This window comes from Leopardus geoffroyi, chromosome C1 (assembly GCF_018350155.1).
Source record: "Leopardus geoffroyi isolate Oge1 chromosome C1, O.geoffroyi_Oge1_pat1.0, whole genome shotgun sequence".
In the NCBI taxonomy this organism is placed as follows: domain Eukaryota; kingdom Metazoa; phylum Chordata; class Mammalia; order Carnivora; family Felidae; genus Leopardus; species Leopardus geoffroyi.
In genome coordinates this window covers 88,375,296-88,519,474 of record NC_059328.1, presented here as the reverse complement: position 1 = coordinate 88,519,474, position 144,179 = coordinate 88,375,296, and the positions used below count along the sequence as shown (strand labels likewise).

At 35.2% G+C, this 144,179-nt stretch overlaps 2 protein-coding genes and 1 long non-coding RNA gene across 11 annotated transcripts; 1 reads left to right on the top strand and 2 right to left on the bottom strand.

Moving 5' to 3' along the window:
* Window positions 1-1,144: 1,144 nt before the first annotated feature.
* Window positions 1,145-17,182, bottom strand: LOC123598344 (alpha-amylase 2B). 2 transcript variants are annotated; one of them, XM_045478465.1, is made up of 11 exons: window positions 17,053-17,182; window positions 9,204-9,417; window positions 8,730-8,876; window positions 7,729-7,926; window positions 7,079-7,309; window positions 6,174-6,307; window positions 5,260-5,382; window positions 5,058-5,157; window positions 3,189-3,307; window positions 2,956-3,081; window positions 1,145-1,378 (listed from the first exon to the last, which is right to left on the bottom strand). In XM_045478465.1, the coding sequence occupies exons 2-11, from the start codon at window positions 9,369-9,371 to the stop codon at window positions 1,189-1,191; spliced, it is 1,536 nt and encodes a 511-aa protein (XP_045334421.1). In that variant the 5' UTR covers window positions 9,372-9,417; window positions 17,053-17,182; the 3' UTR covers window positions 1,145-1,188. The 2 variants fall into 2 exon arrangements, with proteins under 2 accessions (XP_045334421.1, XP_045334420.1); XM_045478464.1 differs by lacking the exon at window positions 17,053-17,182 and adding an exon at window positions 16,827-16,938.
* Window positions 17,183-39,968: 22,786 nt separating this feature from the next.
* On the bottom strand, window positions 39,969-73,792 carry RNPC3 (RNA binding region (RNP1, RRM) containing 3). 7 transcript variants are annotated; one of them, XR_006712553.1, is made up of 17 exons: window positions 73,598-73,792; window positions 71,888-71,935; window positions 68,017-68,135; window positions 66,714-66,797; window positions 65,969-66,080; window positions 64,591-64,659; window positions 62,763-62,905; window positions 59,209-59,331; window positions 58,032-58,183; window positions 54,397-54,558; window positions 53,010-53,104; window positions 52,863-52,921; window positions 50,596-50,728; window positions 49,612-49,683; window positions 48,535-48,593; window positions 47,796-47,874; window positions 45,945-46,772 (listed from the first exon to the last, which is right to left on the bottom strand). XR_006712553.1 is itself a non-coding variant. In XM_045478463.1 (15 exons), the coding sequence occupies exons 1-14, from the start codon at window positions 73,790-73,792 to the stop codon at window positions 49,624-49,626; spliced, it is 1,554 nt and encodes a 517-aa protein (XP_045334419.1). In that variant the 3' UTR covers window positions 45,945-46,772; window positions 49,612-49,623. The 7 variants fall into 7 exon arrangements, 1 of the variants encoding a protein (XP_045334419.1); XR_006712550.1 differs by having other exon boundaries at window positions 48,550-48,593; XR_006712556.1 differs by having other exon boundaries at window positions 48,550-48,593; window positions 58,032-58,180.
* Window positions 73,793-73,874: 82 nt separating this feature from the next.
* On the top strand, window positions 73,875-140,616 carry LOC123598346. Of its 2 annotated transcripts, XR_006712557.1 has the most exons (4): window positions 73,875-74,056; window positions 81,177-81,304; window positions 139,407-139,459; window positions 140,516-140,616. It is a non-coding gene; the product is annotated as an uncharacterized LOC123598346 (long non-coding RNA). The 2 variants fall into 2 exon arrangements; XR_006712558.1 differs by lacking the exons at window positions 139,407-139,459; window positions 140,516-140,616 and adding an exon at window positions 88,655-88,997.
* The last annotated feature ends 3,563 nt before the right edge of the window (window positions 140,617-144,179 follow it).

Here is a 144,179-nt window from a genome sequence, read left to right as displayed (position 1 = left end):
ATACCTAATTATTGAGAGATTTTATCATAAAAAGATGTTGAATTTTGTCACATACTTTTTTGCTTCTATTGAAATTCAATGACATTTATGACCTAACAAATCAGGGTTAACCAGGAATTAATTTAATTTGGGAAGAACTGGGGAGGGAGTCATTGATTTGTTAGTTGGAAGACATGTAATCTGAGGGGAGTAATCTAAGCAGAAAGGGAAATATTATTAAATCAGAAGAGAAAGAATAATGAAAGAAAGAAATTTCCCCAGAAGATAAAAAAGGAAATGGTGTTATTAACACAAGTGAGAAGAATGGCCTTTGGTAGAATGAAGTACACTTTCTTCATTATGACAGGCAGGAAGAAGAAAATAACAGGGACAAGTACAGATAAATTTACAGGTAAAAAGAAGAGACAGATTCACAATTATGGTTTTATTTCATCACTCAAGCATAAGGAAAACAACTGAGAGTTATAAGACCCAGATGAGATCCTTACCAAATTACACATTTAAAGTCAAGGTGAAAGAAAATGAATAGCTAGAGGATCAGGAAAAACATCCAGAGCATATGGTGTAATGAAAGTCCTAAATAAATAAATAAACTCATACTGGGGGTTAGGAGATGAAAGAAAACACACACACAAAAACATCAAGTTAAAGGCATTACAAAGAGAAAGAGAAAAAAAATACAGAAAGAATATTCCTGGGAGCTCCATATAATTAAGAATGATACCTTGCATAATTTAAGTTTTTAACTTATTAACTGTAAAAGGGCTTTCATACTGTTAAAAACACTCAAGTGTTCTAACTCTGTATGGGAATCATCATTAAATCAACTATCCCTAACTAATTCTTAGAAATACTTGATGGAAGAAATACAGAAATACATACTGGGTAAATGGTGTTAATGGCAACAAACATATTTATCAAGATGCCTCTCTGAATTCTTAGAAATTCTTTTGACAAATAAGTCATCATAAGTCTTCTAAAATATAACACGATGTTGATTGTGGCTACCTTATAATTATATATGATTTGTATGCTTTTCTGAGTTTTTCAAGTTGGTTACTTATAGCTTTTACCAAAAATTAATGAATTATAAGAATACAAACACACACACACACACACACACACACACACACACACAAAGAAATACACTTGGTTTTTTTCTCTGATTATGTGTATTTGCTTCAAATTTTATAATTTAGATTCAGCATGAATTGCAATAAATGGATCTTCAGCAGAGTTACTAACAGAAAAATGAGCATTGCCATCCCCAGAAACATAAATTTTAATTCCTGTACAATTGCCATCAATTTTATCTCCAGAAATAACATCACAATATGTGCCAGCAGGAAGACCAGTTTGCAAAGTTAAAGATAATGGCCTGCAAAATAAAATTTAAGATTTAACTTGAATTCAACAGAATGAAAAGCAAGAATTCAGACTATCTCTAAAAGGTTAACTTTGTGCTGTAGAACTCTAAGCAAAGTCTCAGTGAGAAGAAAATCCAAATACAAAAACCTCTCCAGTAGATGTGAACAGCTTTCCAGGACTAAAAGTAATCTTACAAAAGATTTACTAATTCCCTAGTCAATAGTGAATATTACCACAAAATTAAAGTTGAGGAATATCAGTGAAGATTTCAGTGAATTGTCACCCTTCGATAAAAGCAATTCTTGTGGTTAACACAAATCTTTTAAATTTGTTCTCATCTAAACTTAAGAAAATACTAATTACTTTCAAAAATTTAAATTTGATTATTTCTTCAAAAATATTTTTCACAAGAGGCTAAAATGAATTTGGGCTGGAGATAAACATAATCTTGGATTTTGTGAAGGTTTTAAATATAAAGCTGTCTCATAAATTTATGGGGCACCTGAGTGGCTTAGCCAGTTAAGTGAATCTTGATTTTGGCTTAGGTCATAAAAGACTCTTGACTTTAGCTCAGGTCGTGATCTCACTGTTTGTAAGATGAAGCCACAAGTCCAGCTCCTCACTGACAGAGTGGAGCCTATTTGGCTGTCTTCTCTCTCTTTGTCCTTCATCCCATTCACATGTGCTCTCTCTCTCTCTCAAAAAGAGACAAACATTAAAAAAAAGAGGTCTCATAAATTTATTTTGCTTCTCCCATCCAGAAAAGATAGAAATGAAAGGACTAGCCATGGCTTCTTTTGGTAAGAAAGAGATATATTCAATTTATTTTTTTGTCAGCAAAATATAATTTAAGCTAGAATGAGCTAAGCATGAGTGAAAGTTGGCCTTGGACTGAGACATTTCAATTGCTTAAAAGATGTCTTCTAAGCTATAGTTCTATATATTAGGGAATCAATATACTAGAGGCAGAGGATATAAGTATGACCAATGAAAGCCAATAAGAAGTCTCAGAGTTAAAACTCAAAAATCTCCTGAGGCGGGTCACTGACGGACCATAAGATACATGCCCTTTATACATATGCTTTAAAAAACATATTATTTGTCAGAGAGAGACAAGGAAATTAAAAAAGACCAAAAATTAGATAAAAGAGTACTTGAAAAAAAGAGCTAAAAAAAGATACTGAAGCAATATTTTTCCATTATTTAAAAAAGGGGATGAAAGAGGAAAGGGGCTATGACATGTTCTTCTAGTGATTTCACAACCTTTATATCAACTACTCTGTGTATTTTGTGTGGGGTATATGTGTGGAAACATACATGTGCAGAATATCTGCACATGATATGCAAGGGTGCACATAGAATAACTCCACTTAGAACAGAAAGTCCTAATAAGGAAGAGATCAGAAGAATAAGAGCCATCATTTTTCTTCTGGTTCTTTTCAGATTCCTGTGTTTTCTTAATCTGCTGACTAAAGAATTTTTTTCAGATATAAAAAAAGTAAATGTGTAATAAGAGAAAGTAGTAAACCAAGAACATACTAGTATAAATGTTATTTAAAATGTTACTTCTAATTGATATCTACTTACCAGTCATCATTGTTAAAAACAATAAATCCTCTGTTTCCTCTTCCAAAAGCTACTTGATTGCTACCATTATCCCACCAGTTTCTAAACGGTTGGCCATCAACTACATTACGGAACATAACCATGTTCCTAAAGATAAAATACCACATAAAATGCTGATGAATACATTTAACAGTTTAAAATAAAATTTTAAGAATGTTTAATATTAGAGGTCATCTCTAAATAAGAATTCCTACCTTATTTGACGCCAACGATGTTCACAGACCCAATCATTGCCACAAGTGGTGTCTGGATTAATAGTAACTTCTTTAATTACTCCATTATTATTTGGTGGCCCAATCCAATCATTAACATCCTTAATTAAAGGAAAAAAAGCTTAGATTTTTAACATTTCATGTATTTGTTTCTTTCTTCTTTATTACACAAAATCCAATCTGTCTTACTTGTGTCTACAGCATCTTCATTTAGTAATACTAACTCCTTCAGTATTTTTATAGCCCTTTACCAGGTCCTCACCATTTTCTTCCCAATTGCTAATTCTCTTAGTGCCATATATTAAAGGTCAGATTTTTTTTTTTTTTTTTTTTTTTACCTCTTCACTTTCTTTCCAAGGAATTGTTATGGCTAAGCTCTGGGAAAAAAGTGAATGACATTGAAATGACAAGAACTTTAGTGTCAGAGACAGCAGAATGAAAACATAGATTCTATTACTATTAGATAAAAAATCTTAGATAACATTGGGGTGACTGGGTGTCTCAGTCAGTTGAGCACTATACTCTTGATTTTATCTCATGGTTTGTGAGTTCAAGCCCATCTGGCTCTGTGCTGGACAGTGCAGAGCCAGCTTGGGATTCTGTCTCCCTCTTTCTCTGCCCCGCCCCTGCTCATACTCTCTTTCTCTTAAAATAAGTAAATAAACATAAAAAAAAAAAAAAAAAAAGAAAACCTAGTTAACATACATAACTTCTCTGTGCCTAATTAAATAATTATGTGAAAAATGCCTTGAATATGATAATTGCTGAATAAATATTCATTTCTTTCATTCTTCCTTTTGGATAAATGTGCTAGTCAATACATCACAATATTCTTTACTAAATTGATCAAATTTTTAATCTTGTGGTTTTCGGATTGGTAATTTTATTTTATTTTATTTTTTTTTTTTTTAATTTTTTTTTTCAACGTTTATTTATTTTTGGGACAGAGAGAGACAGAGCATGACCGGGGGAGGGGCAGAGAGAGAGGGAGACACAGAATCGGAAACAGGCTCCAGGCTCTGAGCCATCAGCCCAGAGCCCGACGCGGGGCTCGAACTCACGGACCGCGAGATCGTGACCTGGCTGAAGTCGGACGCTTAACCGACTGCGCCACCCAGGCGCCCCGGTAATTTTAAAGATAGAGAAAAAAATGGAAGAAATCAGTCTGGTTTGAAGTGAAAAAGATTTTTAGTTTAGGTATGAAGTTGCTGTACAATGCTGCATCTGAAATCTTCAGTTTAAAAAAAAATTCCAATAACTTGCCCAATACATTCATAATTTTATTTCTCAGTTCGTTTTTCAAATTGCTACTCAATACCCCATATATTACCCCAAATATTTTTCTCATCTTTACCTTTTCCAAAATAGTCTGTAAATTTCCCTTCTTTAATACATATATTTTCCTTCCACTTATATTTTCCCTATTTAACAAAAGTTCAACTGAACAACTTCTTTGCATTCCATACAACTTTTTTAAAAAAAGTATTTAACAAATATTTATATTGATCATACTATGGGCAGGTACTGTTTTAAGTTCTTTACAAGTGTTAACTTGTAATCCTCATATCAACTCTATGAAGTAGGTATGTATGAGAAGTACATATTTTACTTACTATATCCTTATTTTAAAGTGCTTCTTTGGGGAGGGGATGTTGTCATACTTCTGATATAGCCTACAATACTCTTTGACAACAGAGACCATAATATTAATTGAATTGCTAAAAGCATCCTGCACCAGGTTTATACTTAAATACTTGATAAATAGTAAAAATAATAGTGTCATGTACAATTACAACAAAACTGCCTTTCCTTTCTTGAGAAAAATATATATTGGACAGCACAAAAACTTACTTTTCCATTTTCAAAATGTCTTGGCCAACGGAAGCTTGACATTACTCGTGTAAATCCATACGGATGAGCAAGCATAAATCCAACTGCCATTTTGTACAGTCTGAAGGTTACAAAAAGATATCATCATAGAAGAAAATAATACTTTTAATGTCATTAAAACAAATGTAAAAAAATGGGGGGGGGGGTGGATTTTATTTCCTACCTGGAGTCCCAGAATGTTAGAATAGATGCTCCTCCAGCTCCATGTCCTCGCTGATTGTCATGATTGTCCACAAAGACAAGTGCTCTGTCAGAACGCATGAAACCCCATCCTTCTCCCCAGTTCCTATTAAAACACATATACACAAAAATACATGTATTCTTTTCCAATAGTTTTAGGGTAACCTAAATGTGTATTTCTTTTGGTATAGCATCCCCAAATGAAATTCTGTCTCTAATTAAATGATTATTGTATAGGAGTGTTTAAAATAAAAAAATAAATATATATAGAGATAGATAAATAGATATACTATATATATAGATATATTATACATTCAATGTATGTATATATGTATGGATTACTTGTATTATATTCATGTTACAGGTATAAGATTTTTGTTATAAAAAGTCCTTTTAGAGGTTTCAGTATAATTTAGATGAGACTTCAGAAGGATCAACATCCATATCACATCATACAGAATGGAAAACTGGGTTAAAATCAGGTTTCAATATTATATTGTTATAATATAAACATTCTAATATTTGAAGTTAATTAATTGATATAATATATGTAAACTCCATAATGTAGCCACATTTTAGGTACTTTATAAATCATACAATCATTTTAATAATAGCATGGCCTTCACATATTGTATACAAACACTAGCCAAATATAGTAGAGTTATATAAGACATAGATTAAAGTCTCTAGGTTATGTTTGAGGTTTTGAGATATCCTCATGATTGACATTCTAAATAATAAAGATGATACATTGGAATTTGGGAAACTATAACCTTTATTATTAGTAATTGAATCTTTAAAAATTCTAAATAAGTTCCAAAGAAGATAACTCAGATTGGAATAATAAGACTAATACATCTGTGAAATAATTTAAAAGACAAATCGTATTTCATTTACTTTAAGTAAGCCATCTTCTCTCCATCCCACTTGCGCAGAACTGTGCCTAATTTTGCACCATACTTGAATTCTGTCACATAGCCATTTCCAAAGTACTCATTGCTTTTAATTGGCTCACCACCCAGATCAATTACCTAGTAGAAATACAAGAAAAATATTACTTTAATAAGAACTTTAAAGAATTTTAACCAAAAGGTTAACATTATGTAGAAAATGACTTGAAACTATGTTATTTGAAATACCCAAAATGGTTTTCTTTATATCAAGATTCTTTCTTTTTTGCTAAATTATATGCTACCATATTAAAAATAACATGATACAAGGTGATCTGTTGTCCTGTGAGAATGTTGACCTAATTTAGTATTGTACATAAATGATAACAATAGGTCATACTTATATAGCACTTGATATCTGGATGACAACATTTCTAAGTGGTTGATAAATATTAACTCATTTAACTGTTGGACAAAGACAAAGACATAACTATTATCATCATCCCTTTTCTTCACTTGAAAATAAAATGTTGCATACAGAGGTTAATCAACTTGCCTAAGTGAACACAGCTACTAGTGCTATAGCCAAGATTTAAACTCAGACTGGCTCAAGATAGCAACTATGTTATTATCTGTCTTTTCTAATGGTCTATGGGGAGATGGTAAATGACACAGATGTTTGCAGCCTAAATGAATTCTCTGCACTTCCATAAAACCTCTTGTGATAAAGAGTTAGATGTTAGATGCTGTTCCAATGAAAGAAGGTTAAAGAACACTCTTCTATACAAATGATACAGCCATTAAACTACAGAAATTGTATCTTTAATTAAATCTACCATTTATTTTCTAATTAATTAAATTATATTTTTTCATATACCTATGAAATACATATACATATATGTACTGATGTACCTCCTGGTAAATGAAGGGTTTACTTCCTTCGGGGAACCAGTTTGTATTTAGATTATGCAGTTTATCCAAAATTGCCTTCATGTCTCCAGGCCACATGTGCTTAGAAGCATCGATTCTGAACCCTGCTACACCAATGTCAATGAGGCGGTTCAGATATTCAGCAATCTTAGAACGCACATAATCTTTCTCCAGTGCAAGATCAAGAAGACCGACCAGACGACAATCTCTGACCTATTGAGGTAAAAATTTTGTGATTGATACACAAAACACCACCTTAACCTGACAATCCATTTGATTATTCATTCATTTATTCATTAACAGGTGTTTCTATAGTGTCTTTTTTGCATTGGGAACTGAACATACTGACATTCTAGTATGGACATACCTTTGATGTATTAGAAAAAATGGAGTATGTAGGAAATAAAGTAGATGAGTTTTTTTTTTTTTTTTTAATTGGGACAAATTTAATTGGGAAAAAGATTTTAAATACTGATTTGAGTTTCTAATTTTTAAAGAGTCAGACTTGGAATCCTTATTTTCATAAGGAATCTAAACCAGTATTTAAAATGAAGATCAATAAGCTACATGTGGATAATTAAAGGCACGGATAGCTCTTTATTCCAATCACTGTGGTTTTTTTCTTTAATTACCTGATAAGGATCATTATAGTTCTCAATGTCTCCACTTCCAGTTCTACATTTACCATCATTAAAATCCCAATGAGAGAATGGGACTGCTGGAAAATCTCTATTTCCAGGGTTGAAGTAACTTCCACAAGTACTGCTTGTTCCTGCACCCACACCATTCCCACTCATATGATTAATTACAGCATCCACATAAATATGGACCTGAAAAACAAAGTTTCTATTTCAGTTTGTCTTTAGAGAGGTAGAAATCTATAGTATTATCGACTAAAGTTTACAGCATGTTAATCACACTCCAAAACTGGTATTTGTTATTTTTTAACTTACCTTCCTAGTAAACCAAAAGTTAAGTGTGAAGGGAAATCCATGTGAACTGAATACCTATGTGCATTTTACCCTCTTGGTAAAATATTTACATAAATGACAAACTGGTAACTAAAACTACCATAACTATGAAAAAATGCAAATAGCCTTTTGGGGGGACAGATCAGAATCATAGAAGACAGGAGAGAACATTGGTTTTTGAAATTTCCATGCATCATCCTAAGAAAGAAGCAGCTAGCCTCTATTATCTACTTAGCATCTAAAGAGAGGAAGGTAAATCTCTCATAATATAACTATTTACCATCAAAAAACCTATGGGGAAGAAGACCCAGAAATTATAGGTGCATATACAAGCCACATAAAAATTATAACAAATATTGCAACTGGAATTTCCAATTCCTAACTAGAAAGTATTCCCCAGAAATGTGTACAGTTATATTTGCTTTATAAATAATTTTGGCTTTAAACTTTGATTGAAATTTTCTTTAGTAGACAAATGGTACATATACAAAGATTTACAAAAGCTAAACATAGGTAACAATTAAGTTCTAGTTATAGCTTAAGTGTAGAGTAAAATAAAATAAAATAAAAAACTATGGAAAATATTCTGCTCATAAGGAACAGGAGACAAGAGAGAGAATTTTCCTAAATAATGTTTTTAAAGGAAATTTTAATTCACTTACACCAACGTTGTTACATCTAGTCACCATGTCTTTGAATTCATTTTCATTTCCTGATCTTGTGCATAACTTGTAGCTAACTGGTTGGTATCTTTCCCACCAAGGTCTTAAAGGGCTATTAATCACAACATTTTCATTGGGTGGAGAGATCTACAAATAAACAATAAGTATCATATTATGGGTTACTTTATATCAGCAGATACTCTATAACATAATCAATGATCTAAACTTATTTCTGAATCTTTGCATATACAGCTACATTTTTAACTACCACATTGGAAATGTCCTCCTGAAGAAGGTTTATATCAGAAACAAAACATAAAGTTGTCAATAATACTAAATTTTTTTCTTCCTCAGTAAACCATTTTAGAGTACCTATTTGTGCAGTAAAATCTTCCAGCTTCACAGATACAGATCATAATACCATTTACTACAAGCACAGCAAACTTTGCAATTTATACTAAGAATAATACCCACCTGAACCCCTCCAAATCCTTTGGGAGCTAAGTATCGCTCACATTCAAGAGCAATGTCAGCCCAGCGCCACTCAAACAGATGGACAATAGATGTCCGTCCAGGCTTGGTATTTGGGTTATACTGAGCCCAGCAGAACCCAATGACTGAAAGCAACAGAAAGAACTTCATTTTGCTTTGAAGTTGTCAGTGTTCTTTGCAGCAACTATTTATCTTCCTGTAAGAAAAATATTTTACTAGGTAAATATTAACATGAATAAATACATAGAGCATGAAGTGTTTAATCATGATCTGAAAAGAATTATCAATAATGATAATATTAACAGGTGAAGAATATCTGTAAACAATATACCAGGCAAACAATCTAAATGACCTTTTAGAACTTAATGCTTTCTTTACTGAGGGAATATTAACCTTTTTCAACATCTGGAATTTTATATAGAGAGAATCCTCAATCATGGATTATTTAATCAGAATTAGATTTTCTTTCTGAAGGCCTTCACAAATAGAAGGAAAATCACAATCAAAGCCAGTTGAATTTATAATCAAAACATTGCCTTAACTATCTATTTGCAAACATTATAATCTTTCAATTTCAAAAAGAAACAGAATATTTAATTCAGTTCTTTTCTTATACCACCAACCCTAATTTTTAGTTATTTAACTTTCTACATTAAGATTTAAGAAACTATTTGGAAGTTGAAATAAAGATAGAGACACTTTTCCCCACTCCATCAAATCATATGCTTAATGCAGTGGCTGTAGCAGCAGAGCGTTTTGTTTTTTTCCCCTTATAGCCAAATATTTCATACCTGATAGGACACTAAATTAATAAATTCACACCTCATTTTCTTCTTAACGTAAGTAAAAACCTATGAAAGAGAATAATAGTACAGGTGGAAAACACTTAATCCTTTAATCCAACAAGGATTAACTGAATATTGTTTTTTGTTTAAGCATGTGGATGATATTTGGGATACAGTAATAAATAAGATAGATAGGATTCTTGTTACATTCTAGTGTGGAAAGAAAATATATGAGTAAATGATGATGATGATACATTGAAGATATCAATAAGAACTAGTATGAATTAATAGTAATAAAATAGAAAGTGACTTTGCCATTAAGGTATTTAAACTAAATATTTAGGAAAGATTTCTTTGTAGAAATGATTTTCAGCTAGTATTTGAAGGATTAGAAGCACCCAGTGATTTGAAGATCAGAGAAAGAGCAATCTAGAGGAAAGTACAACAGAAAAAACCCAAGGAAAGAAAAACTTCAAGCAATATTAAATAAATAAATAAATAAATAAATAAATAAATAAATAAATAGAAGTCAGTGTAGCTAAACAATATGTAATAAAGGAGGGAAGGGCAAAATGCTTTGAGGTCTGAGAATTAGGCCAGATCATGTAGGATCTTGTAGAATATAATGAAAGAGAGAAGCATTGTGTCTGTAAGAAAGGGAGCTAAGAAACTCTGGTGTACTTTAAAAGAAAATCACTCTTGTTACTCTGAAGAAATTGGATTATAGGAAAACAAGAGTAGGGGTAAGGAGATCTGTTAAGACTTTTTTAGTGGTTTAAGAAAGAGGTGAGTGGCTTAGACTAAGGGCACTGACAGGATATATTTCATAGGCAGAGAGGTAATAGGTTTATGGATAGATTAGAGCTGAAGAATGAGGGAAAGAGAAGGGCGCCTGAGTGGCTCTGTAGGTTAAAGAGCCGACTTTGGCGCAGTTCATGAGTTTGGCTCAGGTCATGGTCTCTCAGTTCATGAGTTTGAGCCCCACATTGGGCTCTGTGCCAACAGCTCAGAGCCTGGAGCCTGCTTAGGATTTTGTGTGTCTCTCTGTCTCTGCCCCTCCCCTGCTTGCACTCTGTCTCTGTCTCTCAAAAATAAATAAGCATTAAAAAAAAATTTTTTTTTTTTTTTAAAGAATAAGGGAAAGAGAAAAACTAAAGAACTAGGTATCTGGTAATGATACCATTCATTAAGATAAGGAAAAATAAGGAAGTACCAGCTTTGGGGAAGGGTTACATAGAGCACTATGGTCCATAATTATTTCTCTAGCAACCCTAATGCTCTCCTTTGGTCCTTCTTCCAACTCACCATGTAAACACTATGTGTCCTACTTTCTTAGTCAGTTCAAGTTACTAAAACAAGATTATCACAGACTGGGTGATAATCAACAAATATTTATTTCTCATAGTTCTGGAGGCTAGGAAGCCTGAAATCAAAATGTCAGTAGGTTCAGTGTCTGGTGAGAGCCCCCTTCCAGGTTCATAGATAGCCATCTTCTCCCTGTATCTTTACATGATGGAGAACAGAGTAGAGCTCTAGTCTCTCTTCTTACAAGGACACTAATGCCATCATGGGGCTCACTCTCATGACTTCACCTAAACCTAATTATTTCCCAAAGACCCCACAACCTTATACCACCCATGGGGAGCTAGGGTTTCAATATGTAAAGTTGGTGGGGGGGAGACACAAACGTTTAGTCCCTAATGCTTACCCATTGCAAAACTAAGATTTCCTCATATTTCACAAGTAATTTCATTGCTCCGTAATTTTTGAAGTGTTTTCCTTTCTATAATCACCTTCCATCATCCTTGTATACTTCATAAGCAACATCTTTTAAAGCCTTTCCTGTTATTCCCAGGCATAGTTAATAACTGATCTATATGATAGCTTTTTAACATATATCACAATATTAAGCTGTATTTGATTTATATTGTAAATATATTATAAATAATTAAGTACTTATGTGTCCATCATTCTGGACAAAACTTCTTAAAGGTAGACTTCCTATATAATATTCCTAGAAACTAGCAAAACAAATAGCTAGTAATGGCTTATGTAATCAACAAATTGTAACATAAGTTTCTAAATTCTAGGCACTGTGCAAGGCATTGGCATAACTTGGGTTATGTCTTCAATGATTTTTAAAAATAAACAAACACTGTCAGAAATTATGTGATACAATTTAATCTTTGCAAAAACTTTTTACACATAAAGGAACTATAGCCCAGATAAACAGTAAATTGTCCAGGCTCAGACAGTATATAACAAGCCAGAATTTGATAATAGGTCCTACCACAAATCAACATTCTCTGTATTATACCAATATTCCTCATAGTATTCTAGAGGTGTGATATCCAACATGGTAGCTACAACATTTGGCTACTGATAACTTAAAATATTAGTCTGTACAGAAATGTGCTATAAGTGTAAAATATACTCCACATTTTGAAGAAATAGTGTGAAAAATTAATGTAAAAAATTAATAATTTTATGTCATTTATATGTTGAAATGACATTTTGTGATGCATTAGGTTAAATAAAATTTATTATTAACCTTAATTTCCCCAGTTTCTTTTGGCATCTTTTAATATTTGGCTATCAAAAATTTTTAAATTATATATGTAGTTTTCATTAAATTTCTAATGGGCAGTACCATTCTAGAGATAATGTTAAATCAGAGAAAGGACACAACTGTACACAAACATAAGTAACAATAATAAAATAAAGAATATGATTACTACTTTAAGAAAGATACAAGTAAAGTGTTTCATGATTTCATTGATAGAAAAAATAATTTGTGCTGGATGAGAACAGAGGAAGATACAGTCAATTCAAAGAACAGGTTTGACTTTAACCTTTAAATAAAACAGAGAAGGTGAAATAGCTCTGACTAAAAAAAATAAATAAAAACAAAAACAAAAATGAAAACAAATTTAGGAAATGAGAAAGAAGAATATCAAGAAACCAATATAGTTTTGTAGAACACTAAGTAAGGTGCAGGGGAGCCATAGGAATTAAGGTAGGAGAGTCATATTGAGATCTCTTAAAGTCAAGGAGGAGAAAGTAGAATTTCTTCCTAAAGCTATAAGAAGCTATATAGAAGGGTGCTGTTCATTTGTTTGTTTGTTTGTTTTGAGAAAGAACAGTAACATGATTAGAGCTTTTACAGTATATCAGATGGACTGGGAAGCAAAGAGAACTGAGATAGAAACAATTGAAAATAGCAGTAGGAGGGGCGCCTGGGTGGCGCAGTCGGTTAAGCGCCCGACTTCAGCCAGGTCATGATCTCGCGGTCCGTGAGTTCGAGCCCCGCGTCAGGCTCTGGGCTGATGGCTCAGAGCCTGGAGCCTGTTTCCGATTCTGTGTCTCCCTCTCTCGCTGCCCCTCCCCCGTTCATGCTCTGTCTCTCTCTGTCCCAAAAATGAATAAACGTTGAAAAAAAATATATAAAAAAGAAAATAGCAGTAGGAGTGAAATTGAGTGTATAATAAATTGTTACAATCAGTGTCACCCAGTGAATGACACTTGCTTGTATCCAATTTGGGGTCTCTTCTTTCATAGGCTATGGAATTGGCTTATAAGTCGTTTTGCCCAGTGGGATGTCAGCAAATAAGACACAAACAAAAGTTTGACTAGCATTTACCCAATGGATCTTGATCTCTTGAAAAATCTAAGACCATTGTGTTGTTTGGATAACTAGGATAAATTACCACATGAAGAGATCTAATTGTTTCTACCCATTCCAACCATCTGAGTTGATCTACCAACTAACTGTAGTCGAATGGTTATTCCAGGGCAAAAGCAGCAGAAGAACCACCTAGCCACCCATAAAATTGTGAGGCATAATACATTATTATTGTTATTCGGCAATAATTCACTAATACAGAAAGGAAAGATAAAATAGATTTGGTGGAGACCAAGTCTACATGAAATGGTAAGTAACTGGATGTAGGAAAATAAAGAAAAGGAAGAGTCAAAGGGGACTCTGATTTAAAGGTTAATGAATCGAAGAATGACAATGCAATTACCATTCTTGAGCAATCTAGAAGCAGACTTGGTTAGGGAAACTGAAGAACTAATACTGGGATATACTGAGATTGAAGTATAAAAAAGTATTAGATATGAAGAAAGAAGCAGATAGATTTGGGAACTTTCAACAAAGCAATGATAGTTTCAGAAATGGCATACAAAATATTTAACAACTGGATTTGGTCACAGACACTGACCAATCAGAATAGATACCATCTATAAACAACTAGTATATATAAGTCAATGAACATGGATGAATTATCAGGCCTGGAGAGCTGGAGCCTTGAGAGTAGACAAAGAGAGTTGACAAGACAGCTGTTGAGTCCAAATTTACAACTTTGTTTGGGTAAAGCCCAGCAGTGTATATGATAAGGGAGATTGGAGGGAGCATATAAAGAGGTGCCTTCATAATAGGGAAAGGACTTTTATTACCAGAGAAAGGCTTTCAAAAACAAATAGGAAGGAAAATTTGCAAGGAGGACAAGAGACCAACTGGATGTAGATGAGTATTAGAATAAGAATAGGAGAGAAGACTGATGAGACTGTGGATGATATAGGGCTGATGGTGATAAAGAGGCGGGAATTAGATAAGAGCAGCATGGTTTGAACTTTATACATGACTTAAGGTTCCAAATGTTAAAATGTAATGGTTAAGAACATGACCTTAGGAGTTAGACAAACTACAGTTTAAATTCTGACCCTGTCATTTATCATCTGTGTGACCGTGGAAAATAATCTCTTTAAGTTTATCTATGAACTAGAAAAAGCAATATGTACATCATAAAGCTGTCATGATGATTAAGTGAATTAACACCAATAAAGCTGTTATGCTGGTGTATGAATACAATAAAAACTCAATATATTTGGCTGCTGTAATGTTATTATTGTTTTGTTATTTTTACTGCTGGTACTGTTCAAACTGCTCTAAACTCATGCTCTCTTTCTACTTCTACTTATTATCACTTGGACATTCTCTCTTTCCATTCCACTCTTGCCAAATTCTAATAATACTTTCTATTTCTCAGAACTATTTGCACACCCCCCCATACACACACACAAACACACGGAAGAATAGATAGAGATAAGAAGGAACTGGCAATGTTTTCTACCTATTTTTTCCACTCTTCTTTTTCTCTCTTTTAGTTTTAACCGCTTTAGAACTTCTAGCAGACACACATTGATTTTGAGATAACTTCTCATCACTGCCTCATTAGTTAACTCTGAACTGTTCTTTTAATAACAAGTGTTTTTCACATGTATGTTAAGATGTTATTAAAATAAGGGATAACATATTAAAATTATGCAGACATAATTCGAGAAATTTTACCAGCATCCCAGCATAGGTGGATATATACAATCATACAATAATCTTTATCAAGGGTCAGTCACTGTCCTATATTTTCTCATTTAATCTTAATTTTCCTCTCAATCTAAAGAGCTATAAACTCCATAAGCATTAAAACAACTAAAGCATATTTTTATATCTTGTGAAGTAAAATCTGCAAACAAATCCTTGACATCTTTGACATCGATAACAAATTAAAAAAATAAGAACTTGAGATAGTTATTATGGCTACTTCTCATTATGGATTTCCTAAAATTGTTCCCCTCAGAGAAGCTATTCACAGTTATTAATACTAATATCAATGCTCTGCTGCCCACATCTCATATTTCTTCTTTAAAAGAAGAAATTTCCTTTTCAAGTTTTAAGGGTTACTATAATAAGTCATATGAGATGTCTTGGGAGTTCCTTAAAAATATGAGCTAGAACATTTGATAATATCCTACCGATAAAGCAATACTCCTTAAGAAGTATTTATATTTGAAGTGCCAATAAAACATATCCGATGTTAAAAAGAAAAAAAAATTCTATTAACTCAGACTCCTCCATAAGTTTTCTAGTTTCTGATGTTCTCAAGTATTTTTTTTCTCAATCAGTATTATATAAAAGATACTTGTTATTTTATTTAATGTCTACAATATAAATGACATCATAGGGGAAAGGCTCTAGAAAAAATTCAGGACTTCTCTTAACACATGAAATACCATAAATTTGGTCATTTAGCTTAAGTCTACCTAAATCATACCATGGCTTAAATAGCATAAAGGAGCTCTATTAAAATGTTAAGCAAAAAGTAATAGTCAAAAAACCAGTATCTATTTCTATAGCTTCCTTTCTACCTATATAAATGTCGGTTACCTATATAAGTATTAGTTATTTATAATGTTCTTTTCCCCTTTCCAAAACAACCTCTCATCTCAGGCATATACTAATATATTTTTTAACATGTAAATAAATTAATATTAACCTAAAATAAACAAGTTATCTACTCTTGTCATTTGTAGTTATTAGCCTAGATACTTCATATCTATATAAATATCTTTAGAGTAAGTTGTTTAAAGTATTATTAAAAATTTTAACAGAAATACCTTAAATGTCACATCCATGCTTGTTATTTTGTCACTTTTATTTATCTCCAAGTGTTTTCTTTTTCTATTTTTCTAGTTTTCAATATTCTAGAACTTTAATTAGTATTATCAATACAGTAGTTGTTCAAGTTAGTGGTTTCTCATACTGAAAAAAGTCTTAATTCCTCTAAATTTTACACTGAATCATGTACAATTTTCTCAAAACAGTATCCTGTCTCCTATGAGCTACCTACCTCCATAAAACAAAAAGAAAAACAAAAACAAAAAACTTAAAGGAAAAACAGGAAAATGAACCCTGAGCTCAGGATAATAAATCACCTGTGAAGTTAGAGAAAAGAAGGCAAATATAATCAAGTTTACCTAACAGATTCTTTAAATGAGAGAAACGTTTTGAGCCAAGACTCAGACACACTTCAAACAGAAACAGTACATTTTGTGCTGCTGGAAACTGAAACTTGAGTTGTCAACAAACCTAAAATAGCTTGTAAAACTTTGACCCATATCAAATCATATGACAGAAACCACTTATTTCAAGACAAAAAAACGGGGGGTAGGGCCTATAATACTCACAAAACATTAAGATAACTTACCACATCAACTTCTTTACATCAGCAAACTCTCAAATTGACAGGTCAGTCTTTTCAATCATACAATAACAAAAATCATATAGTTCTTGTTTTGCTTTCTCTTCAATGAGGAAAAAAATGCTGAATGTAAAGCTTTAAAGATTTTCTATAATCCTCTTCTTCTCAATAGGTGCTCTTACAATGCTGTTCCAACTCTCCAAACCAAATCTGTGAAAAAAAGTCTAATGTGAGCTCCACAATGATACTTGATTAGCTACTATCACTCCCAATTCCCGGGAAAACCAACTGTCTTCCCTCGGCTCAATTTGCTTCCCTGACACTTCTGATTACACTGTACCTTTTCAGTTGTTTGCTTTCTCTTTTGGTCTTCCTTTCTCTTTCTCAGTATTATCTCCCAATCTCAATTAGTCTTTTTATTTCCTAAATCATTTATATCAATCTATGATTTTTTTTTTATAAAATAACCTTTAAAGACACAGATTAAAATGATTGTGTTACATTATATAAAAAAGTGTGAGTAGGATGTAAACAAAGTCTCTAAACCAAAATCTAATTTTGCATCTGAGCTTTGTGACCTACTATGTGAACCTTAGGGAAAAGAGAAGCCTATAGATTGCATTTAGATCTTAGTTGGAAAAGAGGGATAATAGTATTGTTGATAAATATGATAAAAATACAAAAATAAGTAAAACCAACTAACAATATGCATTGAATGTTACTATTACCACTTTGATTCCTTACACAAACATAAAAGCAAGCTAGAACTATGATTATATCCAGTTTTAAAAAAGGAAACTGAAGCACTAATATTAAGTAAGACAACTATTCCATGGTCAAATTTCCGTAAACACTGCAACTGAAATTCAAAACCAAGCAGTTTAACTCCATAGTCAGCTCTTAGCCATTACTCAGTCTTATCAGTCCCCATCACTGAGTCAAGTGATAAAAGTCAAGTAAAATACTTTATGTGAAGATATTTTAGAATCTGGAAATTTCTGTTTAGCTAACATTAATAAGTTTATAAAATTGCAAAAGTAGTAAGGGTTATTAGTCTCATATTTCCTGTTTTTCAAATTTTCACACTAAACAAAATTAATCTTTCTCTGTTACAGTTTTTATACCTGATTTCATACCCACAGAAGGTATTACTATTCATAAATATTCAGTGCTCCTCCCTGCAGGTTACATATACCTTGTCCTGTTGAATTTGGGAATTTTCATGTCATTTGCTTTGGCAACAAAATACAAGCAGAAGTAATATGTTTTGTTCTGGGGCCTCTGTATTAAAATAAAGTTTCAGTGTCAGATTGTAAAGTGACTAATATGAAGAGTCCCCTTGTTGATCTAAGATAAACACAAGAAATAAATTTGGCTACTGTAAGCTACTGAGTATTCAGCTTTTTGTTACTGCAGCATAACCTAGTCTATCCTGATTGACACAACCATTAAGTTCCTGTAAGTTCTTTGATTCCTAAGACATTCTATATGCCATTTCATTTTTCTTGGGATGTAGGAAGAAAAAATAAATAAGATCAGAGAATATTTATATTGAAAGAGACTACTGGAATAGTCCAATGGTTTCTAGATTTTGAGCTCTAAATAATCAATAGAATTTTAAAAGAAATTGTATAAAAAATATATTTTCAGACAAAAGTCATGAAATTCAGTTTTACAAAAATATCTACCATTAATATATTGTTCTTATCTTTCTCTTCTTAAATTTGAAACCACTTATCTAAATCTAATATTATTTTATTGATATAAAAAACAAGACCTAGGATTAAGACAAGTAGCATTTATATTAAACCAATAACAATTTTAAAAAATTGACATGTGATGTCAGCATCATGGTGGTATGAGTCATTCCTCTTTCATCACCTCTTTGATTACAATTAATTAGTCACCTATACATGAATAAAAGTGCCTCTGTACATTAAAGCAGGTCACCTGTGAAATTTCTATCTACTTGTGCACCCGAGAGAAAGTGGATAGATCTCAGAGTGAACTGTGGATTTAGTGGAATTGGTGAACCTGCTCCACCCACATTGCCCTGATTAGATAAGGGGAAGCTGGAGGGTATACCACTGGACAGATACACATGGAAGCATCAGCCTGATAGGAGAGCCTGGCACACCATCAGACTGGTACAGAGGTGAGTTTGGAGGCAGAGGTAAGAGAGGAACCCACTGAGGCAGGCTCCCTCTCCAGGACATCAGTGCAACACTCTGGGCTTTTGGCAACAGAAGGAATTACCTCTCTGGCAGAGGATGTGAAAAGCACAAGAAGTGACAGACTGCCCAGCTGCACGTGGGCTGCAGCTGGAGAGCTTGTTTCTCTCCTGTAGCACCAGAGTTCTAAGGAATGACCTCCCTGACTTGGAGGAGGGAAGGGAAATGGAAGGAGGCAGACAAGGAATATAAAATGGCATTTAAGGAACTCATTTCCTTCTGTATGCTTCAGGGTTTCAGCTGTAGATTCACTCATGGACCTTTTGAAGTTCCCTACACTAAGATTCACCTAATGGGCTGTAGGCACACCCAAAGTCCCAGGTGCTAAACCCACATCTCTCCCAAATCTGCTGCCAGCTCTTTTTGTACACTTCATCCTAACAGCCATCTCCCACAGGAGAAACCAAAAACTTGAGGTATAGTGCCATCTTCTGGACTACAAAAGAAAATTTTCTAACTGCTAACCTGTTGAACTGTAACAAGCCAAATTACACAAATCCTTAAGTAGGAAAAGTGTTTGCTGCTTCAAATGTAAAATCAGAGGCATATATTGTTAAACACAATGAAAAATCAAGATAATATTATATAATGGAAATAAGATAATTCTCCATATACTGAACTCAAAGGCACAAAATATTGAGACACAACTGTTAAAGAATTCAAAATAAATTTTATGAAGAAATTCAGTGAGCTACAAGAAAACTGAGAAAGGCAATTCAATGAACCTGGGAATAAAATTAATGAACAGAAGGAGTTCCCTACCAAAGAGACTGAAATTTTAAAAAAAGAACCAAACAAGCACCTGGGTGGCTCAGTCAGTAGACTCTTGCTTTCTGCTCAGGTCATTATCCCAGGGTCACAGAATCGAGCCCCGCATCAGGCTCCATGCAGAACACACAGCCTGCTTAAGATTCTCTTTCTCTCTCCCTCTGCCCCTTCCCTAGCTTGTGCTCTCTCTCTCTCTCTAAAATAAATAAAGTGAAAAAAGTAAAAATAAACAAATTCTAGAGCTGAAGAAGTAAAACAATGAAATGAAGAATGCATTAAAAAACTTAACAGAAGACCATGGGGGAGGGGAAGGAGAAAAACAGAGAGGGAGGGAGCCAAACCATAAGAGACTCTTGAAAACTGAAAATAAACTGAGGGTTGATGAGGGGTGGGAGGGAGGGGAAGGTGGGTGATGGGCATTGAGGAGGGCACCTGTTGGGATAAGCATTGGGTGTTGTATAGAAACTAATTTGACAATAAATTTTATATTAAAAAAAAAAGCACAGATAACAGGGAAGATAGAATGGAAGAAAGGATAAGTGGCTTGAAGGACAGGAATTTAGAAATGAATCAGTGAGAAGGGAGAGAAAATTAAGATTTTATATTAAAAGCAAAGAGGGGTGCCTGGGTGGCTCAGTCGGTTAAGCATCCGACTTCAGCTCAGATCATGATCTCATGGTTTACAAGCTGGAGCCCCATGTCAGACTCTGTGCTGACAGATAAGAGCCTGGAGCCTGCTTTGGATTCTGTGTCTCCCTCTCTCTCTGCCATCCCCTCCTTGCACTGTGTCTCTTGCTCTCTCAAAATAAATAAACATTTAAACAGTGAAAAAAACCCTATGAGTACTATAAGATTCTATCAGAAAAGCAAATAGAATAATTAATTTACCAGAAAAAGAGAAAGGAAAGGGGGCAAAGAGTTATTTAAAAACACAATAGGGGCACCTGGGTGGCTCAGCTGGTTAAGCTTCTGACTTCAGTTCACGTAATGATCTCATGGTTCACGAATTCAAGCCCTGCATTGGGCTCTGCGCTGAAAGTGTGGAGCCTGCTTGAGGTTCATTCTCTCTACCTCACTGTCTGCAAACCACCCCCCCCCGACTCATGCTTTATCTCTCTCTCTCTCAAAAATAAATAAATAAAACTTTATCTCGCTCTCTCAAAAATAAATATATACATTTATTTATTATATATATATATAAATATAATATATATATATACATATATATATATATATATATATATATATATATATATATATATATGTATGTATAATAGCTAAGAACTGCCCAAACCTGAGGAAGAAACCGAATGTACAAGTCCACAAAGCTAGAATACCCTGTTATATCAATGGAAAAAGACCATGTCCAAGACACTTTATTAAAAGCTGTTAAAAATCAGTTATAAAGAATCTTAAAGGCAGCCAGGGATATCAAAGAAAGCAATCTACAAAAATACTCCCATTAAACTATCTGTGGACTTTTAACCTGAAACTCTATAGGGCAGGTGAGAATGTAATGAAATATTCAAAACGTTAAAAGATAAAAACTGACATCATTTGTTTAATGAAAAAACAATCTAATTTAAAAATGGGCATAACTAAATAGATATTTTCCCAAAGAAGACATCCAAAATGTCAACAGGCACATGAAAAGATGGTCAAAATCACGAACCAACATGGAAATGTAAATCAAAACCACAATGAGATGCTACCTCACAATTGTTAGAATAGTTATCATCAAGAAGGCAAAAGACAGTAAGTGTTGGCAAAAATGTGCAGAAAAGGGTACCCTTGATTCAACCACTGTGGAAAACAATATGGAGCTTTCTCAAAGTTAAAAATAGATCTACAATATGACCCATCAATTCCATTTCTGGGTATATACCCAAAGGAAATAAAACCAGGATTTCCAAGATACATATCTGTACTCCCATGTTTACTGTAAGCATTATTCACAATAGCCAAAATATGGAAATGAGCTAAGAGCCCCTCAATGAATGAATGGAGAAGGTGTTGTATAAATGTTATGGAGTATTAGTCAGCCAAAATGTCTTTGTTTTATCTTTATTCCTCAAAACTACTTTCTCTGGGTAAAATTATAGAAGCTATTTTCTTTCACTACTTTGAGTATATTCTACAGACATCTGGCTTCCTTTGATGCTATAGAGAAGTCAGATGTCAGTCTAATTGATATTCCATGGAGGAAATCCTTTTTTTCTCCTTCTTAAAAATTTTTCTGCTTTAAAAATATTGTCTCTGTGTTGTCTAAATATGGGTTTTAAAAAATTTACCCTGTATTCTTGGAAATGTGTGTGTGTGTGTGTGTGTGTGTATCTTACCAGATCTAGAAAATTCTAAGGGCATACTTTATATAACAATGCTCTCCACAATCCATTTATTTATTGTGCTTCTTTTGGACTACAAGTGAATATATGATAGTTTTCACTCTATCCATTCTGTCTCTTAGTCTCCTATATTGTTCATATCTTATTATTAGCAGCCCCCCAAAATGAAATACTTAGGTAAAAATCTAACAAGATATATGTAATATCTATATGAAGAAAATTACAAAACTCTGATGAACAAAATCAAGGAAGAACTACATAAATGAAGAGATATTCCATATCCATAGGTAAAAAGACTCAATATTGTCAAGATACTAGTTCTTCCCAATTTGATTTATAGATTCAATACAATCCCACTAAAAATACTAACAAGTTATTTTGTGGATATCTACAGATTCTAACATTTATATGGAGATTAAAGAGACAGAAAAACACAATATTTAAGAACAGTCAGAAGATTGACATTACCTGACTTTAAGACACTATAAATCTATAGTATTCAGGAAAACGGTATTGGCAAAAAAAAAAAAATAAATAAATAAATTAAATTAAAAAATTAAAATAAAAAAAAAGACAAATCAATGAAACAGAATAAAGATCCTAAAAATAGAGCCACAGCTATAGTCAACTGATCTTTAACAAAATAGTAAAGGCAATACAATGGACAAAAGACCATCTTTTCAACAATAAAGGGGGGCAGGGGCGGGTTTCTGGACACAGACTTCACATACTTCTACAAAAATTAACTCAAAATTAACTATAGACATACATTTAAAATGCATACTATAAAACTTCCAAAAGATAATATAGGAGAAAATTTAGATAGTCTTGTATTTGATGATCACTTTTTAGATACAACACCAAAGGCACAATGCATGGATGAAATAATTGATAAGCTTGATTTCATTAAAATTTAAAACTTCTATGTCAAGAGGATCAGAAGAAAAGCCACAGACTGGGAGAAAATATATAAATGAGATATATCTGATAAGGATTATTACACAAAATATACAAAGAACTTTCAAAAATCAACAAAAAAATGAACAATGCAATTAATGAATGAGCAAAATATCTAAACAAACACCAAAGAAGATATACAGATGGCAGGTAAGCATATGAAAAGATGTTCAATATCATATGTCATTAGTGAATTGCATATTAAAACAATAAGATATCATTACACACTGATTAGAGTGACAAAAATCCAGAACACCTACAACAACAAATGTGAAGGAGGATGTGCAGCAACAGGAATTCTCATTCATTGCTGGAGCAAATGCAAAATGGTACAAACACCTTGGGAGGCAATTTGGCAGTTTCTTACAAAACTAAACACACTCTCACCATATAATCCAGCAATCATGCTCCTTGGTATTTACCCAAATGAGTGGAAAACTTATATCCACAAAAAAAACATACATATAGATGCTTATAGCAGCTTTATTTATAATTGCCAAAACTTCAAAGCAACAACATGTCCTTCAGTAGGTGAGTGGATAAATAAACCATGTTACATCCAGACACGGCAAATTTATTCTGTGCTAAAAAGAAATGAGCTATCAAGCCATGAAAAGATATGGAGGAGCCAGTATGCATATTACAAAGTGAAAAGAAAAACAATAGGAAAAAGCTACATTTGACAAATATAACTTGACATTCTGGAAAAGGCAACAGTTTGGAAACAGTAAAAAGATTAGTAGTTGTCAGAAGTTAGGGGGAAGGAGGAATAAATAGGTGGAACTCAGAGAATTTTCAGAACAGTGGATTTATTCTGTATAATGGCGGATATATATTATGCATTTGTAAAACCACATAAAATGTACAATGCCAAGAATAACCTTTAATGTAAACTTTGAGTGATAATAATGTGTCAATGTAGGTACATTAATTATAATTAATGTACCATTCGAATGCAGGATGTTGATAGTAGGGGAAGTTTTACATGTGTGAGGGCAGAGATTATATGTGAACTCTGTAGTTTCTCTCAATTTTGCTTTGAAGCTAAAACTGCTTTTTAAAAAATAAAGACTATTAAAACTTTTTAAATAAATAAACACTTTTTAAAAAAGGTACCAGGCCCTATTCCCTAGAACCTGTAAATGTTTCCTTGTTTGGAAAAAGTCTTTGCAGATGTAATTAAGGATCTTGAGATGAATAGAGTAACCTGAATTATCCCAGTGGGTTCTGAAAACCATATGTATCTTATAAGAAAGAGGAAGAAAGAGAGTCAATACTATGGAGGCATAGATTGGAGTGATGCAGTCACAAGTCAGGGAATGCTGGCAGCCACCAAAGCTGGAAGAAAGAAGGCTCGCTTTTTCCTTAGAGCCTCTAGAGGTTGCATGGCCTTGCCAACACCTTGATCAGTGAAAAGATTTTGGATTACTGGCCCCCAGAACTGTAAAAGTGTAAATTTCTGTTGTTTTAAGCCATGAAGATTATGGTAATTTGTTATAATAGCCATAGGAAACGAGTACAAGTATGTGCTCTTTTGTGTATCAGTAGTTGTTTATATCATATTATTGTGGATTTGGTATAGTGAGGTCCGACTCAGATCAAGAGAGAGAAACCAGGAGGTTTTACAGTTTGTTATGCTCACAGTACTCTGAGGAGAAACAGGACATCACACAGGGGGGAAGCACCAGAGTTGGTCAGCAAGCAGAAGAAGGAAAGGAAACTATGAGCAAGTTCCTTTTTTATGGTTTCTACAGGAAGAAATGGGTGAAGGAGGGTAGGCAAGCTTAGGATGTCTACTTTTAATAATTTCAGTGGGTTCCAGGGTAGAAAGATACTCCTGGTTGTCTAGTACCTGGCCCTTGGGTGATTAGGGAAGGTATACAGTGACGTGACCCGGAGTGTGAAAGTCTGATAAGGGAAGTTGTTTGGGATGTGGACTTAATCAGATGCCCAAGAAAGTCTGATTGACCTGTAGTCAGGGCCTCAAAATTGGATCAGACAGCATTTATAAAAAATATATTACAGTAGTCCGTTTCTTTATATTGCTGGGTGGTAGTCTATTATATACATGTACCATCATTTGTTTATCTAATGTGTTGATGGCCATTTAGATTTACGTGTTTTGGCAATGATGTATAAAGCTGCTGTGAACAAGGATAAACAAGACTTTTTATAGACATGTATTTTCATATCACATGGATTAATACCTAGATGTAAAAGTGTTCATTCTTATTATAAGTATATGTAAAGTGGGGGCACCTGGGTGGCTCAATCAGTTGAGCATCCGGCTTCGGTTCAGGTCATGATCTCACAGTTTGTGGGTTCGAGCCGCACATTGGGCTCTGTGCTGACAGCTCAGAGCCTGGAGCCTGCTTCGAATTCTGTGTCTCCCTCTCTCCCTGCTCCTCCCCCACTCATGCTCTGTCTCTCTCTCTCTCTCCTTCAAAAATAAAAACATTAAAAAAAATTAAAAACTAAGTATATGTAAAGTTTATGAAGATAGTCAAACTATTTCCAAAATGATTGTATCACTTTATACTCCCACTAGCAACCTATAAGTAATCCAGTAAAGTTCTTTTTTTTCTAATGTATAAATCTGTTTCAATAAATGTGTACATATATCCATCTCAACCACAATATGCAATATTCCATCATACCCCAAAATACCTTCATCCCTTTGTAGTCAATTCATCCACCCACACCTAGCCTCTGGCTCATCAGGTCTCTGTACTATAGTTTTATCTTTATATGATTTCATAAAAATGGAGCCACACACTGTGTGACTTTCTGAGTCTGGCTTCTTTTACTGAACATGATGCACTTGAGATATATCCATACCGTCACATGTATCAGTCATTAGTATTTCATATAGAGGTACGATACTTGAAGAACATTTTGGGTTGTTTTCACTTTGGAGAATGATGAATAAGGCCACTCTAAGTGTTCACATACAGGTTGTTTTTTTTTATTAAAATTTTTATATTGTGGTAAAATACATATAAAAAGTTTACCATCTTAATTTTTGTTAAATGTACAGTTCAGTGTAGGATATTCACAATGTTGTGCAACCATCACCACCATCAATCTCTATAGCTCTTTTCATTTTGAAGAACTGAAACCCTTTACCCATTAAACAGAAACTTGAGGGGCACTTGGGTGGCTCAGGCTGTTAAGGGTCCACCTCATGCTTTGTGAGATCAAGCCCTGCATTGTCAGTGCAGAGCCTGCTTGGGATTCTCTTTCTCTGCCCCTCCTTGGCTCATGCTCTCTCAAAATAAATAAACACTTGAAACACACAAACAAACAAACAAACTAACTAACTGCTAGAAACTCTCCATTGCTCCTTCTCTCCAGCCCCTGGCAACTTCTATTCAGCTTTCTCTCTGTGATTTTGACTACTCCAAGTACCCCATATTGTGAAATCATACAACATTTGTCTGTTTGTGAGTGGCTTATTTATTATAATTTCACCAAAGTTTATCTCCACTATAGCATATGGCAAATTTCATTCTTATTAAAGACTGAATAATATTCCCTTGTATGGATAGACCACATGCAACTTATCCATTCATCATGTACCGATGTACTCTTGTGTTGCTTCCACCTTTTTGGCTATTATAAATAATGCTGTTATGAACATGGGTGCACAAATATCACTTTGAGAACTTGCTTTCAATTCTCTTGGGTATATATTCCAGAAGTGGAATGGCTGAATCAAATGGTAATTCTATTTTAAATTTACTAAAAACTGCCACACCACTTTCCACAGCAGCTATACCATTTTACATTCCCACCAACAATGCACAGGGTTCAATTTTGCCACATCCTCATAAACATTTGTTTCCTGTTTTTGTTTTGATAGACATCCTGAATGTGAGGTGGTACCTATGTGCATATTAAACATTTATACATATTCTTTGGAGAAAACTCTATTCAAATTATTTGTCCATTTTTTTAATAATTTTTTAAATGTGTTTATTTAATTTTTGAGAGACAGAGCATGAGTAGGGGAGGAACACAGAGAGAGGGAGACACAGAATCTGAAGTAGGCTCCAGGCTCTGAGCTGTCAGCACAGAGCCTGACACGGGGCTCTAAGTCATGAACCGCAAGATCATGACCTGAGCTGTAGTCAGATGCTTAACCGACTGAGCCACCCAGGCACCCCAAATTCTTTGCCCATTTTAAAATTAGGTTGACTTTTTTGTTGTTGAATTTTAGGTGTTCTCTATGTTTTCTGGATATGAATCCTATATCAGATGTATGATTTGCAAATATTTTCTCTCATTCTGTGTACATCCTTTGATATACACATTTTTAAATATTTTGTGAAGTCCAATTTGTCTATTTTTTCTTGTTACCTATGCCTTTGGCATTGTATCTAATGCATCACTGTCAAATCAAATGTTGTGAGCTTTTGCTTTATTTTAGGAGGTTTTTTAGTTCTTAAATTTATGTATTTTGATCCATTTTGATTTAATTTTTATATACAGTCTTAGGTAAAGGTCCATATTCAATCGTTCGCATGTGGATACCCAGTTCTCTCACCACCATTTGTTGAAAAGACAGACCTTTCCCACTGAATGGTCTTGGCATCACCCTTGTCAAGACCATTTGAACATGTATGTAAGGATACATTTCTGGATTTTATTCTATTCCATGGGTTTATATGTCTGCCTTTATGCCAGTACACAATGTTTTGATTACTATAGGCTTGTAGTAGGTTTTTTAAAAAATGTCTATTTATTTTGAGAGAGAGAGAGCATGAACACACAAGTGAGGAGGCACAGAGAGACAGACAGAATCCCAAGGAGGCCCCGTGCTGTCAGCACAGAGCCTGATGTGGGCTCAATCCCATGAACTGTAAGATCATGACCTGAGCCGAAATCAAGAGTTGGAAACTTAACTGAGCCACTCAGGTACTCCTTGTTGTAGGTTTTGAAACCAGAAGTGAGTCCTCCAGTTTTGTTCTACTTTCTCAAGATTCTTTTGGCTACTCAGGGTCCCTTAAGATATGAATTTTAGGATAGGATTTTCTATTAAAAATGAAAAGCCAGTGGGATTTTTATAGAGATTGTATTGAATCTGTAGATCACATTTGGGTGTATTGACATTTTAATACTATTAAGTATTCCATTCCATGAAAATAGGAAGTGTTTCAATTTATGTCTTCTTTAACTTTTTTCAGCAATGTTTTATAGTTTCCATCATATGAGTTTTCACCTCTTTGGTTAATTCCTAAGTATTTTATTCTTTTTCATGCTATTACAAATGTAATTTTTTCCATAATTTCCTTTTCAGATTGTTCATTAGTATACAGAAATGCAACTGATTTTTTTTTAAGTTTAGTTGTTTATTTGCCTATTTATTTATTTGTTTACCTATTATTTATTTATTTATTTATTTATTTATTTATTTATTTAGAGAACTTGTGGGAGGGATGGCGGTGGGGGGGGGGGGGGGCCCGGGAGAGAGAAAAAGTCCCAAGCAGGGCTTGGATTGGGCTTGGAAAAAATCCCAATACAGGGCTCAAACTAATGAACTGTGGGATCATGACATGAGTTAAAATTAAGAGTCAGATGTTTGACTGAACCATCCAGGCACCCCAAAATGCAACTGATTTTTGCATGTTGATTTTGTATCCTACTACTTTACTGAATTTATTAATTCTGACAAGTTTTGTAATGGAATCTTTATGATTTTCTAATATAAGATATTTACAACTTGATAAAATAAAACTCAATAAAACAAAAAGTGGAAATAGGGCCTAAATAGACATTTTTCCAAAAAAGACATACAAAAAGGAAACTGGTACATGAAAAGATGCTCAACATCATTAATCATCAGGAAAATGCAAATTAAAACCAAGGAGAACTAATACCTCACACCTGTTAGAATGATTATCATAAAAAAGATAAGAGATAGTAAATGCTGGCAAGGATGTGAAAAAAAGAGAACCCCTCTACATTGTAGATGACAATGTAAAGGAGTACAACCACTATGGAAAACAGTGTGGAGGTTCCTCAAAAAACTAAAAATAGAATTACTATATGATCCACCAATCCCAGTAATTTGTGACAACATGGATGAACGTGAAGGGCATTATGCTAAGTGAAATAAGCCAGACACAGAAAGAAAAATACGGCACAGTATCACTTGTAAGTGGAATCTAAAAAAAAGGAAAAAAAAAAGTCAAAACTATAGTCAGAGAGTAGAAAAGTGGTTAACAGGAACTGGAGGATGGCAGAAATACAAAAACGGTTGGTAGAGTATAAACTTGCAGTTATAAAATGAATAAATAAAGTCTGAGGACCTAATGTATAACATGGTGACTATACTTGGTAACACACTCTGTAATTGAAATTTGTGGACAGAACTTAAAGGTAAATATATCAGATGATGGATGTATTAATTAACTCAATTGGGGGGGGCAGATTCTTTCCACAATGTATATGTATATTAAATCATCACACTGTACACTTTAACTATCTTAAAAATTTATTTCTCAATTATAACTAATAATGCTGAAGACCATATCATCTGTGAACAGAGATAATTTCACTTCTTCCTTTTCAATTTGAATGCTTTCCCCGCCTCCATCCCCACACCCCTGGCTAGAATTTCCAGCACTATGTTGAAAAGAAATGGTGAAAGTGGGAATCCTTAACTTGTTCCTGATTGTAGAGGAAAATTTTTCCCTGCTTTTCAGCATGGAGTATGATGTTCACTGTGGGTTTTTCATATATGGCTTTCATTATGCTGAGGCAGTTTCCTTCTATTCCCAGTTTGTTGAATGTTTTTATCATGAGAAAGTATTAAAGTTTGTGAAATGCTTTTTCTATATAATTTGAGATGACCATGTGGTTTCTGTCCTTTATTGATTGATTGATTGATTGAGAGAGTGCACACATGCCTGCAAGCAGGGGAGGGGCAGAAAAAAAGGGTGAGAGAGAATCCCAAAAAAGGCTCCACCCTGACTGCATGGAGCCTGACGTGGGGCTTGAACTCATGAACTACGAGATCATGGCCTGAGCAGAAATCAAGAGTTAAATGCTTAGACTACTGAACCACTCAGGCACCCTAGTCCTTCATTTTTTTAATGAGCTGTATTTAATGAACATTGATAAATTTTCATATATGGAACCATCCTTGCACTCCAGGAATAGATCCCACTTGGTCATGATGTGTAATTCTTTTAATACGCTGCTGAATTTAGTTTGCTAGTATTTTGATGAAAAAAAAATTTTTTTTCACATCAATGTACATAAGGGATAGTGGTTTGTGTTTTTTCTCTTGTAGTGAGTAAGCTTTGCTATTAGGGTAATTTTAGTCTCATAGCATGAGGCAAGAAGTGTTCTCTCCTCTTCAATTTTTGGGAAAAGGTCAGGAAGGACTGGCATTCTCTCTCCTTTATGTTTGCTAGAACTCAAAAGTAAAGCCATCAGTTCCACAGTGTTTCATTGTCAGATTTTGGTTACCAGTGCAATCTCCTTACTAGCTATAGGTCTATTTTTGTGCATAATTTAGTCTTAGTAAGTTTTGTATTTCTAGGAGTTTGTCAATTTTGTCTAGTTATCCAGTTTGAGTAGAATTGTTCATCATACTCTTATAATCCTTTTTATTTCTGTAGAATCTGGAATAATGTACCCACTTTCATTTCTGATTTTAGTAAGTCTTTATTAGTCTACCCATTGTAAGTGTGTCAAGTTTGTTGATGTTTTTCAACAATTAACTTTTGGTTTCATTGATTTCTATTACTTTTTTATCCTCTATTTCATTTATCTCTATTATTTCCTTCCTTCTACTAGCTTTGGATTTTTTTTCTAGTTCCTTAAGTTGTAAAGTTAGCTTGTTGATTTGAGATATTTCTTTTTTAATGTGATTTATAACAATAAATTCTTCCTTTAGCACCACTTTTGCTGCATCCCCTAGTTTTGGTACATTATTTGGGTTTTCAATGGTCTCAACTACTTTGTAATTTCCCATGTGACTTCTTCTTTGACACACTGCTTGTTCAAGAATTTCATTTAATGTCAGTGATAAAGTGAATTTTCCAACTTTTCTTCCATTATTGATTTCTAACTTAATCCTGCTGTAGTCAGACAACATACTTTGTACGTCTCTTTTTATAAATCTATTGAAACTTAATTTGTAGCTTGATACATGGTCTACGCTAGAAAAAGTCCCATGTGCATTTGAGAAGAATGTGTATGCTGTTGTTGTTAGGTAGAGTGTTCCGTATATGTTAGTTCTAGTTATTGTGTGAGTCCTCTATATCCTTTATCTTCTGTCACATTCTATCCATTGTCATAAGGGGAGTACTAAAGTTTTGAACTATTAGTGTAAAATTGAATATTTTACCCTTCAATTCTGTCAGTTTTACTTCATATATTTTTTGATTGTCATTAGGTGCATAAAAGTTTACAGTTGCTATATCCTTCTGCTCTTTTATTAAAATTTAATGTTCTTGTCTCTTGCAATCTTTCTGATTTAAAGTCTTATCTTGTCTGATACTAGTAAAGCCAGCCCTGCTCTTTTGATTACTATTTGCATGCAGTATCTTTTTCCATCCTTTCATTTTAAATATTTTTGTGTCTTTGGATCTAAAGTGTGTCTCTTGTAGACATAATATAGTTGAATTGTGTTTTCATATATTCTTGCAACTGTTGAGTTTTGAAGAGTTGAATTCATTTATACTTAAGGTACTTACTAAAAAGAGGGACTTCTGTCATTTTGCCTATTTTCTATATGCGCTATGGCTTTTTTGGTGTCATTTCCTGCCTTATTAATGTCTTACATTGATTTTTTGTAGTGACATGTTTACTTTCTCATTTCCTTTTGAGTTTATTCTGTAGCTTTTGTAACTACCATGGGGTTTACATTTAACATTCTAAAGTTTTAACACTTACTAAATTCAATAACATACAAAACCTCTGCCTTTACAGTTCTGTCACTTCATTGTTGAAGTCCTCCAAATTACATTTTCATACACGTGTACCCCAAAACATAATTATTTTAAATATCATTCGTCTCAAAGTATGTAGAAAACAAACTGTGGTTACTAACCACAGTTACAATGCTGGTTTATAAATTAATAATTGTTTAAAAAATGTATTTGTCTCTTAAATTATGTAGAAAACAGGTGTAGTTATAGACCACTATTATAATATTGGCTTTTATAATTGCCCATATATTTTCCTTTATTGAGATCTGTATTTCTCCAAACAGCTTTGAATTACTGTCTAGTGTCTTTTAAGTTGACTCTGCTAGACTCCCTTGAGTATTTCTTGCAGGGCAGGTCCAATGGTAACAAATTCTTTCAATTTTATTTGGGATTGTCTTAATTTCTCCCATTTTTCAAATTTGTTAAACATGTATTCTTGAGACACAGAGCATGAGTAGAGGAGTGGCAGAGAGAGACAGACACAGAATCCATAGCAGGTTCTGAGCTGTCAGCACGGACATGAACCACAAACCACAAGATCATGATCTGAGCCGAAGTTGGGATGCTTAACCAACCGAGCGACCCAGGAGCCCTCTCCCTCACTTTTGAAAAATGGTTTTGCTAGATATAGGATATCTGGTTGAGAGGTGTTTTTTTTTTTTTTTTTTTCTTTTTTGAGCACTTTGAATCTATCAGCCTATTGCCTTCTGTTTTCCAAAGTTTGAGAGAAAAAAAATCTGCTGATAATCTCATTGAGGATCCCCTGCATTTAACAATTCACTTCTCTCTTGCTGTTTTTCAACACTCTGTCTTTGTCTTGAAAGTCTGATTATGGTGTGTCTTGATATGGGTCTCTGAGTTCATCTTACTGGAAATTTGTTGAGCTCTTGGATCTCTATATTCATAATTTTCATCAGATTTAGGAAGTTTTCAGCCATTATTTTTCAAATATTCTGTCATTTTCTCTCCTTTTCTGGGATTCCCATAGTGTATATACATCTGTTTGCTGGTGTTCCACAGATCCCTTATGCTCCGTTCATTTTTCTTCAATATTTTTTGCTTCTGTTCTTCAGACTTAATCATTGTCCTCTCATCTGGGTTGTTGATTCTTCTTTCCTTGGAATTCCTCTAGAGACTTTTTCATTTCATTTATTGTCCTTTTCAGTCAGGTTTGTTTTTTTCCTAGCTTTCTGTGCATCTTCCTTTAATCTTTTGAGCATCGTTATAGGTTGTTTTAAAGTCTTTCTCTTGTAAATGCCATCAGGTCTACTTCAGGGACAGTTTCTGTTTTTTGTTTCCCTTTTGAATAGGTCATACTTTCCTGATTTTTATTCTGTCTTCTGGTTTTCTATTGAAAATGACATTTTAACCTAACAATATCTTAATTCTGAAAATCAGATTCTTTTCTTTCCCTAGGATTTACTGAGGGGTTTTTTGTTGTTGTTGTTGTTGTTACTGTTTTAGTTTTTTATTGTTTTTTGCTGTCTCTGTGCTAAGGATCAGCCTGAGGTATAAAACCTAAGGTCTTCTCAGATCTTGTTTGAGTCTTTCCTTGGGTATTTGTGGTCAATTTCTAATTTTTCCCATATATGCATTTTTTTCTTAATTTTTTTAACATTTATTCATTTTTGAGAGACAGAGACAGAGTGTCAGCAGAGGAGGGGCAGAGAGAGAGAGACACACACAGAATCCAAAGCAGGCTCCAGGCTCTGAGCTGTTAGCACAGAGCCTGAGGCAGGCTCAAACTCACAAACCACAAGATCATGACCTGAAGTCAGACACTTAACCGACTGAGCCATTCAGGCGCCCCGATATATACGGTTTTTGAATATCTAGTCTTTAATGTCTAGCTCTCTAAAGGGAAAAAAAAAAGACAAACAGAAAGAAAAAAAAAAAAAAGAAAGGAAAAGAAACAGAAAGGAAAACAAAGAAAAACAGGGGGAATATAGGAGGATCAGTCCTTTTATACCCTTGGAAGTCACTTCATAAGGGGTTGGGGGGTTGCTTACAATGGGAAGAGGTAGAACAAACATGGTTTCTCAATTCTTTACCTCCATGATCAAAAACAGAAATCAGCCATCAGCACTGATACCCAATATTTGGAGGTGAAGGTTCTTTTTGTCTACTCTGGCTCCCACTAGCTGTGCACAAGCTGCTCCAGGAATACATGCAGAGCTGCCTGCTATATGGCTGGGGTTGGTTAATAGGTAACTGCTACTCTGTTAAGAGCTAAAATTGAATGAAATTAACTTGTTATTTACTGTGAGAGCTTTCCCCTGTTAAGTGCAAGGCTTCAATAGACTCCAGAGTTCCAAAATAGTTACATCAAATAAATACTACCAGTGCAATTGTCATCTAGTTGGGGAGATGGATTCCTGGTGCTTCCTACTCTACCATGTTTCCAGAATCCTTTCACATACAAGTTTTTTGTGTGAGAACGCAGTTTTTTGTTCCTTTTAAATACTCTGAAGTGTGAAAGCTAGATCACATATAAGTGTACATTTAACTTTATAACAAACTTCTTCAAAGTGTGGCAAAGCAGCTGTACCATCTTGTACTTCCATCAGCAATGTATGAAAGCTATAGTGCTCCATTCTTGGCAATTGTTGCTACTGTTGGAATTCGTTTTAAGCCATTCTAATAGGTGTACAGTGCTATATTACTGCGGCTGTTTTACATTTATCTAAGGACTAATGATGTGCATCTTTTCACGTGCTTATTTGCCATCTATTTTTGGTAAAGGATCTTCAGATTTATTATCATTTGGGGGGGGGCTATTTTTTTCTTAGTTTTGAAAGTCCTTTATATATTCTGGATAAAACTCAAATATATGTTCTGCAAAACTTTTTCTCAGTCTGTGGCTTGCCTTTTCATTTTCTTAGCAGTGTCTTCTGAAAAATACAAGATTTTTATTTAACAAAAACCAATTCTTTCTTCCTTTCCTTCCTTCCTTCTTAGCGTGTTGTACTTAAGAACTTGTCTAAGCAAGGTCATACAGACTTCATCCTATTGTTTTCCCCCTAGGAGTTCTATAGTTTTACACTTTATGTTTAGGGCTATGATTCATTTTTGAAGAGATTTTTGTGTAAAGTGAAAGCAACGTACAGAGGTTTTTATTTTTTAGCTTATGGATGTGCAATTATTCTAACATCATGTTGAAATGACCATACTTCTCCACTGAATTATTTTCTCACCTTTGTAAAAAATTACTGTACATGTGAGTCTATTTCTGGACTTTTCTGTTCCAATGATATGTGTGTCCATCTTTTTGCCAATACCACACTAACTTGTTTGTAGTAAGTCTTAGAATTAGGTAGTCTAAGTTATACAATTTAAAAGATTTTTTTTTTTTTTTCAAAATTGCACTGGCTATTCTAGTTCTATTCCTTTTCTAAAGAAATTTAAATCAGGTTGGAAATATCACAAAATATACTGCTAGGATTTTTGAGTAGTAATGAATCAACTGGGGAAGAGTTGATAATCTTAAGAATCATGAGTCTTTTGACTCATGTACACAGTATCTATCTCTCCCCATTTATTTAGATAGTCACTTTTCATTATCAAAGTTGGTGAAGGGTTGTAGGTTTAGTACATATTATGTAGACTTATTATTTGATATTATTGCAAATGGTATTTTTATAAAAAAAAAATCAATATCCAGTTGTTCATTGACTTTTAACCTTGCAACCTTGCTTACCGCACTTATTAGTTGTAGGCTTTTTAAGTCTTTGGGATTTTCTACAATCAAGTCATCTCTGAATGGGGACTTTATATATTTCCAATTTGTATGGTTTTTGTTTTATGCACTGGCTATCAGTAGATATTGAAGTGGGGAGATTAGTGTGCACTTTCTCCTTTTGTTCTCAATCTTGGGGGAAAAAATTAGTTTTTAACTACCATCAGGACATCTGTAGGTTTTGTAAACACTATTTACCATATTTAGGAAGCTCTTTTCTAGTCCTATTATTACTGAGATTTTATTAAGAATGAATGTCTATCAAATGCTTTCATTTATTAAGATGATCATGTTTTTTTTTTTTCCCCTTAGCCTCTTGATAAGGATTACTTTTACTGATTTTCAAAGGTTGGGCTAGCCTGTATTTCTCATGAAAAACTGCATTTGGTCATGATTTATAAAACTCTTTACACATTACTTGATTCAACTTAATATTTTGCATCTACACTCATGTGAAATATTGATATGTAGTTTTCTTGTATCCTGTCTTGTTTTAGCATCAGGGTAATACAGGACTCATAAAACGAATTTGGAAGTATTCTCTTGTATAGAATTGTTGGTTTCCTCATTAATATTTAGCAAATTTCACCAGTGAAGCTACCTATCTAGGCCTTTAGTTTTCTTTGCAGAAAGATTTTTAACTACAAAGTAAATTTATTAAGTAGCTATAGGATTGTTCGGGTTACCTACTTCTTGAACAAGCTTTGATATTTTGTCACTTTTATGACATTGGCCTATTTCATCAAAGTTGTAAATTTATGGAAACACATTTTCAAAATATTCTAAATATTTTCTTACAACTTTGGGGGTATTTTTTCTTTGCAATTTGGCTAGAACTTTCTCAGTGTTATTGATCTTTTAGGCATTAGTTTTGTTTACAATACTTTCCACTGTTCTGCTTACAATTTCACTGATTTATGTATTATTTCCTCTTTCTGATTGTTCTGGGTTTTATTTGCTCTTCTTTTTCTAGTTACTTAAGGTGGAAAACTGAATCATAAACCTGATTTTCTTCTTTTCTAATATAAGCAAATTCTCACTAAACACTCTTTTGGTATATTCCACAAATTTTTTATGAATTTTCACTTTCATTCAGTTCAAATACTTTTTAATTTCCATTAAGAATTGTCTTGATCCACGTTATTTAGAAATATTAATATCCAGAAATTTGAACATTTTTCACATTTTTTCTGTTACTGATACCTAATTTAGTTCAACTAAGGTCAGACAATATAATTTATATGATCTGTTAAGGTTTTGAACTTATTGTTTTATCAGTACCAAATCATGTGTCTTCCAAATGAATCACTGTTGTTTAGTTCTTGGGATGGAAAGGAAGAAAAATCTTACTATTTATCCATAACAGATAAACACACAGTTCAAAAACAAAAAACATACCGTGATATTAAAATTTCATGTAGAGTGATTAGTGAAAAAAATTCTAAAAATGTTCCTTTGGGGAGGGCATATGAAAACATAGCTGCAAAACACTGGATTAGAGGTGTTCCACTATTTTATTTTAAGTTGTGATATAGGTCATACAGAAAGATGCAAAACAACAACAACAAAAAATTACAGACCCCATGTCCCAAGACCCAGATTTAACAGATGTTAATATTTTACCAAAATATTCTTCAAATAACTTTTTAAAAGAAATGTACAATATATACAGCTACCCAAACCTCAATCTTTCCTTCCACCCTTTTCTCCCACAGCAAGATATTAAATGCCTCCATAAATATTATTTAATGGTATTTTATGCATCTTTTTCTAAGCTCTGAAGTTTCATACAATAAATTACCTCTTGCTCAGACTTGCTTCTTGAATTCTTAAGAGTTTCAAATATCCTAGTGTATCAGTACTATATCATAATTAAAAAAAATTAACATTTCTTGTATAGTCAAATACCCCTTTTCTCATTTTCAGTTGATGTAGTTTCTAATAGATGTAATCCCTTTTAATCACAGATGTTCTAACATGTTGATTCATCTCCTAATTTCACCCCAAGGCATTAAAGCTTATGCTTGTTGCATACAGGTTCTCCCTTTCCCAGTATTTTTTCAATATTTAGTGAGTTTGAGCCGTTTACTTTAGATTTCTTACTGGCCTTTATGTGAATCCAATACCTCTATAACAGCTTCCTTTCAGAAAATGTCAGAGTAGGATATATAGTAACTTCAGTTCTTGGAAAGAACTGAATAGAGTGAGAACACTTTTCCTCCTGAGATCATCAGTTCTCTTATGTACCTAACATATGTGGTTGGCTATCACCTCTCCTGAGCAATCATACTGAGGTCAATATTCTTTGTTTTACATGTATTAGTGAGTTATAAATAAAACAAATATCTTATTAACTTACAGCTAAAGTTTATTAAAAAAGAAAAAAACTCCTCCATTGCTCACAATGGGAAATGTTCTCTTCTTATAGGGTGATGAAGATCAAATAATTACTGTAAGTACAGGTGCTCAATAAATATTATTTTCCCTTACTTCTTTTAAAAGCCTTGATATATCTTGATATTGATTTTAAAGGAGTCTTATTTGTATAGCATATACTTTCCAAATCATCTAAAGCAGAAACCTGAATGCTACTGCCTTTTGATTTACCTAATCAGGATTATGCTGATTCCATTTATGTTACTATAGTAGGAGGCAGAGCCATGCTAGGTTGGGATGAGGAGCACCTGCATTATTCTGTGCCTGACTACTTAAATTTTATACCCTATAGGTCTCACTTCCCTCATACTAATCCCAGCCTTTGTAGAAGGCATAAATGGAAAATCACATGGAAATAAAAGTATATATTGTATATTGTAGTAAAACATTTGATTTTGGCTGCCAAGTACCTACTTTCTTAATTTCATAGCACTGTGCTTTTCCTCTGAAGAACAAACCCTTTCTAACTCTCACTTTATGTGGTTTATATGAAACTTCACTCCTTATGCTTTAAGGGTAACATATATGACCCATAGTCAGCCCAAAAGGGTGCCAAATCCCTCCAGCAAAAGGAAAAAGTACTTATTTAAAGTTTACTTTGTTTATAGTAACTAAAAAATTCAATGACAGACTAGCTGTTAGGGTTTTTAGAATAGGCTTAAATTATTAGTACTTCTCCATGATGATTTTTTTTTAAAAACTCACTGATAACAAACAATTATCACAATTACCAGGATAATGCTTAGCAGCTCCAGGTATAGCTCTATCCAGTTGAAAGAAAAGAAAGAAAAGAAAGGAAAGGAAAGGAAAGAAAAGAAAGAAAGAAAGAAGGAAGGAAGAAAAAAGAAAGAAAAGAAAAAAAGAAAGAAAGAAAGAAAGAAAGAAAGCAAGAAAGAAGGAAAGAAAGAAGGAAAGAAAGAAAGAAAAGAAAGAAAGAAGGAAAGGAAGGAAGGAAGGAAGGAAGGAAGGAAGGAAGGAAGGAAGGAAGGAAGGAAGGAAGGAAGGAAGGAAACAAGGAAGGAAGATCTGTACAAGCCCTGGAAATCCTTCTAATTGCACCTATTCGGGTCATATGCTCAATTTATGAAATAGACACAGTGGTGGGATGGTTGTGTATTATCCATAAACAGGTTAATAATTCCTGGACACCAAAGTTCTTAAACTTGCCAAGAAGTCTCATCGTCCAAGTGTGGCAAGGAAGTGTGAAGGCCAAGGACAGGCTGTCCCCAAAATGTGCCACCTTGGCATACTAATTATTAAGAATGCTCTCCCCCTCCCTACCTTGTCTCCAGAAAGCAGGAAATAAATGAAAGGCACTCTCCCTGAGGTATCTTCATCACCAGAGATAGGAAATTCAGAGCTATGAAGGTTGTGTGAACATGTCTTGTTAGTTTTAGTAATTTACAACCATAGCCTAAATTCTGTTTAGAATCCTTCACTATTTGAAGCTCCCAAATTAAGTTTTCTTTATCTTGTCAATTCCTCATTGATTTATGTCTGTGTTGGAGTAAGCAGTTAGGTTCTAACAGGATACCTGGAGGCCAGCAACAAGGAAGTCATGGCCAGCTATCAGAAATGTCAGAGAGAGGCCTGTCCTGGTAGCAGTCCACAAGAATCTGGATCAAACCAGACAGGCCCAAGATGGCAGATGCCATGACAGGAAACCCCTGACCAAATTAGTAAGAAAAAGTATGAAAGCCTGCTTCCTGCCCCAAGTAATAAATATTCCACCCCCTAGTTAACAACTGTCAATAAAAGTTAGAAACCCAACCCCTAAGGCACACAGCTCTCTCTTGAGCTCACTTGCTCTCATATCTCCAGAGTATACTTTTCAGTTTAATAAACTTTCCTGCTTATGTCGCTCATCCACTGTGTTGTGTGCCTGTCCTTGAGTTTTTTCAAGACAAGACAGAGAGCTCTTGACAACTCCTTCAGCTAGGTTGAGGCCCCCTGGCCTGGAATCTCCCTGGGTCTCCCCAGTTCACCTGGCAACATCTGCATAAAATGTACAGAAGCATATAACTTGAATATTTAAGACTTCATGTTATTATTGGGCCTCCATTAATTAAAATTTGTTTTTTTCCTACTATGAATTTGTTTCATGTCAGCTTAATTCTTAGACCAGTTAGAAGAATCTTGAAGGAAATTTTTTCCTCCCCAACAGTTGGCTAGTTGGCAGGATAAACTTTAACTGGCTAAATATTGCTCACCCTGAGATTGCTGTAGTTGAGAAATCCTGGCACATCTGAGACAGCTGGCAAAAGGTAAGATTTCTTACCATGTCAACCTCCTGCAATCTGTCTGCAAGGTCCGGTGGAAAAAGTAGCATGAGTACTTTTTCTTTCTAAATTTAGAGGAGCGAGAGAAAATATTTTTGGAAATAGTTGCTTGGGCTTAGCAATTCGAATTAATTTGGTAGAGAGTACTCTTGGTTTTTACTGACTGACTTCCTCACAGAGATCGTCGCTCCATTGTTATAAAAAGGAATTACTACAGGTTAAGAATATCAGCAAAGGCCCTTACAAGTCTGCTGTTCAAACTAGTATTACAGACTTCTGAGTTCACAATTCTCATCAGACTGGCATATGTTTTGACAAACTTTGCTGTGTGGGTCTCCCACGTAAAAACTGGATGAGGTTTTTCCTTTTGTCTTGCTTTATGTCTTGAGAACTTGGATTTGTGATCTGTGAATATATTCTCTCTGGTCTCCACCACTCTGGAGGGTGTACTTACTGGGGTGCACCTTGGTAGCCACAGAGAGTGGGGTTGTGAGATACGAAGTTGAAAGCAGCACTCTCTTTGTCCAGCCAAGCCAGCTCTCAGAAAGGTAAGTCATAAAAGGTCCCAGTCCATAAGGGACTTTTGTGGTTTGCTGATTACTGCCGAAAAGTCCCATTCCAGTAGTATCTGCCTGGTGTCACAGATTAGTGGGTCTATGACTGGAGGTATCTCAGGTTTGTGTGTGCTATCAAAGACACTGTTTTCACTAAACTCATCCACACTGCCTATGTAACAAAGGTTTTTGCTTCCTTAGACTATTTCTGGGAGTTAACTTTGGGATCATGAGAACTGTATCTATCATCTATGCCCTCTAGATATGCCTCTCACATTCATGGCCTAAGCCTAGAAAGTCACCTAGGAGTCTTTCCATAAAAAGGCTTATCGGTTTGAGTTGCTATTAAAATTAGTAAGATCTTGGGGTGCCTGGGTGGCTCAGTGGTTGTGCATCCGACTTTGGCTCAGGTCATCATTTTGCAGTTTGAGTTCGAGTCCTGCATTGGGCTCAGCGCCGACAGTTTGGAGCCTGGAGCTTGCTTCAGATTCTACGTCTCCTGCCCTTTCTGCCCCTCACCCACTCATGCTCTGTCTCTATCTCTCTCAAAAAATAAACATTAAAAAATAAGTTTTTTTAAATAAATAAATAAAATTAATAAAATCTTACTCATCAGTGGTGAGACAATAAATCCTTCACATTGGCTGTTTAAAAAAAATTTCTTTATACAGAGCTCTCAATTGTCTTAATAGTATAATTGCGAGCCTTAGGGATTCCCTTGACAAAATGAAAGAGAAATTAGACCTAAGACAAATACTGATGTCTACATTCAAAGTAAATTCCCCTTCTTAAAATCTGGCCCCATCTGCCTATTTTAACTTCCCTTCCCCTACAAAAAGTACTCCAGCCTAAACTCTAGATTCAAAGTATATAGGTTACTTATGTCAATGCTAAATAAAACCAATGAAGTGGAATTTAACAAAAGCACTGAAGCAAGTGATACGGCTCACTTTCCTGTTTCATAACAACTCCTACTTTCCAGAGCTCTGTAATCAGGCTCTGCCAGCTGTAGGCATTCCTATGCAATATCATTTGTAGATATATCCTGAACCACCCCACCCAGGGGGAAAAAAATTTCATGTCCCTAGGAGAGCAGTAAATCTTAAAAATTACAAAGCCCGTTTTTACCTCCACTTTCAGAAGATCCCACCAAATTTAGAAAGAAATTAGAAGATTAGTAGCCACTCACAACCTCCCCACTACAGAATAAACAGATGACCATAATTTCTTCTGGCCTTCCTACAAATGAACAGCAGAAGGCTGATATTCAGGGGCTAACAGAAGCCAACATTGAATTGTGAAGGCTTCTGTTAAAATAATTTTTACAGAATTTTTTACAAAGATATAAATCTTCTGATTCCCACTTTAGTTGAAATCTCCCTGATCTAAAGAGGCAAGTTTTAGATGGCTGATCAATCCTGATATTCTAGCTGTAATTCAGTTCTTTGTGGGAATTAGAAACAAGTTTGCCTGCCAAATTTCTACAAAATGAAAAATGCAACTCTAGAAGCAAATCAACCCACCCCCCCCCACCCCCGGCGCAGTCTCTACCAATTCCAAAACCTCACCTATTCCTCTTGACACGTTTATAGATACTATAAAGATCAGGATATTGAAGCAAAATTGTCCTGTATTTTAAAAAAGGTAAATTCTAAACAGCAATTATCCTGTAACTCCTAGAAAACACACACACACACAATTTACATTCTTTTTCTGTCCCTTAAAGTCATAAATCTTGTATCTCTGAAGTGTAAATACAGCCCACAACTACCAAGGCAAAGGAAAAAAAGAAGGAAGCAGGTCTTTTTTTTTTTTTTTTTTTAAATTCTTATTTATTTTCGAGAGAGAGAAACAGAGCACAAGTTGGGGAGATGCAGAGAGGGAGACAAAAAATCCGAAGCAGGCTCCAGGCTCTGAGCTGTCAGTACAGAGCCCTATGTGGAACTCGAACTCATGAATCAGGAGATCATGACCTGAGTCAAAGTTGGACACTCAACCAAATGATCCACCTGGGCACCCCCTGAAAGCAGCTCTTTTTAAAAAGTACACTGCAAAAGGGCTCTCTTGCCCCTTTTTCTCTTCAAATATTGCTAACTGTAAGGCTTCTGCCTTTGTCAGTATATGTATCTATTGTAGATATATGGCTTTTTCTACCTCCAGTTGGTATTGCTAAAATTAATTTGTAAAAGACCTCTGTTTAATTTGCTTAAAGAAAATTAAGCACATAATAATTTTGAATTCCTAAAATTTCTCAAAATAAAAAAGAAAATCCAAATGAATTTCAACTTCATGTAATCTGGGAAAGTAATTGGTATTAAAAATAACTGAAGGTTTTGGTTTAATTAAAATAGACATGTCTTTAGAGTTATCAGCATTAAAATAATACTTTTATTCCACCTGGGTTTACTGAAAGTCAAATAAGTTCATGTAATCTCTACTGCAAAACTTGTCAGCCCAAAACAATATAAACTGAGAATAATGTCAGATTCTGCAGACAGAGTTGTTTTTGTGGGCAACCTACACATAATTGTTAAGAACAAGTAAGTTAGACAGATACAGGTAAGATAAAAAGGTTTTAGGTAAACTTTTAAAATATTGTCCCCAAATCTTTTTGGTAATCTGAAACCTAAAAGTTTTGCTAACTGAGGAGTTAAGGTAAATTTAAGGAATATCTAATAAATCATTTCCAAATATGATAAAATAATGAAACAATTACTGAACATAGATTTATCTACTTTTGGCTTCCTTATTACAGAGAAACTAAAGATAAGCTTGAGTCTGATACCGAACATTTTCTTATGTTTTACTGAAAGATTATATTTTGAAGAAGCACATTTTTTGAAATTATGAATTATGTCTCATGTCAATTTAATTCTTAGATCAGCTAGAAGAAACTTGAATAATAGAGGAAATTTTCCTGCTGAACAGAGGCAATAGAAGTTCTGGTCATCACAGTGGAGTGTCTAAGATCTCAGAATGTTTACGTCACCTTTGGAATCGGTGTGAGTTGAGAACCACCACAACTACTACTACAAGAGTTAATATTTATGGAGAATTTGAATATTATATAGATATACATATATCAGACTCGTTAAGTATTTTATATTCATCACACATCTTTACAACAACCCTAAGTATTATGATTATGCCCAGGGAAACTGATAGAGAAGGTAATAACTTGACCAAGGCCATAAAGCAATTAAGCCTTAGAAACAAGATGTGATGTTAGAATATACATCTATAAAACCACTGCAGTATACCACTTTTCAGTAAATTAACCTGAACTTCCTGTCACTGTAGAAAAGTTTTATGATTAATTTTTAAAAACTGTTTTTTGCATACCTAATACAATTACATGTTCTAAGGAATAATTTTATTTAGATCTTAGCTCACTGCTCCTGTCATAAATCTTAATAATCTCAAAATCCACTTAGATATTTCTTTTAATACCCAAGTTTCTCAATATCTTTAATTAACCTCTTTCCATGACTCTGCTTTCACTCAACTACCATGTCCACATCCTGGAACTTGCAGTCACTAATTACCGTATTCGCTCTACTATTGTCAATTGCCGTCACCTTATTCTCTTATTTCAACCTCCCAAATTTGTACTTCTTACTCTAGTATATAACTCCAACATATTTTTAATCATACTGCAATCTGTAATTGATCATACCATTTCTCCATTGTGTCTTAACCTTCATTTTCTCACTTTGCTCTTTACCCAGATCTCTTTCTACACCCCTTCTTTATACTCATTCCCTTGAGTGTATCAACACTTTTTCATTTCTCCCACTTGGCTGTATTCACCTAGGAATATTTCAATTCTAATTAAATTCAATTCTGTCTACTTAGTGATAGCACCAATTCTAGAATACTTGGAAATGAACACAGAACTATTTGACTAGTGTCACTTAAATTAACAACAGATTTCAAAACACCACTTAAGTACCTTCTAGCCATCCTTCTAAGTCTATTCACTCTGCCATTCAAGTGTCTATTTTACACCTTCCTTTTTGCCCCTGGATCCAACACTCTTTTCCTCTTCATGATCTTGCTTCCTTCCTATTTCACTGAAAAAAATAGAACACAACTTCTACATGCTCCTACTATGTATCTACCAAACTATAACCATTTAGACTTACACAATCTGTCCCTTCTGTTGCTATTAATGAGATGTTTCATGCCCATCTTTAAAACTAACTCTTCTATTTGTACACCATATCTGTACCTCCAGCAATATCCCTTTCCCTCCTATATCATACTTGGTTTTGCTTTTTCCTCTACTGGATTAGTCCATACAAACATGCTATATCCTCAATCTTTATAAAACAAAACAAAATCAAAAATCTTTTTACTGTATCTCCCTAGATTAAGAGTACATTTTTCTATTCCCCTTGAGAGCAAGACTCTTCTAACAGTCATCTTCATTTCTCACTATATTAAATTTACCTCCTCTCATTTCTTCCATCCATCAAATCAGTTTGTCAGGAGAGAGGTGTGTTAAGAACAGATCTGATGTAGTTGACCACCCCTTCCTACTTGAGATACCTTCTTCATTTGGCTTCTGCCTATTCCTTAGTCTTCTTTACATATTTGACATCTAAACACGAGCATGTTCCCGGATTCACTTCACCATACTTCTAATGCTTACCTTTAAAATTTCTATTTTCTTTATTTCACAATGCTATGAAGAATAAACTGTGATTCACAACAGCTTTCTAACAAAGACCCAAGTCTTTGGGCAGTGATTCTAAGATGAAGCTACTATTACATATTCACAGGACACTTTTAATAAACAAATTAAATATATCAAAGTTTTATATTAACACATAGCTGAAACTAATTTCACTAAGACAACAGGATACTTTTGTATGGGAAACATTTACACCTTTAAGGTTTGGGGGCACCAAAATAAAAGACATTAAGAACAAGAATACAAATCCCCTGAAGTGGGAAAAATCTCCCACTACTAAAACAAAACAAGCAACAACAAAAAACAGCAAAACTCATAGCCAAACAAACCACTCCTAAAATAATTACAAGAAATAAGAAGTAACATTATTAAAAAAAAAAAAAAAAAAAAGGATGTGAGTGCAGTGGTATCCAGGTAAGAATGAAAAAAGAGCTGTATCCATAATCATAAAAGAAAATTTCTATTTAGTATTGTAAAATTACCTGAAAAAAAATTTTTTTTACCTGAAAAATTTTTTATGTAATTATCAAATTACACTTTCCAAATGTATTAAACATAAAGAAAAATTAAGAACATTATTTATTGGAAAGAAAATAATTTATTATATATGAGGAAGATGATTAAAATACATGTAATATATCCCCAATAAACAGATTTAAATGCATATAGATTTAATTTTTAAATATACTTTAAAAGCTGTTACGCACAGTTCCATAGTCCAGGTGTCAATTTCTTCTCCTCAAAGTTGGAAAGCAGTTGGAAGACATGGAAGCAAAAGGAACCTAAAACACCGTAAGAATTCATTAAAAATAATGATTATAAAACATTTAAATTATTTTAAAATAACTAAAAGCTAAAACATTTATATTTAGAAAATTAGTGAATCATGTCAGTACTACAAATTTTTTTTTTTTTTATAAATTTTTTTTTTTTTTTTCAACGTTTATTTATTTTTGGGACAGAGAGAGACAGAGCATGTACGGGGGAGGGGCAGAGAGAGAGGCAGACACAGAATCGGAAACAGGCTCCAGGCTCTGAGCCATCAGCACAGAGCCTGATGCGGGGCTCGAACTCACGGACCGCGAGATCGTGACCTGGCTGAAGTCGGACGCTTAACCGACTGCGCCACACAGGTGCCCCACAAATTTTTGATTGTCAACATAAACAGCTTATATGGAAACGGATTTATAACATTAGAAAATAAAACATTTTAACTGTCTCTATTAAAAAATAGCAATTTCAACATCTGCAAATTTTCGTACTCTTAGAGTGATAATTTATTAACAGAATTTTGAATTATTTTCATAGTACTAGTAATAGAATTTGCAAGAAATGTAGAGGCTCTAATTCTTGATTTTCCTACTTGTAGAAGGTTGCATGGCTAGGCATCTAACTATTTTAATCTAAGTAGTATCTAAACTGGTCAGCCCTTGTAACTACTGAAGGAACCTTTTCAAATTAGATTCTTGGTCTCATTCACAGAAATTCTGATTTATTAGTTTTAGGAGAAAGCCCAGGAATCTTTGCATGTAAAAATCCTTCCTCAGTGGTTCTCAACCTTGGTCACACATTAGGAGGGTTGAAAAATTCCAGTATCTTTGTTGTACGCCAGACCAATTAAATCAAAATGGAGAGAAACCTAAGCAATGGTGTTATTTTTCAGGGTTTTTTTTTCTTTTTTCTTTATCAGTATTTTTGAAAAGTTTCTCAGGTGATTCCAAAATGTGGCCAGGATTAAAAACCACTGTTTTGGGTAATACCGGTCATCAACTAGTCTGGAAACCATTGTTATTATGTATACCTACCAGTATTGTTTCTTTTCACTTAATGTGCTACCCTGAGTCAACATTATGTCTTCTCCTCTCTGTTCCTCTTTTCTTATTCCTTTTGTTTTGTTTAGAAAAAGAAAGAGGAAAAAAGATACTTCTGCTTGCTATCTATCTCAAAAGACGTATCAATATTAAAACCTGAGATGTGAGGTCTGCTCCTCTTATTTGGAACTGACAAGGAAATCCAGTTATTTTAATTTTCATTATGTGTACTTTTTTAAATGAAAAAAATCCTTTCCCCAAACAAAATTTACAACACATTATATAGAACACCTAAACCAGATACATCATAAAACAGAAGGCATGTTACTGAATTAGGTTTAGGAAATACATAAATATAAGAAACAAGACTAATTTCTGTGTTAAAGCAAATGCATACATTCTCCAAGTAAATACGTTGACCTGATTCACTAACTTTCCCTGGAAAAATTACATAACCTCAAGAACTGCATAGAAAATTCAGCAACAAAGCAAAAAAAACAAAAAAACACAAACAACAAAAAAAAAACAAAACAACAAAAAAACAAACAACAAAAAAACTCCCCAAAAAACAAAAAAAAAACACATAAATGATTTGTCCAATCAATGTTGATAATTTTAAAAATAACTCATTTGAATAAAATTATAAAAAACTATTGCTTATTCTGAATCCATGAGTGGGAAAGTGACAAAACATTTCTAGGAAGAACAAAAAACACTGCCCCAAAAAGGATACAACAAGAAAGGATACACTTTGTATGACAGTATTACAGCAGTATTTACGCAGGAATGCTTCTAAAGAAGAACAGCAGAATGCAGTTTAATTTTTTTCTCAGTTTTCACATTATATTTACAAATAAATTACTTTTTTAAACACATACTGAAAATTGTTTATTTTTAACTGGTCCATTAAGGTATTTGTAAGAATTTTGACTACATCAGGATATATACTTCACAAAATTCAAATTATCATGGCATTTCACAAAAGGAATAAACATTTTGCAAAATTTTCCCTAATTATATTTTTTTCAGCTTAACACCAGTGAAGTTGACCAAGTTATTTCATGTTCCTCCAGTTTATAAAGGCAGGAAGATTTAAAATAAAACAAAATGAATGTATTTCTACTCATTTGATTTCCTAAAATCAAACAATGTAACACAAACTTTGAAGCTTAAAATGGTTAATTCTACCACTTCTAATCATTAAATTACTTAAGTATGCATTAAAATTACTTATTGGAAAGGCAAAAAATTTCTTGCCTCAAAAAATATGTAAATAGTTCTGTGACATATATAATTAGTAACGCAAATTCTTAGGCCCATTAAGAGTGACCAATTTGTCTTGGCTTGGTAGACACTTTCCCAGTCTCAGCACAGGAAAACTGGGATGACTGACTACCCAAGACCCCTACTCCAGACCTACTGAGTTAGAAAATGGGTGAGGGTGAGGGGAAGCCTAGCAAACCGTTTTATCAGACCTTCAGAATACCATAATACATATTAAAGTTTAAGAAGCATTGCCTTCCTCTAGCTAGAAAAAGATTTAAGACTCATTCCTCTCATAAATTCATTCTCCAAACTAAATTTTTACATACATAAGGGCTTTATTCATAAGGTAGTTATAATTTTGAAATTCACTGAGAATTAACTGCACAGTGACACAGAGAGATAGAGACATGGGTGGATCGATCAATTGATTCACATCCTTTAAAAACCTTAGGAGATACCTGACTTTATCACTATCAGGCTTTTATCTTTCCTTAATTTTATCTCAAGACAGTTTGTTCTTTTATTATGTTATATCCACACTTACCTTTATTAATTTTTAACACTTTCTTTTTCCTTCTTTAGAATCTTGTTTTGGTCTAGCAGATCGAGCAAATTGCTAATATTTAAAAATTAAGGTTTCCTTCATAAACATGACAGTAATCCTCTCTAAATAATTATTAAGAACATTCTAATATAGGGTAGAAGTACAGTTTTTAAATTTTTTTAATGTTTATTTTTGAGAGACGCAGAGCGTGAGCAGGGGAGGAGCAGAGATAGGAGACACAGAATCCGAAGCAGGCTCCAGGCTCTGAGCTGTCAGCACAGAGCCTGATGTGGGGCTTGAACCCATGAACCTTGAGATCATGATCTGAGCCGAAGTCGGATGTTCAACCGACTGAGCCACCCAGGCGCTCCAGAAGTACAGTTTTTAAAATGTATCTCTCATACTTGTCTTCCTACTCTCAGAAATTTGTCAAATATTTTTTTGAGTGCCTACCTGCTGCTCATGATTTGCAAAAGTAAAAAATTTACCTTTTCTTTATGGTCATTTTTTTTACACCTGGACCTTCACTACATATATCCCTCTGATTTCTATCTTGCAAACTGTAGTAACTACTAAAAGCAGAATGTTTAATCAATAATATATTTTGGTAAATTTTCAAATAGAAATATGAATTACAAAATAAAACAGTAAAACTGCAGTGAATCATATCTTTTTTTAATGACTCCTAGTGGATTTGTGAATACTACAGTCTTTTAGGCTTAGCATAAAAATGTACTACTGAGCTGTAGAAATGAAATGTTTAAACATGGCTAAATTTTAATAACCCCATGCTGCTGAGGTTCTTCTATTCTCCAATAAAAATCTAAACAACCACCTGATTCAGCTAAGTATGTTTGTAACTGAGCATCTGGAGCTAGAATGCCAAGTGTTGAGACTTCTTAACAATAACATAAAAATTAGTTGCAAGTATACCCTTCTGCTTAAAAGACACATTGTCTTTGGAAAAGACTGTTTAAAGGATACAACCACCATAGGTTTTCCAAAAAGAACATATCCATTAGCTTCCTTTAAGGCTTTTGCTGCTGCTTTTTCATTTGGAAGTCCAATGAAAGCTTGTCCTTTCATGCGACCTTCTTTCATCAAACGTATATCAAACCTAGAAATCAAGGAAGAAAAAGAGGTTTCGATTTAAAGAATGTCAAACAATTTTGATGAGGGGAATAGAAATGTGTGAAACATCTAAAATTTTTTCTATTTCAGAGTATAAATGACTACAGTGTCTGATTAGAACATTACTCAAGACTTCTTAAAATTATGTTTTGTATTCTGTTCTAAAATTGATTCTACGTAATATAAGTTTGATAATGTGCTTATATCTAGCTTTTTAAAGCTATGTTAAATGTATTTAGGTAGTTTATTTTTATTTATTTTTTGGGGGATACCAAATTACTTTGTTTGAAGGAATGTTACAAATGAAGGAAGTTAAGTAGATGTTTTGGTACAACTTATAGAAAAGGGAAAATGTCACCCCAACATACATGCACTGCCTCGGTGACCAGGGAAGTCACCCATGTGGCGATGGGAAGACAGCCTAAGGCTTAGCTCTCATTATCACTGTTTCCCAACATGTGCTTGTCAAAGAGATACTCTGCCATGCTGTATTTACATAGCTTAAAAATTATATTGCTAGAAACTATGAAAACAAATTTAAATTTTTATTTTGTAGCTCTATTTTTAAAAAAATTTCATACAGCCAACTCAATACTATCTACCCAAGTGTCAAAAAACAACTACATAACCAAGAACAGAAAGGCTGAGAGGTACCACAGAAAAGTAACATAGAATTTCAAAGTAGAAACGGACTTTATTATCTAGTCAAAATCATTTTTACAAGTGACGCCTACAGAGAATGAGTGACTTCTTCAAGGTCATACAGATAAAGTTAGAGTGAAACAGATATCAGATTTTTTTTATTCTAAGTGTAGTGTTCTATTATTTTATAGCATATTCATTTTTCAACATTTTTTGGAAAACTATATTAGAAAATTGGAAAAAGCAAACTGTAATTTACAACTGAAGTACTGCCTACAACTGTGATAGTCCATACAAAGCATTTTAAAAATGCAGTAATTTTTTTTAATTCACATGACGAGTCCCATGGAAAACAATTAATTGATCATTTTGACGTATACAGCTTTCTCCATATAGTATTATCTTTCCTCTCAAATTCTAAATGCAGCAATACAAAAAAACAGAGGAAATGGATAGACACACACACACATATGTATTTATGTACACTAAACATTTCATACATATATTCTTCTGTTTCTTATAATGATTCAAAAGTAGAAACAAGAAAAAGGACCAGTATTTTGCATGCCTAGCAACAGAAACTATTGGTATAGTATAAGAAGAGATATTTGCCACTTACAAGTATAAACAAGCCAGACAGACTTTAAAAGATTAAAACAAGACTGACTAGTTCCAGTTACTCTTTTATCTCCACTCTTACCTCTACTCAAGTCTCTCTCTTTGCCTTTTCTACTTTTCCCTATTTCTAATTTATATGGTTGAGGGTCTTAAATACTTGAGTTAACTAATGATGGCATTTTAAAGAATGATATTCTAACTCTAAACATTAGCTTTTAACTCATTTACAAATCACATCCATTTCTTTTGCTCTCACAAAAAGTGGGAGACTTGCTTAATGCAGACTACTTAAAAGAAGGGAAGTTACTACCAATGTTAAGAATCTGAAAATTAGGCCTGACTGCTATATATTCCTGCATGAGTTATTAAAGCAGTAGTTTCCAAAGTGTAGTCTTTGGACCAGCAGCTTTGGCATCATCCATGAGCTTTTTAGAAATACAAATTCATGGGTCTTACCTCAACCCAGATGGACTGAAGAAACTGTTTTTACCAAGCTCTCCAGGTGATTTTTACTCAGGGTAAAGTTTGAGAACCACTGCTTTACAACTGGGGACTAACACTGGAATTTATGCTACTTGTATAAATAAAGTTTTATTGGAACTCAGCCATAAATAATACTTCATGTATTATTTATGCCTGCTTTCATACTACAAAAGTAGAACTGAGTAGCTCCAACAGACACTTTATGGCCTGTAATAAATTAAAAATAGAAAATGTCTGCTACCTGCCCATTTACAAAGAAGTTTGCTGACTACTGCTTTAGATATCTAAAACTTATGCAACAGGGAAAATGCTGGGATAAAAAGGGGTTAATTTGTAACAGATAAAATAAAAAAATTTAAGAATATGCTTCCACTTACATTATCCGTTGTGTTTCTGAAGAAAAGTCAACGTATCTCCCAAAAATAAACTTAAGGTCCTAGAATTTTAATAAGAAAAAGACAAATAAGAAGGTTCAGGGGAAAAAAAAGGTAAAATAAAAAGCCAATTTATAAATTTCAACTTACCTTTTCTTGAACATGTTTAGCTAAATTCTTTACGTAAATTCTACAGTTTGGTTCACCAGGTTCATAACTTCTGAAAACTGAAAGTGTTTCCATTTCTTATTTAAAAGGAAAACAAAACAATATAAAATTAGTATTTTTTCATTAATTTTTTTCAAAGAAAAACCATAATAACAAATACAAATGTTAAATAGATGAAAAAAGCATATGAAATTGTCAAAACTATAGCCATTAATAGCAGTATTATTAACAAAAATACCCACTAAAAATGTGAGTTGATAATATGAAAATAAATTTAAGAACTTAAGGCATCTAGGGGCACTGGGTGGCTCAGTCAGTTAAGCATGTGACTTTGGCTCAGGTCATGATCTCACAGTTTGTGAGTTCGAGCCCCAGGTGGGGCTCTGTGCTGACAGCTTTGAGCCTGGAGCCTGCTTCAGATTCTGGGTCTTCCTCCCTCTCTGCCCCTCCCCCCACTTATGCTCTCTCTCTCTCTGTCTCTCAAAAATAAATCAACATTAAAAAAAAAAAAAAAAAAAAGAACTTCAGGCATCTAGAATAACCAAAACTTATCCAATAAAATATCTATTATTGAGGCTCCTTTATGATGTTACTTTATTAAAAAGACTGAAGCAATTTAATGTTATCAACCATTTGTGTCACTGTTTTGCTTAAAGTCAATTTCCCAAACCACCAGGCACAAACACAGTCAAATGTAAGTATTAATTTAGTCAAACCTGATAATCAAGTATTTCATACAAACTGTGGCTTCTGAATCCCTATACAGTTACTCCTATTAAGTGTCAATTATCAGTTCCTAGCAACTGACATTCTATGCAAAAATGCTAGTTGGAGGGTTATTTCCCATTATTATGGAAAAAATTATAACATGCTACACGTCAATTAAAACCCCTAATTTCCTAAAATGTAGTAAAACAGGAAAAATTCTTTAGAAATAAAAAACTATCATGTTAGGAAATAAAATCCATAAACACAGACTTTAATCACTACAAAATTGAAACTTTTTTTTTAAAACAAACAACTGCTTTGCATGCATCTCAGACACAATATTGTGATGATATATCTACTGCATTTGGAATATAGAACTACAAATTATGGGCCACTTGATTTTTTTAAATGTCATATGAAAGTTTTAGGAATGAAAACAAAAATTTTTTCCAATTATATATAGACTGAAAACACTGTATTGAGAGATACTTTCCTCCCTACCGAATATGGGTATTAAAAATTTAAAAAAAGTGATTAAAAACATTAACTGGAAAGATGTTTTGAAGGATATGCCTTAAATATGGTAAAGAACATGAAAAGTTTTGTTGTTTCTGAAGCATCAAAGAAATGGAATGAGCACTGGTTTATTTCACAAAATTACCTTCTCTAGAAATTCTGCCTTTTTCCAACTCCCTTCTAGAAATACACTCTGATGGCATTTCATCACAGTCTTCTTTAATCTCCTCTGTGATGTTCAAATTAGGTTTGGGGAAGATTTTTCCAAATCCTACATTGGGTGCATCACCTTCAGTAGCAGGTAAATCTAAAAGTTAATGTTAACATCAGCAATTAAAAATTCCCTCCCTTCAAAACAGGTTTTGTTTTCCATTTTAAGGTATCTTCTGGCACTAAAACTCTGTAGTGTTTTTCTCAATGCTTTAGAACTTTTCTGTAGGCAAACTTTTTCTGTAAATGTTCAAATAGCAAATATTTTAGGCTTTGCAGACCATATGGTTTTTATCATGGCTATTAAACTCTGTCACTGTAACATGAAACAGACACAGACAAAACCTAAACAGCCAAATGGTTGCTTTGTGTTGCTACCTGTAAGGGCCTGCAAAGTGGAAAGAAAATGAATTTATTTTCAAGGAATTTAGTTCGAGGTGCCAGAGGGGATATCTGATTAAATGTGGTGAGCAAGGTAAGCAGAAATGTGTGTTGGAGGGGAGGGGGTGTCAACAGTATTTTGTTTAACCTACCCACTCTGAACTATGAATAATTACATGAAAGAAATCTGCAATTCATTAAATAAATTACATAACTATCAAAGGCATTCTGTAATGGCATGTGGTCATTCAAGATTATACAATGCATTTGATGACTTCATAATGCTACATCAGAATATTAGAAAACAACCATCAAAGATTCTTAAAAGATTAAGATCAGAACATTTGCTGAAATCCTAAGACACTTTCATTCGAAGTTACCAAAAAAACTTCATTAAACCTCTCCCCACTCTCCCACCAAAAAAAAAGTCAATCCTACTCTTGGATCCTGCAAGAAGTACAGAAAAACAAGTACTCATACTTAAGAGATTATTGACTAGGAAAATTCAAAAATACTGCAATTTTAAAAAATTTTTTGAATGTTTATTTTTGAGAGAGAAAGAACAAACAAGCAGGGAGGGGCAGAGAGAGAGGGAGACACGAAATCTGAAGCAGGCTCCAGGCTCTAAGCTATCAGCACAAAGCCCAATGTGGGGCTTGGACTCACAAACCGCAAGGTCATGACCTGAACTATTGAAGTCTAACACTTAACAAACTGACCTATCCAGGTGCCCCAACATGGCAGATTTTAAATTTTATATAGCAACATTGAAGATTTCATTTACAAAACATGAATTTTACCTTCAGCAAAAATTAAACTGGTATGGGAAGGATAGGGTTAGGGTTAAACATTCACTAGAAAAATTCTAGTCATACTACCAAAAAACTAAAAAGCTATGAAAATAGTGCAAAGAATATGCCATATTTAGAATTATAAAAGTTTGTACGTAATGTTGAAAAATTGTTGTACAAACAGATCTCCTGTGGCCTGAAAGCATCAATAAGAAAAAAAACTTTAAGACTGCTTCTACCATTACTTCAACATTACTACTTGCACTGATGTAGAATGGGAAGACTATTACCCTCTCATACAGGTCTAAACCTTTGAGAAAATTAAACTTAAAAACTAAAAATATTGCATGTAAGGGTGACTAACAGGAAACAAGAAAGAAAAATATACAAAAAGAAAAATATAGGGGTGTCTGGGTGGCTCAGTCAGTTAAGCATTGGGCTCTTGATCTTGGTTCAGATCATGATCTCAGTTTGTGGGTTTGAGTCTTGAATCGGGCTCTACGCTGATGGCATAAGAACCTGCTTGGGATTCTCTTTCTCCCTCTCTCTCTGTGTCCCTCCCCTGGTTGGGCTCACTCGCTCTCTCTAAATAAACATATATATATATGTATATATATATATGTATATGTGTGTATATATATATGTGTATATATATATGTATATATGTATACATGTATATATGTATACATGTATATATGTATATATGTATATATGTATATATGTGTATATATATAAACAAAAAAGGAGCTATCTGTGCTCTATCTACTGTTCATTTATTAAACAACAATAGCTAATATTTAGACATTTAGACCAGGCCAAGCAGTTTACTTGGATCATCTTGGTTGTTTCTCACAATATTTATTATCTCCTCTTCTGTGATGGGCACTGTGCTCTGGGGCCGGGGTACTGCACATGCTGCCTCTCTGGTGGAGATTATGGTCAGATGGCTGACACAAGCCCAACCCTAATGCCAGCAGGGCCAGGACAAGAGTACAGATGGAGGCATCATACCATTCTCTTAAAAAAAAAAAAAAGAAGAAAAAAAAAGGTAATGCCTTCTCACTAACCATAAGAAAGGACTTAAAAGCAGTTTTTCCACTCACTTTCTAACAGTTATTGGAACTCTGATCATATATTCACATAAGTGCTCAAAAACACATGTGCAAAAATTTATGTTCCAGTGGTTTCTCAAATAGTAAACAGAAACAACCTCAACTTCTACCAACAGAGCATGGTTAAATAAAGATTGATGAAGGGCACTTGGGTGGCTCGGTCAGTTGAGCATCCAACTTTGGCTCAGGTCATGATCTCACAGTTCGTGGGTTCAAGCCCTGCATCAGGCTCTGTGCTGACAGCTCAGAGCCTGGAGCCTGCTTCGGATTTTGTGTGTCTCTCTCTCTGCCCCTTCCTCACTCATGCTATCTCTCTCTCTCTCCCTGTCTCAAAAATATATAAACATTAAAAAAAAAATAAAAATAAAGATTAATGCAACTAGACTATGTAGTATTATGCAACCATAAAACAAAATAAGGTATATATTTTATGTTCTAATACAGTAAGCCACTCCCACTAGATTTTAAACTCCAAGAGGTCAGAGACGATGCCTAACTTGTCTTTTAGTGCCGAGCACAAAGTCCGCTATGCTCTACACTTTCAATAAGTCAATATTAAGTGAATGGCAAATACATGAAACATGATGCCCATTTAAAAAAAAAAGAAAACGTGTTTACACATGTGTAGGATAAGGTCTGAAGAATAACTATATTCTACATTATTAACAATGGCTGTCTCTATGGAGTAAGATAGGGCACAGTGGGGTTTGAGGTGTTAACTCTTAAAATGTTACTTTATATGTTTATTTTCTATAAGCTCGTATTATTTCCAAAATTAAAAAACAAGATTAAAAAAAAAGGAATGTTATTATAATATCAAATTAATGCCTAAAGTAAGCAGAAAAAGTATCTGTAATGTTAATAATCTTTAAACTTAACACCATCTTAGTAAACAATCTTCCATGTCTTTTGGATAAAAAAAAAAAAAAATTTACATGAAATCTACAACAGACACAATAGTCACATAGCTTGTTTCCTAATCAATAATACAACATCACATCTAACAATGAAAACATAAGTCAACAGAAGAAACTTTTCTATTGTATTTTTAGTGTAAACATCAGCAAAAACCAGACTAAATTTCACCCCATAGTTCATTACTAGCAAAAGCCAGCAGTGATGGTCTCATCATTAAGCACTAATTTTGATTACAGGAAAAAGTTCAAAATGGATAGTATTTCATGATATTAAGGAAGACTGCATATTTCAAATATTTAATTCTAACACAAAAAGCAGATTAAGAATTTTTACATAGCATATTAAATAAAGAACTAGAATATGCTTACCATAATTTTGTTCTTCACAATTTTGTTCTTTTTCTAGATCTTTCTTAAATGCAGATGGCATGTCAGTAGATATATGAAATTCAATTTTCTTATTACTTACAGGTTGTGGTTGGTCAAATACATCCGAAGGTAACAGCACTGGATGTAAACTGCTGTTTATAAACAGTGACAGCATTACTTTGTAATTGCAAATAAAATCCTGAGTAAAACTTCATTTCATATTTACCATAACAATGATAAAGTGCTCATAATACTATAAGTATTACACAAAGTAACTTCCATTTAATACTTCAATAAATCGTAACAAATTTTCTAATATGAGTATTATTAAATTCCTAGTTAGACAAGGAGATTGAGATTAAAGGATATCACTCATTAGATGACAGAGACAGTACTTGGGGACTACTGATTCCAAACTTGAGGATATTTACCAATACACAAAGAAGTTCATTCTATGTTTAATATATGCATGTTTATGTACTGTATTCTATATGCTGTACAATAAAGCTGTACTGTCCAACAGAATTGCCACTAGCCAAACATGTGGCTAATGAGCACTTGAAATATTGCTTTCCAAATTAAAATATAAGCATATAAAATACACACAAGAATATAACAACTTTGTACAAAAAAATGTTGAATGTCAATAATTGTTTATATTAATTATAAGCTAAAATAATATTTTGGATATTATGGGATAAATAAAATATACTATCAAAATTAATTTCATCTGCATCTTTTTACTCCTTTAATGTGGCTACTGGAAAACTGAATTTGGTTCACATGACTTATCTTTAGTTATTTGTGCTGCTATAGAGATTAAAAGCATGGGACTGTGGTATCAAGACATACATACGTAAGAAACATACATCATATTTATACTTAATATGAAACTTTAAAAAAATAAGCCTCATTCCTTTCAAATGGAAAAAAGATTTTTAGCAAACTCTCTATGAAGTTACTTACAAGTTCAAGGGAAATTATATTGTAGAATAGCTAAAAAAAAAACAAAACTGAAATTGCAATTAATAATTTTATCTAAGATATTAAAATGCATAGAATTCCATGGCAAACAGGCAAGTAAAATATCTGCCATAATTGTTTTTAAATGACATGAGTTAAGCAAGTAGACAAAGTACACAGAAAATGCTTATTTCATAACCCAAAACAAAATTACCTGTGTGCAGTAGATGGTGTTTTCAACATATCCTTTATTTTTCGCTTTTTTCTAACATGGTGCTGCTTTATTGTTTTCGGTCTTTTGGGCTGAAGATTTGCTAGTTCCATTAGTTTGGTCATTCTATATTAGGGAAAGAAAAATAAAAACAAAAAATTCCTCATGTAGGCACATATAATATAAATTAAGCTATAAGTATAAATGACATATTCTAGTAAATTAGGATTTATGTAGCATAAGTATAGTCTGTTTTTTTAAATTTTTTTAATGTTTATTTTTGAAAGAGACAGAGTGAGAGTGGGGGAAGGGCAGAGAGAGAGCGACACAGAATCTGAAGCAGGCTCCAGGCTCCATGCTGTCAGCACAGAACTCAATGTGGGGCTCAAACTCATGAACCGCGAGATCATGACCTGAGCTGAAGTCGGACGCTCAACAAACTGAGCCACCCAGGGCTCCATTAAGTATAGTTTCTAAGCCATCAATTAAGATAATAATTTAAAATAAGCTCATATTCTAAATTTCCTTGGTCAACTTTCATCTTACTTTAAAGGAATTGGAAATTTACTTAGTTTCAATTTATCTCTAAAAGATACGTTTTAGTATAAAAATTATTAGTTGTTCAAATAAAATGACTACACCTGATGCCAATAAGTTAAAACAGGATACAGTAATACAACAACTTATGTAACTTTTCTCTTTCATTGACTGACTTTTCTTCTAATTAAAGATAGCCTAAACTGAAGTATTTTTATTTTAAAGCATTTTGTGTATAACTGTTGCACATGAATCATTACACAAACAAGGTAAGTTACCTGAGAACAATGCTTTCAAATACAGTACTATACTCTGAAGTAGTTTATAAATAACTATTAAGGTGTAACAATTGATACATTGTATGTAGTTTATCTTCATTGTGAGTGTGAATAATATTTAGAAAAGATCTTGTCTAGGCTTTTTTGTATCTTCCACAGGATCGGACATGGTGTTTCCACAGAGCACAAGCTCAAAAACCACTAGTCATAGATAGCTCTATATCTATAGTTACATTTGTGAAATTTGGAAGCAAAATAAACATGCACACAAAATTCAAGAAAAGAGAATTAAGTTGTTAACATAAGCTTTAAATCTAAGTGAGGAAAAATGTAAGCTTATGCTATGTAAACATAAAGCCTCTTAACAATCATAGTTTACCCAAAATTTTATGAATAAATCTAGTAATACAAAAACATGCCTCTGTTCACAAACTGCTCAAAGTACACTAAGCCTCTACAACACTGCCAGGCATAAGTTAGGTAGGTAATCAACAAATATTTGCTGAATGAACAGTACAGGTTTTTGTTTTTCCTTTTTTTTTTTTTTTTAATTTCCAGAAGATACTAGAAAAGCAGAAACCAGAGACTGTTTCATGCAAAGACTTTATTCTCATTACTCAAGATGAATTACTTAGAGAATTCCTCACTATATCCCTAAATGAAAACCTAAATAAAACAAGAGTTTTCACCAGTTTGCATAATTTTTACAAAGCAAGTAAAATTTACAGAGGTTATGGAATTAACACAAGGCAACACTCTATGCTGTTCTTTATTCAGTAACAAGTTAAAGTTATAGTCTATCAAGAGCTGTCAGCTTTCCTAAAATGTCTCTATTGAAGACACTCTGGTCACCCCATTTATGTAGTTTTGGCTCCACCTACACTTTGATTTTAACAATTCTCTTGAAAGAATATATATATTGAGCCACTACTTAAGTGAACACTGACTCAATAATAGTGAAATTCTTACTGATTATTTATAACTATTGCCTAGATTCTCTCCTTGGGTTTTGACTCCTGTCAACCATTCCTGTATCTGACTTCTGTACATAGTTACCTAAGATTCCCAACCTATGGGGTACCTGGCTGGCTCAGTTGGTGTGCTCCACATTTGGTGTAGAGATTACTTAAATATAAAAAATCTTAGGGGTGCCTGGATGGTTCAGTTGATTGACCATCCAACTCTTGATTTTGGCTCAAGTCATGATCTCACGGTTTCTGAGTTCAAGCCCCGTGTCAGGCTCCACACTCAAGTGTGGAGCATGCCTGGGATTCTCTCTTTCCCTCTCTCTCTCTATCTCTCTGCCCCTCCCACACTTGGTCTTTCTCTCTCAAAACAATTAAACTTTAAAAATAAATAAATAATCTTAAAAATAAATAAATAATCTTAAAAAACAAGAAAAAAAAAAAAAGATTCCCATCATGTGCACATACTAGTCTGCTGGAGGAGGGATTGGCCAATTAACAGCCTTAGGACCAAATTCAGCCAGCTACCTGTTTTTGTAAACAGAAAATTGTGCTGGAACACAACCAAATCTGCTCATTTAGGTTTGTCTACGGCTACTTTCCTACTACAACAGAACTCTCTAGCCCTATACAGAAAATGTTTAGCAATTCCTATTCTAGGCTATGCTATGGATTATACACCTGGACATTATTAACAACTTACTGCTTTTCACCAGAATCTTTAAATAAAATATATGTAGGCTGTCAAGAACAACCAATAAATTCATCTGCATTAGTAACTATGAATGGCTTTGCATAAAATCCCTCAGAAATGCTCTGGAAATAGTCAGAGGTGAATAAAATTAATGGAATAAGCTGAAAAAATATGAATACAATCTATTCTTATTCTTGTTGTTCGAGAGTTATGTTTTATAAAGTGTCCCCTCCGCCAAAAAAAGTGTCCACAAATAATTAGTGAATAATGAATGAATCAATGCCCCTAGGGGAAAGTCAGGATTAGTTTCCTGCAAGCCTATTCTCTAACATTTCACCAACTGATCTATAAACACCTTGTTTTATGTGTTTCTGGTTTAAGGGCACCTTATTTTAAATATGGTTGATTCATTAACACTGAACTCACAGTCAACAGCACTACAGCTCCAACCTGAACAAGGTTTATCTAATGTGTTTTCTCCATCAGGCACATCACAGCCTCCTTGATCTTGTAAACATTAGACAGAACTACAACACTATGGTTGGAAACCGCTTTAAACAGCAAAATCACCAACAAACAGCATAAAAATGTGAAAAGATTAGTATTAAATAGACTATGAAAAGGATACCTGTTAACAGTATGGGAGCAGAATGTCACCCTGTTATACCTCATCTGGGAATACACACGTCAAGCAACTCAAATTTTTCATCATTGCACCATGCCCACATTGGCAAAAGACCATAAAAGCCCTATCTATAAGTAATGATTTTGGGGTTACAAATAAATTTTAGCAGGCAGGCACATTCACAAATAAGCAATCCACAAATAATGAGGATCAATTGTACTTTATAGTATCATAATCGTCAATTTAAAAAATCACTCATAATCCAAAAATTTTTCCTTAGGTCTTAATATATAGTCCCAGGTCTTAATCTGTACCTAATATGCATGGTCAAGAGTTGGAGGGTTGGGGACAAATTCTAATCACCCCAAATTACGAACAATTACAGGCAAAATTTAATAAGAGCAAGTGAATCATTCTGTTTCTTCAAATCTAAACAAATCTTATTTGATATTACAAACCTCTGTCGGTCTTCATCATCACTGCTTTCATATTCTGATTCTTTACTTGATAATTCCTCCTCCTCATCTGGCAAAGGAGGTTCCTCTGGTGGCTGAGGAGATGCAGGTGGAAGAGGTGCATGTAATGGCATATAGTCTTCATACTAATTAAAAGAAAAAACAAAAAGACTACAGCAATCTATGATATTTATAGAACAGAAAAACTATTTCCATCCAGACACATTATTCTCAGATCTCTTTCCCTCACGATATTCTTTTACACATGCAACATTGAGTAACACCTGCTACAGAAGATGGCTAATTGATCACAAAACTTGTTTCTTCCTCCTTCGCACCTAGCTGGACTAAATTTCCAAACCTCCTACAGTTAGATTTCACCATACAACAGTTTTAGCGAACAAAATGCTAGCATAAAAAAAAAAAAAAAAAAAAAAAATCCACCCATAATCCTCTCTTCCTTCTTGATCTGCAAGATGTATGGTAATACCCTCACTGATATGGGAATGCACGTAATGAAGTTATGTCTTTTGAATGATTCAGTAGAGTACAACACCATTCTGTCCATTTTGGGATGGACTTAACATGCATAAGAAATAAATTATACTGTGTTAAGTGACTAAGATTTGAGTTTTATGTTAACAGTAGTTAGCCTAATCTTTTTTTGTTTATTTTTTATTTTGAGAGAGAGAAAGAGTGTGCATGTGAGCTTGTGGGGCTGAGAGGCAGAGGGAGAGAGAGAATCCCAAGCAGGCTCCACGCTCTCAGCACAGAGCCTGATACAGGGCTCAATCCCACAAACAACGAGATCATGACCTGAGCCAAAATCAAGAGTTGGACACCTAACCAACTGAGCTGAGCCCCCACGCACCCAACAGTTAGCCTAATCTTAACTAATAATCCTTTAACGTGCCAGGCATTGAGATGTTGGGATTACAAAATATTATCAAGGTTAATAGTATAGACATTAGAAAAGTAGCCAATATGCAATACATAGTAGAAAAGCAAATGTTCTACTTAAATGTTAGGACTCAAAATAATTTCTCTATGCTACTGTCTAAACAAATACTAAGAGTACTACACCAAAATAGAAACTAGAATTATTCAACAGCAGACACAGATGATCTAAATTACTGACAGGTTTGCACAGTAAATTCTAATAAAAATTATTAGCAACATTTCTTGTCTTTTGCAAATGAAGTTCTATATGCAGTAAAACCAGAAACAATGGAAATTTTCATAATTGTTGAATGTAATTATTTTATAAAATGGCAGAATGTTCTGGATCAGAGGACTGAACAACAACACTGGCAGCAGACGATGGCCTCTAGGGAGCCAATGGCTGGCTCAGTAGGTAAGGCATGCCACTCTTTTTGTTTTTTTGTTTTTTTCGTTAGTAGGCTTCACTCCTAGCATGGGGCCCAACACAGGGCTTACACTCATGGTCTTAGAGATCAAGACCTGAGCTGAGATGAAGAGTCAGACACTTAACTAAGACACCCAAGCACCCCAAGCATGCGACTAGATCTCAAGGGCATGAGTCCAAGCCCCACGATGTAGAGCTTACTTAATTTAAAAAAATGTTAAAAAAAAAAAAAAAAAAAAGATATCACAGAAATGATGGCCTCTATTACCAAATGCATCTCTTTCATGTTCTGGCTTTTTTCCACTTTTAATTGTTCATTTGACTAATGTTCTATTAACTTTGTATTTGTCCCTTATTTTCAATGCACATTAGAGGTTACTGGCACAATATTTGTGAACGTTATCCTAAATAATCCCACCTCAGAAGAGATGTTGTAAATCTTTAAAATTCTAACAGATTTCTTACCATGGGAGGTCGCGCAGTAATTGGTCCAAAAGGTGTGGGCAAATTCATTTTATTCATAAGATGAAGAACCTTAAAGCAGAAACACATTTAAAATCATATAATAAAATGACAATTCAACTCACATCTTTTTTTTTTTTTTTTACATTTATTTATTTTTGATAGAGACAGAGCACAGGTGGGGGAGAGGCAGAGAGAGGAGGAGACACAGAATCCAAAGCAGGCTCCAGGCTCTGAGCTGTCAGCACAGAGCCCGACGCGCGGCTCGAACCCACAAACCGTGAGATCATGACCTGAGCCGAAATTGGATGTTTAACCAACTGGGCCACCTAGGCACCCGATTCAACTCACATCTTATATTTTATGTAATTTAAAACTTTGCAATAACACTCCTGATTTAGTGCAAAGGCTGGCCACCTCTTGCCTTATCCCAGAACAGGGATAATACCAGGTGCTGGTATATCTCAGATTAGCCTTCCTGAAATGTTTGTCAATTCTACAAATACTATTATTCTCATTATTAAAAATGTCATGTTCTTGCAATGTGAATGCTATCAAAATGTTATGTCTTTCCCCTTAATTATTGTAGAATTATGAAACAGAAGGTACAATAAAGAAAATAAATATCGTGTACATTTTGTACCTCAAAGTATCTTACTACTATCAATACTTTCAAGCATTTGCTTAAGGGTCTACTATGCCTTTTTCTTTAAGAAAGAATCTCTACGTTAAAGGTGTATGCTTAAGTAACAAAAATTACCAGAAATTATATTTCCCAAATTACATTGTGTTTATTAGTATTATTAATAGTAAGCATATTACTATGTTTATACCACAGTTCAGAAAAACTTCTACTTGAATCCAGTAACACTTCATTACCTTTTGCAACGGACTGAACCTCCACCCATATACATATACTGAATCCTAACACTCAGTGTGATGGATGGTCTTAGAAGGTAGGGCCTTTGGGAAGTAATTAGGTCATAAGGGTAGACTCCCATGAATGGGATTAGTATCCCTTATAAAACGGACCCAAGAGAGTTCTCTCACCTTTTTTCAGCAAGGTGAGGATCCAAAGAGAAAACAGCCACCTGCATCCCAGGAAAGGGCCCTTACCAGAACTCAACCTTGCGGGCACCCTAACCTCAGAGTTCCAATCCCCAGCACTGTGAGAAATAATTTTCTGTTTATAAGCCAGTGAGTCTACAGTACTTAGTTATAGCAACCCAAACTAAGACACCTTTAATTACTATAATATCATTGCATGTTGGAATTAGTCTGATTAACACTATTATGAAAAGTATAAAAATTAGCATGGAGAATAACTTATCAAGTCATTTAAGCATTTACTTTGAGGAAAGTTACGTTTCATTCTACTTACCTGTACATAGAACTTAGGCACACTTGCCAAAGCATTTACTATGTTTGCTAGGATTGTGCTTGAAGGTGGTGGGTACATATACTTGAGACATGAATTCAGAGGAAAAGTCAGCCTAAAAAAATATTTAAAATGTTTATCATGTTTTAGTAAATTTCGTATCAATAACTCACTTTTAGGTAACATACAAAATTGCTCACATAATTCAGTACTTTTAGATTTACCTTGTTCCTAATAATCCCAAATAAGTACATTTAAAAAGAAACTTGCTTTCTGACTGCACTAAAAAAAGGTATTTCTTACCCGAGCTAACATTTTTTTTATGTTCATTTATTTTTAAGAGAGAGAGAAAGAGTGTGAGAAGGGGATGGGCAGAGAGAGAGAGAGGGAGACACAGAATCTGAAGCAGGCTCCAGGCTCTGAGCTATCAGCACAGAGCCTGACGTGAGGCTCTAACTCACGAGCTGTGAGATCATGACCTAAGCCAAAGTCGGATGCTTAACTGAGCCACCCAGGTGCCCTTATAGCTCTTAACATTTTAATGGTCCCAAATTCAGTGACAAACTCTAACTGCTGAAAATGTTCAATCAACATGTTAAAAATATACATGACAGATAATAAAATACCCTGTAGAACATCTTATTTCCAATACAGGCACGCACACGTGCACACACACACACACACACACACACACACTCTGAATGACAAAACTGAAAAAACAACAAGACACTAACAAAAAAATACTAACCCATGGTTTGGTGCAATCCCATTTTCTATGGTTAAACAACCAAGTTCTTTCTTTTCTTTATCATCTTCCACAGGATCATCAGATCTAAAAAATACAGAATCAAAGTTGATCTTATCTTTAGAAATAGAGTAAAAAAACTGCATACAGAAAAGACATATTACCTTTTCAAACATGGTACTGTATTACGAAAATAGTTCCATAATAAATAAAACTTCCAACCATTTCTCAAACAAATAGCAAAAGAAAGGTAAATAGTAATCAACATTAGTAAACGTCTTTCTCTATCCTAGACATTATACAAGGCACACATTTTCATTTAGTCTTTTTACTCTTCAATGAAACCCTATGAAGATGGTATGACAAATATCATTGACAAAACAGACAAAAAAACAACAACAAAAAGCAAAAAAAATACCCCTGGAGTTCACACGGTATACAATAGTGGTACTCAAATTTCTTAACATGTATCAATATCACTTAAAGAGTTTGTTACAATTCAGACTGCTGGGCTTTATCTTCCGCTTCCTACCCTTCCCCCCACCAAATTTCAAATTCAGTAGGACTAGGGTAAGGCCCAAGAATCTGTATTTCTTTTTTCATTAATGTTTGTTTATTTATTTTGAGAGAGAGAGAGAGAGCGAGAGTGAGCAGAGGAGTGGCAGAGAGAGGGAGACAGAGAATCCCAGCCAGGCTCTGTGTTGACAGATAATAAACACAGGGCTCAATCTCAGGAATAGTGAGATCATGACCTGATCTGAAATCAAGAGCTGGATGGATGCTTAACCAACTGAGCCACCCAGGCACCCCAAGAATCTGGGGTGCAGATGATGCAGCCAGTCCAGGGAGTACTCTGAGAACCACTAGTGCAAAGCAAATTTATAAGTTTTATAACTACAAAGAGTTACAGTTGGGAACTAAATACAAGTCTTTGATTTCAAAGGCCATGCCTTTTCATGACACCCTGCTATCTCTAATACAAGGACTTATACTAGTTTTATTCCTCCACTTAAAATTGAAGTCTAGTTATATTCCTCCACTTAAAATTGATTACTTTTCCTCCACTTAAAATTGATTACTTTTCACCCTACCCTCTTCTCACTTCACACTGATTAAATTCTTAATATTAAATCAACACTCAAGATTCCTAATGCACAATTAAGAACAAACATAAATATAATACACTAGATTCAAGAGATGTATCATTTATTATCTGAAATCATTTACTTGCTGGTCTGAAGACAACCCAATAGAAACACAATTGATTAAAAACACTTTAAAATTTTAGGAAAACCTATCTACATACCTTTTCTTTTTTTCAGTGTCTGAAGAGGGACATGGGGAATGAACTCGATCTTGTTCTTTTGCAAATTCAACAACTAAAGTATGACCCAAAAGTTTCAGCTGATGAAGTCTTGTCAATGCCTTCAGTTGGAAAAGCAAGAGCAAAATATTTTATAATTCCACCAAAAATTATTTGTTAGAGAACATCTATATAATAACTTACACATGTTCTTTGTTAATGCTGTTAATATTTCCTTGGCTATTTCTTACCCATTTCTAATGTCAGGCTGGTTAGCCTTTGTCGCTTAAGGGACTGCTTCCTATCACTTACCAAAACTAAAATCTGCTGAAATCCAAATCTGCCTATACCTAGGCAACTGAAAAGGTTAAAAAAACAAACACAATCAGCCTGGACTCACTTTAAATTCATGACCACAACCACATATCTGGAGTGGAACTTAATGATGCCATACATATCTCATTTTTAGTTCATTTTTTCTACTAATTTCTAAGACTATTTTGTACTTTCTCCTGGCTCCTCAACCCTCACAACATTCCTTTCCCATTCTTTACCCTAGGACTTTGCTTCCTACTTTGGGAAAACTGAAACAACTATATGAGAACTTCAGATTCCCACTATAACTCCCATCTACCAGCATATGCATCTACATATTCTACCTTCTGCTATAATGTATTAACTAGTCATGTTTTTAATCTCAATCCAGTTGCTGGACTTGTATACTAAATCCCACCCTCTCATCTACTCAAGAGTCTCTCTTCTGCTCCCTGAAACTGTATGGGAAGTCTTCTTTAATTTTCTGTCCTCTACTAAATCGTCCATATTAGCACACAAATATGCTTCTATTTCTCCCATCCTAATTTGTTTTTCTTCACCCATTGATCCCACTTTGCTCTTCTCCCCTCCTTTAATTACTGTTGCAGTAAAACACTTAAGAATTACCTAAGCCCTTTACCTAAAATTCCTTTGCTGCCATCCAGTCGCCAACTCAGTCCACTGGCACTGCTTAGCAAAGACAACAAATTCTGTACTGCCAAGCCAATGGTCTACTTTCAATCATCATCTTATTGCAATTAACACAGTTGATCACTCCCTCCTTGATACATGTTCTTCACTTGGTGTCAAAACATCATACTTTCCTGCTGTTTGCTTCCTAGCTCACTGGTTTCTACTGCTTAATCTCTTGGCTTGTGCCTTCTCAAATTCTAAATGTTGGCATACGCCAGAATTCTATTATGGGCCCTCTTTCCAGCTACTATCTTGGTGATCTAATCAGCATCCTAAATTTAAATTCCATCACTAGGCTTATAATTCCCCAATTCATAACCTCAGCACAAACCTGTCCTGAAGTCCAAGAAAACATATCCAAACTACAGGATGGCTCCTGTTAGGTGTCAAACAAACATCTCAAACTTCTCACACTTCAGAAACTGAGCCACTAATGCTCTCTCCTCATCCCCTCAAATATTTTTTATCTGGAACTTTTCACATTTCAGTCGCCGGTATAACTCCATTCTTCTACTCACTTATGTCAAAAATATTGGAATCATCTGTAAGACTTCTTCCCACATCAAGAAATTGTTTGCTTCTATCTTCAAAATATATCCAGCATCTAACCACTTCTATCACCTCATTCCAAACAGCTATCATCTCTGAACTAAATTGCCACCATAACCTTTTTACAGATTTCCTTGTTTCTACTCTTCCCTGCTTTACATCTCTTCTCAACACAACACCCAAGGTGATCCTTTTAAAGATATGTTAGATTATGTTACTGCTTTGCTCAAAATATTCCAATTGCTCCCCATTTACTCAGAGTAAAATCTAGGATCCTTAGAATACCTAAATGAGGGTCGCCTGGGTGGTTTAGTTGGTTAGGTGTCCAACTCTTGATTTCAGCTCAGGTCATGATCTCAGGGTTCGTGAGTTTTGTCAGCACAGAGTCTGCTTGGGATTCTGTCTCCCTCTCACTCTGTACCTCCCTGCTTATTCTTGCTCACTCTCTAAATAAACTTTAAAAAAAAAAAAAAAAAAAAGAATACCTACATGATATGGCCTCTATTACTTCTCTAACCTCAAATCCAATTATTTCTCCCTCATTTTGTCTGCTTCAGCCACTTTGGCTTACTTAAACATGACGTTCTTCCATACTACAGCCCTTGTTCCAGCCATTATTCTGACTGGAATGTACTTTCCCCAGGTATTCTCTTAGCTAACGTCCTTCACCTCCTTCAAATCGTTACTCAAATATGACCCTTATCACCTCAACAGCAACTTAACCATTCCCATCTAGCACTCTTGATCCTATTTCCTTTTCCTTTGTATTCCATAGCATTTATCATTTTCTAAAATATTAAACAATTGTTTATTATTTATAATCTGCCTCCCCTTTAGAGAATGTGAGCCTCAATGAGAACATAAATCTTTATTATTATTTTCTTCCTCGCAAAATGGATGTCATACATATTCTCTTTAAGGATATATGGTTTTTCATTTTTAATGTTAGCTAATTTCCCCCACCTCTCTCAGCTACTTACTTTGTAGATTCTACTTCCTTTTCAACTTCTTCTTCTCATTCTCCTTTGCTGGTCTGTCTTCCTTGGGCAACCATACCCATTCACCTGATTCAAAAAACTCCATTTTGAGCTTGTCTCAGCTCTAAAGCCCTATTTTTAACTGTATTAAAAATATTTCCACAGAAGTAGCTCACTGACTCCTCAAAGTTAACAGATAGCATTTGAATTCATTATCTACCTTTGCAAGTATCTTTTAAATCCTGCCCTTGATGTCAGCTAATGCAATAACCTAATACCTCAGCCCAAAAATCTCAAACCTAATTATGTATAGGAATCACAAGACCTACAAACTCAATCTCTACCAAGTGTATACCTACTTCTTCCTTTGTCTTCTTATTGATTTACTCAGACCTTTTATCTTGCCTTGCCCATTATAACACTTCTCTTGTCTTGGCTTTCCATTTGGTCTTCCTACCTTTAGTTTTTCCCCATCTAATCCATTACATGAACTCTACCAGATATTTTCACAGATCTGACTATATTATTGGCCAGCTCAAAACTATCAGTGCCTTAATATCTACTAAACAAAATTCAGTCCCTCCCTCCCACCCAAATTTAGATCTCAACCTATTTTCCAAGTCCTATTTCCATTTCAACTCTTAATTCTTGCTCTACTTACAACTTTCCATGTTTGACAGCTTCACTTAGTGTTCACCCAACCTGAAAGGGCCCATCTCCCTTTGTTTTCTTCTCAAAATCCAACTAATCATTTTAAGGTCTACCTCAAAGGTCAACTTCTTTGTGAATGAATCCCTAGGATTTTTAAAATACATGTATTTTCCCTTTAATACTTAAAACATCTTACCTTGCAGTTAAAGAGAGTTATCAATCTTTGCATCCTTTAGAATTTATTTTTAATTACATATGAAATTACAATTCAATCTTAATTTGCTTTCCAGTTAATCTATGTTTGTTTGTTTGTTTGTTTGTTTATTTATTTATTGTGAGAGAGAGAGGGAGACACAAAATCTGAAGCAGACTCCCGGCTCCAAGCTGTCAGCCTGACAGGGCTCGAACCCTCGAACTGCAAGATCATGACCTAAGTCCAATGCTTAACTGACTGAGCTACTCAGGCGCCCCTCCAGTGAATCTATTCTAATTTCCAAATACCTAAACATTGGAGAAGATTTGCCAACTGATAAACCAAATGCAGTCTATGAGGAAAACTCTTGAAATACAGACCCTTTTGCTTTTGAAAACTGTGGTTTAACATCACATTTCATTTTTGAACAAAGATAAGTTAATAGGAAATTGCTGACAACTTTAATAGTAAAAAAAAATAAATAAAAAAGTCATACCTTTATAGCTGCTTTTTCACTAGGAAAAGTAGCAAAAGCTGTATGTTTCTGAAAAATAATTAAGGTACAAATTATTTGTAACATAATTTCAGTCTTCCATAAGGAAGTCTGATACTTCACCAGTTGACAGTGATTTCAAAAATTAATAAAGTCATGGAAAAGGATGGAAAATCGAGATTAACTGATAATTAATTTCAGTACAGTGGTTCTGAATCTTTTTTGCTTCAGAGTTCCTTGAGATGACATCTATGTAGCCTTTTAAATACGAAGGTGTACACACATATACAGTATGTTTTACACATGCTTTTAAATAGTTCAATAGACCAGCAGTTTAAAAACCCCTACTATACACAGGACAACTCTTAAACTATCTCAATATACAAATATCTGCAATTTATAATATATATGAAGATCTTAAAAACTTTCCTCTATAAGATAAATGTGAAGTTTAAAAATGTTTACCAACAGAAAATCATTAAGTGCATGTTTCCTTTGCAATTTATCCTTGTAATAAGGGTTCAATGGGAGAAGTCTATTTTTCAATATAAACTGTAAATAGTTTAAAAACCATCAGAAAAAAAACATAAGTCAAAAGTAAATGAATCCTTATGCTGTGAAAGAGTTGTTGTCAAGAGTTGCTTATATCACACATTCTAATTTTGTAAGATCTGATCCAACATGACCTAATCAGAGTGTATTTAAACTGAATAACACAGAATACTTGTACTTGCTGGTATACATGACACTTTGATCAAAACTGGTCGTTCTTCTCAGTACTTCTTAACCCTGGCTGCATATTAGAATCACCAGAGGAGACTAAAACCACTGATTTCGCTGCATCATAGACCATCTTGCAGAAACTTAACATCACCGTACTATTTTAATGGAGAGAAACCCATCTAAAACATCTTCAGGCATAAAAGCAAATGAAGTTATTGAGTAAATTCCTGCAGTCTCAAAATATTGTTCCCCAAAGATTCCGTCAGAAATAAATTTTTATTTTATTTTTATTTTATTTTAGAGAGAGAGAGAGAGAGAGAGAGAGAGCGAGAGCGAGCAAGCGAGCATGAGCGGGGCAGAGGGGCGAGGGAGAGAGAGAGAATCCTAAGCGGGGTCCAAGCTCTGCGGGTAGCCGGAGAGGAACTCCATCTCACCTCCCACAGAACACGATCTGACCGAAATCAAGAAATGAAGCCTCAACCACTGACCCACCCAGGTGCCCCTTTTTATTTTTTTCACTTTACTTTAGAAAAAGATTTTATGAATAATTTCTTCGTAAAAAATCTAGTAGAAATTCCATAACTGGCTTACTGAAGTTACTATTGTAGTTTCTCCTCTATTTTAATGAATATCTTCACAGTGGCATATACGTGAACCAACATTTTTGCAAAGTCCTTTGTACTTTATATTTGAGTACTGAGTCTAAAAGAAATGCTCTCAAATTCAGAGGAGTTTTGAGATTCCCCGGATGGATCAGAAAAGGGAATATAAGCCACTCTTCTGCCTTGCCCTTCTCGGCGGCGCTGTGACTAATGCAGGCTCAAGCCAATTAAAACTTCACATGGTACGCAAGACATCTGGACATTAAAGATAGACACGCCCTCACTACACAAGCGCATTTTCCCACTCTTTTCTGTCTTCCTTCTGTCAAAGCTTCCCCCTCCCCGAGTCAAGGGCCTTCCCGGCGGCTTGGGACAGGAGCGCCCTTACCAGTCGTCCCTTATCTGACAGGACGCGCACCGACTGCGCCCCGAAATATTTCAGCAAATCCTCTTTCTCCTCAGCAGTCAGCTCGGCTGGCAGGTGCCTCACAAGAAGGGTTCGGTCGCCCCGTGACGGAGAGAGTGAAGCAGAGCTCTGACATCCTCTTGCCATCGGCGGTAGAGGCTGCTCGGGAGCCGCCATTTCCCTCAGAGAAACTGCAACACGGAAAGCAAAGAGGCCGCAGTGAAAATGAGCTAATCAACAGAAGCTGGGGATAAATGAGTATTTTTTCCGCCTCGCGCTAAGGATTCTGGAAACAGAGAAATACCGCGATAGAGGGTCACTTTCTCGCGAGACTTGCATCCGCGACGGATGTCTCTTCGGAAACCGGTTTCTAAAAATGAAGAACTAGGTTCCAAACGAAGGGAAAGCAAAGTGGTTTTAAATTACAGGTAGCTGCTGAAGGTATTAAAAAAAAAAAAAAACCTTTGCCCTAGAGAAGCGTGAGGATTTAAAAATGTATCAAATAAGGAATGAGGGGCCCCAGTCGCGTGAAGGGGAAAGAACGTAAACCCAGGGAATGAAAGAGCCACCGCCGCGACAGCGCAGGCGGGGAGCTAGACGGGACGCGGCGCTGGCCTGGGCGGGAGCTGAGCTCACTGGATTCCTGTTTCCTGGCCAATCGCGAAAGCGTATTGACTGGCTGGCGGCGGTGGGGGGGGGTTACTTACAGTCTTGGAAGAGTAAAACCTAAAGATAGCATGTTCTTCCTTCAGTAAGTGCATTTAGAACTCAGTTTAAGGAACAAAAAGTTAACAAAGAAATGTGTTTTGTTTTCTTGAATCATCGTGCATATAGCAGCCTCATAGGCTCTGGCCACTGTTTATTTCACGGAATTGGTGGCCTCTAGGGAGATATACTCTAATAAATGTAAATAAATGATTATATAGATAAAGCGATATAGCTTCACGTTTAATCCTCATAACAACCCTAAGGGGGTAGGTACTCATTTCGATTTTATAAGTGAGGACGTTGATGTACAGGGGGCATTGATATACAATGAGGGCATTGATGTTTAAGTTGCACAGCTAGTAAATGGCAAAGCTGAGATTCGACCCTGTTAGCGTGACTGGCGTTACACTTTGATCCACTATCCTGCCTAGTTTCTGAATGTAGTGAGGGAAAGATCATCCCAAGAAGTCAATCAGAAATCTTCCTCACTGATTTTTCTAGTAGGGATGTGTGTGTCTGTGTATAATGATTAAATTTTGGATATGAAAATTTCTAGAATCCCTTGAGGATTCTAGAGAGAGGTATTGGTTACAGTCGGCTACATTCTGTATAGGTGCTGCTATAGTCTAGGGGCCTATGGAGCCTACTTTTTATTTCCTACTTAATTAGGTAGGAATTAAATTAAATCTTAATTAAAGATATAACAGCAAGCAATATACTAAACTTCTGCTTTCATGGAGCATTGTTGGAGAAGCAGGGAAGGGACCTTTTTTTTTTTTTTTTTTTTTTTTAACATGAAATCCCTGATGTTTATTATCAAAAGAAAGCTTGGACGTCTAAATTCTATAGTTGTATTAAGCACTATGAGCAATTCAGGAGGCTCTAATTTAGTATTAGTATTTGGTAGTACTCGACGATTTTCTCATTTTTTTAAACATAATTTATTGTCAAACTGGCTTACATACAACACCCAGTGCTCATCCCAACAAAGGCCCCCCCTCAAGGCCCATCACCCATTTTCACCTCTCCTCTACCCCCCCCATTCCACCCTCAGTTTGTTCTCTGTATTTAAGAGTTTCTTGTGGTTTGTCTCCATCCCTCTCTGTTTGTAAATATTTTTTCCCAGGAAGGGACAGATTTTAATAAAAACTAGAAAAACATGGGAAAACCCACAAATGTCAGTTATGTAGAGTCAGACCTTGATGCTCCAGTATGTTTCTTTGGAGTCTTGATTATATGGAGACTAATTGTAAACTGACTGATTTTTCTAGTATAGGTGTGTGTGTATAATGATTAAATTTTGGATATGAAAATTTCTCTTTGGTTACAGTGTGAAAAATATAGTAGAAGCCAGTAGAAGCTACTATAGTAGCCCAGGCACAAGACATTACTTGAAATAGTTTGGTAACAGTAGATATAGAGAGAAGAAATTGGAATTGAGACATATTTTGGAAGTAGAATTGATAGACTTTTAGATGAAGAAGAGTGATTAAGATTGTTCTGAGTTTTCAGGGGCACCTGGGTGGCTCAGTCGGTTGGGCGTCCAACTTCGGCTCAGGTTATGATCTCGCGGTCCGTGAGTTCGAGCCCCGTGTCAGGTTCTGTGCTGACAGCTCAGAGCCTGGAGCCTGTTTCCGATTCTGTGTCTCCCTCTCTCTCTGACCTTCCCCCATTCATGCTCTGTCTCTCTCTGTCTCAAAAAAATGAATAAAACGTTAAAAAAAAATTAAAAAAAAAAAAAAGATTGTTCTGAATTTTCAGCTTGAGCGCTAAACTGTTCACCATCTAGGTGGATGATGGTGCCATTTACTGAGCATGAGAAGAGCGACTAAAATGTTAACTAGATTAGGGACTGCAGGGAAGGGTGGGAAATGGAGGAATACATGTTAAATTTCAAGTACCTATTCAGTATCCATGTTTCAAGTAGGAAATTGGATGTGTAAATATGGTATTCTAGAGAAATATCAACCGGGGATGCACATATAGCATCAACACACATAATATTTCTATCCAAGGGATGAGAGATAGTGTAGGCCAGGGGAAGGGGCCCAGTATTGATCTATGGAGCATGCCAATGTTGGGAAATGGAGGAGAGGAGAAAGAACAAGATAATTCTTTTTCTTTTGGCACTTATATTCTAGTAGTAAAGATAGACCACAACATGTAAATAAGTAAATAAGTTCCTTTGGAGAGTTATATGTTCTTTGGAGGAAAAAAAAAAAAAAATAGAGACAGGGTAGAGGGATAAACTTATTAGAGAAGGCATGCTGCTTTAAACACTGTCTTTTGCAAACTTTTGCTGTGTCTCTTACCACTAGTTAAATGATGAGCATATAATGTATAAATATCTGTTCAAGGAATGAATTCAGGAATGGATTAACCTTAATATTTATAACTGTTTCTTATGGTCAAAAATTGCTCCATCAGCCATCAACATAAATTTAAAGGTCCTTATATATTATAATTGAGTATCACAACTCATTGGGATAGTTTACCATTTAATTTAATTACTTTTATCTGCACTCACTTAAATCTGTCTTATCCTTCTCTTGCCAATAGCTCAGACAGATTTTATAATTTCTTAGTCACTTTCAGTTAATAGTCCCAGTGGTCTTGAAATGTCAACTCTAAATTACATTCAGGCCTCACTTTTTACCCTCTTTTCATATTAGCCTTAACCTGAGAGATAAGAGGAAGATATAATTTGCTTTTATTTCTCCCATGTTTGAGTAGAAGTGGATGTGCTCTGTTCTGAGTTGCACATTTCTCATTTTCTTTTCTTGTTATACTGCAGAGGTTCCCAAATTTTCTCAACTCATGTTGCTTTTATTGTCTCAATAATTTTTTCATAACATCCCTTGGTGCCTCCTTGCTTCCTGTTCCACCTTGACTTTCAAGAGGCACTTGTTTTTTTCTCAAAGCAACAGGGGTAAAAAAAACCCAAAAACCCAGCTTTGCAAAGATTTTTTATTCATTTATTTGTTTGTTTATTTATTTATTTATTTTTAAGTAGGCTCCACACCCAACATGGGGCTTGAATTGACTGACTGAGACAATGGGCACCCCACCAAACATTTTTAAATTCAAAAATATTTCAAGCTGGTGATTCATGTAGTGTCTGGCAGATATTGAGTGTTGCTGTTTCCCTCAAATATTTAAAATATTCCATAGCAGGAGCATCTGGCTGGCTCAGTCTTGATTTGGGGTCATTAGTTCAAACCCCACGTTGCATGTGGAGATTGCTTAAAACATTAATTAATTAATTAATTAATTAAAAATCAAAATAAATTATTCCATAGCACTCCTGTGAGGTGGCTGGGGCACCTGGGGCACCTCAGCGTACAGTTTGAGAATTGTGGCTCTAACTTCTTTTTGGTTTTGATTTTCTTCATTGCAAGGAAGGAGGGAATGTTAGAGGTTGGGAGTGTCTTACTTCATTGACCAAATGTTCTTTATCTCACTCTGATTCCCTCTGGTTCTATCTTTCTGTTGGTGGAAGCCTCTGCTAATGTGGTTTTTAGGGGTTCATATTCATCAATTCCCCCTCTATCACTGAGTACCTTCTGAGATAAGAATAGCTTTCCCTGCTCCTTGGCCCTTACTTTGGTTTCCGTCCCTAGTTTATCTGCATTCCTTTCCATTTTCAAGTTCCCTATTTTTTCCCATGAAGCTAGGAGCACTGCTGGGGCCTATTTCTGCTATTTTTGGAAGGCTGTGGAGAACTAACCCGATAAAGGAATTTACTCTTTTTTTTCAGACTTTTTTTTTAAATTAAAATATAATTGACATAGAATATTATATTAGTTTTAGGTATACAACATAATGATATGATGTCTGTATACATTACAAAATGGTCACCACAGTAAGTCTAGTTTACATCCATCATCTTACATAGTTACAAATTTTTTTTCTTATGATCAAGAACTTTTGAGATCTACTCTTAGCAACTTTCAAATATACAATACAATATTATTAACTCTAGTTACCATGCTGTACATTACATCTCCAGTATTTATTTTATAACTAGAACTTTATATCTCTTGACATCCTTCACCCATTTCTCCCATCTTCCCCCCCCACCACCCCGCCCCCCCCCCCCCCCCCCCGGCCTGTGACAACCACTTTTTGTATCTCTGAGCTTGGTTTTGTTTTGTTTTGTTTTTGAGTCCCATGTAAGTGAGATCAGATGTCATTTTTCTTTGTCTGACTTATTTCACTTAGCAAAATGACCTTGAGATCCATCCACTTCGCCACAAAAGTCAAGATTTCCTTCATTTTTATTTCCGAAAAATATTTCATAATATCATTACATATCACATTTTCTTCATCCATTCACTCATTAAGGGATGTGTAGGTTGTTCAGCCTATATCTTGACTATTGTAAATAATGCTGTAGTAAATGTGGGGATACATATATCTTTTTGAGTTAGTTTTATTCAGCTAAGACCCACAAGTGGAATTGCTGGATCATATGGTAGTTCTTTTATTTTTTGAGGAGGCCCCATACTGTTTTACATAATGGCTATACCAGTTTACATTTCTGCCTGTAGTGCACAGAGATTCCCTTTTTCTCCACATCCTTGCCAACACTTGTTATTTCTTTCTTTTTTTCTTCCTTTCTTTCTTTCTTTCTTTCTTTCTTTCTTTTTTTTTTTTTTTTATAATAGCCATTCTAGTAGGCATGAGTTAGTATTTCATTGTGGTTTTGATTTGCATTTCCCTGAGGATTACTGATGTTGAGCATCCATTTGTGTATCCATTAGCCATCAGTATGTCTTCTTTGGAGATACGTCTACTTAGATTTTCTGCTCATGTTTAATTGAATTATTGTATATTCTTTTGCTATTGAGTTTCATGAATTCTTTCCCAAATTTTTTGTTAAAAACAGTCTCCTCTTCCTTCATAGCCAAACATCTAGAGAGAAACATAAATTATCCTTATTCATTTACCTTCTACTCACTCAAAAATGCATTTCTATCTGACTTCTGATTCCATTAGTCCTTAGAGTAATTCTCACTAGGGTCAACAGATAACTACAAATCTCTAAATCTAGTGGACTTTTTCAGTGTCATTTTAACTTTTCACAGCACTTGAAACATTTGACAACTTTCTTTTTGAAGCATCAGCTTCCCTTGGTTTTCAAAACATACCATTTCTCTTATTGTTCTAGCTCACTTTTTCTCTAACCTGATTCTAATAAATTTTCAATTCCCTTATTTTTCCCTCTGTCACCTAACTTTGAACTTTCTTTCCACTTTTACTGTTATATTACAACCTTGTTTGTTAATCTCACTGAAAAAAATTGAGGACTCCCATACCCATCAATCATACTTATATTTGTTCTCTTTGGTTAAGCCAAACTCTCACCTCAGAAGTGGATCCCCTGCCTTCTTGGGTACTCTGAACCATTCTCATTCAGCATGTATGCTATTATCATTTTGCTTTTTGAAAAAGCAAAGCAGAGGCACCTGGGTGGTTGAGTCAGTTGAGCATCCAACTTCAACTCAGGTTGTGATCACATGGTTCATGGGTTCAAGCCCCACATCAGGCTCTGTGCTTATATCTCAGAGCCTGTAGCCTACTTTGGATTCTGTGTCTCCCTCTTTCTCTGTCCCTCCTCTGCTCATGCTCTGTTTCTCTTTGTCTCTCAAAAAATAAAAATTAAAAAAAAAATTAAAAAAAAAGCAAAGTAAATGATTTGGAGAACAAAGGCTAAAGAAATATAGAAAAAAAATTAAAATTTCTTACAACTTACAGCCCATTAACAAGTACTTGGGACAGGTAGGGTGATCTTTCTTTAGTAACTCAAGTGCCTTACCTTTAATACTTTGCTAGAGGCAAAAAGCAAAAGCAACCTTAGCTTGACATTAGCTTGACCTCCAGGATCCTGTAAGTCTTCTTTAACATATAAAAATCCCTTTGGAAACTTCCTTTATCTCTTACCCTCACCTCCTCCTCCTGCAGAGGATATATGTTAGCAATAGCCCTCCAAACATACGGCCCACTGATATACATCTGAAGGATCTCATGACTAAGGTTTTCCTAGACAGTAGTAAATGACCCCTCAAGGTCCTAGAAACCTTGCTTGCAAATTCCTCGGAGACTTATGCTATCCCTAACCCCCTCCCAACTTGAAAGTGTATGATTAGTCACTCCTCACAATTGTAGTGCAACTCTTTCAGGAATCTGTCCCTGTGCTTTAATAAAACCATCTTTATTTTTGTACCAAAGACATTTCAAGAATTCTTTCTTGAACATTCACTACTGAACCCCAACATTTCATATCAGCAAATATACAAATTAAAAAAAAACTTTTGTTTCCACTTCCCTCTCCAGCTGCCATCTCTTTCTGTTTATAGCAAAACTTCTAGAAATAGGATTTATATTTGTTGTCTCCACTTTTTTTCTCCTATATTTTCTTCAGTTTTGTTAACAAAGAAAACTGCAGGCCCAAAATGGCATCACTTAGGCCAAGTCATTGAAATAAGGATTAATATATAACGTAATTATAGTTTCAACCTCCCCAAGAAATATAATCTTAACTGGTCCATCAGGAGTTTTCTGTTAAGCATCTGTCAAATGGGCCCTCTCCAGCCCCCAAAGGAAGATGAGGTGGTCTACTTAGTAAAGACTGTCTACCATTCCCTATAAGGGAAAGCAACCTTTCCTGGAACAATTCTTTCTTTTCTTTTGCTAATAATTTCTTGTTCCATCCTCCTTCCTATAAACCTTTTATTTTGTGCAATTCCTTGGAGCTCCCCTCCACCTTCTAGATGGGATGCTGTCTGATTCATGAATTACTAAAGCCAATTAGATCTTCAAATTTATTCAGTTGAATTTTGTTCTTTAACAGATTTGGTGGCAGCAGTGGGATCCGAAGCAAACCTCCATCAAAATTCAGGGACAATGAGAAACAGAAGCATGGTGCTCTATGAACCTTGTTGAATTCACTGTCTTTCTCGCTGTTTCCAAATGCCGTTGGTGAGTTCCTCTCAGTTTGAGCTCTGCTCTCTTTACATTTGAACTCTGACCTAATTGGCCTTTTTTTTGTCCAGAGTTAATAAGTCATTCTAGACTTAAAAGTAGCTGTAACAGATCGTCAGTCAACCCTTGGTTCAGTCCACAATGTGATATATGAATCCCTTCCCCAGTTCCAGTCTGCAGTCCCTGTTTACTGGAGTTTTCTAGTTTGGTCTGTATTGGGAATTATTGGTAGTTACCAGCTAGAGTTGGACTGGGTTGGACTTTAGAACCAGACTAAGTTCAGAATCAGGGTCTGATTTAAGAACTAGAATGAGTCTGGGATTGGACTGGGTCTGATTTAAGCTGGATTGCATTTAGTGTGAGACTTGGTGTTTTAAATAGAAATTAGTAGCTAATGGGAATATTGGAAGCCAAAAATAAAGCTGAAAACATTGATAGACATGGGTTGAGCATTTAAAGGCTTTTGGAGTATTTGCCATCTCAAGAGGACTCCCATGGTAGGATAACTTGGTTATGGAATAAGTTAGACTGACATTCGGTTACTTGTCAGCCTGAAGAAAATATCTGTACAATGAGGTACACTGTAAAATACCTCCCCAAAACCAACCCCATGGCACATCCCTCTTAGGTGTGAGTTTGCCTCCAAGAATCCTAACTAAAAGGCCTAGCTTAAAGAAATAGGATTCTTTAGATTAGAGAGTTGAGCACACACCTGCTTATTCTATATCTAAGAGCTCTAGTCCTGAAAGTTGCAGATATCTAGCAAGATGAACAGTTTTACTAAAAACAACCTAAAATTACAATGGCCATTATGGGAAACATTATAATTAGATAACATCACTTAAGAAGAATACTTGAAATTAACAGTCCCCAAATTAAATAGAATGGGATACTTATTTTAATTTGCATGCAGAAGTCTCCAAAAGTTTTCAGACTTCTAAAATAGTTTCAATGGAAGATTCATTGCAAATGTCTAATAAAAAAATAGAGAAAATGTACCTAAAACAAAGATTATAAGACTTATATCTACTCTGAAGAGGCTATTAAACAGCTATCTCTCTTTTAAAAGTTTATTTATTTATTTTGAGAGAGAATGTGAACAGGGGAGGGGGGGGAGAGAGAGAGGGAGAGAGAGAGAGAGAGAGAGAGAGAGAAAGAGAAAATCCCAAGATGATCCCATGCTGTTTGCTCAGAGTCTAACATGGGACTCGAACCCACAAACCATGAAATCATGACCTGAGTCTAAATCAAGAGTTGGATGCTTAATGGACTGAGCCACCAGGCACACCTCATGGCAGTAATTTTAAAACGGAAGCTATAAGGTCTCTGTATATCTGAACATACAGTTCATATGTGTCTATATCTGTCTTGTAGATGTGTGATATTTTCTACCTCCAGATGGTATTGCCAAAATTAATTTGTTAAAGCTCTGTTTAATTGGCTTAAACAAACTAGCACTTACTTAAATTAGTGTACATAAAAGTTCTCAGAAATGTAATAGAAACTAACCCAAATGTTTTTCAGGTTCTTGTTGGTATGGTTTGAACTAGGGTCCATGAGTCAATGGCCAAGAAAGAATTCTTGAAAAGTGCAAGTGCCCCTTTCCCTGGGCAGAAAGAGCTACACTGGACTTGTGATAAATGGCTGATTTTATACTTTGGAGTTGGGGGAAGTACAGACAAAGGAAGTTTCCAAAAGGATTTTCATTTGTTAAAGAAGACTTACAGGATCTTGGCGGTCTGGTTAATATTGTTAATATTAAGATTAGGTTGTCTTTTGCCTCTAGCAAAGTTTTATCATCATTGAGGCAGCTAAGCTCCTTGAGGAAGGTCACTCTGGCTGTCCCAAGTACTTGTCAATGGGCTATAAGTCCTAAGGAGATTTAATTTTATCTATATTTCTTTTACCTTTATTCTCTACATCATTGTATTCTGGGATAATCTTCAGTAAATTAAAGTTAGCTCAATAAATTCACTGGTTTAATTAAAAGAGGCATGTCTTTAGAGTTATCAACATTGAATATAATTCTGATAAATTTTATTCTACTAGTTAAATTTATTTACTAGTTAAATTCATGTAATATCATTTGCAATTTGTTAGCAAAAATAATTTAGAATTATAGTTGATTTTATCTGGTGTCTTATGAAGTTTTTATACATAATCTAAACATAATTGTTAAAAACGAGTAGATTGAACAGATAACGTTTTGGGTAGACTTTAAAAATTATTTCCCCAAATCTTCTTGGTAACTCGAAACGTTAAAGTTTTGCTAAGGGATGAATTAAATTTGTTGAATATTGGGATCATTTTCTAATAAAATAATAAAACGTTAATTACTAAACATAGATATCTCTACTTTTGGCTTTTTATAACAGAAACTAAGATATTCGGATGTGTTAATGCTACATTGGAAAAGGCACATGCTTCTGGAAATTATGAAATGTATTCATAAATTTGCCAATGTAAAGAATGCTGGTATAAAGGTTCACAATTGCCTACTTCTAGTTTTCACTAGAAATTAAGGTTTCTAAGAGTTAAGAATTCTAATTAATATGTGATTAAAACAACTAGAAATAATAAGGGAAATATCTCCTTATGTTGTAGGATTTTTTACCTCATTACCTGGGATTCGTTGTTTCACTGCTTTGAAAACTGAAGAGGTGGGCACAGAATGAGCAGCAGGCAGAGGTTTATTAGAATATAAGATTAGAAAGGAAGAATAGTAGGAAAGCTCTCTTTACAGAGAGGGGCATTCGAAGGTGAATACTTGATGAAGTTTTGGGATGATGGGGGGTTTGTGGGGTCTGGAGCCGATGGCCAAGAAAGAATTCTTTAAGATGTCTTTGGTGCAAAGGAGTGATTTTATTAAAGCATGGGGACAGGATCCATGAGCAGGAAGAGCTGCACTGGAGTCATGATGGGTAACTCATTATATATCCTCAGGTTGGGAGGAGATCAGGGATAGAGTAAGTCTCTAAAGAATTTTGGAGACAAGGTTTCCAGGACCTTGAGGGGCTAGCTGTTGCTAGCGAAACACCATTCATCACCATTTTAATAAAACCTCAGTCATAAGACCCTTCAGATGCATATTGGGGGGCTATAAGTTTGGAGTATGATTGCCAACATATATCTTGGGGCAGTTGAGATAAAGGAGGTAGACTTACAGGATCCGTGAGGTTGGGACAATGTTAAGCCAAGGTTCTCTTTTGCCCCCAGCAAGTGTCATCACTGAGCTTCTAGAGGGAGGTCACTCTGCTGGTTTCAAGAACTTGTTAATGGGCTGTAGGCAGTAAGGGAATTTAATTTCTCATTTGCCTTAGTTTCCCACATTATCATGGCAAGCACTTAAACCCCTTTCCTTTGTTCTTGGGTAGCCAGGAGTTTCCAAGGAGTATCACACATGTCCCACCTTGAGGGAAGGTTGGTTCTGGCTTGTGTTTTGCCCTCAGCCTGCCTCATGCTCAGTCATCATACCTATGGACAATAGGCAGGGGTCCTTGTTTTATAAGGTTCTGGTCACCACCACCCCCCACCCCCACACCCTTCCTCCTTATTCCTTCTCAGGTTCTACTTTTATTGACTGGATAGCTAGGTGTTGGGTTGTCCATTCCTGATTGACTCATTTCCATTGTATAAGGGGTGGTCTAAGGCCATACCTGTTCCTTGTGAATCATAGGTTTTATGATCTACTTATTTTTAGTGAGGTCTTTTGTCAAATTCCTGAGAAAAATCTAAGGGGGTGGTGTCTGTTACATTCTTAAGAGGAACCTTATGCCCCAGGGCATACTGTGGTCAGATACTCCCAGCATTGTTCCAAAATACATGTTTTTCTCCACCAAGGGACCTCAGGAAGTTTCCCTCTCTGCTTATTTTATCCTATCTTTTCCTATCATACCAAGAAAGTAGGATGTATTTTCGATATTAAAAGATATGAGAAATTGAGATGCAATTTTTGTTGAGGAAAAAGAAAGTAATTTTGTCCTAAAATGAGACTGGTTGTTTAAAGAGAAAATAGACAAAATATGAATATAAAAAAGAAAATTGTAGAAAGTTTGTGAAAAAGGAAACTTTGGAAAATAATTTTATATGTGGTCAGTGATAAGGGACCATAAGGCAAGCTGACACCCTATAGCCACCCCCACCCATGGTATATGTGTGATATTCCTCAGGTACTCCTGGCTGCCCAAGAACAAAGGAAAGGAAAGAAAACAAACAGTTAACTGATAGAGATCACAGTCATACATGACAATTTTCAAATATCTTAGTAAATTACAAGAAAAAGGCAATCTTATCAATAGCCTAATGTCTAGAAATGTGTACCCCCAATATCACCCTCCCCTCCATAGTGATGTGGGGAACAAAGGCAAGAAGGAAATGGCAGGTAAAGTTAAATTTCTTTATAACCTGCAGCCCATTGACAAATAAATACTTGAGGCAAATAGAGTATAACATTTCTCCAGGAACCCCCTACTGTCATAATGTTAATCCCTTATTAGGGGGGAAAACAACCTTAGCCTCACAAAAGCAAGGACTCAGGTATCTTAGGAGTCCTCTTTAGCATATATTTTTTTTCTCTTTAACATATGAAAGTCCTTCTGGAGGCCTCCCTCTTGCCTTTACTTCCCCCAAATTACATAGTATATAACCAGTCACTCTTCATAACCCCGGTGCAGCTCTTTCTGCCCAGGAGCCTGTCCTCTGTCCTTGTGCTTTAATAAAATCACCTTTTTTGCACCAAACATGTCTCAAGAATTCGTGCCTGGCCATGGGCTACAGACCCCCACCATTCTAAAACCCCATCAGTCAGGAGGTTGGAATGAGTAAGTTTTAATATCAAAAGTAAACTTACAAAATTGGAATTTGGTTTTCTCCATTAAAAGGACAAAGTTGCTGGATTTTTGGTCTGCTTTTGTTAATAGATTATGAAGATTTCTTTACCTTTTGAGTGATTTGCCTAGAAAACAAATATTCTGTGTTTTATAAAAAATAATTTCCCGTGTCTACTGTCTTTATCAGGTCTTTGATTACCTAGGAAAACTGAGTTTTCCATATATGTGTGTGTGTGTGTGTGTGTGTGTGTGTGTATGTACGTATATATCTTTTTTCTTTTTAAAGTAATCTCTGTCCCCAATATGAGGCTCAAACTCATGACCCCAAGATCAATAGTTGCATGCACTACCAACTGATACAGCCAGGTACCCCTGAGTCTTCTTAATATTAAAAGAGCTAAATTTGGGGGATCTTGGGTGGCTCAGTTGGTTGAGCATCCAACTTCACCTCAGGTCATGATCTCACAGTTCATGAGTTCATGCCCTGTGTCGGGCTCTGTGCTGATGGCTCAGAGCCTGGAGCCTGCTTGGGATTCTGTGTCTCCCTCTCTCTTTGCCTCTCTCCCGCTTGTGCTCTGTCTCTCTCTCTCTTTTAAAAATAAATGGATATTTAAAAAAAAAACTAAATTTTGCTAATAGGTAAATTAAGTTTTATAATGGTCTGTGATACTACTCAGGTCAGCACCTAAAAAAATTTTTTGTGTGCTATTTTTACAAACTTCCCCAAATCAAATTCTAAGTGAAGTCTTTTAGTCCTAGAAGAAACTGGATTTTTTCTAGAAATTTCCCTGGAACATTCCAAGGGATTTGTTAATAAACTAGGCTTATTTCATATGTTAAACTATATGGGAAGTATTGTCAAATAAGAACTAATACTATTCTTTTTTTATGTTGTTTTTGTATAAATATATAAGAGTTCTAGAAATTATGTGAAATTCCTAGAAATACGTGTCCTGGTATGTTACCACTTGAAAATATTCTTTTACCTTCTGAAGTGTCTCATCAAAAATGAGACTCATATTAAAAGGACTAAACTTGAGTATCAAGGAAATGCTTTAGCTGACTTTCATGCAGAGGCAGCAGCAACAGAATCTATAAAGATTGTGGCATATGTGGATGAAGTCTATTCTGCCTCTGCAGAAAATGACTCTTTGATGCCAGACTTTTACCATCCTGATGTCCTTGCCCATGGCAACAGCCTACTTCTAAAACAAAGAAATTAAGATGGGTAAACAATAGTTGTAAATTAAATGAACAATTAAGGCTATGGGGGGTTGGGGTGCCTGGGTGGCTCAGTTGGTTGGGCGTCCGACTTCAGCTCAGGTCATGATCTTGCAGTCCATGAGTTTGAACCCTGTGTCAGGCTGTATGCTGACAGCTCAGAGCCTGGAGCTTGCTTCAGATCTTGTGTCTCCCCCTCTCTCACTGCCCCTCCACTGCTCACATTGTCTCTCTCTCTCTCTCTCAAAAATAAACATAGCAAAATTGGGGCGCCTGGGTGGCGCAGTCGGTTAAGCGTCCGACTTCAGCCAGGTCATGATCTCGCAGTCCGTGAGTTCGAGCCCCGCGTCAGGCTCTGGGCTGATGGCTCGGAACCTGGAGCCTGTTTCCGATTCTGTGTCTCCCTCTCTCTCTGCCCCTCCCCCGTTCATGCTCTGTCTCTCTCTGTCCCAAAAATAAATAAACGTTGAAAAAAAAAATTAAATTAAGGCTATGGGAAACCCAAGATGACTGCACAGTTCTTTCTGGCTCCCTGGCATGCCCCATTTTTTTGGTGTTTACATTTTTTAAACCACTCTTATGCATTCAAGATGTCTCAAATTATTAATAGACATTGAAGGGAAGACTTTTATAAAATTGCAAAAATAGTCTACCAATGATGTCTGACCTGTCATGTTCATAATCCTGGAGAAACTGGTTTTTTTCCAAGAGGATTCACACTTCCTCCCTTTGGACCCTTAGGATACCTGAAGCTGGACTTCATTCAACTGTCTCTTAGTATAGTTTACCAATATGCTCCTGTTCTTTTTTGTGTGTTTTCCACATAGATTGAAGCTTTCTTTTCCTATAAGGCTGATATCCTCATGGTAGCTAAAAAAAACTGCTAGAAAATGTGTTTCCTACTTAATATACCTTCCATGATCTCTGATGACCAAGGCACCTACTTCACGGAGAAAAATCACATGAGCCTTAATGGAAATCTTGAAAACTTTTTGGAATTATCACTGTTCATATCATTTCCATCATCAGACAAGGTTGAGAGAACTAATGGGATCCTCAAACTGAACATTTCTAAACTTGCCAAAACTACTGGACTTCTCTGTCCTAAGGTATTGATTGCCCTTGGTCTTACTATTAGAAGCTTTCCTTTGGGAAGCATAAACTCATACCACATTATATAGTCACAGGCAGACCAATGTCTGTTGGCATACAGCCTTCTGTAGATGCCTTGTTTTCTCATGCTAGTATGACCAACTACAGTAAATCTTCCATGTCTTCTGCTGAAACCTGTCAGCAGGTTACAGAAGACTTTCTGGATCCCAACTCAGAGGAACCTGTTGAGCACAGTCTAAAGCCTGGTGACTGGGTATTCTGGAAACATTATCAAAGGAAGACAGTTCTTGAGCTCAGCTAAAAGGGACCTTACCAAGTTCTCCTAACCACTGATACTGTTGTGAAACTATAAGACACTGGAGACCTCTGAATCACATTGACAAGGAGGAGAGGTAGGTGACATCAAGGTAAACTGATTCTGCCCATGACAGTGGATCAACTGCAGACTTTAAAGATGAAACCCTTTCCCCTTGTTTTCTTTTCCTGTACTTTGGCATTTGCCTGGAAAGATAATGCCATCATCTATATCTCCCAGTCCATTGCTAAGAGGGGGTAATCTAGAATTTATTTCAGGCTAGGAGAAAATCTAATTGTGCCCTAACTTTTCACAAGCAAAATAAGATCTTTCATTGGTTGACTCCCCTGAATTTACATTGTTGAGTTAGAAAGGACCTCTTAAGGAGGTTTTCATGATTTAGGATTCTTTCTGTTTGTCAGGTCTCTATTTCCCTGGTTAGGGCTAAATGTAAAGGAGGCTATGACCAACAACCTCTCCTTAATTCTTAATTATTGCAGAACCATCTGCTGAAGTAATGGTGGCCCCAAAAAGGTCTTTAGACTCTCTGGCCAAAGTTCTTGATAATAGGATAGCCCATAATTATCTTTCCGCTGAGCAAGGAGGTGTTTGAGCTGTGGCCAACACCACTTGCTGTATCTGGATTAACACTTCTGGGGAAGTTAAAACTTCATTATATTAAATCATGGAGCAAGCCACTTGGCTTAAAAAGTTCACTTCTTCAAGGAAGTCTTTCTTTTACTTTTGATTTAGGTTTATGAATTCATGATTATATTTATGTCTTGGGGACTATGGCTTTGAAGTGCACTCTGAACATTGGGAACTATTCTTATAATCTCCTTGGCATATTGTATCCTCTCAAAAACTTGAAATGCATGTTTGTAACTGCTAACTACCAAGCAGATGATCTTCCTGAGAGTGAAACCTTGGAGGAGAAGCCAAGAAAATGACTGACTTAAATGAAACCGTGACTTGTGAATATCATGGAGGTTACGCATGACATATGGCTACCACACTGAAGGAAAAACACAAATTGCAAGAATTTTAGAGCAGTAGCTAAGAGCGGTGCTAATGCCTTACATTTTTATCACATCTCTTAGTTAAACTGAGTCTGATCAATGGCGGGGGGATGGGGGGGAATTGTTAAAAAGAAAACCACAGGCCCAAAATGGTTTCACTTAGGCTGTCACCAAATCAAAGCTTAATGTATAACCTACTTGGAGTTTTAACCTCCCCCAGAAATTTAGTCTTAAGTAATCAAGAGTTTTCTCTTAAGCATCAATTAGGTAGTCTGTCACATGCACCCTCTCAGCCCCGGAAAAGAAGATGAGGTAATCTGCGTAAGCTCCCCTAAGGGAAGGTAAACTTGTCTGGAACAATCCTTTCTTTTCTTTTGCTAATAACTTCTTGCTCCAGCCCCCTACCTATAAAAACCTGCTTGTTAGATCGGATGCTGCCTGATTATTAAGTGATTCATGAATCACTTAATAAAGCCAATTAGATCTTCAAATTTACTCAGTTGAATTTTTTCATTAGCAGTTTATTCTAATCAAGTGAGCAACCCCACTATTATACTGAAATTGCCCTTTTCAAGGTCACTAATGACCAACACATTGCTAAATCCAATGGTAGTTTCTCAGATCTTATGCTACTTGATCTATCAATATCACTAAACACAATTATTTACTCTCTGCTGTAAAAACAACCAAAACAAAGCACAACTCCCAAACTAAGCTCCCTTCATTTGACTTACTGGGTACCACACTTGCAATGTTTTCCCTCAGTCATTCTGATCACTCTCTTTGTTTCTTTTGCTGGTTCCTCCTTATCTCCCTGACCTCCAAATGTTGGAGTTTCTTTTTACTCTACCCATCCTACAGGTAATTTATCAAGTTTCATGGCTTTTAAAACCATCCATATATTGTTGCCTCCTAATTTAATATCTCCAGCCTATACCTCTTTCCTATATCTAACCACTTGCTTTGATACCTCCTCCATGTTATATAATAATCATCAAAAACATAACTTGTTTAAAACTGAGCTCTTGGGGCTCCTGGGTGACTCAGTCGGTTAAATGTCTGACTCTTGATTCCAGCTTAGGTCATGATCTCACAGTTCATGGGTTCAAGCTCCACATCGGGCTCCATGTTGAGAGCACTGAGCCTGCTTGGGATTCTCTCTCTCCCTCTCTCTGCCCCTCCCATACTTGCTCACTCTCTCTCTCTCTCTCTCTCAAAAATAAGTAAAATAAATAAAATAAATAAATAAATAAAACTGAGCTCTTGATATTCTTTAAAACTCTCAAGTTTTTTCCATCTCAGTTACTTTTGATTTCTCTTTATCTTTTATACCCCATGACTTTCCATTCAACAAACCCTTATTGTACCTTCAAAATGTATCAAAAATTGGACCATTTTTCTCCATCCCCACTGTTACCACCCTTGTTAAAGCCACCATGAACTTTCTGAAATTGCAGTGGCCTTATGGCCATTCTACTTTTGTCCTTGCCCCTTCAGCAGACACAAAAAGGCTCAACAATTATTCCATGTGTTCTTCATTTCCAAACTCCCTTGTTCTTAGGTATGACTATGCAGTTCATTCTGGTCAATGGGCTGTTAGTGAAAGCAACATGTGTCAATTCCATAGCATGGAAGAGTAGTTGTGAAAGCAGTGATCATGGGGACCACACATTGAGATTATAGAGATAAGGTAAACATAAGTAGACAGGTAAACATAACAGAATACACAGTCACCATTTAAATGACAACTGCCTTACAAAATTACTTGACTCCCACCAAACTTTCCATAATTAAGAAATATATTTTATTATGTTAATTCACTGATAGTTTAGGGTTATTATTTTTTTTAACCATAGCAAAGCAAATTCTATTATGAATAAAAATACACTCTGATGGTTGATTTTATGAGTCAACTTGACTGGCCACAGGATGCCCAGGTTAAACATTATTTCTTGGTTTGTCTCTGAGGGTGGTTTTAGATGTGATTAGCATTAGATGTGGTGGACTCAGTAAAGTGGTTTGCCTAGTCTAATATTGGTGAGCATCATACAATCCCTTGAGAGCTTGAATGGAACATGAAGTATATGGTGAAAGAGTCTGTCCCTTTTTTTCCTGCCTTACTATTGAGCTGGAATATCTCACCTCTGGCCTTTACTGAGAATTATACCATTACCTCCCCTGGTTCTCAGACACTCAAATTTGGAGTGATTTATATACCCAGCGTTCCTGGATCTCTAGCTGACAGAAGGAAAATCATGGGACTTTACAGCCTCCATACTCACATGAGCCAATTCCTCAAAATAAGTATTTTCTCTATGTGAATATATAGCTTTTATTTATAAGATTTTAAATTTGCTTTATAAACATATTGAAGAATATATGTTATATTATATATTAGTCTTATAATAAGAGTATATTTGGGGAGGGGAAGATAGCAGAGGAATAGGAGGACCCTAGGTTGGCCTCATCCCACAAATGCAATTATGTAACTATCAAAGCATACTATCTATCCCAGAAATTGATCTGAAGACTGGAAGAACAAACACCACAATTACAGGTAGAAAAGAGGCCACATTGAAGAAGGTAGGAAGTGCAGAGATGTGGCTTGGGAGAGAAATGGATTGTGGTCACTGTGGTGAGGAGGGATCCATGGTTATGGAGAAGCTTGAGAGATAGACTAACACACAAGAGAGTGCATGGGGAAAATGAATCTCCATAGCAAATTGGCTTGGAAAGTGAGAGACCCTGAATTTTGTAAGTTCCTGCAACCTGCAGGGCTTAAAGCCTGGAGTTTTAAAGGTCAGTGTGCTTGGCTCTAAGAGAGCTTGGAGGACATTGGGACTGCTCTTAGAAAGAAGGCAAGCAAACAGCACATAGACATACAACATAGAAACAGTCATCTGTTCTATGTTCTATGCTTGGGGCACAGAGTGGCCCATCTTGCTCATCTTGGAGTGTTTCCCAGAGAGGCAGCATTCACAGAGAAAACACTCCAGGAATAAAGGAATTGACAGGCCTTTTCCCTCTATCTGCCCTTCAACATAAACACAGAATCACCTGCAGGAACCAGTGCAGTGCTGGCTCTCCCTACCTAACTTGCATACACCCCCACCCCACACCATGTTCTGTAAGAAACACCCTTCTTAGTCATGCATGCCTCAGTCCCTTTACTGTGGACCCCCATCCCCAGAATATTGGCCCATACCCCTGCCAACACTGCGTATCCTGACCTTAGAGTTTTTCAGGATCTTGGTTCCAGCAGCAGGTCTCATTTCATAAGCAGACCAGGGCCCACCCAGTTAAAATATGCCACATTTAGGCCAGGGACCAAATACTGCCCACAACAGTCAGAGAACCTCTGTTGGTGACTGACCTGAAGGATAAAGCAGCCATGACACAACAGCAGAGTGCACACAGCACAACTGGATATACTTCTGGAAGCACCAGTCCTTGGGGAACAAGGAACACTATACTGCAGGGCACTCTAAGACCTCTTCTTCATAAATCCATTACCCTCAAGAACAGGAGGTATAGCTGACTTCTCTAACACACAGAAACAGGCACAGTGACTTAGACAAAATGAGAAGACAGAGGAATTTGTCCCAAATGAAATAACAAAATAAGGCCATGGCTGGAGATCTAACCAAAGGATATCAGATATAAGTAACATGCCTGATGGGGAATTTAAAGTACATGATCCTAAATGTCCTCACTGGACTTTAAAAAAGAGTGGAGGACATCAGTGAGACCATTAACACAAAGATAAGGAAGGAAATAGAAATAAAGGACTCAATAAACTAAATGAGAAACACACTTGATGGAAGGAACAGCAGACTGGAAGAAGCAGAGGAATGAATTAATGATTGGAAGACAGTAATAGAAAGTAATCAAGCTGAACAAAAGAGAGAAAAATAATTTTGCAAAATGAGAATAGTTAGGGAATTCAATGACTCAATCGAATGTCCAGAAGAAGAAGAGAAAGAAAAGAGGACCAGAGAGTTTATTTGAAGAAATAAAACTTCCCTAATCTGAGGAAGGAGACAGATATCCATATCCAAGTGACACAGAGAACCCCCAACAAAAGCAGACCCACACCAAGACATATTGTGAGTAAAATGGAAAAATATAGTGATAAAGAAAGAAATATTAAAAGAAGCAAGACACGGGCACCTGGGTGGTTCAGTTGGTTAAGCGTCCAACTTCACAGTTCATGAATTTGAGCCCTACATCAGGCTTTCTGCTATCAGCACAAAGCCCACTTTAGACCTCTGTCTCCCTCTCTCTGCCCTTTCCCCCCTCCAAAAAAAAATAAACATTAAAAAAAAGAAGAAGACAAAAGAAGACAGTTACACACAAAGGAAATCCCATAAGGCTATCAGCAGATTTTTCAGCAGAAACTTTGCAAGCCAGAAAGGAGCAACAAGATGTATTCAAAGTACTGAATGGGAAAAACCTGCAGCCAAGAGTACTTTATGCAGCAAGGCTATCATTCAGAAGAGAAGGAGAGATAAAGAGTTTCTCAAACAAAAGTTAAAAGGATTCTTGATGATTAAACCAGCCCTGCAAGAAATATTAAAGAGGACTGTTAGAGTGGAAAGGAAAGAACAAAAATGACAGTATGAAGGTAGGAAACACAAAGGAGTTAAAAATGAGTATTTCGGTTAAAAACTCCATCATGGAACTCACAAAACAAAAGGATGCAAATCTGACACCATATACCTAAAATATGGGGAGGAGAGGAGTAAAGAATGGGTTCAAACTTAAGCAACTATCAACATAATATAGACTACTATGGGGCACCTGGGTGGCTGAGTTGGTCAAGTGTCTGACTTTGGCTCAGGTCATGTTCTCTGGGTTTTGGGTGCGGGCTTTGCATCAGGCTCTGTGCTGACAGCTGGGAGCTTGGAGCCTACTTTGGGTTTTGTGTCTCCCTCTCTCTCTGCCCCTACGTGGCTCATGCTCCCCAAAATGAATAAACATTAAAAAAATTTTAAAAATTTATAGATTGCTATATGTGGAAGATGTTATTACAAACCTAATTGTAACCACAAGTCAAAAACCACTAACAAATACACAAAAATAAAGAGAAAAAAATTCAAATATATTACTGAAGGGAACCAACAAACTACGAAAGAGAAAAGGACAAGAAAGGACCAGAGAAAATCTTTGGAAACAACCACAAACAAGTAATAAAATGGCAGGCAATAAATATATATCTATCAATAGTTACTTTGAATGTAAATGGACTAAATGTTTCAATCAAAGACATAGGGGTGACAGAATGGATAAAATAACAACACCCATCTATTGCTCCCTACGAGAAACTCATTTTCTACCTAAACACACATGCAGATTGAAAGTAAGGGGATATAGGGGCACCTGGGTGGCTCAGTCAGTTAAGTGGCTGACTTGGGCTCAGGGCAGGATCTCACGGTCTGTGAGTTCAAGCCTTGCATCGGGCTCTGTGCTCATAGCTTGGAGCCTAGAGCCTGCTTCTGTTTCTGTGTCTCCCTCTCTCTCTGTCCCTCCCGTATTCATGCTCTTTTTCTCTCTGTCTTTCAAAAATGAATAAATGTTAAAAAAAAAAAATAATAAAAAAAGAAAGGGGATGGAAAAACATTTATCATGCAAATGGATGTCAAAAGAAATAGTAGCAATACATATATTGAACAAAATAAACTTTAAAACAAAGACTGTAGAGATACAGAGGATACTATATAATAAAGGGGACAATCCAACAAGAAGATAACAATTGTAAATATTTATACACCTAACAGGGGAATTAACATAAAGGAATTAATCAACAATAATATAATAGTAGGGGACCTTAACCCCACTTATATCAATGGACAGATTCTCTAAACAGAAAATCAACAAGGAAACAATGGCTTTATATAACACACTGGACCATATGAATTTAACAGGTATATTCAGAACTTTCCATCCTAAAACAGTGGAATACACATTCTTTTCAAGTGCACATGGAATATTCTCCAGAATAGATCACATATTAGGCCTCAAAAGATGCCTCAACAAATTTTAAAAGATGAAAGTCATACATGCATCTTTTCTGACCACCACAGTATGAAACCAAAAGTCGAATACAAGAAAAAATCTGAAAAGACCACAAATATATGGAGGTTAAATAACATGCTATTAAACAATTAATGGGTTAACCAGGAAGTAAAAGAAGAAATAAAAAAGTACCTGGAAAAAAATGAAAATGAAAACACAGTGGTTCAAAATCTTTGGGAGGGTCTAAGAGGGAAGTTTATAGTATTACAGTTCTACTTCAATCAGAAGGAAAAGTCTCAAACAACCTAACCTTACACCTACAGGAGCCAGAAAAAGAACAATAAATAAAACCTAAAAACAACAGAAGGAAGTAAATAATGAAGATTACAGCAGAAATAAGTGATACAGAAACTAAAAAAAATAGTAGAACAGATCAATGAAACTAGGAGCTGGTTCTTTGAAAAAAATCAAGAAAATTGGTAAACATCTTGCCAGACTTATCAAGAAAAAAAAGAGGAATAACCAAAATAAATAAAATCACAAATGAAAATGGAGAAATAACAACAAACACCATTGAAATACTAACAATATTAAGAGAATATTATGAAAAAATATATGCCAACAAATTGGACAACCTGGAAGAAATGGATAAATTTCTAGAAACATATAAACTACCAAACCTGAAACAAGAGATTTTCAAATATAAATTTTTAACAGACTATTTGCCAGCAAAGAAATTGAATCAGTAATCAAAAAACTCCCAACAAATAAAAGTCCAGGATCAAATGGCTTCACAGGCGAATTTTACCAAATATTTGAAGAGTCGATACCTATTCTTCTCAACTACTCCAAAAAATAGACACAGAAGGAAAACTTCCAAATTCATTCTATGATGCCAGCATTGTCCTGATACCAAAACCAGATAATGATACCACACACACACACACACACACACACACACACACACACACAAAGAGAGAGGGAGAGAGAGAGAGAGAGAGAGAGAGAGAGAGAGAGAGAGAGAGAACTACAGGGCAATATCTCTGATGAACATGCATGCAAAAATCCTCAACAAAATAATAGCAAACCAAATCCAACAATACATTAAAAAAAAACATTCACCATGATCAAGTGGGATTTATTTCTGTGTTGTGAGAGTGTTTTAATATTTGTAAATCAATCAATGTGATACATCACATCAATAAGAGAAAATATAAGAATGATATGATAATTTCAAAAGAAGCATAAAAGCATTTGACAAAGTACAGCATCCATTCATGATAAAAATTTTCAACAAAGTAGGTTTAGAGGGAACATACCTCAATATAATAAAATCCATATATGAAAACCCCCTAGCTAACATCATCCTCAATGGGGAAAAACAGAGAGCCTTTCCCCTTAGACCAGGAGCAAGACAAGGATGTCCACTCTTACCACTTTTATTCAATGTGATACTAAAGGTCCTAGCCATAGCAATCAGACAACAAAAAGAAATGAAGTTATCCAAATAGGTAAGGAAGTAGTGAATAGTATCCAATAGTATCCAATAGTAAGGAATAGTGAAATCAAACTTTTGCTATTTGCAGATGACATGATACTCTATATAGAAAACCCAAAAGACTCCACACACACACACACACACACACACACACACACACACACACACAACTACTAGAACTAATACATGAATTTAGTAAAGTCACAGGATATAAAATCAATCTATAGAAATCTGTCACATTTCTATACATCAATAATGAAGCAGCAGAAAGAGAAATTAAGGAATCAATCCCATTTACAATTGCACCAAAAACAATAAGATACCTAGTAATAAACCTAACCAAAGAGGTAAAAGACCTACAGTCTGAAAACTATAAAATACTGAAGAAAAAAATTGAAGGCAGCATAAAGAAATAGAAAGAGTTCATGCTCATGGATTAGAAGAACAAATATTGTTAAAATGTCTATACTGCCCAAAGCAATCTACACACTTAATCCAATCCCTATCAAAATACCACCAGCATTTTTCACAGAACTAGAACAAACAATCCTAAAGTTTGTATGGAACCACAAAAGACCCCAAATAGCCCAAGAAATCTTGAGAAAGACAAGCAAAACTGGAGGCATCACAATTCTAGACTTCTTATTATATTATAAAGTGGTCAAAATATTATGGTACTGGCACACACACACACACAAAAAGATACATAGATCAATGGAACAGAATAGAGAACCTAGAAATCAACCCATGAACCAATGGTCAATTAGTTTTCAACAAAGCAGGCAAGAATATGCAATGGGAAAAAGTCTCTTCAACAAATGGTGTTAGGAAAACTGGACAAGTACATGCAAAAGACTGAAACTGGACCACTTTCTTACACTGTGAACAAAAATAAATTCAAAATGGAAGAAAGACTTATAAATGTGAAAGGTGAAACCATAAAAATCCTAGAAGAGAGGTGGTAATTTCCCTGACACTGGCCATAGAAACATGTTTCCAGATAATGTCTCCTGAGACAATGGAAACAAAGCAAAAATAAACTATTGGGACTGCACCAAAATAAAAACTTCTGCACAGTGAGGGAAACAATCAACAAAACTAAAAGACAACCTACTGAATGGGAGAAGATATTTGCAAATGACCTATCTGATAATGGCTAATCCAAAATACATAAAAAAACTTCCATAACTCAACACCCAAAAAGCACAAATAATCCAATTTAAAAATGGGCAGAAGAGAAGAACAGATATTTTTCCAAAGAAGACATCCACATAGCCAACAGACACATGAAAAGATGCTCAATATCACTAATCATCAGGGAATGCAAATCAAAACCACAGTGAGATATTACCCCACACCGGTCCAAATGGCTAAAATAAAAAACACAAGAAGCAACAGGTATCAACAAGAATATGCCAAAAAAGGAACCCCTGTACACTGTTGGTGGGAATGCAAACTAGCGCAACCACTCTGGAAAATGGTATGGAGGTTCCTCAAAAAATTAAAAATAAAACTGCCCTACAATTCAGTAATCACACTACTGGGCATTTACCCAAAGAATATAAAAACACCAAGGTGAAAATATATAGGCACCCATATGTTTATTGCAGCATTATTTATAATGGTCAAAAATATGGGAGGAATCCAAGTTTCCATCAGTAGATGAATGGATAAAGATGAGGTGTTTTATATATATGCAATGGACTATTAATCATTAAAAATGACATCTTCCGGGGCGCCTGGGTGGCGCAGTCGGTTAAGCGTCCGACTTCAGCCAGGTCACGATCTCGCGGTCCGTGAGTTCGAGCCCCGCGTCAGGCTCTGGGCTGATGGCTCAGAGCCTGGAGCCTGCTTCCGATTCTGTGTCTCCCTCTCTCTCTGACCCTCCCCCATTCATGCTCTGTCTCTCTCTGTCCCAAAAATAAATAAACGTTGAAAAAAAAATTTTTTAAAAAATAGAAAAAAAAAAGAAAAAAAAAATAAAAATGACATCTTCCATTTGTAACAGTGTGGGTGGATCTATAAGGTATAATGATAAGTGAAACGTCAGAGAAAGACAAATACCATATGATTTCATTCGTACTTAGAATTTAAGAAACAAAACAAATGAAGAAAGGAAAAAAGACACACACAAAAAAACAGATTCTTAAGTATAGAGAACAAACTGATGGTTACCAAAGGGAAGGTAAGTAGGGGGATGGGTAAAATAGATGAAGACGATTAAGAGTATACTTATGGTGATGAGCACAGAGTAATGTACAGAATTGTTGAAGCCACTACATTGTACACCTGAAACTAATATAACAGTGTGTGTTAATTACACTGGAATTAAAATAAATGAAAAAGTAAATTTTAATTAAACTCTACCTTAACCCCAAATTGATAAGACCACTGGCTCTACCTTTGTTTTGGTGAAATCCTCGCATTTCTTGCTAATGTATAATTTCTTGGCAGCAAATACACCTACATTTGTCAGACTAGAGATGTGGTACAGTTTGGTGGTCTTTGAACAGATTTATTAACCATTTTTGAACAACATTTTCTCTCCCCAACAGTCTCAAGGACATTTAAAAAGACATAGACCAACCACAATGACAGATGGAAACTAGCATGTAACTGAGTTGTTACAGGAAGCTGTGTAAGAAAGCAGAGAAGAAAAAAATAGACTAATTTTAATGTCCCTAGTCCTTTTAGTTGCTCCATTATTTGACTCTAATTTATGTTTCACCCTTCCATGCACCTTATTACATAGTAAAGTGTATTTACTCTTTCTTGAACACATTCACGTATTCTCTGTGTACTTAAGTATGCTTGTGTATGCTGGCCCCTAGTGATGAGTTTCTTGGTCTTCATACAAATACAAACTTTGATGCCCTATATACTTTGTAACTTCCACTATGACCCCTATAGTTTCCTTTGTATTACAGTTATTTGTAAGTTTGATTATTAGATTAAAAAAATTTTTAAAGATTTTTATTTTTAAGTAATCTCTACACCCAATGTAGGGCTTGAACTCAGAACCCTGAGACCAAGAGTTGCATCCTTTCCCTTCTGAGCCAGCCAGCACACCTGATTTTTAGATTCATAATTGTAACTTACCTGGAAAATTGCAATAACCTTCTGATCAATTTCTTTTGTTTTCACTCTATACATCCTACAAGCTACTCTGTTCACAGTAATTAGTGTGATCTTTAAAAGACATAAATTTGAGGGGCACCTGGGTGGCTCAGTCAGTTAAGCATCTGACTTCAGCTCAGGCCATGATCTTCCGGTTCCTGAGTTCGAGCCCCGTGTCAGGCTCTGTGCTAACAGTACAGAACCCGGAACCTACTTTGGATTCTGTTTCCCTGTCTTTCTGACTCTCCCCTACTCTCTCTCTCTCTCTCTGCCTCTCTCTCAAAAATAAATAAACGTTAAAAAAAGACATAAATTTGATTATGTTATTTCCCTGTTGGAACCTTTCAATTGGTTTCCCCTCACACTTGGAATATAAAGTCCTTACCATGTCCTCTAAAGCTTTTTAAGGTACTTCTGTAATCTCATATAATCCTACTATGTTTCTTATGCACTCCCCTTTAGTCATCCTTGTTTCATATGGGGAGGGGAGTGGGAGGGTGGAGACAAAGAATGAAAAATAGAATCCTTCCTAATGGCGTTTGTGTTTTCTACTTCTCTAGCATTCTTCTAGATGCTCATATCCCTCACATTTATTCAATGTCTATTCAGATGTCCTTTCCTCAGAGAGGATTTTCCTGGAAATAGTGTACCTCCTCACCTTCCCATCACTAATCAGTATCCTGATGTATTATATTTTGGGCATATAACAGCCTATGCATTATACATTAGTGCTCATATATATGAGTGTGTTCATGCGTGTGTGTGTTTATGATGTAAGTTTTAAGAAGTTAAGTGTGTTTGTCTTGTCTTTTTTATATTTGCTTCTTCACAGGCCAAAAATAATTAATTTTTAAAAATGTTTACTTATTTTTGAGAAAGAAATAGCATGCAGGGCAGGAGCAGAGAGAGAGGGGGACAGAGGATCCAAAGCAGGCTTTGTGCTTAGAGCAGAGAGCCCAGTGTAGGGCTCAAACTCATGTACTGTGAGATCATGACCTGAGCCAAAGCCAGACACTTAACCGACTGAGCCCCCAGATGCCCCCAAAATAGTGAATTAATGAGTGCTTCCCAATCATATATTTGTCTTTCTTGCATATATCAAAGTTTCAGTTCTAACCACCACGTTCAGAAGTGTTTAAAAACACAGATTTGAGAGTGAAACAGTCTGGGTTTATATTCCTGTTCTGTGTGACCTAGGGGAAGTAATGTGACTTTCTGCCTCAGTTTTCTGATCAGTAAAATGTAGAAAATATCTTCCCCATAGACTTTTTATGAGTATTATATGAATTAATCTGGCACAGAGTCAGTGCTTCATTGTTATATTTGATGCATTTTTTTACGTTAATTGGTGATTGAGTAACATCTGTCTTCCTCATGAGACTTTTAGGAACCATATTGTCTTTTTTTTTTCTCACCACCGTATCCCAAGATTCCAGTTCATAATAGAAACTCTATAAATTCTGTTGAAAAAAGAAAAAGCAATGGTATAAGTTTTGAGGTAATGAATGCATATTTGTATGCACTGAATGCATTCTCATATTCTGTAGTTACTAGTAATTGACAGTAGATGGCAAACTTGTTTTAGGCAAAGCAAATGTTGCTGGCATCAGGCCTCATGAAACCGAGTGAAAGTGCAAGAGAGGGGGAAATGTCATATGTATGTTTTTTAGGTTGGCAGGATGATAGGAAGATGAAAGTTTAATAATAAAATAAGTAAAGTCGCCTATATTTTATTCTGCTTTATTCCATTGTATGTTCTACCCTTCTGACCAGCTTCTTTTGCAGTGATGATTTTTAGCACTTCTGTCATTCTACTAGCTCCTTGTTGCATTATTCATAATTTTCTATTAAAAAACAGTGTTTAGAAAGTTTTATTATAGTATTTATTATTAACAAAAGTTTCCTTTCAAAACTATGCCTGCTGGTTCTAAAAATCCATTATGATTTTGGCTGAGACATGAGTTACTCTATATCTTATACCCTCCATTTCTCATTCTTATACAAGAACTTTAATTTTTATTTTGATTATTGGTCACTCACACTGATGTGAACCATGTGTCATTTTTGTTTTCTTCTAGCTACTAATGTATCATCTTGGGAAAAGAAATTGTGGGGTTCAATGCCATTGTGTTTGTTCAACTTTACTTTTGTTTAACAAAATTATTAACAGGCACCTGGTATAAAAGAAAGAAAAGAAAGTGTTGAAGAGCCTACAAATAAATGATCAAATTTTTTGATTCTGAAAATTAATTTTATAAATATCCATTAATTAAAATTGGTTAAATATATGTAGATGCTCTGGTAAAATAAATTTGCTAAAATATATTCAAAATGTGGACATGTAAAATGAATAATAGTACTTTAAGAGAGTGGTCTTATTATTTTTCCCTTTGTAATGTGATGTGAAATGTTGTTGGCTATAAGAAAGAAACTTGATTAACTTTCAACTCCTGAAGAAATGATTTTTTTCTTCCTTTTCTATGCTTAGTAAGAAAGGTTATTATCTATTACTCAACTGTCTCAATTACAGTGGCTTAGAATGAAAGGAATATAAATTATTTAATTATTAATATTAATTTTTTACACCTTGCTACCATTAGCAATGTTGGAAGGAATTCAGACATATTAAAAGTCTTTCTCAGTTTAAACGATTCAAAGTGGAAAAACACATTCAGTACAGTGATTTCTTACATCATGGGAAGACTTGTAGCATGAATTCTGAGTCTTGCATTGACTTCTGCCTCTCTCTAATCTCTCTACTCTATTGTCTTTCAAACCTGACTCATAAAATTATTTTATATTCAACTTGAGAGAGGATTTATGAGTTGAGCTATTATACTAAGAAGGCTTCCCCCAAGTAAATTTTTCAAATATATGACTGTCCCACAAATATCCCAGATTAAGTCACCTTAACAACTCACATATTTAAAAAACAACTATACCATCCTGGAAATTAATAAGTTAATATTTTCTAAAAGTAATATATATTTATATTGAACTGTGCTGATTAGCAAATGAAAGAATGATAAAATATCAACTATTTTGATATCAAAATATTTTGATATTTTGATATCAACTATTTCATCAACTATTGATAAAGTCTGTTAACAGTTTGTATATTCCTTTTACTTGTTTACCTATTTTATATACATGTATTTGTAAAAATTGAAGTTTATCATTCACATTACTTTGTAATTCTTAGTAATGTATTACAAACATCTTATATAATTATATACTGTTCTTCAAATCATGTTTTATAGTATCCCAATGCATGAATTCAACCAATCCCTTTATTATTTTTCCTTAATATATATCGAATATACTATTAGATAGATATAAAATAACATATCTAATATAAATGTTATAGAGCCTAGTAATAATAAAAAGGACATCCATGAATCTGCTACCTCACTTCTAAATTAAAACATTGCCTAACAATGATTACTATACATTGACAAATTCCTCAGTGTATATAATACCATGTGAGCAAGTACAGCTGAACAATCAGTGTAGGTTGGGTTCCAGCACTCACAGTTCTGCCCCTGTAGAATTTTTTCCATCTACTTGAGGTCAGCTTTTTCCTTCTTGCCTTTATCTAGTGTCTTGTTTTGATCTGTAACACTTACGAGTAACAATTTGGATAAGGATAGGCAGGCATGTAGGTATCACATCTCCCCCAAATAGTTTTCAAAAACATCATCTTCATCCAAATTTAGCAAAGATTCATTTTCATAACGGAGACTACCTATATCAATGCAGCTCCTTTCACAGTAAAGAAAGCACTTACAATATTATATGAAACAACTACCTTGTTATATTTTAAAAAATTTATTTATTTTGAGAGAGAAAAAGCATGAGCAGGGGCAAAGCAGAGAGGGACAGAGAAAATCCCAAACTCATGCTGTCGGCACAGAGCTCAACACACATGGGGCTCTCTGAGCTGAAACCAAGAATCCAATGCTTAACCTAATGAGCCACCCAGGCACCCCTAACTTGTTATCTTTTTAAACTTTACATTCCAGAATAGGATCTTTGCTTTACCTTTTCTTACTCAAAAGCCTCATTTAAAGTAAATTTTCTCTACTTCTAGAAAAAAGGATTTTTTTTTTTTTTTTGCTTAAAGGGTTCTTTTGCTTCTATCATGTTTTAAACAGTTTTAACTATTTTTAGATAATTTTAGATAAACCAAGTTTATAAAGTCAGAGAAAATGCTATTTCTTAAGATTAAAAATGGTATCTTATTCTCTTCTGGATAATTTTTATAGTATAGCTAACCAATCAAAGCGTGGCAGTCAATAGTTGCTAAATAAATGATTTTGGTGAGTAGAATTGCTCAGTAATTCTAGAAAATGCTCTGATTTTCTAGAATTAAGCAGCCTGGCAACCTATTCTATGTAAAATAAAGCATAGCCCCCATTAGAAAAATACTTGCAAGAGTCTCTTGATAGTCATCTGGGGAACTTGCTCTTTGCTCAGCCATTCCTCAGACTTCATGTTTGAATTGAGTTACTCCTAAGTACTTCAGGGCTAGATTCATTGACTTGAAGCAGTTGCCATCTGGCCACTGAGTTTATTTCATACATGAGTAGAAGAGCCAGTCCAACTGAAGTAAACTTCAGGACCGTTGCTGTGAATACCAGGGCAGATCTTCTCTTCAACCCTGGACTTGATGTGAGTGGCTTGGATTCTGTTAATTGGAGGACCATGGCCTGAGATCAGAGCCTCAAGGGGAGTAGAGACTGAAAATTGATCCTGGTGCAGTTTTGTTTCTGAACTAGAGATAGATTTACCCCTACAGTGTTCCTTTATGTTAGCCAGTATCCCTCCTTTTTTGTAACATCTAGCTGTGTTGCATTTTCTGTCATTTGCAACCAAAAGAATTCTAACTTATTGATTTAGTTTATTTGGGCTATGTCTTTAGTTTCTTATTCAGATACATATCTTTAGTTTATGAATGATTCTAAAAACCTCCATTTTGTGGTTTTTAAGCAAACAGTTGACAAAAATTTGAAGGAGAAAAATGGGTAGGCTCACTGCCATCAGTCAGCCATTCAATCAGTCAGTGAATATTTATTAAACCATCATCAGACTAAGAAACTCATGAAGGTAGTGGACCATATCTTCCTTTTTATGTCTCTGTCAACAATTTCTAGGGCAATTTCTTACACATTGTAATTGTTCAATTATTACCTGAGGGAAAAATGAACAAAATAATTAAGAGCACTATAATTTAGTAGAAAAAAAAAATCTGGGTTATTTTGCCTGAAATATTTGATGATTGAAGAAAAGCATATTTATGTTTATACTATTAAGCCATAGATAGACATAAATAGGTAAGGAAAAACTCATATTATTAATTGTATAATCATGAGAAAGTACTTTTCTGAACCTCATCTGTAAAATAATTATAATATCAAGCTTAAGAATTTCTTTGAGGATTTAATGAAATAAAGTATGTAAAGTGCCTATAAGAGCTCAATAACTGTTAGCTACTCTTATTGTAATGAATGAATGATGAACTTTGGCATAATTTAATAATGTTTGGTTTTTACTGCATTGTTATAACTTTCAAATTTTGTTGAAAGCTAAATTTTGTAGTTAAATTTGACACTAAGCATATCCAGTCAAGGTTGGATTTATATATTCCATTAAGTAATCACTTACCAGATTCTCACATCAGATGTCTCAATTTAAGAATATTGGTGGCATTCATTTGTATAGAATGTTGACAGAAAGGAAGCTGAAAATCCTGCCTGGCTTATCCAACTATACTAATTCTTATAGCAGATTAGATATATTAGAAAATAATACGAATTAGGGCTATCAGTCATGAGACTTGAGGACATCTTAATAACAGAGCAAGAAAGCAAATTATTCAAAGTCTTTACTTCTAATTAATAATCAAGGAGAGTCTGAAAAGCATCTTATTATGACTTTTACAGTTAGGCAATTCTACTAAATATCCACAGATTCATTGCAAATGCTAATGATATACAAAATAGCATGCATCTTCATTTACCAGTTCCAGTGTGCTTTAAACACACTCATCTAGTGCATGTCTTTTATTTATTTATTTATTTATTTATTTATTTATTTATTTATTGTTAAATTTACATCCAAGTTAGTTAGGCTATGGTGCAATAATGATTCCAGGAGTTACTGCATTTCTTATTTTATGTTCAAAGTACATATCAGAAAAAATAAATAGGCAAGAATTGAGAACTATTTTTGTCCATTATTATCTGTCTTCATATCTTTTCTCCAGAGTTCCTAAACCCAAAACCTGTTCCCAAAGGGGATTCTAGGACTACCTGTATCAACTGACTGCTTTTTTATAACATGTATTAAATGATTTAATCAATTTCTATTAGGTGTTTTTGAATCCATAAAAAAGCCTACACCACCAGACTCTCTTGAATGACACCTGAGAAACTACTTTGTTAAACTCCCCTTGTAATGCAAAGGCAAAGTCCTGTTCTCCATGGAACTTAAAACACACATACATAAACCTGTTAGTTACTGTTAATGTCCTATTAATGGCCACTGGTTTTAACTTTACTAAAGTCAGTCTACAAAATTAAGTCCTATATTATTATGTTTAATAACAACAACAAAAAACCACCAAAATTGGTACTGAGAATTTAATAAAGGGCTTAATTAATGTATCTATATAGTTATATCACAAATTAATTCTGTGAAAATATAGAAAAGTGGCATAAAAAGTAAAAGGGGCATCTGAGTGGCTCAATTGGTTAAGCATCCAACTCTTGATTTTGGCTCAGGTCCTGACCTCACAGTCGTGAGATGGAGCCAAGCCCCACGTCAGGCTCTGTGCCGAACGTGGAGCCAGCTTGGGATTCTCTCTCCCTCTTTCTCTGCCCCTTCCGCTTTCATGCTTTCTCTCTCTCTCTCTCAAAATAAATAAATAAACATTTATGTAAAGAATGGATAACTAAATACTAAATAAATGTAATCATTGTGGACCATGGTATCACGGAGCATTCCCAATGCTGTAGGAATTAGAATGGTGTATATTTATTAACATATCCAAACACATACCATAGTGCCCAACATTTGATATGGACTAAATCACATCTAATATGGACTAATCACAATATAAACTGAGTACGTATTTTTAGTTGCATTTATTCATTTTATGTATTTGTTTTTATTATAATACTAGACATATATGAATATATATTAATGTAGACAGATCAGTGTTTGTAGGAAATGGGGTTTTGGAGGTTTGTTTTACTTCTATGGTAGACTGAGTTATTTGCTTCAGTTCTTTTGCCTGCTCCCTGTAATCATTTGCCCTGTAACTTTACAACTTTACCCTCCTTCCCAAACATGAAAGAGTATACTTTCTTCCCTACCTTTTAATGTTTTACTCAGTCATATGACTTGCTTTGGCCAGTGGGATTTTAAAAGATATAACACAATGTATTTGTATATTCAGGCTTTCTGTCCAGCTTCTTACCATTACCATGAGGAGAATACCCTGGCTAGCTACTGGCTCCAGGTGGGGAATGAACATCATGTGAAGTAGAGCCACTCCAGCAAACCCAAAGACATGTGAATAAAACTTCTGAGAGGTTTTCTGGGCAGTTTTAATGCATCAAAAGATAACTGATAGAATTTAATTCTCTTTTACATAGCTTTTCAAGACATTTCTTCCAGGAAATCTTCCCAATATTCTTCCTTTTTCTTAGGCTGGAACAGATGCCTTTGTGTCTGTGAATTGCCCTCTCCATATCTTTATCACTGAATTTACCACATTATACTATAATTGTTTTTTAGTTTGTTGTAATCTTCCACCAGGCTAATTTTCTTTAGAGTAGGAAGTGTATTTTTTTTTCAAAAAAAAATGTACCTTGCACATAATAGGAGCCAAGTAAGTATCGGATCAATAAAGTAATTTAAAGGAATAAGTCTGATATGCCATGTGAAATTACATGTAGTCATCCAAATTTTCACTTCCTTATAATAGTAATATATATCCACACCATTGCCATGTCTCCAGGTAGGCAGGAAGTACTTCATCAGCCTTTAAAACAAGGCTTGCACATTTGACTAGCAGTGGGGTGTGAACTGTTAGCAGCCATGACAGAACTTATATAAAGTAGTTGAGTCTGCCCTGTTGTGCTTCTGTTATTGTCATGTGAAGAACATGTCCTGGGTAGCCCACTAGTTGCACTGATCCAAGAAAGATAGAGCAGACTTGAACCTAACCTATAGTTTGGAACCAAGGTCAGCCTAAATCATCCGACCTCTATGGGACACAAATGTGTCAGCAAGAATAAATGTTGTTTTATGCCTCGGAGTCATAGGGTAGTTTGTTACAAGCACAGTTGTGGCAATAGCTGAAACTTACCTACGAAGAGATTTTTTTCATATGACTAATTCATGAATAAACCACACAGTTTATTTTATATCCACAGAAAAATTTTCTAGTGCGTACATATTTTCATAATCAATCAAAATGAATCTAGTATGCCTTATGACATAAAGCAAATCCTATTGACAGAGTTGAATTATATTACCATCATAGCAGATGGATAGTTACAATTTTAGTTAATTTCAAGCTATGAATCACACTATTCACTTCCTTCCCCACTTCTCTCTCTCTTCCCCTCTCTCCCTACACACACACACACACACACACACATGCACACACACACGTACATACAAATACATATCCATTTAATTATTAAGCTAAAGCTTACATATGTGGTCAACTCTGCTGGTTATTTATTCCCTGTCATCCATTTTCCCTCTTCTTATAATACTAGGCACTAGATCATGCAGACTAAAGATTCCCAGTCTCCCTTCAAGCTAGATGTGCTTGTGTACTGGACAACGGCATATGAGCAGACATAATCTCTGCCACCCACAAGTAATACCCTTAAAGGAAAGGAAAATACCTTTCCTTCCTTCTTTCCTTTTTACTGCTAGCTAGAATTTGTACAAGTGGTAATGAACCATCTGGGACTCCAGAGATGGACAAACCACAAGACAGAAGGAAGTTAACCTGATTACTTCGTATAGTACAACTGCCATACCTGCAAGGGCCTTTAACTTGTGTGAAAATAGACTTCATTCTTGTTTATGCAGTTGGTAATACTATATTTGAAATGTATATAATAAAAATGCATGGTCTATATAGTATTCATCAGAGCTACTCTAATTAGATGGCCTACTTTTAAGATGAATTTTTTTAATATGAAATATTTATTTGTTAATACACGTATACATTGATTAGAAACTAGAAATTTTAACCTCTGCACTTCTGTCTAAGAATGATCATTTTAACAGTCTGGTGTTATTGCTTTTGCATGACTGGGCCAGTTGTTATGTCTGCATTACCTCCTGTTGAAAATATTAGATGACAAACAGTCCTCGCCAGAGCCAATGATTAAAAGTAATTTAAAGGTTTATTACCCACTCAGGCATAGGCTAAATGAGGGGAGTCCCTGCGTTTGGAGACCTCCAAAGAGAAAGGGGGAAAGGAGGGAAGCAGAGGAGAGAAGTAGAGTGAGAGAAGAGAAATGCAGTACGGGATACTGTCTGCCTACATTTTTGAGTAAGGCCAAAGGCAGACAAATATAGGTGGCTCCTACAGATAGGGGTAACGATTAGAGAGTGGGAGTAGAGATCCAAGACAGGCAGGGTGGCATGTATTGCACGCAGCGTATTTACCAGCATAACAGAAGTGACTGAGGTGAGGAAAGACACTGACAGTTTTCTCTCTGGTATTCACTTATTGTACCAACTCTATCTCTCACAGGTATGTATCCTTCTAGCCTAATTTTAAAAGTTGCATTAAACTTGATTACAATTAAGGAAGCGTATGACGGCTAATTTTATGCATTAACTTGGCTGGGCTATGGTGCCCAGATATGTGGTCAAACATTATTCTCCATGTTTCTGAGACTTTTTTTTTTGGGGGGGGGGGTGAGATTAATGTTTAAAAGGTAAACTTTCAGTAAAGTGGATTACCTTCTGCAAGGTGGTTGTGCCTCATCCAATCAGTTGAAGACCTGAATAGAACAAAAGATTGAGTTCCTCTGAGTAAGAGAGAATTCACAGGAAAAGGCTTTCAGACTTGAACTATAGCAGTGGATGTCCAACCTGCCAGCCTACCTTGTGGATTTTGAATTTGCCAGCCTCCATAGTCCAGTAAGCCAGTTTCTCAAAATAAATCTCTTTATATACATACATACTATTGGTTCTATTTTTCTGGATAATCCTAATTCAAGGGCACAACCAAAACAGTTACTAAATATGAAGTATGTTCGTATTCATTTTGCAGGGGAAACTTCTATTTCAAATGAAAATAAAATGATGATGATAATTGGAATATAGCTATACAGATTATATTATGATCCACTTTATTTAAACCTCAGTGTTATATTGTCCTCAACATATTACCAACCATCTATATTGGCCCCATATGTTATTTCTTAATTTCTTTATCAAACAAAACTATTGTGTATAGTGAACTAATTCAACCATAAATCAAATAATTTACCATGACAGGTAAACAGAAATGTTTACCCAGTAAGTTTTACCTTAGGTTTGGTCTGCAACCAGTGGAAAATGCTCCCTTGTACTAATGAATAGATTCAGTGAAGCTAGCCAAAGCACCTGCCAAAAATACCTTAAAAATGTTCCTTTTCCAGAGCCCAAAAAGTGAAAAGCGTTCAAAATGTTAATTCAAAATACTAAGGGAACAAACGCATACCTTGTGTTAACCAGTGTTTATATGGAGTGGGAATTCACATTACTGAGGCTTAATTGTATAAAGATATCTAGGGCCTAGCAATAATTTTTGGGTAAGGTGTTTGTATAAGGCACTACTCAAGTAGTAAGTGTCTTTCTCTCAATGTTTTTTTTCTTAATTCGTTAAAATACCTTTCAAAGTTTCTCCCCCCCCTTTTTTTTTGTGAAGGAAGGAATGCTTTTTTAATACATTAAGGAAGACAAAAAATGATGATAATAATAGTAATAATAATAATAGCTGCTTTCAAACTTGTGGGTCAAAAATGAATATTCCCCAAGCTTCAGGGATAAGCCCACTCAAGGTGGGACATACCAAGAAAATAATTTCCTAAAGATTTCCTAAAGATATTGATACCTGTTCTTACCTTCTGGCTCACAGGAAAGATGACTAAAATAAATGCCTCTCCTATGCTGTAGACCCCACCTACCTGCATTTCTTCAAGGATATTTTTTCACAGATTAATCCATTTCTTTCTTCAAAGCTTCATTTTTGTCTCTCTTTAACTATTTCCTTTTCTCCAGAAAATACATGTGTATACTTGATTTCTCTTGTCCTCAAAATACTCTCCCTTACTCCTGTGTACTCCAATCACACTTATTCCTTTATTTCACAGCCAAGCTTCTTGCAAAGGCTTTTTAAAAGATTGCTCTTTCCACTCCTTTATTTAGTAATTAGAGACATTTCTAAGCCAGCATGTAAAGCTCGAGTGTTACACAGACTTTCAAATTTAATTCTTAACTGTCTGACAAAATATATGTAGATATCTCCTACTCCCTATTTACTGATGAGGAAACTGAGGTTGAGACAGGTTAAAGCACTTGCTGAACATAATCTAAACCCAAAGTCTATACACTAGAATATAGATATTTTCATCCTCCCTAAAATTAACTGCTGTTCACTGAATGATTGCCTACTCTGTTAATATGTATCAGGCATTGGTTAAGCTCTTAAGCCACAGTCTGTTGGTTTGTTCTCGTGACATCTCTGTGAAGTGGATGCCCCCATTCATTCCTCAACCTCCATGGAGCTTACAAATCCAAATGAAATGTCTTTTCTCAAATTGCGAATAATCTATTGAATGTCAGATTAAGTTAGCATTTTTTCCTTTTTAATTATTTGTGGCATTTAGTATTTCTGAGCACTCTTTTTAGAGAAAGATGTCTTCTTTAATGTTAGTGAAAAAATCTTGACTTACACATGTTTGTAATAAGAAAATTGGAAAACACTAAAAAAGAAAAAAATCAAGAGTAATCCTACCATTCAGAGGTGATTAACATTACTATTTCACTGTATATACTTTCAGAATAACTCTGATTCACATACTTTCATATTTATGAATATTCATAGATATTCATACATATTTTTAAATGCAAAGTCTATGAAATTTTGTAATCTACTTTTTTTTCACTGGTCAGTGAAAGGTTACTATCTTATATGTCAATAAACACTTTCTAACAAAATAATTTTTAATGGTTTAATGGTTGCACAAAATGGCTGTATCATTTATTTAACCAATAATTTATTGTCAGATGTTTCAGTTGTTTTTGAATTTTTCCTTAGCTATTAAAATAATGCTGTGATTTTCTTTAGGATAATTGGCCAAAAGCATAACTCTAAATCAAAATATACACATATTTTTAAAGTCCGGAAGACAGATGGTAAAATTTCTCACACACACCTTTCTGAACACCCCTGCCAACCTTGATTATTGATTTACTTGAATCGCTCTTTCCTGGCTCAGCCTATCTTCTCAAACACTGCTTGTCAATCTCCTTTACTGATAGCTTCTTTCTTTCTGGACCCCTTACATGTTTCTGCTTCCCAAGGATTTGACTGTGCTCTTCTCACTATACATATCTTACTGGAATATAATATCTAGGCACATGGTTTCTAGGTTAGCTTCCTATGGCAATTTCATCACCATTTTTTTTCTGCCTCACTAAGCATTTCCTCTCTACTTTACAAGGCTCTACCTTTGACCTAATCTTACAGTCAATACCATTGGCTTTCAAATTTGAATACAGCAGACTCTAGTTCTCAGTACATATTTCTGTATCGGTTATTTATTACTGCCTAACAAATCACCCCAAAATTTGGTGGCTTAAGACATCAAACAGCTCTCTGGATCAGCATTTGGGCTAGACTCAGCTGGTATCATATGTGACTGTAGTCATCTCAACACTCAACAAGGGGTTGATGGTCTAAAGTGGTATATTAGTTTCCTGTTGCTGCCATAATAAATTACCACAGACTTAGTGGCTTAAAACAGTGCAAATTTATTATCTCATAACTCCATAAGTCAGAAGGCTGTATTGGTTTAGTTGGTTTCTATGATCCAGATTTCACAAGGCCAATATCGAAGTGTTGGCTAATTGAGCACCTATGAGAAGACTCTAGGAAGAATCCACTTCCATGCTTATTTGGGTTGTTGGCAGAGTCTAGTTCCTTATGGTTGTAGGGCAGAGGTCCTCCTTCCTTGTTGGCTCTCAGCTAGGGATTGCCCCTGGCTTCGAAAGAAATCTTTCTTCTTCATCTCAGAGCCAGTGTCAGTGTGTTGAGTGCTTTTCATGCTTGGATTCTCTCAGACTTCTCCTTTTGCCAATCTCTCTGACTCATTCTTCTGCTTTTAAGTAAAACTTCGACTAGTCACATAAAAGAAAACATGTTAACTTCAGAACTCAAAATGAAAAAAATTGTAGGGACACAATTGAAACTTGTGCTTTTCTGGCTCAGATTCCTATTCCATTTTTTTTTTTTTCATAAGAATGGGAGTATATTAAGTTGTTCTGGCATATTTCCTTTCATTTATTCTGTAAAATTCTTTTGTTTTCAGGGATGGGAACCAACTTAAACTGGGTCAAGTAAAAAGTTGTTTATTATAAAGCCATGGATGTCTCATAATTTTAAAGAATGGAAATGAATAATGTTGGACCTCATGGGACCTGGATTTGGGATGTCAGGAACAGAGACCAGTCTTTGTTATTCTCAGGAGCCCTATGGACTCTAAAACCTGCTTTTCTAGCTTTCTCTTTGATGCTGAACTATTCTGTGTCTTTCTCTGTTACCACCTTGTAACCTATTTAGTATGATGCCAATTAGAATTACCAGTAACAGCTATAAATTATGAATACTTGGTATCTGTTCTTATTAGTAATTGATTACTATCTCTCTGTCTCAGTTCAATTCTTGAAAGACTCAGATTTATCATTGGACTGCCAGTATCTTGACGGGCTTTGGGCTAGATGATTATTCATGATTGAACATGAGGAGATGGGTGAAAGGGTCATAAAAACCTGTCTCTCTAGGGTCTGTGGTTATAGTAGATTCTAGAAAATGAGTGTCTAGGAGAGGAAATGACAGGCATGTCTACTATACTTGTTAAAAATTTTAAAAGTCAAGTTTTAAGGAATATTTAAATAATATATCATTACTGCTCTTAAATATTCAATATTAAAAGTACACTATGTTTCTCTTCAGTCTTTTAATATGCATTTTTATAGTTATGATCATGTATGCATTTATATACTTTTATTTTGCTTTCTTGTTATTTCTTGATACAGCATAGTTTCCTTACATCATTAAAAATGCTAAAAGACAAGTTATAAATGGCCACCTCATGTTAAATTATTTGAGTGTATAACTCACTTAGCTATTCCCCTAATATTGCAAATTTGGCTTGTTTCCAACATTATAAAACTTAGGTTGATTAAATTCTTTGTTCATAAATTTTTGTCTGCATTTTGGAGGTAGATTTCTGGTGAGTAATAAGGAAGCAGGGTATGAAAATTTTAAGATTTTTCAATTGCCAAGTTATTGGCAAATTTCTGGAATGATCATATCGTTTTACAACATTGCTTTTGTTAATCCTTTTTACTTATCATCTAGTGATTATCTAGGGGAAGATAGCAGTCCTGAGAATATGAGTCTTAAATTAAAATTTAATTCCAAATGTAAAGAGAGAAATCTAGATTTGTGCTTTCATTTTAACCAAAAAGTTTTATTTAGCAAAATAGAGGCACATTATGAAAAGTACTCACCCCCCTTTTATTCTGAAAGATCTAGCAAAATAGAGGCAGATTATGAAAAGTACTCACCCCCCCTTTTGTTCTGAAAGATCTATTCATTGAAGCCATATTTTTATTTTTATTTATTTTTATTTTATTTAAATCCAAGTTAGTTAACATGTAGTGTAATAATGGTTTTAGGTGTAGAATTTAGTGATTCAGCACTTACATATAACACCCAGTGCTCATTCCAACAAGTGCCCTCCTTAATGCGCATCACCCATGTATCCCATCCACCCACCCAACACCCCTCCGGAAACCCTCAGTTTGTTCTCTCTTTAAGAGTCTCTTATGGTTTGCCTCCCTCCTTGTTTTTATCTTATTTTTGCTTCCCTTCCCCTATGTTCATCTGTTTTGTTTCTTTAAATCCACATATGAGTGAAATCATATGATATTTATCTTTTCTGACTTATTTTGCTTAGCATAATAGTATATATATATATATTGCTTAGCATAATAGTAATATATATGCTGTATATTAACACAGGTATGTTCCTGTGTTAATCTTCTTTATCCATTCATCAGTCGATGGACATTTGGTCTCTTTCTATACTTTGGCTATTGTTGATAGTGCTGCTCTAAACATTGGGGTGCATGTGCCTCTTCAATTCAGCATTTCTGTATCCTTTGGACAAATACCTAGAAGTGCAATTACTGGGTCATAGGGTAGCTCTGTTTTTAACTTTTTGAGGAACCTCCATGCTATTTTCCAGAGTGACTGCATCACGTTGCATTCCCACCAGCAGTTCAAAAGTGTTCCACTTTCTCTGCATCCTCACCAACATCTGTTATTTCCTGAGTTGTTAATTTTAGCCATTCTGACAGATGTGTAGTGGTATCTCATTGTGGTTTTGATTTGTATTTCCCTTATGATGAGTGATATTGAGCATCTTTTCATATGTCTGTAGCCATCTGGATGTCTTCTTTGGAAAAGTGTCTGTTCATGTCTTTTGCCCATTTCTTTACTGGATTATCTATTTTGGGGTTAAAACCATAATTTAAAAATTACATTTGTTTCAGGGCACCTGGCTAACTCAGTCGGTGGAGCATGAACTCGAAGTTGTGATTTCAAGCCCCATGTTGGGTGTAGAGATTGCTTAAAAAGTAAATTCCCCCCCCCAAAAAAAATCATTAGAAATTACATTTGTTTTGAACAATTATCTTCATTTCATTGCCTCAACATAGTCTGAACATAATGTGATAAATCACTTCAAATTCGTGACTCTATTGATATGTTCTTGTTGTGTTTTTCACAGTAGAAAACTATTTATGAGCTTTCCCATACTTTATACTAATATTTTGTTGTATTATTTGGGTAAACTAATTTCATCGTCAATAATTGGCATCATATTATCTCTGTCATACTGAATGGGCACTCTGATGTCTCATAATCTTAACCCCTATAACTAATGATTTTCCTAGAAGAACCTCCTTAGAAGGTAAAGTAATAGCATAAAAATTGAGGACATGGCTCTAAATTCAGACAGACATGATTTCATATATATGTCTATTATATATTAGCCTAAGTTAGGCAAGTTGTATAATACATTTTCCTCATCTGTGAAATAGGGATAATGCTAGAATTTGTTTCATGTCATTGTTGCAAGGAGTAAATGAGTTAATGCATGTCAGTTACTTAGTCCATAGTAAACACTCAAAATGTCAGTTAATATTATCGATTTAATAAGTTAATAAATGTTAACCATTAGCTATTTCTACTCTATTTACTTTCTTTATTATTTTTACTTTAAATTTGATTCTCTAAAATAAATTAAAAACCCAGTTCCTATTTCAGCTTTATTTTCTCTATATATACTCCACTACATGCCACAGAACTGGCTTCTCCATATATATTTTTTCAAATCCTACTGGATTATTAGTTTTAATGGAAAAATTTTCTCTATGTGACCCATAATGTAAATTGGAAGCTCATCAAATATTATTAAAACTTATATTTTTTGAAGATCACATCATAGTTATAATAAAAAATTAAACTTAGGAAAATTAATGCTGAATTCACTCCAGCCATATCACTTATTCAGCAGCACATCTATGTCAATACACATGATGGTATAGTGTAGCAGAATTTAGTAAAAACAAAGCCACATATTTATTGAGTTCAAAGCAATTACTTGTTTATATAAAAGAATGCTAAGGAGGTTCCTCTCTGGCTCAGTCAGTAGAGCACGTGACTCTTGATTTTGACGTTTAAGTTCGAGCCCGACATTGGGTGTAGGGATAACCTAAAAATAAAATCAATCAATCAATCAATCGATACTAAGAAAGAGAAAGGAAAAATTTGTGGGTGGCCTTATACTATCAATCAGACTTTGGTTGTCCTGTCAGCCGGCCTTTTACAGCTAAGTGTTGGTGTTCTTGAGCATGGAATAATTTTGTAGATGGCAAAGGTCATGAGAAACCATAAGAGAACAAGACAAAAACAAGCTTACCTTATAATCCTGTCTGAACACAAAACATGAATAATTATGGAAGCCACAAGAAAGCAAACACTTCCCTTTCCTAGTTAATATGAATGACTGTTGCTTCTTAACCAATTATTGCTTTAGCCTCACTCTAGTATACCTTTCCTATATAAATGAGATTTATTGAGAAACTCAATTATAAAATTGTCCTGCTTTCTGAAAGAACTCAATTCAGGGCATTCTTTGTTGTACCCTCACCCAAATCAATCATAACCCAAATCCTACAATAAGTCTTTTCTAACTGCTCCTACTCGAAAAGTCCCACAGTTCTTCATAGCATGCATTTTCTCTTAATGGTAGTAAGTAATAAACTTAATTTAATTCTAGGTATGTTCCTGGTGGTCTTTGACTGGAAGGCATTGACAGAATATAAAAGTTGTCAACCTACCCAGAAATTCTTTACTTTTACTCAATATCATTTACCCATTTTGTTGAATATTGAGGTTACTTTTAAATTGTCACAGATGGGCTTTTAATATTAAAATCTTCTAAATTTTATATAGTTATATATAGTTGTATGCCTTCAAAAATCAGTTCTGCAGATTGATGGTTGCCAGAGGAGGGAGTGGGCATAAGTCAAAAGGAATAAACTGGTAAAAAGTTATAAAATAAATAAGTTCTGGATTGTAATGTATAACATGGTGACTATAGTTAAAAACACTGTATTGTATATTTCAAAGTTGCTAAGAGAATAGATCTTAAAATTTCTCATTACAAGAAAAATAACTATGTGTAGCAATGTGTGTTAATTAGACTTGTGTGACTTTTTCACACTACATACATAAATCATTATGTTGTGCTCCTGAAACTAATGTTAAATGTCAGTTATATTTTAATACAAAAAAGTTTTTAAATTCAGTCTGTTTCTTCACTTAGTGATTGTCACACATGTTCTTTTTTTATTTAATAATCTCTCTCAAATAATGTGTTTTTCAAACAAATACTGTTAGATACTATTTACTTTATTTAAGATAAGCTAATTAAGAAGCTCATTAGAACCACATTCTGAATTGGAATGCACCATTTAGTAGCATGCTGAGACAGTTAATGACTTGTGATTTCAGAGTACAATGTGAAAACTTTATAATGCTGTACTTTTTAGTAGGATAAAGTAAGATGTAGTTAGTTACACTAATTTCCATATTGAACCGCTGCCTGGAATAATTGTTTAATCACTAGTTCCAAGGACAGTAATATTTAACAGGATAAACATTTAAGTAAATGGAGTCTTCTAGTGCTCTTTATCAGCTATAAATTTAATTTACTAGGGAAAAGTTTCTCATTAATTCCTTTTTCACCATTTTACCTACACTAATTAAACTAGTTTAGGGAATTTTTTTCCAAATTCTTATATTGAATGTCAGGGAGCAGAAGAAAAAGTATTACTCCTATCACACTTGTTACAAATGCACTGTTTAATCTACCAAAGATCAGTTTATGTTTATCTCCTACTTTGTCGTAAAATTTATATGTAACATTAATATGAGGCAATCTATTTTATGTTTAAAATAAGTAGTAGTTTATATGGACAATAATATGTTCAATGAAAATGTGGAAGTTTCATACAAAATTAAATTTATATTTAGGTCAACTAGATCTTTTAAATTAACCACTATAGGTCAACAGTACTAGACTCTATTTGGCAGAAACATAAAGAAATAGAATAAATATTCTTTTTTTTTAAAGATGCTTTTGGTAAGACTTAGTTATTCTGAGTTAAAGGACAAAAATTTGTTTGTGGGAAAAGAATTGAAAATAATAAGAATGGACATTTATTGAGCACTTACCACGAATTAGGAATTGTTAAAGTAATCCATATGTATTAATTCATTTAATGGTCACACACATATCAAAAAAAAGCCTCTGAGGAAAAGTGACACAACTTCTAAGTGCTCACTCAAACCATAGCCTCCTCTTCTTTTTCAGCTGGGAATTCTTTCCCAGTTTCTTTTGTAGTTAGAAGTGATCATGTGGTTGAGTTCTAACCAGTGGAATACAAAAGTGATCTGTAGTCCTTCCAGGGCTGACCCACAAAATTCCCACAGGTGATCCTCCATGTTCTTTTTGTTTTTCTGTTAATAGGAATAAAGACGTTTCCTACGATGTCCTCAGCAGATGCATGTGAAAAATAGAACATTTCTGTCTTGGATCACTGAAATTAAATCTCTCTTATATAAGTCAAACCTAATTATAACTAGTTATGAATAGTTATAACTCAATAGATGTATAAGGTCTTTTAGTTCTTAAAGGAATACAGTGTTCTTTTTTTTTTTTTTTTTAATTTTTTTTTTCAACGTTTATTCATTTTTGGGACAGAGAGAGACAGAGCATGAACGGGGGAGGGGCAGAGAGAGAGGGAGACACAGAATCGTAAATAGGCTCCAGGCTCTGAGCCATCAGCCCAGAGCCCAACGCGGGGCTCGAACTCACGGACCGCAAGATCGTGACCTGGCTGAAGTCGGACGCTTAACCGACTGCGCCACCCAGGCGCCCCATACAGTGTTCTTAAAATGACACCTAATCACATTTTGTACCCATATGATCCAACTTTCCATTTTTTTGTCTTTTCTTGTTGCATATTTTTAGAATTATATGTATTTTCAATCTCATATTCTATAGCAGAATGCTCTGCACAGAAATATATTTGGATATGTCAATAAATAAACTGGAATTTGCTGCATACATTTCCTCTGATTTATAAAAAACTTGGAAGAGTCTTATGTCTGAGAAAACAAAGCTTCACTAAAAAAATTATATTTATAAATATAATTATAGACCAAATCCTAAGAGATTTTTCTCTTCTAATTTATTTAAGAATAGTGAATTACTTAGGTTGTTATGAAAGATTGTTAAATTTCAATTTGAGATTTAAGTTTTAATCAGAATGTTTTGTTCTTTAATCTCTAGCCTCTATTATCTGTAAGTTGTTTCTCTGCTTAAAAAATTATATTGCCTTTTGGTTATTTCAGAGAACAAATAGTATTAAAGTAGAACTTTAAAACTTGGAGCAGAAAAAAATATAAAGGTATATATTTAAAAAAGATAAATGTCAAGATCTTAATGGTCACTCTCCAGAAGAATAGGGTTAATGCCTTTTACACTGGAGATGCAAAGGTTTGGTTAAATTCTAATTCTAAACTTTGTGTAAGCTTTTTCAGAAGCTTTGGACAGAAAAGAGAAAATAATTGGTGACAAAATTATCACAGCTCTGTAGATTTGTAATATACTCTTGAACCTCTGCAATGAGTCTAACTGGGCCTTACAGGTCTAAAAAGAGCTGAGCACATTCTTGTAGTACATTCTATTCCTTCAAAACATAAGGTAATTAACTCTTACAACGGGTGTAAGTTGTAGGGAGGAAGTGTGAACACAAACATTTGGAAGAATAGGTTGACTTTTGATTAACTACAACTTACAAGCATTTATCTTGGTTTTCATAGACTAGTTAGTAGACAATATTTCTCTTGGTAGCCCTGTGCCAGAAGGCTTGTTATCACTATTCTAAACTGAAGTTTGGGAGAAGTTAAAAATTTTCCTGTTTGGATATGCAAAGAAAGAGAGGATGAAAAAGCTATGCATAGTGGAATTCGTGACACTGGAGGCATGACAGATATATTTATGTAATCAGATGAACAATGTAGTAAATCATGGCATTTCACCAAATTGAAGACGTATATTTTTTTCCAAATAACTAACATATTTAAAATTGGGATGCATTTTACAACTGCTATCAACTAAGTGTCGATCATGATGTACTAGTTAATGCCTGCACATATGCAAATTTGGCATAGCTATTCATATTTTACTCACCTTGAGTTATGTGTGTTGTTGGAACTACATGTCTTGTTACTACACACTACATAGTGTAACTGTAGAGATTACAAAGTCTTGAAATAGATAAAACAAATCTTAAAGAGGATGGAATGACCAACTTCACAAATCATGCAAGATTATTGTTAGAGTATTGAAACACATGTTTGTTTAAAAGCTTTCTGTTTGAACAAAAGGTGCCTAAGTTTCAGAAAAATGTAATTTGAATGAGGAAAACAGTAAAACTATGAGCTTATTCAGGTAGAATAGCACTAGCATCACAACTTTCAGAGTGTATATCAGCAACTTAAAAGAAAAATCATGTAGACAAGAATCTTTTAAGAAATGCTGCATCGCCAGCAATTTTGATGCACAGAGAACAATACTGTGTTGAAAAAATAAGGAAAGAAATGACTCCAAGTTAAAAACAGATATAGTAGAGTCAGGCTTTATGATGAAGTTTCTAGGAACAAACAAATTTCTTTTTCTAGCATTTTTCTTCATGTGATATATGTTAAAAATATATGTTTAGGGGTGCCTGGGTGGCTCAGTCAGTTGAGTGTCTGATTTTTTATTTTGGCTCAGGTCATGATCATAGGGTCATGGGATTGAGCCCTGTGTCAAGTTTCATGCTAGCATGGAACCTACTTGGAATTCTCTCTTTCTCTTTGCCCCTCTCCTCTGCTTGCACTCCCTTTCTCTCTCTTTAAAATAAAATTTAAAAATATTTAAAAATCTATGTTTGAATAAATATAAAATATGTTCAATAAAAATTATAGGTGAAAAACAATTTATCTCCATGTAACTGGGAGCATTTTGCTAATATTGTGTCATAAAAGATTGTGGGACATAATCAATAGCATCTTAGATTAAATAAAATATCATAATTTATTATATGTTCCATGACCTAATATTATTTTCAAGCATATTAAAAATGTAAGCACAAAGTTAAGGATATGTAATATTTATATGTTAAACTACCCATGTATTGGTTGATCCCTTTTGCCCATCAGGCCAAAGTTTGAGGCTATTCCTCAATGAATCTACATCACTCTACTTACATAATAGGAAAAGGAAGAATGGCTTCATTATCATAATTGGCTCATAAAGATTGAATGCCTCCAGTTATTGAGCACTAGACTGAGTGCTATTTGTGGACTACCTCATACAATCCTGATAAAGGTTTACATCAGGTATTCCAGTGTGCAAATGAGGAAACTGAGGCTGAGAGAAATTATGCTGAGAGTCACGTATTCAGTATGTAATGGAGCTGTAATTTTATTTTAGGCAATCTGGCCGCAGCACTTATGCTCCACCACTGTACTCTATAGAAAAGCTATGCTGCATAGTGATTAAAACATAGACACAGAAGCCTGATCAGTTGGGTTCAAATTCCACTCTGCCATTAACCAGTTGTGTGGACCTAGAGAAGTGATTTAATTTCTCTGTCTCAATGGTCCCCTCTGCAAAATGGTGATAGGAATAATAGAGATAGTATCTTCTCCATTAGGACATTATAAGGATTAAATGAGTTAATGTATGTAGAACATTAGAATAGTGTCAAGTGTATGATTAACATTATATAAATGTTAGACTTTTGTTATACCATCTCCTTTGTATTATGACTGACCAGAAAGAGGGTTATCTGCCCTGAAAGAAACAACCTGGTGATCACAGAAAATTCCATCAGGCATTTTTTTATTTCTCTGCTGCATACATTTATTTTTTACCAGAAAACAAAGTATGATGGCTCCTTTCCAATTGTTCTATTTAATTGAACAATTATGATTAAAGATCAGCATTATCTTTAATGAGCTTTCCTACAGCCACATTGACTTTTCTCTTTAAATTGGGTGTTCGGTGGATCTTTTGAATTTCTCGTTGATGATAGCAAATTCAAATTTAAAGTCATTGTTATATTCCTTTATTACAGGACTAGAAATGGATACTCTAAAGTTTGCTTCATGTTGTTAAAGACTTGTTTTCCCTAAAGATGAAAATTCAAAGAACATTTAAAAGGACACCTGAGGGGTGCCTAGGTGGCTCAGTTGGTTGAGCGTTCGACTTGGGCTCAGGTCATGATCTCTCAAGTTGTGAGTCGGAGCCCCACGTCGGGCTCTGTGCTGACAGCTTGGAGCCTGGAGCCTGCTTTGGATTCTGTGTCTCCTTCTCTCTCTGCCCCTCCCCCACGTGTGCTCTGTCTCTCTGTGTCTATAAAAAGTAAATAAAATATAAAAAAATTTTAAAGGACACCTGAAAAATCACAAGGACAGATTTAATATAGTCATATAGATTGATAAAATGTATTTATGTTGTATTATTTTTCCAAGAAATATCACATTGAAATAAACTCTTGTTGATAGAACTAAGTTATTTGTTTTGGTTCTAAAAATTACCCAATATTGGGGCACCTGGGTGGCTCAGTCAGTTGAGCATCCAACTCTTGATTTTGGCTCAGGTCATGATCTTAACCATTTGTGAGATTTAGCCCTGCATTGGGGTCTGTGCTGACAGCACTGAGCCTGCTTGGGATTCTCTCTCTCTGTCTCTCTCTGCTCCTCCCCTGTGCGTGTTTGTGCTTGCGCTCTCTCTCTCTCTCAAAATAAATAAATAAATAAATAAATAAATAAATAAATAAACAAACAAACTTAAAAAAAAAAGAGATGTATGCTTTAAAAAAAAATTACCCAATATAGGGGCAGCTGTGTGGTTCAGTCAGTTACATCTGACTCTTGGTTTTGGTTCAGGTCATGATCTTGAGGTTTGTGAGATCCAGCCTGAGATCTCGACCTTCATGCTAATAGCATGGAGCCTGCTTGGGACTCTCTTGCTACACCTCTCTCTGCTTGTGCCCTCTCTCTCTCTCAAAATAAGTAAACTTTTAGAAAGCACTTCATAAATATCTATTTTATAGGCCAATTGTGAAGATTAAATGTCTAATTAATGTAAAACATCTAATACAAAGACTCAAAATTAGTTGACTCTACTATTCTCCTACTCCTTTACACCCATCCTCTGCCCCAGCCTTTTTCAAAAAGTAGGATCACTCCTAGGATAAATGAGACACCAAGAAAATATTTTTGGTATAACTTACTATAGAAATAAGTAATCTGAATTTAAGAACTAGAAAATTTCTGGGCCCACAGGAGGTATTATGATTTGTTGATGAAGATTGAAAACAGTGGATAGAAAAAATACACAATCATATTTGTTTATTGTCAATAGTATGAATAAAAATTCTTTATGGTGCTCAAGCATTATGCATTCCTTTTTAATTCAGGAGCTATTTCTTTTCATTCTTTATTGTCAAAGGTGTGATTCCTGTCCAGTGTCATATTTCCACTACAAGACAAAGATAGCAACTTATTTTTTACAATGCTATGGTCTTTGGAACATATTTTTATTGAAACAATCCAGGTCTTTTTGCCTTTCTATTTCCAATGCCATTTATTTGTCACTACTTAATGATGTTGCTCTCTCATCCATAATGTTGCTCTAAATAGTGACTTCCAATTCTTCTCTCAAACTGTGTTTTATTTGATGACATTCATGCAAGTCTTATTCAGAGCATGCAGGAAATATAATGATAATTTATTTTTTGGTTTTGTTAAGCTTACCATGTGGAATTTTATAGCATAAATATAGAGCAACCCATTTATAACAATGCTTCTCTTAAACTCTAGGACACAATAATTGCAGTCCTAAAAATGTGATCTCATTTAATGTAGACTGCACCTGTACCTACATATACTGGCAGTGATGAGAGGAAAGATGAGGAACATTAGGAACAGTGCAAGAAAAGTGGTCCTAGTTGTACAATGATTGATTGTCTTTCACCTAGAAAGGCTTAAAACTTATCTGGAAGAGCATGAAATCACATCAATTAAAGGCAAGAGAGGACGTTGATTGAAAGAACCCATTGGGGGCGCCTGGGTGAGTCAGTCGGTTAATTGCCCGCCTTCAGCTCAGATCATGATCTCCCAGTTTGAGTGTGAGCCCTGTGTCAGGCTCTGTGCTGACAGCTGAGAGCCTGGAGCCTGTTTTGGATTCTGTGTCTCCCTCTCTCTACCCCTCCTCAGCTTCTGTGCTATCTCTTTCTGTCTCTCATTCAAAAATAAATAAACATTAAAAAAAAGAAGAAGAAGAAAGAACCTATTGGTATTACAGAACAATAGTGTTGAAAGCCCTCAAAGAAGATATGCATACCACCCCTGGAGGATAAGATGGCTTAACACATGGGTGGAGTCGGCAAAGAGAGTAAACACCCAGGATGTCAGGGGCAGGATATTCAGAGTAAAAAATGTCTGCTGCCAGTCCCACCTCCCTTGGGTGTTGTTGACCAAAGTTGGCACAGCAGTTAAACTATATACAATTGATATCTATGCACAAGGCCATACATAAAGCTCAAGACCAATGTTCTGTGAAAGACTAATATATCTCATAGCCTTGAACTTGGCCTGTATTTGAAATGCCCTCAAAAATTATATCAATAGGATTCTGGAGGCCAATCTTACATTAAAGAAATACTACCCCAGCCAGTAGAAATGATTGGTTTGCTAAGCCACCTTCCAGGAAACAGAGACCAACTATGGTTCCTATAAGTATAAACCCAAAACTATTCATGCCATCTAGTCAAGACCACACTTAGGGTAGAGAGTTGGAGGGGTGCCTGGGTGGTTCAGCCAGTTGAGTGTACGACTCTTGATTTAGGTTCAGGTCATGATCTCACAGTTCATGGGTTCAAGCCCTATGTCAGGCTCTGTGCTGACACTACAGAGCCTGCTTAGGATTCTCTCTCTTCTCTATCTCTCCTCCTCCTCCTCTCTTTCTCTCTCTCAGTAAATAAATAAACTTAAAACAAAACAAAACAAAAACAAGGATAGAGAGTTGAAGAGTTCTCCAAAGGGGAAAAGTAGGGATCAACTTCTTTGTGGGTGCTGGGCTGGGCTTGAGAGGCCCTGCCCAAACGGCCTTGACAAGATACTCTAAATTATGGAGTGCTTCAGTTGTGGGGACTCAAACAATGGCCCTACTATCCCATATGGGACTGATTCTTCACAAGACTTTTAGTCTCTCTGAGATCCTTAAGTTGTATAGCAGGGATCACTACTTAGTCTGACTTCTGAATCTTCTGTAAACTTATTGACATAAGCCATTCCCCAAGACATAATCAAATTAGTCATTAAATGATATCTTATGCCAAGTTACAAGTCAATTTTCTTAAAAATTTAAAATCCTGTCTATATCTAGCATGTTTCCCAGATCCCCTCCAATTTTAGCCTTCCCCCATTAATCATAATAGTATCTGTACTCAGAAGACTTGAAAGAGTGGGCCTACAAATGGAAGCTTTGCCCTATATTCAAAGGTGTTTTTCCTCAGGGTTTTATCAACTGATCTTTTTTTTCTTTCTAATATATTTTTAGCATTTTATGACCTACAGCACACAATTGTTAACAGATATATTCTTGGCTCTCGACAAACATCTTGTCACCAAGGATAGCGTCTCTGATGTTAGACAAATGTAAATATTACATATCAAGCCTTATCTCATTCATCATGTCACTACAATCAATTCTAAAAGAGAACTGAAAGAATCAAAGATTTTAAAAATAAACATAATATATTGAAGAGTGACAATATAGTATCCAATGCATTTGCTGATTACTCACCTCTAATTAGGTTGAGTATACACTATAGTTCTTCCAATTCTGTTTCATGATCCTCACCTTTAAACCCTCAGTAACTAACCATGTTAGCTACTTTTCAGACTTTTGTTTTAATTCCTCCCATAGCTTTTAGATATTCCTCTTTGTACCTGTTTCTTTTTCCTAAGTGCTCACCCTACAGATTACAATATGCATCTTTAATTTATCACAGCATATTTCAAGTTAATATTTTGTCACCTCACAAAAAGTGAAATGATCTTAGTAATAGTAATCTTTTGTTTTAATATATGAAATTTATTGTCAAATTGGTTTCCATACAACACCCAGTGCTCATCCCAAAAGATGCCCTCTTCAATACCCATCACCTACCCTCCCCTCCCTCCCACCCCCCATCAACCCTCAGTTTGCTCTCAGTTTTTAAGAGTCTCTTATGCTTTGGCTCTCTCCCACTCTAAACTCTTTTTTTTTTCCTTCCCCTCCCCCATGGGTTTCTGTTAAGTTTCTCAGGATCCACATAAGAGTGAAAACATATGGTATCTGTCTTTCTCTGTATGGCTTATTTCACTTAGCGTAACACTCTCCAGTTCCATCCACGTTGTTACAAAGGGCCATATTTCATTATTTCTCATTGCCACGTAGTACTCCATTGTGTATATAAACCACAATTTCTTTATCCATTCATCAGTTGATGGACATTTAGGCTCTTTCCACAATTTGGCTATTGTTGAGAGTGCTGCTATAAACATTGGGGTACAAGTGCCCCTATGCATCAGTACTCCTGTATCCCTTGGGTAAATTCCTAGCAGTGCTACTGCTGGGTCATAGGGTAGGTCTATTTTTAATATTTTGAGGAACTTCCACACTGCTTTCCAGAGTGGTTGCACCAATTTGCATTCCCACCAACAGTGCAAGAGGGTTCCTGTTATCCACATCCTCTCCAGCATCTATAGTCTCCTGATTTGTTCATTTTGGCCACTCTGACTGGCGTGAGGTGGTATCTGAGTGTGGTTTTGATTTGTATTTCCCTGATGAGGAGCGACGTTGAGCACCTTTTCATGTGCCTGTTGGCCATCCGGATGTCTTCTTTAGAGAAGTGTCTACTCATGTTTTCTGCCCATTTCTTCACTGGGTTGTTTTTCGGGTGTGGAGTTTGGTGAGCTCTTTATAGATTTTGGATACTAGCCCTTTGTCCGATATGTCATTTGCAAACATCTTTTCCCATTCCTTTGGTTGCCTTTTAGTTTTGTTGAGTGTTTCCTTTGCTATGCAGAAACATTTTATCTTCATGAGGTCCCAATAGTTCATTTTTGCTTTTAATTCCCTTGCCTTTGGGGATGTGTCAAGTAAGAAATTGCTACGGCTGAGCTCAGAGAGGTCTTTTCCTGTTTTCTCCTCTAGGGTTTTGATGGTTTCCTATCTCACATTCAGGTCCTTTATCCATTTTGAGTTTATTTTTTTGAATGGTGTAAGAAAGTGATCTAGTTTCATCTTCTGCATGTTGCTGTCCAGTTCTCCCAGCACCATTTGTTAAAGAGACTGTCTTTTTTCCATTGGATATTCTTTCCTGCTTTGTCAAAGATGAGTTGGCCATACTTTTGTGGGTCTAGTTCTGGGGTTTCTATTCTATTCCATTGGTCTATGTGTCTGTTTTTGTGCCAATATCATGCTGTCTTGATGACTACAGCTTTGTAGTAGAGGCTAAAGTCTGGGATTGTGATGCCTCCTGCTTTGGTCGTCTTCTTCAAAATTCCTTTGGCTATTTGGGGCCTTTTGTGGTTCCATATGAATTTTAGTATTGCTTGTTCTAGTTTCGAGAAGAATGCTGGTGCAATTTTGATTGGGATTGCATTGAATGTGTAGATAGTTTTGAGTAGTATTGACATTTTAACAATATTTATTCTTCCAACCCATGAGCACGGAATGTTTTTCCATTTCTTTATATCTTCTTCAATTTCCTTCATAAGCTTTCTATAGTTTTCAGCATACAGATCTTTTACATCTTTGGTGAGATTTATTCCTAGGTATTTTATGCTTCTTGGTGCAATTGTGAATGGGATCAGTTTCTTTATTTGTCTTTCTGTTGTTTCATTATTAGTGTATAAGAATGCAACTGATTTCTGTACATTGATTTTGTATCCAGCAACTTTGCTGAATTCATGTATCAGTTCTAGCAGACGTTTGGTGGAGTCTATCGGATTTTCCATGTATAATATCATGTCATCTGCAAAAAGGAAAGCTTGACTTCATCTTTGCCAATTTTGATGCCTTTGACTTCCTTTTGTTGTCTGATTGCTGATGCTACTAGAATTTCCAACACTATGTTAAACAACAGTGGTGAGGGGCACCTGAGTGGCGCAGTCGGTTAAGCGTCCGACTTCAGCCAGGTCACGATCTCGCGGTCCGTGAGTTCGAGCCCCACGTCGGGCTCTGGGCTGATGGCTCAGAGCCTGGAGCCTGTTTCCGATTCTGTGTCTCCCTCTCTCTCTGCCCCTCCCCTGTTCATGCTCTGTCTCTCTCTGTCCCAAAAATAAATAAACGTTGAAAAAAAAAATTAAAAAAAAAAAACAAACAACAACAACAGTGGTGAGAGTGGACATCCCTGTCGTGTTCCTGATCTCAGGGAAAAAGCTCTCATTTTTTCCCCCATTGAGGATGATGTTAGCTGTGGGCTTTTCAAAAATGGCTTTTATGATGTTTAAGTATGTTCCTTCTATCCTGACTTTCTCGAGGGTTTTTATTAAGAAAGGATGTTGAATTTTGTCAAATGCTTTTTCTGCATTGATCAACAGGATCATATGGTTCTTATCTTTTCTTTTATTAATGTGATGTATCACGTTGATTGATTTAGGGATGTTGAACCAGCCCTGCATCCCAGGAATGAATCCCACTTGATCATGGTGAATAATTCTTTTTATATGCCGTTGAATTCGATTTGCTAGTACCTTATTGAGAATTTTTGCATCCATATTCATCAGGGATATTGGCCGGTAGTTCTCTTTTTTTACTGGGTCTCTGTCTGGTTTAGGAATCAAAGTAATGCTGGCTTCATAGAATGAGTCTGGAAGTTTTCCCTCCCTTTCTATTTCTTGGAATAGCTTGAGAAGGATAGGTATTATCTCTGCTTTAAACGTCTGGTAGAACTCCCCTGGGAAGCCATCTGGTCCTGGACTCTTATTTGTTGGGAGATTTTTGATAACCGATTCAATTTCTTCGCTGGTTATGGGTCTGTTCAAGCTTTCTATTTCCTCCTGATTGAGTTTTGGAAGAGTGTGGGTGTCAGGAATTTGTCCATTTCTTCCAGGTTGTCCAATTTGTTGGCATATAATTTTTCATAGTATTCCCTGATAATTGTTTGTATCTCTGAGGGATTGGTTGTAATAATTCCATTTTCATTCATGATTTTATCTATTTGGGTCATCTCCCTTTTCTTTTTGAGAAGCCTGGCTAGAGGTTTGTCAATTTTGTTTATTTTTTCAAAAAACCAACTCTTGGTTTCGTTGATCTGCTCTACAGTTTTTTTTAGATTGTATATTGTTTATTTCTGTTCTGATCTTTATTATTTCTTTTCTTCTGCTGGGTTGGGGTGTCTTTGCTGTTCTGCTTCTATTTCCTTTAGGTGTACTGTTAGATTTTGTATTTGGGGTTTTTCTTGTTTCCTGAGATAGGCCTTGGATTGCAATGTATTTTCCTCTCAGGACTGCCTTCGCTGTATCCCAAAGCGTTTGGATTGTTGTATTTTCATTTTCGTTTGTTTCCCTATATTTTTAAATTTCTTCTCTAATTGCCTGGTTAACCCATTCATTCTTTAGTAGGCTGTTCTTTAACCTCCATGCTTTTGGAGGTTTTCCAGACTTTTTCCTGTGGTTGATTTCAAGCTTCATAGCGTTGTGGTCTGAAAGTATGCATGGCATGATCTCAATTCTTCTCTACTTACGAAGGGCTGTTTTGTGACCCAGTATGTGATCTATCTTGGAGAATGTTCCATGTGCACTTGAGAAGAAAGTATATTCTGTTGCTTTGGGATGCAGAGTTCTAAATATATCTGTCAAGTCCATCTGATCCAATGTATCATTCAGGGCCCTTGTTTCTTTATTGACCGTGTGTCTAGATGATCTATCCATTGTTGTAAGTGGGGTATTAAAGTCCCCTCAATTACCACATTCTTGTCAATAAGGTTGCTTATGTTTGTGAGTAATTGTTTTATATATTTGGGGGCTCCTGTATTCAGCACATAGACATTTGGAATTGTTAGTTCTTCTTGATGGATAGACCCTGTGATTATTATATAATGCCCTTCTTCATCTCTTGTTACAGCTTTTTTTTTTATATATATATATTTTTAATCTTTAACGTTTATTTATTTTTGAGATAGAGAGAGACAGAGCATGAACAGGGGAGGGGCAGAGAGAGAGGGAGACACAGAATCTGAAACAGGCTCCAGGCTCTGAACTATAAGCACAGAGCCCGACGCGGGGCTCGAACTCACGGACCGTGAGATCATGACCTGAGCCGAAGTCGGACGCTTAACCCACCAAGCCACCCAGGCGCCCCGTTACAGCTTTTAATTTAAAGTCTAGTTTGTCTGATAGAAGTATGGCTGCGCCAGCTTTCTTGTGATTTCCAGTAGCATGATAAGTAGTTCTCCATCCCCTCACTTTCAACCTGAAAGTGTCCTCAGGTCTAAAATGAGTCTCTTGTAGACAACAAATAGATAGGTCTTGTTTTTTTATCCATTCTGATACCCTATGTCTTTTGGTTGGAGCATTTAGTCCATTTACATTCAGTGTTATTGTAGAAAGATATGGGTTTAGAGTCACTGTGATGTCTGTAGGTTTCATGCTTGTAGTGATGTCTCTGGTACTTTGTCTCACAGGATCCCCGTTAGGATCTCTTGTAGGGCTGGTTCAGTGGTGATGAATTCCTTCAGTTTTGTTTGTTTGGGAAGACCTTTATCTCTCCTTCTATTCTAAATGACAGATTTGCTGGATAGAGGATTCTTGGCTGCATATTTTTTCTGTTCATCACATTGAAGATTTCCTGCCATTCCTTTCTGGCCTGCCAAGTTTCAGTAGAGAGATCGGTCACGAGTCTTATAGGTCTCCCTTTATATGTTAGAGCACGTTTATCCCTAGCTGCTTTCAGAATTTTCTCTTTATCCTTGTATTTTGCCAGTTTCACTATGATATGTCGTGCAGAAGATCAATTCAAGTTACGTCTGAAGGGAGTTCTCTGTGTCTCTTGGATTTCAATGCCTTTTTCCTTCCCCAGATCGGGGAAGTTCTCAGCTATTATTTCTTCAATAATAGCACCTTTCCCTCTCTCTTCCTCCTCTGGAATACCAATTATGCGTAGATTATTTCTCTTTAGTGCATCACTTAGTTCTCTAATTTTCCCCTCATACTCCTGGATTTTTTTATCTCTCTTTTTCTCAGCTTCTTCTTTTTCCATAATTTTATCTTCTAGTTCACCTATTCTCTCCTCTGCCTCTTCAATCCGAGCCGTGGCCGTCTCCATTTTATTTTGCAGCTCATTGATAGCATTTTTTAGCTCCTCCTGGCTGTTCCTTAGTCCCTTGATCTCTGTAGCAATAGATTCTCTGCTGTCCTCTATACTGTTTTCAACCCCAGTGAGTAATTTTATGACTATTATTCTAAATTCACTTTCTGCTATATTGTTTAAATCCTTTTTGATCAGTTCATTAGCTGTCATTATTTCCTGGAGGTTTTTTTGAGGGGAATTCTTCCGTTTTGTCGTTTTGGCTAGTCCCTGGAGTGGTGCGGAACTGCAGGGCACTTCCCCTGTGCTGACTTGAATAACTTGCATTGGTGGGCGGGGCCACAGTCAGACCTGATATCTGCCCCCAGCCCACCGCTGGGGCAACAGTCAGACTGGTGGGTACCTTCTCTTCCCATCTCCTAGGGACAGGATTCACTGTGGGGTGGTGTGGCCCATCTGGGCTACTTGCACACTGCCAGACTTGTGGTGCTTGGGATCTGGCATATTAGCTGGGGTGGATCGGCAAGGTGCACGGGGGAGGGAGCGGCAGGCTCTGCTCACTTTTCCGTTGGTGATCCACTTCAGGAGGGGCCCTGCGGCACTGGGAGGGAGTCAGACCTGCCGCTGGAGAGATAGATCCGCAGAAGCACAGTGTTGACTGTTTGTGCGGTGCAAGCAAATTCCCTGACAGGAACTGTTCCCTTTGGGATTTGGCTGGGGGATGAGTGAGGGAGATGGTGCTGGTGAGCGCCTTTGTTCCCTGCCAAGCTGAGCTCTGTCGTCCTGGGCTCAACAACTCTCCCTCCCGTTGTCCTCCAGCCCTCCCGCTCTCCAAGCAGAGCTGTTAACCAATAATCTTCCAGATGTTAAGTCCTGTTTGCTCTCAGAACACACTCTGTCTGGCCCCTCCACTTTTGCAAGCCAGAAGGGGGCTCTGCTTTGCCGGTGGGCTGCCCCTCCACCCCCGCTCCCTTCTGCCACTCCAGAGAATCCGCTCTGCTAGTCTTCTGGTGGTTTTCTGGGTTATTCAGGCAGGTGTGGGTGGAATCTAAGTGATCCGCAAGACACGGTGAGCCCAGTGTCCTCCTACGCTGCCATCTTCCGACCAAGCCAGTAATAATCTTTATTATCCTGATAAACATTTGTTGCTAGTACCATTATATTTTCAGAAAATTGTTTTCCAGCTTAAAAACTTGAGTGTGACGATCTTTCTGAAACTTTTAGTCCTAATTTTAAAACTACTCTGTGCTTCTAGAATAAACTTAACTGATCACAATTATTTTAATTTAACTTAATTTAATTTAATTTAATTTAATTTAATTTAAATTGTTTTTTATATAGAGAGAACATGATCAGGGAAAAGATGCAGAGGGTCAGAGAGAGGAGAGGGAGAATCTCAAGCATGCTCCACACTCAGTGCAGAGTCTATTGTGGGGCTCAATCCCACTACCCTGGGATCATGAACTGAACCAAAATCAAAATCAGACATTCAACTGACTGAGCCACCCAAGCACCCTACAATATTTTATTTTTAAAATTCATTGTAGGAGTCAGTTTGGATATATTTTGTTTATAATTTTGGAATGCATGTTTGTGAGTTCAATAAGCCACAGTTTACTTCCTAGAACTGTCTTTGTAATGTTTGTTATCAAGTTTTTATTAGCTTCATAAAGGAAAATGGGGGTGCTTCTTTTCTCTATACCTAAAATTATATTTGTGAAAGACTATAATTATTTATTATTTTTTAAAAAAGTTTTTAAATGCTTTTTATTTATTTTGAGACAGACAGAGACAGAGCATGAGCAGGGGAGGGGCAGGGAGAGGGAGACACAGAATCTGAAGCAGGCTCCAGGCTCTGAGCTGTCAGCACAATGCCTGATGCAGGGCTCGAACCCACAGACTGTGAGATCATGACCTGAGCTGAAGTCGGATGCTTAACTGACTGAGCCACCCAGGCACCCCTATTTATTCTTTTTTTAAACATTTATTTATTTTTGAGAAAGAGAGAGAAAGAGAGAACACAAGCTGGGGAGGGGCAGAGAAAAGGAGAGACACAGAATGGGAAGCAGGCTCCAGGCTCTGAGCTGTCAGTGCAGAGCCCCATGCGGAGCCCAGATTCACGGACCGTGAGATCATGACTTGAGCCAAAGTCAGATGCTTAACTGATTGAGCCATCCAGGCGCCCCTATAATTATTTGTTTCTTAAATGTTTGATAGAACTTGCTGGCCTAATTATTTGTGCTTAAAGTTTTCTTTATTGAAAGATTTAATTGTGATCCAATTTTTAAAATAAACGTAGCACTTTTCTATTTTCATTCACTTTTTTGATTCAGATTCAGTAGGGTGTTTCTAGGAATTTTTCTAGTCCACCTATTTTCAAAGCTGTTGTAAAAATAATTGTTATATCTTTTATTATAATTTTAATGCCAGCAGCAAGTGCAATTAGTTATGTCCCCATTTCATTTCCAATCCTCTTTATTTGGGCCTTCCCTCTTTTTACTTGATCAATTTTATGACTTTTCTTGATTTTATAAATTTTTGCAAGACCAACTTTTTTTTTATTGAACATCATCTGTTTTTGTTTTTAATCTTATTATTTCCTTTCTTTTTTTTGACAGAATCCCTTTTTTATTTTGTTTTTTCATTTTTTTTATTTTTATTTTTTTAATAGTGACTACAAGACACTTTATATTTTTGAACTTTCACAAAAATTTTAATATGACCCAAACTTGATATGAAAAGTACATGATAATTATTGAGCTATAATATTTTATCTTTTTTTAGTCACATGGTTCATTTTATTTGTTTTTATTATTTAAATTCCAGTTAGTTAACAGTGTAATATTAGTTTCATGTGTACAATATAGTTATTCATCACTTCAGTACTACACCTGGTGATTATCACACACATGCACACACACACAGAGTTCTAAAATGAGCTCAAATGTGTGTCTTCTTTGTGGTTAAGTAATATTCCATTATATATATATGTTATAGATGTAATATATATGTCACTTCTTATTCATTTATCAGTTGGTGAAAACTTGGGCTGTTTCATAATTTGGCTATTGTTGATTATGCTGCTATAAACATCAGGATGCTTGTATCCCTTTGAATTAGTATTTTTGTATTCTTTGGGAAATTACCTAGTAGTGCAATTGCTGGATCATAGGGTAGTTCTATTTTTAACTTTTTGAGGAATCTCCATACTGTTTTCCAGAGTGGCTGTACCAGTTTGCATTCCCACCAACAGAGCAAGAGCGTTCCCCTTTCCCCACATCCTTGCCAACATCTGTTGTTTCTTGTGTGTTTTTTTTATTAAGTTTATTTATTTATTTCGAGAGAGAGAGAATACATGTACATGCATGTGCATGTGTGAGCAGGGGAGGAGCAGAGAGAGGTGTAGGGAGAGAATCCCAAACAGGCTCTACACTTTCAGCACAGAGCCTGATGTGGGGCTTGATCTTACCAACTGTGAGATCATGACCTGAGCCAAAATCAAGAGTTGGATGCTTAACTGACTGAGCCACCCAGGCACAACTGTGTTGTTGATTTTAGACATTATGACAGGCGTGAGGTAATATCTCATTGTAGTTTTGATGGGTATTTAACTGATGATGAGTGATGTTGAGCATCTTTTCATGTGTCTGTTGGCCATCTGTATGTCTTCTCTGGGAAAATCTATATTCATGTCTTCTGCCCATTTTTAAATTGAATTATCCATTTTTTTGAGTGTTGAGTTTTATAAGTTCTTTATATATTTTAAATACTAAACCTTTATCAGATATGTCATCTGTGAAGATCTTCTCCCATTCTGTCAGTTGCCTTTTAGTTTTGCTGATTGATTCCTTTTTTTGTGAACAAGCTTTTTATTTTATTGAAATCCCAATAGTTTATTTTTGCTTTTGTTTCCCTTGCCTCAGGAAACATATCTAGAAAGAAGCTGCTATGGCCGATGTCAGAGAGTTTACTACCTATGTTCTCTTCTAGGATTTTAATAGTTACCTATCTCACATTTAGGCTTTTCATCCATTTTGAATTTATTTTTTTGTGTATGAGGTAAGAAAGTGATCCAGTTTTATTCTCTTGCATGACTTGTCCAGTTTTCCCAACACCATTTGTTGAAGAGACAGTCTTTTTTCCATTGGATATCCTTTTCTGCTTTACCAAAGATGAGTTGACCATATAATTGTGGGCCCATTTCTGGGTTTTCCGTTCTGTTCCGTTGATCTGTGTGTCTGTGTTTGTGCCAGTACCATACTCTCTTGACTACAGCTTTGTAATATAGCTTGAAGTCTGGAATCATGATGCCTCCAGCTTTGCTTGTCTTTTTCAAGGTTACTTTGGCTATTTGAGGTCTTTTGTGGTTCCATAGAAATTGTAGGGTTGTTTGTTCTACCTCTTTGAAAAATGTTTGTGGTATTTTGACAGAGATTACGTTAAATGTGTATATTGCTTTGGGTAGTATAGACATTTTAACAATGTTTATTCTTCCAATCCATGAGCATGGAATGTCTTTCCATTTCTTTGTTTGATCTTCATTTTCTTTCATCAGTGTTTTATATTTTTCAGAGTACAGATCTTTTACCTCTTCGGTTAGGTTTATTCCTAGATCTCTTTTAGTTTTTGGCGCAATTTGGTGCCTTGATTTCTCTTTCTGCTGCTTCATTATTGGTTATAGAAATGCAAGGTTTCTCTACATTGATTTTGTATCCCTCGACTTACTGAATTTGTGTTACCAGTTCTAGCAGTTTTTTTGTGGAGTTTTTCAGGTTTTCTATATAGAGTATCATGTTATCTGCAAATACTGGAAGTTCGACTTCTTCTTGCTCATTTGGCTACCTTTTGTTTCTTTTTGTTGCCTGATTGTTGTGGCTAGGACTTCTGGTACTATGTAAAATAAGACATCCCTGAGATGAGAGTGGACATCCATGTCTTATCAATTTTATGATTTCTTGATAAATTGATAAATTGTCTTTATCAATTTTATGATGGTAGCGAAAAAGCTCTGTTTTTCCCTATTGGGGACGATGTTAGCTGTGGGTTTTTGTATATTGTCTTTATTATGTTGAGGTATATTCTAGCTAAACCTACTTTTTTGAGGGTTTTTATCACGAATGGATTATGAACTTTGTTAAATGCTTTTTCTGCATCTATTGGAAGGATCATATGGTTCTTTTCCTTTATTAATGTGGTGTGTCACATTGATTGATTTGAATTATTGAACCATTCTTAAAACCCAGGAATAAATCCCACTTGATCATGGTGCTCATGTGAATGAGTTTTTTAATATTAGATTCAATTTGCTAATATTGAGAATTTTTGCATCCTTGTTCAGTGATATTGTGATTCTCTTTTTTAGTGGATTCTGTATCTCATTTTGGTGTCAGGGTATTCCTGGACTCAAAGAGTAAATTTGGAAGTTTTTCTTCCTTTTCTGTTTTTTGGAATAGTTTGAGAATAAAATTAAAAAAAAATGATAATAGTAAAATAAAAATAAAAAGGAAGCTGTATACTATTTCCCCTAGAGCTAAAGCTTTTGCAGTGCTCTATGATCCAAAGACTTGGTGCATACAGAGGATTTGTGTTGGTCTTCCGGGGAAGAGCCTGTTGCACTGATTCTCAGAGGGACTTGCCCCAGTGTAGACACGCCTGCAGGGTGCAGGGGGATTGGTGTAGGTAGCTCCTGCCTCCACTAGGTGGCATTGTTTTGTCCCTGACTTTGATCAGTGCTACGGACAGGGTGAAAATGGCGTTGCCCTGCTTGCTTGACCCCTGAGTGGGGAGCTCATGCCCACCACCCTTCAGGAAGCCTTCACGAAAGAGCAGACTTTCACTTTTCTGTGTGTCCCTGGCCTCACCCTGCCTTCACCCTGCCTGCGTCTGAACTGTCCACCTGCCAGGCAGCACACTCCTGTGCTTTATGTCAAGTCTGTGGCTAGGCTCCATAACTCCAAATTTTAGGGATCCAAGGGTTTGGTCCTTCACTGATCCCCTGGGGGAGGGTCTCCCTGCACTACTGCCACCTGCAGGTTTGTTACTGGGGACATTATAGCTCAAACATATTCTATAATTGCCAAGCTCCTCTGAGAATAGGCCTACGTAAATCAGACAGAAAGGTATCATTGAAGTTAGGATTATGTTAGCCTACTGGCATGTAATGGAAAAGTGCCAAGGAGTGTAAGATGTTGACAAGAAAGTGTTTGAAGTATTAGGCCATAGTAAGGGGAAAATAAAGATATATCAATAATCTTGAGCACTCAGTGAGGTAAAAGATAAGTGAATAAATGGAAAGATAAGAGGTTGGAGTCAGAAAGTTACAATGTATTAATTTATACTTTTCAAGTGTTCATTAGAATGTCTAGTTTAAATAGAGGAAAATAACTAAAACTAAGAAGTTAGATTGAAAACTAGTCATTGGATTGATTAATTTTTTTGGCTGACTTGAGTCAGAAAGTTTTACCTTGAATATCCATTCAACTGTAACTTAATCAATATTGAAATATTTCCCAGTTTACTTGTATATAATTACAAAATTTAATACTGCAAACAATGAAATTTTATCTTTTATGGATTTATCAAAGTATATTGTCATTTAAAATCAATGAATTAATACTGCGTTAATAAAATAAATGTATACAATCTATTAAAAATAAGAAAGTTTTACAAGTTCTCATTTGTGCTTTTAGCTTGGAAAGAAGTCCATGGTGAATGAGGAAGAATATGCTGTTAATGCTCTAAGGTAAGACAGATTTATTCTTTTATATCAACTCATGTTCACACGTTTTTTAGAAAAAGAAGTCATACCCATAATATAATGTTTTTTTCCTTAATTTTACATAACAAAAATATTGCCATTAACATACATTTTAGGTTTTTCTTCTTTGGAGTTATCAAAATTTATTAATCTTTTTGAATAAATCAGCTAAGACCTTGTCAGATATCACTTTGTTTTTAAATTGGAATACACAGATATTTATGGAACCCATTGATTTGTGTGGGGTTTAAAGATTTAAAATATAAACTGGCACAGTGCGTCTAATATTTTAAACTTAATATTACAATTATACCACTGTTCTTCATTGGATAAACCTTTGACTCAGAGCAGCTACCTACAGATACTATGTTGTTGTTATAGTAGACCTGTAGAGGTCACTATTAACAGACAAATGAAAAGCATATTGGAATTACAGGTTAATATAGCTAAATCTGAAATTGTGTGTGCCCCAAATTACTAGAAAGACCATAGTACTCCCTTGAATAAAGACATTATAAGAATGTAACAAAAATTTAAATCAGAAATTTTTAGATAATTAAATGATGAAAGTAAATCTTACTACTTGGGTGAGAGAGTCACATCATATGATTTAAAATTTCCCATCTCTGCAGTTTCTTAAACAAATTGAAAGAAGAAAGACCCCTTAAATTTAGTTTTAAGAATTTTCTGTTGTTTATTTTGTCTAATATTTTGTATAATATTTATAAGAATATACAGCAAAAAGATAGATGAAAGCAGGACCTTGTTTGGATTCTCTAAACACAAGCTATATCTTATAAAGTGTAAATTTTACTTTATTAAAAACAAAAACCTGAGGAGATATTTCTAATAAAAAGTGGTATAAAGTAATCATTTTTAATGTTCATTCATATGGGTAGTTATCAGGTGGGTATATGTGGGGAAAGAGCAGGACTAGTCAATAGAGAAACCACCCTTACCACGCGAATGCCAGTAAAACCCCCTTAAAATGAAGGGAATCTGTCATCTTGTGTAAATTCTCTTCTGCTTCCATAAACACAGCCGTAATCAATTAAAGACCCACTTGTGAAGGAGCCATTGTTTGCAGTTCCATTCAGTTGCTGAGTTGTCTTTTAGGCTGCCCATGCGGAAACCCTGGTAAGGTGATGAGAAAGTTCAAAGCACCTAACTTTGCAATGTGGATTTTGTTATTGAAACTTCTCTTTATCTTTTTATTCATTTAAAAAAATGTAGTATATGTAGTGTATATGTTCATTGGTTATTTCAAGAAAGAGCAGGGACTTAACATAACAAAGGATGAAAATGATCTCATGACATAATTCTGTGCAACTATTAGATTACAATGCCTTATGAATTAGTTCAAGAGGAATCAATGTTGAAAATGTTTGCTAAGAAAATAAATAATATTACTTCTTCATAAGTCTGTTGATAGAAAGTGAGAGTGCTTTCTTCAACATTCAGTCATTATTTTTGGCATGACTGCCATTTTGTTTTTGTTCTCAACTCTCCCTACTTCTCTAATTTCAACTAGACAGTAGTATTACCACTGAAGTGTAGTCAGTATTTAGTCTTGATTGCCAGATTTGGGAGACTGTTGGAACTTTGCTAAAGAGGCAGATATAAAAATATTTCAGAAAGAATTTGGCATAAATGATTTAAAGACTTAACAAGATAAAAATGAATCAATATTAAATATTTAATGCTATTGATATATATAGAACTAGAGGGAGTAAACAAATAGTATAGTAATAAAAGTTACTTAATGCATGAAAGTAAATCCTCATAGAGCAAGCCTAAGGACTAAAAAAGAAATTACATAATGTTATTCTTAGAACCTCACCTTGTCAGAGTAGGAATCTGACTTTTGGGTCACCCTTAATCTTTTGCTTTCTAGGCAAAAATGGGCCAAATTTCTTCCCTGACTACCTAAAAAAATAACTTGTCATAGGCCTAGGGGAAGTCACATTCAACTATAGTCATATTCAAGTCAAATATAAAAGATTTTGGAATGGAAATATAGGAATAAGTGATCCAACAAGAATGTTTTCTTTCCTAAGATTTCCTTTGCTTTTCTAGATCAAATAAAGAAAATAAGCATTTTAGGAATACAATTCAATAAAACTGCCGAGTCTGTCACTGTTATACAAACTCCTAGGCCTCTCTCTTTTCCTTGAGTGACATGTCTGGGGAGTTTATAAGGAAGAGCCTCAGTGTCCAGACCAGCCACTCTACAGATGACTCAGGACACCTTCGCTAAATCCATTCATTACCCTGGCCCCTAGTGGGAGTTACAAGCGAAGCCTGCCAATTAGATGTTGGTAATGTGGACTCTGCTTTAGGGAATTGGGTAAGACTGCCAGAATTCATTCCTGAACTTTAGCAGCCACAAAAGAGTATTTTTCTGTCGTCTGTAACCGATTCAAAACCAGGTCTCAAAAGGACAAGCTTCCTTTTGTGCCCCATCTTTCCTAAAGTCCAATGACTAATAATGTTACAACATCAGGTTTTTCACAAGATCACAGGAAACATCTGACGAAGGAGAAGCAAAGAAAAAAATGTCATTGTTTGACTTGATTAGCCTTTGTTTAACTCTGTTTTCTAATATTAGAACATTCTTTTTGGAAATAATTACATGGTAATTTATCACAAACTAATGGTACTTTATTGTTAAATGAGAGATTAAACCTGGGTTGTGTCAAGAATCATAAAATAAAAATAAAATAAAAAGCTTTCCATAATGAAGGTTGTGAATGAAGAAATTAATGTAAGTTCATATTTAACACTGCTTGCCCTCTCCTTGAAAAAATATTTCCAAAATCCTATCCTGAGGCTGTATTGGCATCACTACTTCCTTCTCTGCTAATAAACACACATAAGGGTGAGTGTTTTGCTTTCAAGTTCATTGACATTATTATTGTTTTTAATTTTTTTTTTTTACATTTTAGTCTATTTGAATGCTTGGGTGATGTTTTGAAATTATTGAGGGGCAGCAGTAGATTTTCTTAATAAGGATTCTGTGAACTTAAATATCTGATTAGTAGAATGAACAAATCTTGGAAAATGTCCAAGTCATTTTGTAGAAAATGTCAGAGAACTCTAAACAGTAGGAATTTTAGGTAGTAAATTCATAGTCAGCCCCTGTAGACTGTAATAAGAAAGATGTGACTGTATCTCTGCATGAGATGTTTTGTTTTTGTTGTTGTTTGTTTGTTTGTTTGTTTGTTTTAAAACAATGTATTATTTTGGCTTGTGGTCCTAATTTTACTTTAGAAATTATTTTTGATATGCTTCAGACAGGAGCTTTCTGTCCAGGTCTTGAATGCAAGTATTATATCTTTGTTTTGTATTCTTGTGCAAATATATTTTATTGGGAACCTATTTCAAAATGCTTGTTAAACATATGAGCTTAGTCACATTAATGTAGTCAAGTGCTGTAACTGTAGGGGCAGAAATTGGAACAGAGGAACCTATGTCTCATACTCATGGCTGCAGCTCACTGATGAGAGAGGTTTCCTTCATCAGCTCACTGCCTATGCGCATGCTGCACTGCGTACACACTTATTTCTTTCTGCTGTGACACACACACACACACACGCACACACACACACACACACACGCACCTATAATTTAGGGGGAAAAACCCACATTTGTCATAAAGCTTAGGAGTTAAGAGTAAGAGAGTAAGGCCAGGATAGTAACTGTTCAGAACTTGAATGAATTGCTGGTTTTCACCAAGTAAACTGGCTGGCCTTCTCAGGCAGGCTCCAAATTCCTGTTGAAATGAAGACTTTCTTTCCTGGACTAGGCCTGGCATTCCTGGGAAACAATGGCCCTTTTCAAATAGGCTCTGAAATTTCACAGGTGAAGGGAGAGGGGCAGTCATTTGATCCCACCCACAAGAAGCCTGTTAGTATTTTAAAAAGTGAAGACAGAGCCTATCATGGAAATGCAGGCAAAGCTGGCTAGTGGCTAAGAGCTGCAATCTAGATCCACAGTTTTGCAGATCTCTGTGAAATATGAATCAATTTCAGTGTTCTGTCTTTGACTCACATTGCAACTCTTTTTCTAGATTTTCTTAAGAGCAGACTACAGAATCACTGAAATGGGGTTTTATTTTGTAGCATGTGTTAAGGAAGAGCAGTATTCAAGTTTTTCCTTAATTAGGAACTAACATTACAATTTATTTTAAAAAAAGATTAAGTTGCTGGGGCGTCTGTGTGATTTTGGAAAACATGCAGGGTAAAAATATTACATAGAGTTACAGAAATATAATAATTACATATATATGTAATAATTTTACCTTGTATCCTTTCCAAAATGGTTTTCAATTAGGCCTAATTATATTATAATTGAATAATTTAAAAATTCAGAAATTTTCAGATAATTTTGGAATCCCATATGAAAGTATAGACAACATCCAATTTGAAAGAATTTGGGCATATTGATCACCACACTTAACAAGTACAATTAATATCAGATGTATTTCATAGGTTTTATGGAAACTTATTTGACTAGACCTTTCAGTGATTGAGTGAGATAAACTGAGGGTTAAAAAAAATCTTTTTTTAATGTTTATTTATTTGTAAGAGAGAGAGAGAGTGCAAGTGTACAAGGGGCAGAGAGAGAAGGAGACACCATCAGAAGCAGGCTCCAGGCTCTGAGCTGTCAGCACAGAGAACAACATGGGGCTGGAACCCATGAACCA

What these genes read in the sequence shown, in the direction of transcription:
- LOC123598344 (XM_045478465.1), bottom strand. Translation starts at nt 9,371, where the DNA reads ATGAAGTTCTTTCTGTTGCTTTCAGTCATTGGGTTCTGCTGGGCTCAG. An exon ending in ACTATAATGATCCTTATCAG is followed by an intron (nt 7,310 to 7,728) that starts GTAATTAAAGAA and finishes TTACCTCAATAG; the next exon opens with GTCAGAGATTGTCGTCTGGT. An exon ending in CATCGTTGGCGTCAAATAAG is followed by an intron (nt 3,082 to 3,188) that starts GTAGGAATTCTT and finishes TTTTATCTTTAG; the next exon opens with GAACATGGTTATGTTCCGTA.
- RNPC3 (XM_045478463.1), bottom strand. Translation starts at nt 73,792, where the DNA reads ATGGCGGCTCCCGAGCAGCCTCTACCGCCGATGGCAAGAGGATGTCAG. An exon ending in CTAAACATGTTCAAGAAAAG is followed by an intron (nt 52,922 to 53,009) that starts GTAAGTTGAAAT and finishes TTAAAATTCTAG; the next exon opens with GACCTTAAGTTTATTTTTGG. An exon ending in TTGGAAAACCTATGGTGGTT is followed by an intron (nt 49,684 to 50,595) that starts GTATCCTTTAAA and finishes TTTAAATATTAG; the next exon opens with CAATTTGCTCGATCTGCTAG.